Below are 132622 nucleotides of genomic sequence, written 5' to 3'. Positions count from 1 at the left end.
TAAATATTTACACGTTACTCAGTCCGGATATTGTGACTGGGAGGTGATGTCTTTTCAGGGTACGTGACAGACACACATACAGACAGACAGACACACAGATAGATAGATAGATAGATAGACAGACAGACAGACAGAGGTAGATAGATAGATATATAGAGTCGATTTAACCCACAACTTACCACGTATGCAAAATAACCCAAGGACACACACACACACACACACACACACACACACACACACACACACACACACACACACACACACACACGCCTCTCTCTCTCTCTCCCCCACCTCACCCCCACCTCACCCCCACCTCACCCCCACCTCACCTCCACCCAGATCAACCTCCACTTACCCATAAATTTTCCTCCCCGCACACAACTGATGAATGTAGACAGATGGAGTCAGGTTGTGGCTCATAATAATGTAGTCATTTTGATTCTAAATGCATTTTCAGCGGCAATGCCTCCCAGGCGATGCTGGACTGGGACCTCACCCCACCCCTCCCCTCCCCCACTGCCCATCTCTTCCTCTGCTTCATCTCTCTCTCTCTCTCTCTCTCCCCTCCACCCCACCTAACCTAACCTTCCCTTCCACTCCATTCCTAAATATTCCCAAGCCGTCCAAGCCAATTAGGATAGAGAAAATGTCAGGAGTGGTCGAGGTCCACTTGTGTGTGTGTGTGTGTGTGTGTGTGTGTGTGTGTGACTGTCAGAGTACCACACACACGTACAGTTCTCGCCAGGTTGCGAGAACTGTGGAGAGTGTGGAGTCTGGAGGGACGTATCTCGCTTAAGAGACAAGAGAGACAGATAAGAACTTGCAAATCAGTGTCTCGTTATCTCTCTCTCTCTCCTTCCTCCCCCTCTTCTTCCTCCTTTCTCCTCCCTGGATATATATATATATATATATATATATATACTGTATATACATACATACTCAGTATATTATACACGACGCTGTGAATAAGCATGATGTCGCTGGCTATACCAATGATGAATAAGCAACGCCCTCGTGAATATACGAAGCGGTTATTCATTTATTCAGAGCTTACGTTAGTTATTAGACAGAGGGAATGTGGGTGATGCCGGGGGAGGGGGTGAGGGGGGAGAGTTGGCAGGAGAGGGAGTATGGGGGGTGAGGGAGGCGAGTGGGGTGGTGGGGAAGGGGGAGGCGATTGGGAGGGAAGGCATCTCTCGATCTACCTGTCTGTCTGTCAATCTCCCTCCATAACCTACCACTACTACTACTACTACTACTACTACTACTACTACCACCCCCTACCACCAGTACCACCCAGCACCAGCACCCCTAGCACCCCCAGCAGCAGCCAGATCTCACGTCACTGATGAAAGCTCTGGCCAGCGCTAGGAAGTTTCATCAGACTAAGTGAAGACTATTACAAAACTCGACAGAACTGGGACATCAACGAGTAATTGATGCTGAATATTAATGAGCCTTCATCAACAGCCGCCTCAGAGCCGCCCAGATAATATTTATAGTGGAAATATTTCACTTTTGGGGGTTGGGATAATATTAAAAATGGCCGCCACCGTCTATTTTTTTTTTTTAGGCAATGTCACTTTACTTTGCCTGTCTTCTGTACTCTTTTATTTGTTTATTTCATTTATTATTCTCTTCACGTTTATATTTATATATTTCTCGTGACCTATAACCTCCATTTTCCACATTGCATTCATCAGTTACTCTCTCTCTCTCTCTCTCTCTCTCTCTCTCTCTCTCTCTCTCTCTCACATACACACACACACACACACATACCCAGGGTTCAGTATGAGTGACAGATATGTATACATGAAAACAAGCGCCAAAATATGCGAGGTATACACACAACATCCAGCAAACACAAAATTATAAACACACACAGAATAACACATTAACGTCAACACTGGACCCATCAAGTATCCCTCTGACGGCACGACGTGTATGATTGGCTAATACTCTAACAATGTGTAGGCCTATGATTGGCTAATTCTCTAACAATGTGTAGGCCTATGATCGGCTAATTCTCTAACAATGTGTAGGCCTATGATTGGCTAATTCTCTAACAATGTGTAGGCCTATGATTGGCTAATTCTCTGGCTAATGGGTTCTTACGTTGAATAGTCCTCATAACTGTGGATAAAACAATGGACTCTACTGGTTATCTTGAGCTACTAAACAAGGATAACGTTCACAGTAACTTTACGTTGAGACTTTACTTTAGAAAGATTATATAAGTTAATACTGTCAGTGTCAAGTGTTAAGTAAACGTATATAGTTAAGAGCAGAGATATTGTAAAACTTGTTGGAAGTTGTTTTTGTGTTTTATCTAAAGTCAGTCAGTAAGGTGAGTTCATACGGCTTAAGTTACGTGAGAAAATTCATCGCATGGACCTCTGAGAGTTTATGTAGTCGTTATAACTTCTTTAGCTACTTCAACTACCTGGTAGAGTCTTTAAGCACCGTCCACAAAAAAAAAATCTAGATAGGACAAAAACTTTTTAAAAAATTAGAAAAGCTAATAAGATAGTTTTAACCCCGCGAGCCTTCATAATTTTTTTTTCCCTCGGGGAGTTGACGCCCGGAGCCGCTATTAGCCGCGTTCTTCCTCCAGCGATAACCCATTCCCGGGGACTTGCTGATCGCTAAGTGCCACTAGAAGGATTTTCATGAATACTTAATGAGTTCAGTGGGATTGGCTGGAATTACGAGTGTGATCAATGGAGGTTTGAGGCGTCCGTGGCGATAATGGCAGGAGTGTTGTGCTTCACGCCCCGCTCTTGTTTTACACTGATCCTCCTCCTCCTCCCTCCTCCTCCTCTTCCTCTTCCTGTTAAATTAACTTGTAGGATTTCATTACTATTATATTAACTGAAGAAGATTTAATTTGTATCGTATTAATCTTCAGTTAAGGACAAAAGACTTATATTAACTTACAGGATTTCAGAGCTATGACGTCAACTTTCTGTAATCTTTGTGATCATAAATTAACTCTAGGGATTAATTAATAAGTTAAATTAATAGCGAATAATGTTAATGAAATGCTGCATCGCTTTTATCTGACATAGTTACAGCGAGTCTTCCATCTCAACCCGTTTTTATGGCTGTTAAAAAGTGTTGTTGTTGTTGTTGGGCGGACGACATTAATATTACTGATGCAAAAACAAGTTGTCGGTCCCTAACTGCATTGTTTTCGTTACTACTGGCATACACGATGATGAAGAGGGAGGTAGGGAGGGAGGGAGGAGAGGGAGGCGAGGAAGAGAGAGGGAGAGAAAAAGAGGTAAATTAAGTAAATTAATCACCATTTGATGTTTCCATACGAGATATAACGAGACAGACGAGAACAAAAATTCACTTCTACACTAAAAACAGAAAACACTAAACACTATCCAATCAACGGTGGGCACCATTTTCCCAAACTTTAATCAAAATGACTGAGAGAGTAAAAAAAAATAAAAAAAACACCAGCTGAATCTCCTGGTGTAAAAATAACACACAAACGATTAAGTTCCTGGAGAATGACATTATCATTTCAGCTGCGCGACAATCTCTCTCAATCTGAGCGGCAAAGTAGCAATAAAGTAGCGGAAGAGAAAAAATACGGACGTGTAATTAAGAATGCATACCGCAATTTTGACGTCATATTTTTTTTCCTCCCCCCCACACGAACGCTGGAGCTGAGTTGTAATCACATTGGCGAGGAATTTTAGGTGGCGTTGAGGTTCGTGTGACGTGGCGAGAATACTAATGAATCCGGATGCTGTGTTTGATGCGTTACCGAATGGAGACAGTGAGCTCACAGTGCCTCGTAAGATAACTTGGTGACCTCTAACTTGGTGACCTCTAACTTGGTGACGTCTAACTTGGTGACCTCTCTAACTTGATGACCTCTAACTTGGTGACGTCTAACTTGGTGACCTCTCTAACTTGGTGACCTCTAACTTGGTGACCTCTAACTTGGTGACGTCTAACTTGGTGACCTCTAACTTGGTGACCTCTAACTTGGTGACGTCTAACTTGGTGACCTCGAATTGGTGACCTCTAACTTGGTGACGTCTAACTTGGTGACCTCTCTAACTTGGTGACCTCTAACTTGGTGACGTCTCTAACTTGGTGACCTCTAACTTGGTGACCTCTAACTTGGTGACCTCTAACTTGGTGACCTCTAACTTGGTGACCTCTAACTTGGTGACCTCTAACTTGGTGACCTCTAACTTGGTGACCTCTAACTTGGTGACCTCTAACTTGGTGATAAGAAAATCTAACCCGTGATAGTAAAGTCTTAGAGTAGTTTGGAGGCCATTTCTCTCAGTTCTTGACTTAGGGAAATCTCTTAGAATCCGAACCATTGCACGAACGCCATCAAGATAAATAATAATGAAATACGAGAACGACGTAGCGGTGACACGTAAACATATGACCTGACCTGACCTTACCTGACCTGATCTGACCTGACTTTCATTAATCCAACTTAACCTCATTTTAACCTCACCTTATCTTATAAAATCTAACATGACCTCTTTTAATCTCATTTAATCCAACATTCGCCATCATTAAACAAACATTCACCAACATCCAACATTAACAAACATTAACAAACATTCACCAACATTCACCACCATTAACAAACATTCACCAACATCCACCATTAACAAACATTCACCAACATTCAGCAGCAACATGATAGGTAGCATACAATCAGCTAACAAGACAGGCGCGTGTGGTGGTGATTGGAGGGTCAGGGGTAGTTAATCGCTAATGACCGGCCTGATTACACACTGCACCCGGCCATTACGACCTAACAGGGACTAGACAAGGCAGCCCTAGTCTCGTTAATACGAATTATCTCCCGGATCCCGTGTTAACCGTATTTCCTGTCCGGGTATAAAGGTGATTACTATGGTCACCAAATTCTTGTTTATTCGATTTATTTTTTCCAGAAAGTTGTATTATCCGAAGTTTCCATTCTCATTTATTCGAATTAATTACTCGAAGGAAGTCGTGTTATCCGAATTATTCTCAGAAAGTCGTATTAACCGAATATCCCGTTGTCGATAATACGGATTACCTCCTAGACGTCATATCACCGGTATTTCCTGTTCTCGTTAATGCGAATTGTCTCCAGGATTCCGTTTTATCCGTATTTCCTGGTTTATGGGTAATTTTAACAGATCTCTCGCCCTCGTGGACGTGAATTACCTACCACCATTTTGATTTAGTCTTAGTTCCCATCCTCTGTAATACCAAATAACCTTCTCCAGTAAATGATTTATTTTCCGTATTTCCTGATTCGCTTTTGGGTCATTGTTGCCTGATAATCTGTGACCAAAACTCGTATTGAAAATCCTTTAGTTGAGAATTGAGTTTAACTTACACGCCCACGATGCAACTTACACGCCCACGATGCAACTTACACGCCCACGATGCAACTTACATGCTCACGATGCACCTTCCACGCCCTCGACGTAATTTACACGCCTATGAAGTAGCTTACACGCCCACGATGCAACTTACACGCCCCCACGGAAGACGGATTGCATATCACTCTGGCGGAGCTGGCTGGAGTCGCTATACTTGACGTGAATTTTAATAGGTTCACATATTTCCCTCCTCCTCCTCCTCCTCCCTGCCTTGTGAGAGGTGACTCTCTCTCCCTCCTGTTTTCGTTTTAATGGACTTTTCTTTCATTTAGAGTAAACTTTTTGGTGTGATAATTATGGCTTTTAAAGTAGAATTTTTAAGTTGTAAAGTGAACTGTCTGGAATTTGGCGTAAACTTTCTGGAATTTGGAGCAAACGTTCTGAAATTTGGCGTAAATTGTCTGGAATTTGCCGTGAACTCTCATAAAATTAATCTAACTTAACTTAAACCAACCTACCTTAACCTAACCATAATTCCTCGCGGATGAGAACAATAATAATAATAATAATAATAATAATAATAATAATAATAATAATAATAATAATAATAATAACAACAACACGCCCCGATATCACGTAGCTTTATCCACTTGGTATAAAATAATCTCTGCATATAAATTCCAATAATAAAAGGCGGGTTCCGTAGACAGCGAGTCAGCTATAGTGAAACTCTTGTAAAAACATTAACTTGGAGCATTTGAATACAATTTACATACATGCATAGACAAGTGCCTTAGTCATCCACGCCCTTAGCTTACAGGAGAGTGGGGTAGTGGTGTCTCTCTCTCTCTCTCTCTCTCTCTCTCTCTCTCTCTCTCTCTCTTCCATCACTGTCCATGTTTTCTTAGTTTCTAGTGCGTTATTCCTCTTCCCTTACGTCATATTCTCTCCTCCTTCTCTCCTCTTTTTTTACCCTTCTCTTCCTCACCCTCTTCCTCTTCTTCCTCCTCCCCCTCTTCCTCTTCCTCCTCTCCCCGTCTCATCAATTTCCCTCGTATTTTCCTCTTCTTAATTTCCGATCTCCTCTCCCTATCCCATGGTTTCATTCTTTTATTCTCTCCATATATTCTTCTCTCACATTCTCTTCCTCCTCTTTCTGTCTCAGGGAGGGGAGGGGAGGGGCGGGGGCAGGTGATGTAGAGGAGGGGTGGGAAAAGGAGTGGGAGGAGGAGGGGGTGTGTGGAGGGAGAAGGTAGGAGTGGGGTGAGGAGAGGGAGAAGTCTAGATGTATGTAAGGGAAGGGATGTAGATACGCGTTTCTACTACTACTACTACTACTACTACTACTACTACAACCACTACTATCACTATGAATGTCATTACTATACTACTACGAAAACAACTATTACCCCCAATATCCACCACCACTTCTCACACCTACCAGTACCACCACTACCACTCGCTTCCTACGACCATCTATGCTTCAATAAGTTCGTCCCGTATGGCTATATTATGGGTGGCGCGTCTAGCAGTAGGGTGTGTGCCGCCTCCCTCATACAGTATTCCGCCTTAGTGTGAATCCTCAACCTAAATCGGACACCACAATTTGTCTGTCTCCCCCGCCCTGTACGACACCCCCGCGCCCCACCCACCGTTTATCTTACTCCTCCCTCGCCGCCTCAAGTGGTCACTCTAATGCCTTATCTTGTGTTAAATCTGTTATAAATGTGTTCTGGTGTTCAAAGCTGAGGCGAATAAGGATTGAAAGACTTAGTTCCCGGGGAAAATTGCAGCTTTTGGGGGCTTTCTGACGCGGGTAAATTCATAGCCTGGGTCGACCGACATGACGCCTCCCTATTGGCTGTTTGAGAGAAAACGAGTTTCTTCATTGGGCGATCTTGCGGCGAGGAAATTCCCTTATTGGCCAGTGGCTATGACGCGGAAGCTTCTGATTGGTAGATGCCACGGAGTTATTTATTTTCATTGTACCTGCATAGCCAAGTGTTCAGTGGGAGAGACTGTCAGTGAGGCTGTTCTACGATGAAGGATGTTGGCCCATGTCGTGACTCGCCGCTCAACCAACTAATACTTTCCACGTATTACTCGACCCTGAGACAGAGATAGAGAGAAGACATCCGTTACGGAGGGATAATTCACATGTTATCCTGAAGCCAATTTTCCAGCGCTGGACGGCCGCCGTAGCTATGAAATATGAGCGATGAATCATTGGCCTCGTAGCTTACCAGAAATGCTTCCGGGCAGAGGGATGGAAGTGCTACATCTCCGGCGGTGAGCGATAAAGTCAAGCTGTGCGGTGTTGGCTATTGTGTGTGGCGCGGACCAAGAGGGTGTTAGGCGCTCATCTCCCGCCATCTGTACTGCCACACATGCGCAGGTGTGCACCACCACACGTGTTCATTCACTAGACACGGGTAGCAGGTGTGACCCTCCCTCAATATGATCCACACTCGCTTATGAACCTTTCCTCTCTCCTACACATATTACGTTTTGTGTGTGTGTGTGTGTGTGTGTGTGTGTGTGTGTGTGTGAGACCAAAGTAATAATGATAGATTGGTGGGTAGAAATTTATATAATCAAACATGTATAAAGACTTAGAGAAACATAAGGGGTATGCCTGCTCGCTCTCTCTCCCTCTCGTTCTGTAAAACTCTACGGATTTGGCGCGCCACATTTCATTACTCCGCTTTACTGATTGTGTAGATGTGTGTTGCAGGTTTGTGTAGGTGTGTGTTGTAGGTTTGTGTAGGTGTGTTGCTGGTTTGTGTAGATGTGTGTTGCAGGTTTGTGTAGGTGTGTGTTGTAGGTTTGTGTAGGTGTGTTGCTGGTTTGTGTAGATGTGTGTTGCAGGTTTACGTAGGTGTGTGTTGTAGGTTTGTGTAGGTGTGTTGCTGGTTTGTGTAGGTGTGTTGCATGTTTGTGTAGGTGGTTTTTGCTGGTTTGTGTAGGTGTTGCTGGTTTGTGTAGGTGTGTGTTTTAGGTTTGTGAAGGTGTGTGTTGTAGGTTTGTGTAGGTGTGTTGCTGGTTTGTGTAGGTGTGTTGCATGTTTGTGTAGGTGGTTTTTGCTGGTTTGTGTAGGTGTTGCTGGTTTGTGAAGGTGTGTGTTTTAGGTTTGTGAAGGTGTGTGTTTTAGGTTTGTGTAGGTGTTTGTTGCTGGTTTGTGTGTGTGTTGTTGATTTCTCTCTAAAAGTTAAGAAATTTCATAAAAATGCCCGATCGCTCTGTACAACTCTACGGATTTGGCGCGCCACATTTCATTACTCCGCTTTACTGGTTTGTGTAGATGTGTGTTGCGGGTTTGTGTAGGTGTGTGTTGCAGGTTTGTGTAGGTGTGTTGCTGGTTTGTGTAGGTGTGTGTTGCAGGTTTGCGTAGGTGTGTGTTGTAGGTTTGTGTAGGTGTGTTGCTGGTTTGTGTAGGTGTGTTGCATGTTTGTGTAGGTGGTTTTTGCTGGTTTGTGTAGGTGTGTGTTTTAGGTTTGTGAAGGTGTGTGTTTTAGGTTTGTGAAGGTGTGTGTTGTAGGTTTATGTAGGTGTGTGTTGTAGGTTTATGTAGGTGTGTGTTGTTCATTTCTCTCTAAAAGTTAAGAAATTTCATAAAAATGCCCGATCGCTCTGTACAACTCTACGGATTTGGCGCGCCACATTTCATTACTCCGCTTTACTGGTTTGTGTAGGTGTGTTGCTGGTTTGTGAAGGTGTGTGTTGTAGGTTATGTAGGTGTGTTGCTGGTTTGTGTAGATGTGTGTTGCAGGTTTACGTAGGTGTGTGTTGTAGGTTTGTGTAGGTGTGTTGCTGGTTTGTGTAGGTGTTGCTGGTTTGTGTAGGTGTGTGTTTTAGGTTTGTGAAGGTTTGTGTAGGTGTGTGTTGCAGGTTTGTGTAGGTGTGTTGCTGGTTTGTGTAGGTGTGTGTTTTAGGTTTGTGAAGGTGTGTGTTTTAGTTTGTGTACCGTAGGTGTGTGTTGCAGGTTTGTGTAGGTGGTTTTGCTGGTTTGTGTGGTGTGTGTTTTAGGTTTGTGAAGGTGTGTGTTGTAGGTTTGTGTAGGTGTGTGTTGCAGGTTTGTGTAGGTGGTTTTTGCTGGTTTGTGTAGGTGTGTGTTTTAGGTTTGTGAAGGTGTGTGTTGTAGGTTTGTGTAGGTGTGCTGCTGGTTTGTGTACTGTAGGTGTATGTTGCATGTCTGTGTAGGTGTTGCTGGTTTGTGAAGGTGTTGATGGTTTGTGAAGGTGTGTGTTGTAGGTTTATGTAGGTGTGTGTTGTAGGTTTATGTAGGTGTGTGTTGTTGATTTCTCTCTAAAAGTTAAGAAATTTCATAAAAATGCCCGATCGCTCTGTACAACTCTACGGATTTGGCGCGCCACATTTCATTACTCCGCTTTACTGGTTTGTGTAGATGTGTGTTGCAGGTTTGTGAAGGTGTGTGTTGCAGGTTTGTGTAGGTGTGTTGCTGGTTTGTGAAGGTGTGTGTTGTAGGCTTATGTAGGTGTGTGTTTTAGGTTTGTGTAGGTGTTTGTTGCTGGTTTGTGTAGGTGTGTGTTGTTGATTTCTCTCTAAAAGTTAAGAAATTTCATAAAAATTGCCACGTTCTTATTATTCGCCACCTCTCTCATCCCCTCGCCACCCAAAACCGCTGACTATCCCCAAAAATCGTAACTATCCCATAAATCGTCCATCTTTCCCCTTTCCAAACTCGCTGATGTTATCCAAAATTTGATTCTCTCTAAAACTTCGTCAACTCTGCCCCTAGATAGATAAAAAGAGTCCCCAAATTTGCCATTGTCCCACCACTCGACGTCTCACCCATTCAAAAAATCGCTCACTTCCCAAAAACTCGCCACGATCATATTTTTCACCCATTTCTCGCCTCAGAATATTCGTGTAGCTTCCCCAAAATATCGCCACATCTTCAAAAAATAGCCAACCTCGTCTTCCAATCCGCCAAGATATCATAAATCGCTTTCTCTCGCCCCCAGAAAAATCGCCGAGGTCCCCAAAAGTCGCCCCTGTCTCAAAAACAGCCATCTCATCTCTCCCAAAATCGCCAAGATCTCATAAATCGTCGTCTCTCGCCCCTCCCTGACAGTCAAGATGAAGCTGCCAAAACTAATGCTAGGAGTGAGAAAGAGAGACATATTTATGTCCCAGTACATTATCATATAAAGAACCTCCTTTTGGCTGTACAGTATATATATTGTACACGAATGCTTTCCTCTCATCTCTTTTCCAGAGGTGGCAGTATCCTCCGGGGACTCCACCTCCCACATCTTCCATTACCAGCCTCTCAGCTAAGCTAAAGAAAAGATGATTATCTCCAAAATTAAAGAGTCCGTCTCTCTATTCAAAACTTAGAATGCTCCTTTAGACTCTGTAATTAGGTAAGTTCCCCATTATGCTGTATATGGACGCTCCTGCCTCTTCCGTTTTCTTTAGTCGTGTTTTTGTTAATGTTGATGTTGCAGCTGTGTTGTGATGTCTACCTGGTTGGCTCTCTCTCTCTCTCTCTCTCTCTCTCTCTCTCTCTCTCTCACTCTCTCTCTCTCACTCAAAACAAAACTCAATTCATAAGCCCATTTTTCTTTGCCTCGATTTACTTCCACACAAAATTCGTCCCCAAATCGAGCAGACTGTCGTTCCCCTATTTTCCGTCTATAAAGGTTAACATTCCCATTTAACAGCGCTCGTCTCCCCAGTATTCTAATCTAGTCGACAGCGGCCAATGATGTCGCGACTTTTCAAAACTAGCTGAGACATTTTTCAGGTCACGTTTGTCATTCTTTCTGCAATGAGCAATATTAAGTGTACAATTGAATTTCCTCTTATAAGAGAACACCAGTTTATACTCATTTGAGAGGCTTGTATATTTCGTTTGATAACAGCATATTAGTTTTCATTTATATATCCTTTTACATGTGAATATTATTTTATATTTATTAAGCCTAGTGTAGTTTTGAGTTATGAACACTAACTCTAATTTCAGCTAATATGAACCAAGCTTACATGGATATATAGTATCATATCAAAATCATAAATGACTCTAACAAGCATTATTTTTCATCATCATCGTCCAGAATTATAGCAATTTGAAGTTTAAAATGTGTTCTGATGCAGCTGGGACTGGATCACTAGACCACCTTTAACCTGTTCTGCTTGTCCCCCCTGTATGACTCCAAAGCTTCCAATTAAAGATATTCACTAAAGGTCATTTCATCATTAATAGATTCTTAACAGTAGCAGTTTTTGTCGTTTAAAGTGGAAATAAAGTACAATACATATAGCAAACCAGACTTTCGTAAAAATTATATATTAATACAGATGTTTGTAAGTCAATCAATAAACTGCCTCGATCAGGGTGCAAGTTATTGTCATCATCTCCTATGAACCTTAAAACACTTTACTCCTCAATAATACTGTATCTCTCCGAAACGTGTACCATATACTGTGTTCCTCAAGATAGTATTTTTTGTTTGAGTGGATTTTTATGGCTTTAAAGATAACACAAAGACTTTCTACAACAATAACACGTAATTCAAGAACATAAACAAACCCAACCTACGTGCAGTCCATTCTAATTTTGACAGTAACGGTGGAGGAGGAGGAGGTAGGGGAACCAGCCAGGCTTTAATCAAAAGTTTCTCCCCTCTCTCTCTGTTTATTTGTACAGTCGAGGGATTATAATTTGTGGTCCATAACCTGACGTTTCTTGTGATGTGAGGTGACTTTTAATCAATCAACTGGCGAGGGTTGGGAGCTGGGATACAAGGTTCTAATTCTCAGAGGAATAAAGGAAGGAAATTTCTCTTAACTGGAGACATAAAAGTGCTCTTAACAGTTTGACTTAAAGTGCAAAAATGTGTCAAAATTACATTGGAACTCTACCTTAACCAAATCCTTTCACTTCAACCCCTTAAAAAATAAGATAATAGTCTCTGGAAAAGATTATCTGCCTTAGCTTTATGGTTTACTTTATGTTAAGTGAATGTGTCAAGTTGAATTACAGAACATCAAAGTTTCTTGACTCAATATTTTCTTTTCAATTCTTAAATTTCTTTACGTCTCACTAAAGATATTTAAAAGGTCAAAACTTCTAAATCACGTTTTTTTTTCTTATTCACATTTTATTTGGTGTTAATTACCCACTTTCATTATTTATGCTGAAAATGATACATAAGTACTGGTGTATTTAATCTTTTTTAACACTTACCTGTTTATTAGTCCAGCCTGATATCCCTTTGTTAAGTGTCCCACCCCACACCTCTTCATTCCTTACTCCTAAAATCCTTTGTCATTACAGTGCAGTGTTCCTAAATGTTATCACTACCATCCATTCTTACATCACTTCTAACTACTTATCCTTTTCACCAACTACATAATATATACAGTACTGTACTGTACCTGTACACATGGTTTATCCAACACCTGTCTGTCCATCTCACTGCATTTTCAGCTTCTGTACCTAAGATATGACTAGTGCCATAACCCCTCTATCATCAGCTAATACTTTCTTCACTTTTGATTGTTTCAGTTCCTTATCTAGAATAAAAAGATAGTAGATATTATATAACAATTTTAAATACTTGCAGCTGCAGGCAAACTACTATTGTTTGTTATTAATATTTCAATCTATCACCAGATCATAAGATAAGATAAGAACTTCATTTGGCTCACAATATTACAATACCATGACAATAATGACTTGGAGGATACCTAACCTAGCCTAATCTTGCCTAACTTCAATACCCACTTCATAGAGCACAGTTCTGGGGGTGTAACACATACAATAAAATTAGAGAAACTTTTATTGGAGTGACCAAACAACCAGATTTTTTTCTTGGTATTCACACAACACCAACATGCTGTATTATGGAGCAAATATTAAATACAATGAGTTCTCCACTAACCAGACTTACTTTAATTGGATATCTCTAATAACTAGATTCAGGAGAGCCATCTAGGGTTTTTTTTCACCCCAAAATAATGGTTTGTCATTTCCAGTTACTCGCTAACTATCCAGTCAATCACCCTGAACTTAGAGAGTGCCTGTATGTATCCTGGTATGTATGGCTTTACATGCGTTTCGATGCTGTCAGACCAGGGGTACATAGCACAAACTAACTGGCTGGTCACATGACTCCCCAGGGACCACAGGCATGAGGTGATTGGCTCCTCTCACTATGGTCTCCCTCCCACCTCCCTCAGTTTCTCTCAATTCCTGTTGTTTTGACCACAAGCTTAAGAAATGCAGTAAATATTTCCCTATTATGTTTTGTGATTTCTCTTGGTGAACCGACTCACGAACCATACCAGATATATAAAGTGCTGTGAGATACAATAAAGTTGAAGTAGCCAAGATCGTCCAAACAATTCAGTTTAGGTAGAACCAGACTCAGCACTCGTACTATAAAAGAATGGATGATGCAGTATGTGGCTTACAAACAGCAGCAAGCTAGTAGATTCTCAGCGTACAGCATAGAGACAGGAGATACTGTTTAAGATATGGGTATGACTGATTTTAATGATAGTGCAGATTGGCTATATACTGTACTGTAGGTTCCAATGGCATGTCAAATAATCAACTGAATTTCTCCTCCATTCCACTTTGTCTTCATTTTATTTTATTTACATGTCAACATTTTCCTATTTTGGGGATTAATTTTTGATGGTTTCATAATTGCATAAGTAACAGGGAAACATATAATTTAATGAGAATTTGGTCTGGTCACGGAAACATTCTTAATTTGAACCCTCAATTAACTAAACTGTCCACACATCAATCAGTCTAGTTAAGGGAGAACTCAGTGTATCAGGAAAAATGCTCATAGACTGCTGAGTAAGTCGTCCATATTAGATACTCCGGCCCTGGTTTTGCTGCCCTAATCAAACTACAGCACTGAATGAGAACATGTCAACAAATATATTATACACTATTAGCTCATTACAGTTTTTCAAAACCAGAGGGCTAGTCATTCTGTTTCAACAAAATAGCATTACAATTAACTTCTACTCAGCATAACCAATCATTAAGCTTTATTGAGTGGTACACAAAATCATTTTTATATAATTTTAGTGAATTTATATCCAAGCTGATGATCATTAGAGTTGGCTAACAGTAAATTAATACATTATCATAGGAAAAAAAGGAACTGTAGACAAACTTACACTAAGAAACATAAATTAATCTAATTAAACAAAGAATCTGCCCATTGGAAGCACAACACACTATTACTTTATGGAAATTTTTTATATATTAACATTAAAAAACAAATACCAGTAACTCATTTTTTGTTGATGAACCCAACTGACCATTTTATAACAAAGGTTTAAAATATCTTGGTTTATAATTCTGATGCACTGTCAACAAAATTTATTTGGAGATGTATAAAGTAGAATAAATGGATCTCAAAAAGTTATTAGTAATGCCATATGTTAACATGTACTAAGTTTATTAATTAAATCTATTACAAATATTTTGGTTATCTAAGGTCTTTCTACATTCACTCTTAGTTACCCTTTCACCTATTTTGGGTCACCTTACATTCACTTTTTTTTTCTTTTTTTACATTCACTTTCGTTTTTATGGGCAGACCAGTTGAAAAAGGTTTCTTCTCTTAAACTCAACACCTCTCATTCTTCATTTTCTCACCTGTCGACCATCTTTATCCAATAACAAGTACAGGTACTGTGCTCTCATATTCCTCTCCCCCACTTTTAGTCTTTACTCGTGCATCCCAAGTGTACAAACATGTAGACTCAACCACTGTTTGCTCACCAGGCATGCACTTTCAGTTCTTTCCAATTAGTTTTAATGATATGCAGGAGCTTCTCCCTTATATATATATATATATATATATATATATATATATATATATATATATATATATATATATATATATATATATATATATATATATATATATATATATATATATATATATATATATATATATATATATATATATATATATATATATATATATATATATATATATATATATATATATATATATATATATATATATATACCTTAGACCTCAGTCCATCACCTATAATTTTTTTAAGGCCGACATTCTCAAGGCACTGCCACAGCCCACCATAAGAGCTACTCAATATTTACAAATCTTAGTCCTGTCATTCTTTTAAACCTCTTCTTTATTACCATGAAATATGCTTGCAGTCATGCCACAAGCACCAGTGACCACAATGATTACACCAATTAGCTGCTCATTCAAAATGGATCTGATCACTCCAAATACGTAGTCTCATGACGCACAGCCTTCATGAAGTATCTTATATATACATATACAGGGTATCTGTATTGCCTGAAAGCACAGATCACTTTCTTTTCCCTCAGTATATTATCCATGCACCTGGAGCTTTACCACATTCCACTTTCTGGAAAACTTTAAAAAACTTCTTTCTATAAATCTCTTAATGTTTTCTTTTTTCCTAATCTACTTAACACTTGTTTTCCCCCCAAAAAAGATTAAAGAAATACAGTAATCACTAAAACATTTAAACTTTAAATATTACAGTTACTGCTGCAAAACTAGTTTTGCAGAGTTGCATGTTAGAAATCCATAAGAACACACAATCATTATTAAAATTACCATATCAGCAAAACAACCTGAGGCTAAACACATTTCTATACATCTATACTACTGTATATCTAATCAGTTATTTCCTGCAATTAAGTTTAGGTGGTACATGCAGTCTCTCTACCACTTCCTACTGTTGCTCTCAATTTGTTGTCTGCAACAAATTCACCAACAGTCCTTGACAGTGAATATCACAACCTTCAGTTATCAAGCACTGTACACATAAATGCCAATATAGGGAGAGGAATTCTGAAAAGCATAGATCAGAGGGCATGGAACTTAACATTTTCATTTATGCAGAAACAATATTTTCTCTGCACAGGTATCCTTCTATTTACAATCTCCCTATCTACGTTATTCCACTTTAACGATAGTGATGTATTTAGACCACCCCTCTATTTACGATAAAAAGAATTCGCATGAACGATGGTCATCGTCCGGTCACAGCTGAATATGGAACACATCTCTCGGTGCATTTTTCAGCTGCAGTCTTCCCGTGAGCCATCACATAGCAGCCACCTAGCTGGGAACCTATCCCATTGATCCCCATGTTATATAGATCCTGATTTATGATATTTTAACCTGCGATGGATTTTTCAGGAACATAAGTAACATAACCCTATTTTAAATAGAGGGATACCTGTACAGTACAATTATTTCTTTATAAGCAGCAATATTAAAATCATGTTAAATGGGAATGCTCAATGGAACAATTTTGTAATTATGCAATTTTAAGAACCCAAATCACATTTTCACCATCACTCAAAGCGATAAATAATAAAAGACTTTCCTAATATCACTTTCCTTTTTTGCTTTCATCAGGAATGTGTCATAAGATATGCACTATTAAAATACTGAATTATTTTGACTAGAAGCAAATATAAATACACTATACAGTACATTACCACCAAAGTACTGTACAATACAGTGTTCATTTTCAAGACACAGTACAGCTAGTCAGCTACAGCACAAATTTTTACTCCTAAAGGATTTTGATTATAATAGCCACAGAGAATCATTCCTGGGATTAAAGGTGGCATGATACTATTTTGGGGACCTTTTTTGTGTGTGTCAATAAGACCAAAAACCATTGCCGTGCCAACTTTAAATCTTGATCTAAACCACGTACAGAAATTCTGGTGTGTTGGAGGAGGTACAGTACTGTTATATATCTCCAACCCACTTGAAGTTTTGTACGTTTAAGTTCTGGGGTTGAGAAAGTTGGCATAAACCTGATTTTTGGGTCTTTAGAGAGAAAGCGAGGCACACACACACACACACACACACACACTAAAATCAATACTGTGCCATCTCTAAACCCCTAAAATGATCCCTTAAGTGTTTTAGAGTCTTAAGAGATTTTTTTTAGAAATATCCATGTCAATACAGCAATTGATAAATTTGATCAAATAATATAACAGTATTAATTTTTTTCCGGTTTCCTTTCAATTGTTATTCAGGTATTACTTACGGTAACCCTTGTCCCTGATATATACGATTGGTGATACTTCATCTCAACCATGTGTCTAGTACAGTGGAATAACTAGTTTTAGCTGCATTGTCAGACAAATTTTAGGTAAGGTTAATACAGTATATACAGTACAGTATATATGTGTATAATATATATGTAGTGAAACTTTTAAATTTAATCTTATTCAACTGATTAAAATTCTAAAAGTTTTGGTCATATCAAAGTACTGTAGGTACAATAACCAGCAGTAACAATAACCTCAAAATGCATATGACTTCACTTATTCTTTCCACAATAATGTTGTTGAGGAAGAGTAAAAAACACCCTTCAACATTGGGATTATGGAGTAAGGAAAAGAATTTCAATGTTATTAATAAGTTTTGTATTTCCAGGGTGTGTGGTTACAAATACACAGCCATAGCAAGTAATGACAGAGTTTGGCAGCAACAGAACAACATTGATATACTGTGGGACAAGCTGAAGGCCTACACACCACAGCAGGATGATCACACAGATGAGAATATAAGTTGTATTATTGTATTACTCTGATTAAACTTTTTTACTTAATATATTTTTTTAACATGAACTATTAGTATTTTTAATTTGTACAGTGCAGTACTGTATATGGTGCTAAGCACTATAGAATATACAACATGATTTATGAGCTCTAATACTTGTATCAAAGTAATTTGATGGCTGATTAAAAAATTGGGGGATTTTATTACCCTCTCCCTTAACTGATTCAGATAAGTGAGTTCCACTTTATACATATACTTATATAACTTTGGTATACAGTATCTGCCTTTACTAATTGTTTGTCAGTTATTCCAATAACCGTAGATATTATTATTGGTGTGCCATAAGATATGTTTCTGGGAATCATCAGAAGTGATGCAAGGTCATTTCAAGTCTACTTGAATATGTGGCCTACTAAAACATTCCAGTAGTTTATATGGAGGGTAGAACTACAGAAGCCTGAAGCTGTTAGATTAGGTTAAGAAAGTTGTGGAAGGTGAAAAAGAAATTCATAAGACAGAGAGTGGACATAATGAGATGCAGTCCAGGTTCATGCCAGGTAGGGGACTACAGAGACAATACTTATGGCCAAGCATTAATCAGAATATCTCATAAGGGGTCAAGGAATGTTTTGTTCATGTGGTTATGGCATTGTATGAAGGCTGAAGAACCTCTGTAAGAGTGAATGGTGAGGGAAGTGAAGAGTATGAGGTGAAAATAGGGGTCCATCAAGGGTCTGCCTTCAGTCCCCTTCTGTTTATCAGGGAGTTAAAGGCACTATTGCAGATTTTATGACTGGTTTGTCCTGAGAGTTTTTGTATGCTGATGACTTAGTGTTGATAGTAGATAGCACAGTATTGAAGAGATAGAGAAATTTACGAAAGAGATGGAAGGAATTGAGTCAAGAGAGTATGAGAGTGAACGTGGCAAAAAGGAAAGTAATGATTAGTGTTGTGGGTGAAAGACCTGTGGTGGAAAGTGGAGAATGGACATGTGCTCTCTGTAAGAAAGGTGTTGGCAGCAATTCAATAATTTGCACTGAGGTGCAATCATGAGTAAATGGCAGTCCGCAGGATGTTGTTGACTTTAAGTGTGCTGTGTGTATGCAAAAATACATGTGGCCTTAGCAAGACTGGAAAAACTTGACACTGGGGATATACCCAGTATCCCTGGACTGTGTCCATGAGTTCTGGCAGCAGTCCTGAAGCTAACTCAGTTGCAAGAGTCATAAGTAGTTGGAGAAGTTTAGGGAGCTGTAGCAGGCATAAAAATTGTGTTGTTGTATGGCAGTGAAACCTGAATAGTTAAAGAGAATGACTTATGTAGACTTGAGTGAGCTGAAAAGAGAATGATGAGATTGATGTGTAATGCGACACTGAGAGATAGGAAACCTTGTTCAGTGCTACTTATGAGAGCAGCTATGAAAGCAATTGGGTCAAGAGATGCATGAGTTTGAATGTGGTGGAGAGGAGAACTAGGGTAGGCTGAGGACTTGAGGAGAGCTTGTGAGAAATGTCCAGAGATAAGCTAACTCACACAAGAGTAGAAAATGGCTATAAAATGATGATATTGTAGAACTGGTATAAAGGGTGATTTTGCTCAGTGCTCTTGTTGTTGATGGCAGGTTTTATGTTTTGTACAATGTAAGATTTTGTACAGTAATGTCACAGCGTCTAATACCTCAAATATATTCAAATAGTTTTGTAGATTCTACCATGTGTCACCTGGTTAGGTCAACCCCATGTTGCTGTCTCAATTGTTGCTTGGGTGCCCCTTGTTGAGATGTGCCAGATAATGTCAATACCACAACACACTCAAAATACATCATCAGGTACCTCCAACAAGGCACAACTAAGCAGTATATGAAACAGCTTCACAATACCAACTTAAATAGGACACAAGTGGTGCAATCAACATAATTTAAAACATATCATTACATCACAGAACAATAAGTACGAGACATAAAACCTGGAAAAGAGCAAATGACTCCTTCATTACACCACTCACAAGCCAGCATTCTTATATGTTAACTGAGTGTCGGCATAACTATTACAATGACTTAGCTCACAAGATATTTTTTTACCAATCTTATGTGACATTGCACCACTTCTGAAAATGTCATAAACAATACACAGCTAAATAATAAGAATCATGGAGACCTCATCCTTAGGTTTCCTCCAGGGACAAGAAAATGTTTGGTGGATAGGCAGATGGGTACAGGGTAAGGGGTAGTATCATGTGAAGAGTAGTGGAGAGAGTTCTAATTGGGGTTAGTACTAGGTGAGAGATAGTAAAGGGTGAAGGATAGTGTGAGATGAGAGGTACTGTGGGATGTGGGGTAGTATATGTACCTCCCCTATCCAGTACTACCCCCCACCAAGTACTACTCCACCCAATATTACCCCCATCCCATACTACCTCCCATCCCATACTACCTCCCATCCCATCCCACTTCCCATACAAGTATAACATGAGTATCAGACACAGAACAATGAATATTAAATTTTGTTATTTAAAACTGTCTCTTTATATATTTATACATGCATTTTCTCCCTGGTTCTAAAATCTTTTCTGTATATTTCAGAGACATGACTACACTATAAATCGTTTGTTCATTGTTGTAAAATTTTATGTAACACCCATTTGTTTCTAATAAATTCCTTTGCAATAAATCACGTCTCTTAAATTATCTCATATTAACATTATTTGGAATACTGTACAGTACACGTCTTTTTGGGACAAGACAAAAATGGGACATGTGAACTACTGTACTTATACAAGTCTCATATTTTCTGGACCAAGCAAGAACATTATTTACTGATAATCTTCAACACATAGCTCTTGACTGGGACCAAATAAGTTACTGGATTCATTCATATTTTGACTGTTACATGACACTTGAGGCACACTGACATAACACACTTTACAACCTTATACATCCTTGCAACAAAAACTCAACACATTCAAAATACACTCAACGAAAATCCAACACACATACAACAGTCAAAATTTATCACAAAATTACAGTCCCAATATTACCTTGCTCCATAATGACTGAATAGCTATTACTGTATACTTGCATATTCATTAAATCCAAAACTATAATATCTAATGGTATTTCTAAAGGAAAATCTCTGCTGGAATCTGAATTACTGTACTTACAATAGTAAATAAAACAGCATAAATCTCACAAAATTTCTCAAGTAAATAAGCTTGTGATGAGCAAGAAGTAAACTTAACAATAATGGAACTGATGATAAACTATACTAGGTACAGTATAGTGTTTGAAGTAATTGTACAGCTTTACTTCATCCTCATCACCTAATGAAAGTGAACACAAATTTCACATAAAGGCTAGAAAGATAATTATAATGCTCTATGCATTATTAAATTCCTAACACAAGCAGCCATTTTCTTAGATGTTCGGGAGCTAGGTGAACACATTGTTTGCCAGCTCCCCACACAGGAATGGGTTTCTTAAACATGTTTCCGAGGCCTATGGTGTGAGAGGCCTCCTACCTCCCAAATGACTAAGAAAATTGCTGATGGTGTTTACATATGAATGGTTCATCCTTGCACTTCTTATCCACAATTCAAAAAATTATTTATGTTTTATAATAAAAAAGTTTCCCTATTCAGAGAATGATACAGCCTGGATTCTGGAATACATAGACAGCATATAAAATATCCTCTAAAAGGTCTGTTGAAACTAAAAACATATATCATTACAATACAGTACTGCATCCATCAGAAAAAATAAACATGGCAAGTGAAAACCAGTAGATTGTCGGGTCAGTGTACTGTAGTAAAAAAGAATTTCTCAAAGGTAAATTAAGACAATTACGTACATTGCACAGCAGTAGCACTAATGAGCTTAATTCAAGTGAGATTTCTGACTCAGTGAGTTATTATATACCTCATAAAAAATCTACATCTTCCACTGCAGCTAATGAAAGTAGCATTTACCTCTGGAAAATGTGTCATATAACAATATTCACACTGTCCATAATAAAGTACAACACCGGTACTTGTCATCACACATTACTGTACAATACAGTGAAATATTCCTTTGAGAATGTTAGTTCTCAACTTCAGGTCCCTGGCTTCTTAAAAAGTCTGCACATGCATTATTAGATCTTGCCAGAACAGTAAGTTGTAAGATTAATCAATGGCAAAATCTCAAAAAGAGTTTTGCAACAGTGATGTTTGAATCTTAATGCTTAAATATTACATATTCTTGGTAGATGAAAGTCTATTGCAGACTTTTATTCCAAAGCCTGGACTGAGAATTATGGTACATGGATCCCAAGCATATAATGCATTTAAACAAAGAATAAATTACTTTGTCCATGTTCAGCTTCCAATCCCTAGTCTCCTCAAAATGCAGCTCTAAACACAGCAGACAACAAGTGTTTGCATTACAAATCTATACATGTACTGAATAAATAATCAGAAGAAATATAAAAAAGACTATCTGACATTTCAGATCACTTTGGTAAGCTTGTGAGCAGCAACACACATGGATTACGAGATCATATTATGAGCACACAGGGTCAGGCATCGCGTGTTTTGCTACTTGTAAATGAAATATATCAAGAGAAAAATTTCCTTTCATTTTACAAGTTGCAGACATTACATTTCTATATCAATGTCTAGTCTAAAAATGTATTACCAAGACATTGTTAAGATTCTAGTATCACATTTTCTGGGGGTCCTCTGACGCCTATTGAGCACCTGCTGAACACATGGCTATCATAACCATTATCTGCATCTTCTCATTTTTCTGTTCTTTCAGATAAAGTTTTCAAGTGTTTACATAAACTATATTACCAGATGACTGAATCACTTACTTCTTGTCTCTAGATTCTACAGCAATTCTAATCTAAAAATTACTAGACATTTTGCAACTTTGAAAAATCTACATTATCATGTCATCTACATATTCCAAATTAACACATATCACAGGACATTAAAGATTACAACTCCTCGCCTTCTTGAACACTAAGGATTCTAAAATCTATCCCTCAACTTTATTGTAGCACCTATATGTTAATCCAAGTTTAACCGCATAATGTTTTAAACAAAGGGACAACTCGTACCTGCTCGTGAGCCCTCAACACACACCAGACCTGACACACTCTGTACACCCAGGTGACACCCTCTAGGAGTTAAAAAAAAAAGTGTTGCTGCCCAATGACTACAAGGTATCATGATCCAGCTCCTGTATCCTGGTTAACCTTCCCATCACAAGTATGCATACTTAATTATTTCCATGTTATAACTGCCAGACATGACACACCTATCTCACACCTCTCAGACACCATGTTCTTATTGCTTAACTGTTGAACATCACAATGCTGTTATATATATATATATATATATATATATATATATATATATATATATATATATATATATATATATATATATATATATATATATATATATATATATATATATATATATATATATATATATATATATATATATATATATATATATATATATATATATATATATATATATATATATATATATATATATATATATATATATATAAAGATAACAGCTCAACTCTCTGAGGTAGCAAAGAATCTCCACTGATAAGCTGCAGCTGATAGCTTTGTGGACATCATCAGGGATACAAACATGCAAGCAGGCCTAGCTATCTTCTTGTTTTGGTTTCTGTGATGAAATACTTTAAAATAGAATAAAACTTCTTTGGTTTACTGTATCAAGTGAATAAGTACAGTACTGCTTCACTGGAAACACCAGGACTTGCATGTCCACTTCTACTAAATAAGACTTTATAAATTTTATCTCAGTATACTGTAAGGGTAATTCAATTCTATAGACAATGTTGATTCTAATGTTGAGGAAGTGGTGTCTTCCTGATTTAGACTCCCACTGAATGTAAATTTCATAAAACTAATCACAATGCAGGAATACTGGAACTCTATGACCAATGTAGTTCCTCATCAGGAGGATTAAACTAAATCACTCTTGCTACATTAAGTACCAACAATGCCTTCGACAGAAACAATGGTTCAACTCACCAAGTTACTTGACTCTCCTTGTCTTGTGTTTCTTGGATTCTACATGTTGAGCAAACTGACTTTCAGAATTTAGTGTGAGGTCACACGGGGAGCAGTAATATTTCCCTGCAAGAAGACAAAGAGCAGCATTATTACTTGTACAGTATATGGAACTCAACTGTGCTGTTGACTGCCAGTACTGTGCTGTACACCCTCACAGATCACCACCACCTGAAGCATCAAATTTTTTACCATATCTACCATATATGACCTAACATTTTTCAGATATGCCCATTATTCTTGATCTGTGTGAGCTCATTTGTCTCACCAATTTTGAAAACAATCTTATGAACTGATTTGAGTAATTGGTAACCTGGCATGACAATACCCTGTACCGTCTCAATAATATTTTGACCAAAAAGCAATAAAATTTGTGTCCATAAACCCCATTCAGAAGTTATTATATGACATAATAGTATACGTGTAACACTATAAGGATCACGTGAAGATTAGTTCCTCAAAATTATTTCACCTGATGATTAAACACCCTGACATTACCTGGGGTAGGTAGGTTAGGTTACCATCAGGGTGCTTAATACAGGTGAAATAAACAGGGGTGCTAATCTTCATGTGACCCAAATATGAATATCAAGTAGACTGTAGAGATGCATCACTACAGCACTTTACTACAAATGCATCATATTTAAGAAAGACTGTCATCCTTACTTTAAAAAATATATTTCTTAAAAAAAATCAGAAAGGATAGGTACCACAAAAATATGTAGTGTATGTATGTATGAAGGTGTGTGTGTGTGTGATTCAAATAAAAAGTATTTAATTCACCTTAAACAATAGCCATCACAAGTGGTGAAGCAAATATGGACATGGAGGCCAAACTAAATATATAGACAGGAACAGTCAAAACTTTACAGTAAAAAAGAACTTCAAAATCACAATATCCATGAACACACACACACACACACACACACACACACACACACACACACACACACACACACACACACACACACACACACACACTACTGTACCTGAAGGCGTCCTATATATAGAGAGATCCTTGGATTTGGGCTTCTTCACCTCGTCAGCCTTGATCACACTCGCCAGGATGCTGTCTGCTGGTCCTGTAAAATAATAGGTACTGTGTTTAGATGTTGGTGAAATGTGAGGTTAATCGCCTGACGATGATGGTTTAACCCCTAGAGTAAGATGGTTAAACCCCTGAGTGTGATGGTTTAACCTCTTGCGTGTGATGGTTTAACTCCTGGCATGTGATGATTTAAACCCTTGAGTGTGATGATTCAAGCCCTTGAGTGTGATGGTTTAACCTCTTGAGTGTGATGGTTTAACCCCTCGCATGTGATGATTTAAACCCTTGAGTGTGGTGGTTTAACCCATATATGTTGGCTTAACCCCCTGAGTAAGATGGTTTAACCCCTGAGTACGATGGCTTAACCCCCTGAGTATGATGGCTTAACCCCCTGAGTAAGATGGTTTAACCCCCTGAGTACGATGGCTTAACCTCCTGAGTATGATGGCTTAACCTCCTGAGTACGATGGCTTAACCCCCTGAGTACGATGGCTTAACCCCCTGAGTACGATGGTTTAACCCCCTGAGTACGATGGCTTAACCCCTGAGTATGATGGCTTAACCTCCTGAGTACGATGGTGAGTACGATGGCTTAACCCCTGAGTACGATGGCTTAACCCCCTGAGTACGATGGTTTAACCCCCTGAGTACGATGGCTTAACCCCCTGAGTACGATGGCTTAACCCCCTGAGTACGATGGCTTAACCCCCTGAATATGATGGCTTAACCCCCTGAGTACGATGGCTTAACCCCCTGAGTATGACGACTCAATCCCTTGAATACGATGACTTAAACCCATGAATATGATGACAACCCCCTTGGATTGAACAGGATTATCAGTGCTGTATGTAATGGAGGCTACATATTATTACATACAGTAGTTTCTCATGAACATGGAATTATTTTCATTATTTTATCATAGAACAAAAGCCCATTCAGCAGATCTTGTTCATGTATAAATTACAGAGATCTCTTACGCCACATTTATCTGCTTGAACCCCCTCACCCTCCCCCCGATGACTCACTACCTGCATCGTCACTGGCATCTTCACAGTCTTTTAAAAAAACTCCCACAAGCGGTTCCAAAATCCCGTCTGGACTGTGAGCGCCTCATAGAACAAGAGATATATTAACCTAAAGTGCCATATATCATCGGCGACGTCCGTTTGTCATTTGTTTCCCCCGACATCCACCTTGAGGTAACTGAATATGTAAATTTATAGCTGATGTGGGGGCCGACTCGCTGTCTCGTCTCGTCACTGATGACAAATATGGTTCACGGTGTGGGTGTACAGTATCTTCCATTCATATTTATTCATGAACTAAATTCACGCAGAGAAAAATACAAAAAGAGAATGTAATATTTATAAACATCAACGGAGCGTGTTGAATTTGGCTCGGTGGTATTTTCATCAATGTTTTAAAAGTTCCTCTCTCTATATTTTACAAAGACCAGTGTTTCGTACATTTTATTTTACAACAGCAAACAGGTCCAGTTACATACCAGGTCATACAGGTCAAATTCATCAATATCAGGTCACACAGCTTCACTCACGAATGGCCTGTAGTATTAGGTCACAGGTTCAGGTCTAGTAAATGGTGGGTCAGGTCAGGTCACTTCTTCACCCACGGTCATCTCAAGTCTAGTCTTTACACACACACACACACACGCACACACACACACACACACACACACACACACACACACACACACACACACACACACACACACACACACACACACACACACAAAATCTAACCTGATCCAATCACAACATCGGCCGCTCCCGATTTTGGGGGACACTGGAGGCGATTTTCCAAGTGGGGAGACGAGCACAAAGATGGCGCTGATTGCTCTTACGCCCGCCTTCCGCAGCCCTGAACAATGAAAATGGTGCAAAATCTCCCACCAAAAGCGCCACTGATGACGTCGTAAGAGGAAGGGCGGGAAGGCGTAGGGGGATAAGGCGTTAGTGTGTGTGTAAGTGGGGTGGGAGGTAAGGGTGTGTGTGTGTGTGTGTGTGTGTGTGTGTGTGTGTGTGTGTGTGTGTGTGTGTGTGTGTGTGTGTGTGTGTGTGTGCCAGCAGCCACACAATAACCCACAGCTACACTCCCGGTATTCCCTCCACCTCACTAACGGACATTTGAATGCTCAAATTTCAATAATTCCATTAATTTCGAGCCAAATTTGGGAGGGAAAATTGCATATATATGAATGGCTCTCTCGTGGCCTGCCAAAACAATGTAGTAGGAGGGAGGGAGGGGAGGGGGGGAGGGAGAGAGAGGGGATATTGGGTGGAAAGGGAAGGAAATATGAGAGAGAGAGAGGCAAGTGAAGGGAGGGGATGGAGGGAAGGAAGTAGATGTTTGTGGTCGTGTTCCTGGTGTACCTGCTGGTGGTCGGTGGTCGTACTCCAACTGTTCATGGTCAGTGCTCGTGCTGGTCGGTGGTCGTGGTGGTCAGAAGTGGTGCTGCTACCCACCTAAGCGGTGACAGCCAACAGAGCGGACACACCCCAGGCACGTAGCAGATGTCGGCCTAGATTGGACTCTGGGAGGGAGGTGGGACAGTTGATAATGGATTTCCGAGGGAGAAAAGACTACAGGATGTCTCCCCGGCCGTCACCGTCCCCGGCCGTCCAGGTCAACAACCGCCTCCGCTACGACTTGGGGTGGGATGGGGAGGGGGGTAGGGGGAATTATTTATCGTGGGCCTGTGAGGACGTGCCGGGCATAGCGGAACAAGAAATAGTTCCAGCCGACACAACTCTCAGAGTCTCGGAGATGTGAGTTAATTCTGTTTTCTTATATGGATGAGTGAGTGCCTCTAACAGGCCCACTTAGGGGAGTCTTGAGGACTGGATAAGAGGCTTCGTATCGACAGTGAAAAGGTTTTATGGGAACATAAAGACGTTAACGGAACCTAAAGGGTCAGATAAGGTCAGGTACTAATGTTAACCATGACCAAGGCCCCGACCCTTACCTGTAACCACCTTAATGAGTTACGATACCAAGAGGGATATTTTTCTAAGTTGTGAGGAACATATTACTTAATAAACCTCGGGGAATCCATCTTTGTGCCACAGCTTAACGGGTCAAACTTTAAGAACCGCAGCTCTGGTGAACGAGACGTAATCACGATGTCGACCATCGTAAGTACATCCTGCTGGGGTCGCTGTAGGGTAGAGGTGAGTAGCCAAGTGTCCCCGACGGGTGAATTAGCTAGAAGCCTCCCCGGGATAGGGAGGAAGGGACAGTAGTGAGTAATTAACACCTCCGTCTGTGTTAGTGGCGGGTGAAGCGTGTCCCCACCACCAGTCACTACTGCTGGGGTCGCTGTAGAAGGTGAGAAGCTGAGTGTCCCTGAACCCTGTGTTAGCGAGATGCCTCCCCCGGGGCTTATGGTGGAGAGGGGGAGAAAGTATGGACAGTAGAGGGTAATGAACACACTGTCTGGCGGTGGCGGTGATGCGGCTTTTTGCCCATGGTTAACATAATAGACCTAACCTAACCTAACCCTATAGCGTCCGTTAGAGCGTTAAGGTTGAAATACCACGAACTAACAACGGAATCTGGTCTCTATAGTTCCGAGTGGTTAATATGAGAGGCTCCGAGCGCTTAAACAACCTACACTGATTCAACTATACCCACCCCTACACCCTATAACCACTTCCTACACCCTACGCCCTCCCTTATACCCTATACAGGGTACACCACCCCTACACCCACTCCTACACCCTACACACCACCCTTGTGTCCTACACACTACCCTTACGCCCTACACACCATCCTTACACCCTATTACACACCACCCTTGTGTCCTACACACCACCCCTACACCCTACACACCACCCCTACACCTACGCCCACCTCAACACCCAGAAGGAACATATAAGAACAAAGTTTAAATGAGATTCCATGGGCGTGCGGGTGGGAGTTCCGCCTCAATCAGTGTTGTGGGCGAGGGAGCTATGGGAGTCTCACCTTACGGCTTCCTCCCACGTACTACATGCTCCTGGGCCTCCCTCTCCCACCCACCTAACTTGTGAGAGAGAGAGAGAGAGAGAGAGGTAAGGTGAGAGAGGAGGCAGGTTGGAAGAGGAGGCAGGTTGGAAGAGTGAAAGACCAAGAGTATATATATATATATATATATATATATATATATATATATATATATATATATATATATATATAAAATATATATATATATATTATATATATATATATATATATATATATATATATATATATATATATATATATATATATATATATATATATATATATATATATATATTAGACTGACAGGTACAGGGTCTTTCATAAATTTGAAATATTTAAGTATATTTTTTACACTTCATACTTATGTTATTTTATATTTCCTTTCTTCCACTAAAGAAATTTATTTATTTTCCGTGGCGTAACGTAATTGTTTTAGACACGTTCTCCCTGTTCTGCCCTGTCTCTTCACCACCCCGCCACACTACACATTTGTTCTCAAGATAAGGATTGTAGCACCAGTTTGATGCCAATATACGTGATCTGTCGACTAATTACATACCGTAAAGACATAAATTACTCCTATATGAAAATCCGTGTTGAGTGGGCCAACACGTCTGCACGTATGTGGGGCTGTCACACAGGTCCCAATGTCAACCAAGTGTGAACTGATCAATACTAGTATTACGCTGACTCAACTTCACCCTCACGTTTGTTTTAAAATAAATACCACAGACATGTCTCAGTTACATACAGTGTCGGGTCAGACAAAGGTACAGTCACCCAAAAAAGTCCTGTCGCGAACCACGATTCAGACTCGTGAACCCGAAGCAGTAGACAGTGATACATTATTCTGTCCATAAATGCTTCGGATTCAAGAGTCTGAATCTCGGGGTTCATGGTTCGCGACAGGACTTTTTTGGGTGACTGTACTTTCGTAGTGGTTTAACTTAATATAGAAATTAAATTCCCAAAGGCTGCTATACTGTATATACGAGACGTAAACAAACATTCCTCAAGCCCAATAACATCCATCGAACACGTTAGTAAAGCTGGGCTGAGTAAACTCAGCTAAAAATAGAAGGCACAAAATTAAATCCTTGTGATGAAAAACTGAAAGATTCAAAACTATCAATAACAACTTGCAGGCAAACTTTTGATAGCTTGAGTGAACCAGCGGCTGGAGAGTAAATATAAGGCAACCATTTGGTGGTGGAGGCGAGGGGGGGCAACTCCCTCCCTGCGGCAAAAGTTTACACGGTGTATCAAACCCTTTTACACTATCAAGAACAAACTCGGCGCCAAATTTACGAAGCGGCACCTTTTTCATCCGAGTTGCCATTTTGTTTACGTTATCTTTCCCCCAAGGGTCAATTTTTTACTTGACATCAAACGACTCGCGACCTGAGGCCTTCCCAGGCGCACCAGAGAGCATTTTCATCTCCCAAACACCGCGTTCTTTGGAGAGCCTGGCATATTCTCGATTTAAATTTCTGCATTGATATGGTAATCCCCTGGGCCGCTCCGGTCAGCGGTGCTCCAGCTAGGCTTTACGGATCACTGAAAAGTTAAACTTGTTCGTCGAATTTATACAGTCCACTCACAAAATCCTCGAGTTTGTGCTTGTGCGGTTTGCATAAAATTTACATGAGCTGCACATCTGATCGCAGTTATCGTACATCAAACTGGGAAGCACGCTGTTCAAAGAGAAATTCAAATACAGAAAGCCAAATATGACCTACATCGAGATAAAACCGCTGGATATTTAATTTCAAACAAACAAAAAGCACGAGTCGATGCTTAGGCAAAGACAATCTCCTTTGACCAGCGTTGCATGCTGGGGCTACATCACTCAAACACACACACAGTTTGCCCCCGCGGGCGAGGAAAACATTTTAGGCTAACCCCGCGGGCAGGCTGCTGTAGTGAGTGGCCGCGAGAGTGTAAGCAACCGCCCGCCCGTGAAATTGCCCACCACGTCAAAAATCACGTGGCGTTGAAACACTCCCTTTATTTACTCAGCAGAAGTTGTCCTCCGCTAACACCAGATGGACGGGAGAGATCGAGGCAGACACGACCCAGACCCCAAGCTAACCTGACGTGACGTAGACCTGACCTGACCTGACCTACCCTACCCTACCCTACCCTAACCAAACTAACACTAACCCATCCTTAGCAGGCTATAGTTTATATTACAGTCGAACTATGTATGGATGGTGAACACTGACTCCTCGTTTATATATATATATATATATATATATATATATATATATATATATATATATATATATATATATATATATATATATATATATATATATATATATATATATATATATATATATATATATATATAAGGAACTTGAGTACTCGTGCTCTGTTCCCGTCTATATAACCTGGACAAACGTCAACAAACCTGGACTCTCACAGAGGCAACTCACTATTTCCGGGTTTTTCTTAAGACTGTTGATTTTACCTCAAGAAATGTGGAAGAAAGATATTAAGACATGTCCACACCATCTCCTCCTCCTCCTCCTCTTTAACTTCACTCCGCTTCCTTTTTCTTCTACTACTTCTTGTCCTTCACTCTCCCCTTCTTCGCCCTCCTCCTGTCCTCATCCTTTTCTTCAACTTCCTCTTTCTCCCCGTTCAACCCCATCTCTATCCTCCTCCTCTCCTTCCTCTCCTCTCCTTTCTCTTCCTCCTCTCTCTCTCCCTCCTCCTCTCTCTCTCCCTCCTCCTCTCTCTCTTCTTCCTCCTCGTCGTGGTGCCCCTAGGCCGACACACCACCACCCCACACCTAGCGCGACACTCCACAACAAACACAGTCTAATTAACAAGACAAGCGACCAGCGAATGACACATGCACGACTTCCACTCACTCTCACATTCTTCTCCGTAAAACAAAAACGAAAACAAATCAATAATCTTTAAATCGAGAGAAAATTCTATTAACATTTACAATGAGGCTGATGTGTGGTGCTCATCCGAGTTAATTTTCAAGACAATCGGCAGACTCTTTTTCTTTAGGGGGTATAGAAGATGGTGGATGGCTGCCGGGTACTTTACAAAATACAAAAAAAAAATATGTTTTCAAGCATTTTTCCAGTATAGTAAAGGGTGACCATATTAGAGTGTGGCCACAATAAAGGGTGGCGGCAACAATAACGGGTACCACAATAAAGGGTGGCAACAATAACGGGTACCACAATAAAGGGTGGCAACAATAACGGGTACCACAATAAAGGGTGGCAACAATAACGGGTACCACAATAAAGGGTGGCAACAATAACGGGTACCACAATAAAGGGTGGTACCACAATAAAGGGTGGCAACAATAACGGGTACCACAATAAAGGGTGGCAACAATAACGGGTAACAACAATAACGGGTACCACAATAAAGGGTGGCAACAATAACGGGTACCACAATAAAGGGTGGCAACAATAACGGGTACCACAATAAAGGGTGGCCATATTAAAGGGTGGCCACAATAGAGGGTGGCCATATTAAAGGGTGGCCACAATAAAGGGTGACCATAATAATAACACAAAGACGGTGTTTCCGGCGCATGTGTTGGCTCATAAATCAGTGTTGTGCTAACTTTGAAACCCTGAACTTAAAACAAAATTTATGTGTGTTGAGAGAGAGAGAGAGAGAGAGAGAGAGATATCCCCAACACAAAATATTTCTACATGTTTAAATTGACAAAAACACAACTGCTTCAAGACCACAAACAATACACAAAAAAATCCGTAAGCAGTAACATGCAGACTCTGACCCCCCTCATCCACTTCGTAAACAAATAACTTATTGACGTAATTCATTCAAGCTAACAGCAAAAAAATTCAACGGAATATTATCAATGTAAACACACAAAAAAATAGTGTATTATTATTCGCCAAACTCGGAAATATACAACATATTTTAGCTCAGTATCCCCCTGTGACGTCACAATGGAACCCAACCAAAACATGCACTGGTCTGGATAATCATAATCACCAGTGGATCTTTTACAGTGGAGAGACGGCCTCCCTCTATCCCCTCTCCTCCTCCTCTTCCACCTCATCCCCCTCCTCCTCCACCTTACCCCCCCTCATCCACCCACATGCCCCTCCACCCCCCGGCTTCTTGAGATGGCGTTCACATAATACACCACGAGAAGACTTGCCCAAGATTCATGTTTTTATCCGAAAAGACATTTTTATCTGCCTTAAGATGCCATTCAACCACTAATTGAGGAGACGGACCCCATTTGCCGCACGGAGCAACACAGTGCTAAGCCCAGAAAGCTTCCTAAGGTCGACAATCACACGTTGTGGAGGTGGATGACTGAGCGTTAGAGTTGACAGAGTGATAGGTTAGTTTAGGTCGGTAAGATACGCTCAGGTGATCATCCAGCCCGCTCACCCTCCCTGGGCCACTGTGTCTACCTGAGCGATGTTGTGTGTACCTGGAGGATGATGTGTCTACCTGGAGGATGATGTGTGTACCTGGAGGATGATGTGTGTACCTGGAGGATGTTGTGTGTACCTGGAGGATGATGTGTGTACCTGGAGGATGTTGTGTGTACCTGGACGATGTTGTGTGTACCTGGAGGATGTTGTGTGTACCTGGAGGATGTTGTGTGTACCTGGAGGATGTTGTGTGTACCTGGAGGATGTTGTGTGTACCTGGAGGGAGTGATGATGTGTGTACCTGGAGGATGTTGTGTGTACCTGGAGGATGTTGTGTGTACCTGGAGGATGTTGTGTGTACCTGGAGGATGTTGTGTGTACCTGGAGGATGATGTGTGTACCTGGAGGATGTTGTGTGTACCTGGAGGATGTTGTGTGTACCTGGAGGATGTTGTGTGAACCTGGAGGATATTGTGTGTACCTGGTGGAAGTTATGTGTACCTGAATGATGTGTGTACCTTTGGGGATCACACACACACACACACACACACACACACACACACACACACACACACACACTCTCAAAAATATATATATACCAAAAATGGGCCATAATTTTACAGTAGTGAATTAGAAATATGTCATTTTGCGGGGTATCATTACACAATAAAATCACAAAATTACCCGAACATACAGCCAGGAATTCATTACGGCATTCAGCAGCTGCATTTTTGGAGAGAGAGAGGGGATGGAAAGTGGGGGGGAAGGGGACGGAAGGGTGGGTGGGAGGGAAGGAAAGAGGGAGGGGAGCATGACGTAATAAATCTCTCACTTAAATTTATATATTTCCTAATTCTTTTCTTCTTAATTATTACTCTTAAGAAAATAATAAATACACCAAAAGCAGCAGAGTTAATAAAGTATATTTGTAATTATTTTTGCTGTATTATTATAAACTCATTATAATTATTATTATTATTATTATTATTATTATTATTATTAAGATTGTTATTAATATTATTATTGTTATAATTATTATTATCATTGTTGTTATTATTATTATTATTATTATTATTATTATTATTATTATTATTATTATTGTTGTTGTTGTTGTTGTTATTGTTATTAATATTATTGTTATTATTGTTATTCATCTTCCAAAGGGTGTACAAGAAAACACTATTATCCTCACATCAAACAGTACTCGTGAGCCTTCCAGAATACCTCATCAGTTCCTCAAATACCTGAACTTCTAGAGTCCTGGAGACCTCACCTACACAATCTTTCCGTGTTTAAGTTTATTTACAATCCAATTTCCTTCCGGTCTCATATCACCACTTTCACCACCAATATCCACCCTCACACCACTACTTTCACCAATTATTTCCACCCTCATACCACCACATTCACCACCCTCATACCACCACTACTTTTGCCACGAGCACTTTCACTACCGACAAAAGCCTCACGTGAAAGTCTGCCAGAACAAAACTCCAAAAACTCCCGTCAACACACAGCCAGGCAGTGAAAAACGCCTGACCAGCTGAAAGGTTTAATTTGTGTGGAGGAAAAAACACAGGAGACAAACAGACCACCTAAACCACAGCAAAACCTAAAACCAGTCGGGCCTCCAAGCTATGGATGAATGAGAGAGAGAGGGAGAGAGAGAGAGAGAGAGAATAGGTCAAGCACCACAGCTAAAAATGACCCAGGCTAGGTTGCTGGCAGGCTAGGTGGCTGGCTGGCAGGCAGGATAGGTGGGTGGCTGGCTGGCTGGCTGGCTGGCTGGCTGGCTGGGTGTGGCCAGCCAAGCGAGAATATGTGTTAAAAGCTTTCATCAACAACCTTAAAAAGGTTCCCGCCCACGAGAAATTGTCGATTTTCACCAAAGACTTGCTAGTCCCTATCCTCCCCTCCCTCCCTCCCTCCCTCCCTTGCTCAGTCATTACTTTCCTTCCCTTAACTCCCTCTCACTACTTCACTCAACCCCTCACTTAACCATTCTTTACCTCCCTCACACTACCTCCCTTACACTACCTTCCTTAAACCCTCCCTTACATTGTCTCCCTTAAACCCTCCCTTGCTCCCTCCTTCTCTTTGCCCTCCTCCCTTCCTCCTTCCCCTCATTGCCATCCCCTTTTCCATCACTACTACCTCCTCTCACTTCACTACCACCTCCTTCCCCTCTCTCACAAGAGAAGTAGGAGAGAGGAAGAGGGTAATAGAAGAGATAAGGGTAGTGAAACAAGAGAGAAGAGAAAAAATGAGTAAGAAGAAATAAATGGAACAGATGAGAAGAGAGAGAGAGAAGACAAAAAAGAGGAAGAAAGAAATGAAGCAGGTGGTGAGACAAGAGAAAAAAAAAGAGATGAAACATGAAGGAAGACAATGGGATAATGAATTACTGTGGGATGGTTATTACTGTCACGTCTCTCTCTCCCTAGTTACTAGGGCCTAGTATGAGGAAGCTTTCATCCAGGACCAACTCTGTAAATTGTTCTGCTGGGGATGGTCACTAAGACTCAGAATTAGGCAGCTAAGAAACTTCCACTGCACTGCCAGCCAAAGAGCCAATCACAAACTGTCAACAAGAGTCTGCTGGCCAGCTAGCCAATAAGCACTAAGAGCTCCATCAATGACGTCAACTCCATTGAACACTGTTTCATTGCCACTTCCAGTGTGATGGAATTTTTCCACCTTCCTCCCTCCATCCCATCTTCATTGGGCAAAACTTTAGCAGTTACATTACCAAAAGTTCTCCAACAAGTTTCCCTTTGCTTTGGGTTCAAACAATCTATGTTCAATACTGAAATCATTTACACTACTGTATTGGTATTTGAGTTTCAGTACATTGTTCTATGATAACTCTTATCTTTATACTGTATAACTGAAATTTGTGGTGCACCCAACCCAATAAATAGTGAACTGTACTGTACTGTCCTGTACTTTCTATTTTTCACAAGCCTGTCTACATATTTATTATTTACATGTACAGTACTTGTAGGAACATTGTTTATATCATAAGAAATTTGGAGAAATAATTGTTTAGATAATGTAGAACACAGGAAAAATACGAGTACTGTACCGTATGTGTGTTTGCTCAGACTACTAACTTTGGTAACAAAGACAACCTACACTGTCCAAATGGCACCTTGGGCTAGATACTGTATGACTCATGGGTCAGCCAAACTTTTTACACCAGACAATAACTGGATTGCCACAACCTGGTTAGTTTTACAGCCACTCCTTACAAAGTAGAAAATAAAAGTCACAGTACTGCACATGGCCTCATAGACAGTACAGGTACAGGGAATTTGGAGTTTCTTCCCACAATTACAAATACAGTAGTACAGTAGTAGAGAGAAGACTGTTGCTTTTGTAATAATATGTCTGAGGAGGAAAGCAGTTCAATAACTGAGACATATTGTTCTTATATAATTTTTCTCTCAGGAAAGAAAAAATTATACCAGGCAACCGATTTCAAGGGTGTTAAAAAATCACTGGGTTGGGGGAAGGGGAACAATATTAAATTAACAGATCCAGGTGGGCAGAGGTGCAGGAGGGAGAACTTCAGTTCCTATCATGACACCTACATATACTTTGTGAAGTATTTTTAGGCCATACTTCAATGGTGGATTCCCTCAAGAGGTGAAGCATCAGATACTGTACAGTACTGGATATGGTAAAATAAAATATTCTTTTTATCTATTCACAAACGAATTTTGTTTTTTAAAAACAAGAAACCCTTAAAATCTTTCCACACAATAATTGTGATACTGATGCTCTCATCCACTAAAATTCCTCTATTTCCTTTCAGCTGTACAAAAAACAGACCATACAAAGTTACCTGAACATATTTTTTAATAAAATAAAGAGATATCCAATGAAACTCTTACAGAGAAAAAACATCCAATGTCTCACAACAAACAACCATTTCAATAATCTTGTTAAAATACTTCCAACTATCATTATACAGATGCCCATGTATATACAGATACTGTACTCAAAGTCTTCAACACAGTATAATACAGTACTGTACCTTTACATTTCTAGAAGCACTTTTCCACAGTTTAAGAAACTGTTTTCCTTTACATATAAGAGATGCATTTTTTAAAGATATTTATTGTCTGTCTTTTTTATAATCTAGACTGTATGTATCTAATATCATACACTATAAACAGTACTGTACCTGTATACAGTACTGCATTTGTTTCACCCCTATTATTTTTCTTACCAAAATCAAAGTGTTGTATTGTAAAGTACAAATCAAGTTCATTATATTTTTGAATAAAGGCAGACAGACAACTGAATAATAAAATCCACTTTATGGTCAAGGAGACTGTTGAGAGATTTGTACGATGCATCACGACAGAGCACATCACAGTGAAGACTCCTGTTGCCCATTTGGTGAGATATGCTTTACAGCAGTGGTTCTTAAACTTATTTGCCTCACACCCCTCCTCTGCATAAGTCCTAGATCCCAGGCCCCCCCCCATCCCCTGATGCAACCCTTGGTTATTATAGAGTGGGAGGGATGAGCAATCGTGTACAAGACCCATTCAATTCCTGACCAGACTTTTTTCTCTGACCGCTCGCGCCCCCCTTGGAATCTTCTGGCACAGGGGGTGCGCCCCCCAGTTTAAGAACCACTGCTTTACAGCATACAGCATATTATCATAATGGACCATGTACTGAAAGTGATGAATGCACTGTAACTCTACCCACCAATTTGAATTCATATGAATCCAACAGTTGTCTCAGGGACCAGTGAGGAAAATCAGGTCAAAGTCTCGACTCTACAGCTTGTTCAGTCAAGTCCCTCTCTGACCACATCTGGGGAGATCATAATCTATCCTCAGTTCCCTGCCAATTTAAGTCTTCACTCAAGGGAAAAGAGTTGGAATTCAGTCTCTCATTAATTTCCTCAGCCATAAACAGTGATTTTATTCTTTAATTCTCTATTTATGGTCTACAGAGCTTTGCAAAAGATATGACAACTAAACCATCCTGGGAGAAATGGGTGGTGGTGGTCGTGTGTCTTGAAAATGTCCATAACGTATCCCAAACTACCATAAGTACGAAGCAATGCCTCAAAACATGAGACTGACTTTATGCTTCCTAGAGCCATATGTAAGTGGAACTGGGTGTTCGTCCTTTAGAGATCTTAATTCACATACCATACATTGGATGAATTAAACATTTTGCTCCAAGAAAGATATATTGACATTTAACTCAGGAGAGTCAATGAGATGATGCAACCACAAAGATTTTATTCTTAGGCTGGCAAGCTTAAAAGTGAGTGTTTTGTGGTGCTGAGAAGAAAAAGAGACCCAAATTTTCGATTCTCTATGTGTTATTTAAGCATTTCCGACTTACGACCATTTCGACTTACGACCTGGATGTCAGTCCCTAACCCCGTCGTAAGTCAGGGAGTGTGTGTGTGTGTGTGTGTGTGTGTGTGTGTGTGTGTGTGTGTGTGTGTGTGTGTGTGTGTGTATATATATATATATATATATATATATATATATATATATATATATATATATATATATATATATATATATATATATATATATATATATATATATATATATATATATATATATATATATATATATATATATATATATATATATATATATATATATGCACACACACACACCGCATATACGGTAGTAAAGCCTGTACTGTATATACAACAGGTAGTCAGAAACTCGGATCTGTTAGTTTGGTGTAAGATAACGAGTTTCCTTTAAGGCATAAGATTAATGTCCATAATGGGATTAAAAATTAAAGTGTTTTACATCACTATAATACCAAAAACTTTAAATACAGGTATTGTAATAATTCTCTGGCATTTCAGGCAAGAACTTTAAACATGGAACTCAATCTTATGCCTTTAGGAGGGTTTGAATGAAAAAGCCAGGATCAACTGAAGATTAGCCCCCCTTCTTAACCAATGTAGGGGTGATTAAACTTAAGGTGAGACATACTGGGGGCCAATCTTCAGGCGATCTGTGAGGCATATGTGCCACCTGTTGCAGTTAACCCAGTCATAAGGAAGAAATTACAATCACAATTACATTTTATAAAAAATTTTGCTTCCAAACAATATAAAACCATAGCTACTGTATATAATCAACAAAGTATTCACTAAAGAGCCAGTACCGTCATAAACACAAGGAACAAATATTAGTTCCCCATTTTAAGCATTGACGATATTAATTAGTCAATATTTACAGGAATAACATTGCTCACCAGTCACTGGCATGATAAATTCTATACAAATTTTCTACCACAATGATCAAATATACTAAGAAGTATATATGAAGGAGATTCCCATCATATATTCTTACCATTAAGTCAGAGAACAACAACAGGTTAAAGAGGATAAAACAATTTCATCAATAGCAATAAAAACTGAAGTACTGTTTATAACTACCGGTACACTAAGTGAAGATGTCCTGTACTACATTCACAAACTCCAACCAAACATTTAAAATTGATTAACAGAAAAAGAATGATAGAACATAACCTAAATCTATTATTCTATTACATTCACATGAATCAGACTCCACAGTGGGAAACTGAACAAACTGCACTGATTCAGTTGTTTGTGTCTTCTCAACATTGAAATTGAACAAAGCCAAGAAAAAAATAGCACCCAAGCCTTCTTCTATAATACTGTATAGAGAAAAATAAACTCTTTATTTTCTTAGATACAAAAACAAACTAAGCACTTTAATTCTCTTAATAAGAATCCATTTTCAATATTCCTGCAGCACCTGGGGTGCAAAATGCATATGGAACCTCTCCTTTAAAAATACTTTTCAGCTCTCTCAGCAACTCTTGAATTTACACTGTAATCATTAATTACTTTTCATTCAATTTGCTAGCATCACCTCATCAAAACATACTGTACAGTACCTTCTAAATCCTTCTTCCTTTACTTAGTCTTACACAGCATCAGAATGTTTACATGATTCTCTAAAAATAATAATAAATTGTTCAAGCAACAAAGAAATAGTATTCTTAATATCCTTGACTGAGAAACAACTGGCACTTTTCATTTACTCACAGTAAACAAGAGACTAATATAACAAACCAAGTAAAAGAATGTGGAGATGGTGCCAGTTGCAAGTGAGCACACCAGGGCATTGTAAGTCATACCGACCCCAGCCGGCACTCTTTTAGAGTTTTAGCCTTCTTGACACGAGTCAACGAGCCAACTTCATGGTCCTGGGGAATAAAAACTCATGGGTTACACTCCTTGAGCTTTAATAATAAGTGCAGCATATACTGTATATCTCTCCTTTCGATTTCTGTAGTTCATTCAAAACTTATGCTAGTCAACAATAATAAACATTAGGCCCAAAAATTAGTGGATGTGATTCAGGATAACATTTGTTATTTAGTGTTGAGTTTCTAAGGTGAATACTTAAAAATCATACATCAAATACTGTACAGTACTGTACTTGAAACAAATACTGTAGTATTAAACATTAGGAGTACTGTAGCAGCTATCAGTGCTATGACTCCTAACTTGTGGTTGGATGATAGTTAAAAGTCTCCTTTATTACCCTAGATGAGCTGTAGGGAAAGGAGCAGACATTTTGAAAAATAAACTTATATAGTGTTCAGTTTTACAAGTTTATCCATTAAGCAAAAATGAAAAACAACCAAAAAGTAACAGAGAATATTCTTCAGTCTCACAATAACTGTTGAGGATCACATAGAGTAGGTACTGTAGTTGAACCTCAGAATCAAATTATAATGTAAGGGAGCCTTAATTAGTACTGTATAAGTGAAATCCTTCAAGTGTTTATTTAGCACAGCATAAGACTTTACCTAGCACAGTTAAATTAGTCTATGTAAGCAAAATGATGAAAATGTTTTATCTGAACCTTGCTGCATAAATACAACTTCTATTATTGAAAATTAATGTAGACACTGTAAAACCTAAAAGCTCTTTCTATTAATCATTGTTAACATCATTATCATAATCCGAACCATTGCCAGATGATTAAAAAGTTAGTTAACATGCTACATCAGCTCTTGTGCTTATATAATTATTGAATGTGTTTGTATTATAAGGTCATACAGTATTGCATTTCCCACAACAAAATTACTACTGTCACATCATTCGACAAAATACTTTCAGCAAAAGTCAATATCTAAACGCACAATAACCTATTTTGGCTAGAAACAATAAATTCAGTCATACACCTTCTTTGTTCTTTCAAGAGCTAATATGCCCCTTTAGCTGTTCAGATTCCTCTTCAATCCATCCCACCTTACCCCATGTACTGGTACATGCACAGCAACTTTCTTCTTGCAGTCATTTCCTTGAATGACTCAGCTACATTCTCTTTCTTCATCTCATCAACATTTACTGCCTTACTCTCATATCTTTCATTTATTTTTCCTTCAACTTTCATTTCACTATTACAGACACAAGAATAGCATATATAGAAAGTAAAAAACTCAGTGGCTTTAGGCCCTTCTAATTTTCTTAAGCAGTCAGTCGGTTTTTTCTTTTTGTTTTACTTATGTTAACCATTATTGTCGAATATTAGTACAGGAGGAAACTGAGCACCCAGAGAAAACTTGTGATATTTGGTAGTCACCCTGGATAACACCATTCTCACACTGACTCAGGCCAGAGATTGCACTCAGAAAACAGTAGTTAGAGGCATGCACATTACCATGGCCAAGACTTATTGTCAATAAAAGAATGGCTGGGAAATCAAATATTTACTCCTATAAACATGCAAAGTAGCACAGAGTGTATTCCACTTTCCTGTCAACTTTCTTCACAAAGATCCACATGATAAGAATTTACGGCTGCTAGAGCTGTAATTTAAATTTTTGACCCAATAATCCCATGAGTAACGTACCCATTTATCCCCAGATGGAAAAAATAGCTTGTAATCTCAAATCTAAAATCTAATACGACTTCCATTGTGAACCTGCATTGATCTTCTTGCAATAGAATTGAGTAAATCTGGTGGTATCTCACAATACATTCCAGTAGTTTTTAGTACATTTTATTTATCCTTCATCTTGTGACTATAACACACATAATAACTACAAATTACCCGATGTATTATTGCAGTGAATACCTTTACAAGCCCCACATGCTAGAAAACAATGCAATCGTAACCTGCATTTACAAAGCAGAGCCTCACAATCTATTGCATTCAAAAGGTAAGCTGGAGCTGGCCGTAAATCTGTGGACCCAGGGACCATCTTATTGCCATGTATCATCTACCCCCCTTCCTCTGCAGGTAAATCTCTCCCAGACCGCTGTTGACCTTGATGGTAAACACGAAGGCCGTGATATTGGGCAGTAGCAGATTCTGTGGCTTTACCCATGTTTTACTTGAGGATACATTTTTTTGGGAGTCTCAATCTGAGTTTGTCTACAGTACAGTATCTCCAGGTTCACCATGATACAAGAATACTAATGCATTTTCCACAGTCTTGATTATACCAGAGCAATCTGCTTCTGTGTACCTGATTACAGGAGCTTGTTGCTGGAAGTACAGACTGGATTTAACCAGTTTCAGGGCAGCAGGTTTGACAAGACCAACCAAGCAGGATGTGGTCTAACACCCCAGGATAGCATGAATGAACAGAAGATAGTCACATACATCCTTATCAAGTGACTGCTGAAGCTGTCCGATATTCCAGCACTTTTTTGGAGTCTTAGACTGTAGGTTCTATTCTGGCCGGAAGTACAGCTTAAAGAGTATGTCCTTTGCCTCACTACAAAGTAAAATAAGGTGAGTGTCATTTCCAACCAAGACTGTGTCATGCTTTCTGGCCAATGCAATAGCAGTTTGAGTGATCAAGACATCAGCATTCGCTCTGGCATGAGGTGTGTCACAGCCTTCTCGCCCCGTCTGATGCTGAGCATGTCCACAAATTGTTGCTCATTCTCAGTGTTGGATAAGAACTTCCCATTACGAACTGTACATAACATGTCACTGGTGAATTACACTGTGGGACCTGGATCACCTTTAGCTCGCCTTGATTAGACTCCATCTTTTGTTGTAGGACCAGAATGATATCCATCAAAGATGATGGTAGCCTGACCAAATTTTGACATTACATAGCGAGCAAAATGATTTAATATAACATCCCGTGTCTCACCAATCTTCCATGGAACTCGTTGAAGGATATAACCAACATCGAGAATGTTATGAATATTTTCGGGTAAGGTGTCTTGCTTGTTAGGCACTCTCCACCACAAACAAATGGCCAGTGGCTGCTTCTCAACTTCTAGTAGTACGTGAGGTAAACTGAAAACAATTGGAGGGTAGCTGTAAAGCTTATGTTGGATCACTCGAGTCCAGTTTATCAGTGTTTGCGCCAGCTGTGACTAGCCGCTGAAACAGCAGTTGAGGATCGATTGATACAGATTGGCCCAGCATCCCATCCAGAATCTTGTGACCTACAATAACAGCCATGTCAGCATTCACATCATCTGCAGCACAAACACCTCTATCAATACTATAAAGTGATGCAAATTAAAACATGTTTTATATAGGTTAAATTTAGCCCTCCAGGTAGCGTTGGGGTGGTTAAATTTCAGGTGGGTTAAGCTGTGGAGCAATCATCAGGTGAGCACTTGAAGCTAACCTTCACGTGATCCACATTTTATCAATATCCCAATGTATAAGCCGAGCTTTTAGAATAATTATTTTAGTCAAAGAGAACTGTACAATATTTTTACGGGGATTGAAATCCGTGAATGATAAATTAACCAGCTAACATGGGTATGTGTGTACCAACTACTACCATAAATGATTTGTATTTATTTTTCCAATTTCTTGTTTCATGATATAAATACTGTACGAGTAATTACATGTACACACTTACTTCTTATTTATTTATTGGAGTCATATCTATTACAACAGGGTCATTAATCACACCCAGGTACAAGTACTTCATTTTTCTATTCATCTAAAATGTAAGAAGTGTTCATAACACTTATGAAACATCAACTTACTCAGTACATTTGCTAAAGTTTAGCACCTATGGGGCCTCATTATTATGCCCCATAGTTAAATACACACTCAACCAGGGGTATGAGTGGCAGGCACAGAATGATCAGTGCTAGATTGACCTGTGTCATCTTGCCTAAGAAAATTTGATAAAACTCAAGAAATCCCTAATTATAGTCAATTTTGCAAGGTCCCAGTAGTGGATCAGTGACCCGAGGTGAGTCATCTCTCTTTCCCTGATCCCAAAATTAACTAATTGACAACACCCTCCCAACCAAGCTGAAAATTAATTAATAAATTTATCTCGAAAAATCTTGAACACAAATCAGAAACACTCACAAGCATGTGCCCTCACACACACACATTTTACTTCACCTTTCTGCAGTAAAGGAGTTAAAAACAAAACACAGAATTCACTAAACAAACTATGAGTAATAATAGCCATAATTTCTTGTAATCAAACCAGTGACAATAAAAAATAAAACTGAAATACAAAGAGGAACAAGGTACAGATGCACTTTGCATTAAAAAGAGTTAAAGGTACAACTTCTAAAAGTTAATCAGTAAAATACTGGACAAACTAACTTTCTTCATCAAGGCTTCTAAACTTCATGAGAATTCTTATATTAAAAATGAAAGTGAGTACACCATATACTGTAACGACATTCTCAAAAACATTTCATTTTTCTTTTGGGGAATTATAACTGGGTACAGTAATCTATTTGATCCACAATATTCCCTAATGTTTTCCATTGGGGAAAGTACTACAGGTACAAAATCATTATCTTGTTTTTCTTTCTTGTAAACTACAGATATTCCTACTACACTACAGTATGTACAGTACTACACTACCGACACCTTTTATTTTCAAAAGCAGCTGCTCTAAACATAAAGTAACTTCAGTGCTGTTTCCAGTTTTTGAAAATTCTTTCGTTATATTTTCTGTAAAAAAAATTTCTTTCATACACCTCACTAATACTCTGTACTGTATATTGTAATGGGTACTTCAGGTAATTACACACTTGTGGATGGACACACAGGGCATATATAGGGTGGGGGGGGGGGGAGGATATGGCCATGCCCCCCCCCCCCTTGCACCTCCCCAAAACTCATTCAACCCAACGCAACCAGTTCACAAGGAAGTAAGTACAGTACATGTACTCAGAAATTATTCTGCCCCCTGCTTACACCAGTGGATGGAAATAAAATAATGTCTCAATCTTCAAGTCTTGGTCTCCCCCTTTTCAGAAACTTCTATATGCAACTGGATGAACATGAACCGAGTAGTTTATAAATCCAATCAGGTATCACCTTTCCTGAGATATACTCTATAACTATTCACATTTTAATCAAAATTTACAGTTGTCCTTTTTCTCTGTAACTAATACTGAATATTTATACAGTACAGTAGAGCTTTTATAATTTCCATTTTAACATTTTAATGTAGTAGCAAAAATTATTTCTATAAAATATCACTGAAAAGACATCAGGAAATACGTCAATACATTATACACACAATAATTCTAAAAAATACAATGCAGTATCAGCAACTTACCTGAATATTTTATTACACAAAAACTTCATTGATGCATTAAATTTGTTAGTGTGTTCAGAAAAATATTTTCTTATGCAATACACAAAAAAATAAGAAAATGGATGATGGGTAAAAAAATTTGAGTGCCTGGATGATCCAACATGCCAAAAATGTTCACCCAGGTGCATTACAGGCTAATCATTAAACTTAATACAAAACTATCAGGGAATTTCTTTTCCTGCTGAATCAGCAGACAATGTGCATCTATTATTTTCAAATGAGAGCATTATTCGAAAGATGCTTTGCGAAAATACTATGATCAGTTGCTGAATGAGGTGTGCAATGTGACACTGAAAGATGTGAAACCTGTTCAGAGCTAAGAGGGGTGGTTAGACACTGAGAGTATTGTACTGGCAAAAGTCTGCTTAGATAGGCTAAGATGGTTTGGGCATGTAGAGAGAATGGAGACCAGTTGGGTTAAGAGGTGTATGAGTCTGAATGTGGATGGTTGGAGAGTGAGGGATAGGCCAAGAATGACATAGAGAAAGATTGTAAAATTTGACCTTAGAGACAAACACCTGATGAGAGAGGCTGCAAGTGAGTATGCAGCATGGCCATCAGGTAGTCATGGTTAAACCACACATGCATGGCAAATGGCCGTATAACATTGATAATGATGAAATATTTTTCATCTCAAAATTTAACACATCTATCAACTGATAAATCCTTGTCACTGACCTGTTGAAGCTGTCGTGGTCTTTTTTGCATTGAGCCTTAAAGCCTTCAAGTGTCGTTGACCCGTCATGTGACCATCCAGTTGGTCCTGGGATGTAGCTGAAACATTACACAACTCGCAGAAAAACCTGAAACAACATATCAAATTGCCATTAATGTCTTTTTCATTTTTTTTAATAAAGTATAAAGTTTAAGACAATATATAAGCTTATAAACCAACCTTCCACACAAGATTATATATAATTATCACAGCAAACACTGCCATATTACTGTGTGGGATTGTTTCCTTCTTGATAGTAGACACTGTAATGGTAATGGTCAGGCCAGTGAACAAGTCACAAATCTAAATTCCAAGGCAGTCACAGGACCTCAAAATTAGTAAGGAGTAAATGCTCCTAAATTAAAAGGCACAAAGAACCATTATTAACCCCTTTTGTACAGTCCCCACTGAGCTTAAAAAAATTATCTGGCATTAGCCAAATAAAATACTGTATTAAGAGTGGTGTTCCCATAGTCAATTGGTTAGCGATCTACCTGAATGCAAAATACCAATTCTCTTGAACAATCTAACACTGTAACTTAGAACTAACATCGGGGCTACAAATACCCACATACAAAGGAAAGATGAAAAGGAAAAGTGTAAAACCATAGAAGATTCTGTATGGTGATAAATTCAGGATGCAAAGCCCAAATATTCACAATAAAGTTGCTTGTAGAAAAATAAAATGTTATAATTTAGAAACTGCAAGCAGCATTTATAAGATTGGAGAAGCCATTGACAGGGTGAGTTAAAAGATACTTGGAGGATTCGAATTCCGAGAGAAAAGTATATATTTCAGTCGAAATATTATCAAGACATAAGGCTTAACGTTTCAGCCATTTTGGCCCAAAATAAGATTTTGTTAAAAATCACAGTACTGTATAGGTACTCTTAAGCATGCTGATTCTAAATCCATGGTCCATGGTTTGATTGCAGGGTAATTAGTGGTTGTAGTGACGCTTGGAATACTTTAATGACATCGTTTCAATGCTAATTTCTCGCCAACTTTGGGTTTCCAAGGTGCGATTTTGGTGTTTTTATGTTATTCTGGAATTACTTTTTGTGGTGATCCGTAACTAAAAAATTATGGTGAATGACTTTGACTGGATGATTGATAAACGAAAATTAAAGATGAATACGATACTTAGAAAATCAAGGTGGTTAGATATGAGAGGAATGAGTACAATATAACATTGTGGAATTTGATAAATCATATAGAGGAGGAAAACTGAGCACATTAAATAGAAAAATTAGTGATGATAAAGATGATATACTGTATATACTGGAGGAATATATACAAAGATATTATAACAAAAGACTTCATAAATCTTATATAGCACACCTTCCTCTCTCCTTCACAGCATCAGGGTCTAGTGATTTTTCAGATATCTGATCAGACCCTTCCTCAGACGGAGGCTCCAGGTTAAGGCCTACTCTCTCCACTGAAACTCTTGGATCCGGTGGCCTGGAAAATGAATAACAAATGTAAGAAGATGTAACTGATGGAGCCAATGCGAGTGTTGATAACTGCTGGGAAATATATGAGATTACTAACTGGCTTTATGGCCAGGCCAGGATAGCACAGAGAATTAATTCATCATATTCATACATCTTCAAAATAATATATCAAAATAGCATCACATTCAAGGCAAAATAAATAATTGTTTTCAATAAGAGGTAAGTCATGAAATAATCTCAAAACACAAAATGCATGAATACACCTAAGCCCAATACTACTATAATAAAAATTTAATTAAAACACACAAGATACTAACTACAGTACAGTTTACAGAAACACTTACATTCTCTGCCACTTCCCAGTTTCTTTATTATAGTAGCCAGCCTTCAAAGGTTTGAGTCCGTGTAAGACCCGCTGATGGTTTCGACCCATGTAGTGTTGCTGTGCGTGTTGTTCCGAGGTAAAGCTTAAATCACAGCACTTGCAGTAGAGTTGGCTCACATCTAAGGGCTCCACTTTCTGCAGTAACATATGAATACAGTAGGTAATAACAACTCGTTCTGACATATTAATCTTGTAGCATTAAAATAGTACTGCACTGGAATTTTAAGATATTTTTCTTCATCACAAGAGTGTATAACATCAGCAATATTTCTAATATCATTAACTTCACAAACCTTTTTAGGAGTTGATAAATCAATTTTGGCCATTTTTGCAGGTGACTGACCATCCTTCCGAGCATGTTCAATTATGTAGTTTTTCACTTTTTTTCTATGTTGCTTCCCTTCATAGTGATTTTTGGCCTGGATTCGAGAATTGAGCTGAAATGACAGATAAATTATTTAAGATTATCATTAAAAGTTATACCATTATTAATATCACCAAATATAGCACAAAGGGAAAAATTAAGGCATTATAGCTTAAAACTTTATAAAACAATTACTAATTGTTTCATTACACACCTTCTCATACCACAATACAGTATCTCTTTGGAGGTTACAATTTACATACAGTACATGACTGTATTACCGGGTATTGCAGTTTAGGTCCTTCAATTGCCAGGACTACTAGGCATTACAGTACTGTTCCACACCATCAACAAATAGTTATATTTTACATACCTTTACATCACATAATTCACAAGAATTATTGTGAAACTTGGCAACAAGTTCCTCTGGAAGATTAGGATCAAACTCAACTGGTACTGAAAATTTGAAAATCAATAAATTATTATACTAGTGTATTAAGAAATTAATCAAACATCAATAAGTATATTCTAGCAGCCAATACCTATAATAATAACACTGTACATTTCACTTACATCTAAATTCCAGTGGATCGTGTACAAAAGGGAATATCAAATTATCTATAAAGCCCTTTAAAAGTTTTCATAAATATTACTGAAATTATGTCAAGTTAGGCAGAGGGTCATCATCTGGTTTATTGTTATTCTTTAAGAAGATTCATATCCAATTAAGAAGGCAGGAAAAATTAAGTTTATACAATGCTAAACACTAATGAAATCAAAGGTCTATAATCCTCATTTGAAGCATTGCAGTATTGTCAAAAAGGCTCTCAGGGAGACTACATGGCTAAATCAATGATGACAGTAGACACTGCAAACACTATAAACAAATTTTAACCAACCTACTATAATCTGTTCAAAATAAACTTGAGATTGTTTGGCTAAGTTGTGTCTGCTTGGTTGGGTTAGGTTAATTAATCTTTCACATTCAGATGATTTAATCCAGCAGTCACAGACCCAGCTGTAAAAAGATGAGGTACAGACCTTCCTAAGGAGACTTACAATCACATAAAAAAAATAAGAAGGAATAGAGTGGTGATTCTTTCCTTTACTGATGTCACGCTACATACAATACTTACAAGGTCTTTTGTTATTTGGTATCGACGGTTTAGTGATAGGTGGTGGTTCTTTCTCTTTGCGTCTTGGAACTAAAGGACTACCAACAATAGGTTCCAATGGTTTAATGGTGGAAGAATCTGATTCTAATCTCTCAGGTTCATCCTCATACTCAGATGGTCTTCTTGATGGAATACCACCATTGCTGTGTCTTGATCGTAAGTTTTGTTGATTCGACTGCTGTTCAGTTGTCTGAGGACGGTATGAAGTAGACGATTGAGTTTTTCTTTCCTGTGAATTTTGTGTCTGTTGGCGGCCTTGAGGCGGCTGATTTGGATAGGTCTGCTGCTGCTGAGGACGAGGAAGTCTAACGGGAGGGGGAGGAGGAGGAGGACGAAGTGCATTTGGTGGTGGCCTTATTGGGCGGAAGTGAGGTGGTGGCGGCGGTGGAGGGTGAAACGATGGTGGTTCTTGAGGTGGAAGAGGAGGAGGTGGAGGAGGATGTGGAGCACGACCATAACCTCCCCAATAGTTGCCATAGCCTCCATACGGTGATCTGTTAGGACCGTACATACCTGTTGAAAAAAATATATCGGGATAAATAAAAAATGAAAGAAAAATAGAAGACTAAGACTACACTAAAGGAAAACATCATTTCAAAATATCAAGCAAGATTTCCATGTACCAGGCCAATATTAAGGGAGTTTCTGTTAAAAGTAATCTTCCTATTTTATCTAAATAACAAGGTTTGTGAGGAAGGCAGACTTTTACATCTAAACTGTGAATTACTTTTGTTAATCTTCCATCCTATACTGCACCAAGTATTAATCTCCCTACATCACATTTCACCTATAAAATACATCTGCATGCAAACCAATAAAGCCAAACATAAGTTCCTATTGCGGAGAATGTACAGTACAGTATATATCGCTCAGATACAGCAAAAATTAAGTACGTACATCAAATGTTTCTGCATTCTGGCAATTTCATACAAGATGAATATTTAACAGTATGTACAGTATACCTAAATACAGTGTATCATGAGCAACACCAAGAAACTATATATACTCTCACAGCATACATGCACCATATACTGTACTGCATAGTTTATATACAGTACATACCTAACCAACTGTAAACACGTATAACAAGTTGGGCAGACCAGAGACTATGTAACCAGAAATTTCCAGCAAGGCAGACTAACCTAGCCTAAGCCTACAATCTGCGCAGCCAAGAATACCCAGCAAAGAAACCACTTCGGTTCTATAAACTTGCAAGAAACTTAAGACTTCCATAAAGAAGTTATCAAGAATAGTTATAGGAATCAAAAATTGTACAGTACAATAACACTGACATTCACACAAAAATGAAGATTGAGCTATTTTCTTAAGTAATCTGTAAACAACAACACTGAACTACAGTATGTATGTCTAATTTGGGGAGGAAAACACCCGAAAAATACCAAGTTACTTGAAAATAAATTGCTCAATGGTGCATTCCCACTAAAATAAAAAATAGACAAGACATTCTTTTAATACCATAGCAACAAAGGTGTGAAGGCAGTGGCAAACAGGAAAACAGTTGATCAATCAATTTTGTTCGATTCACTTAAAAATATTGAATTTCAACAAGATACAAATTTAAACTCTTTTAAAGGAAAGTTCTTTTCAATTTTGATGATAAGCTGGAAGAATTTTCCTAAATTTTATGTAGATTTGCATAATATGACTTAATATGGCAAGGGGTCCAGGGTAGGAAGTTAGCTTTGGTTAGGTTAGGTTCTGTACCAAATATCAAAATATACCGGTATGATAATAAAGTAGATAACAGATATGATGTGGTAATATCATGTGTAAATAGGTGCAGTAATTTGCACCCGAATTTCACTATGACACACCTCTGGCGGTCCGACTAATTACCCATATGTAGCCAAATATAGCCTCAATGAAGTCAAATGATGGTCGTACAAGCGTAATTCGGGCTGTGAATCACTTCTCGATTATTATTTGGTGTCATAAAGTCAAAAAAAATTGGTAAACTTAATTTAATCTGAGTTGTGTTAGGTTAGGTTAGGTTAGGTTAGGTTAGGTTAGGTTAAATTAGATTAGGTTAGGTTAGGTACATGCACTTGATCTATTAACTCAGATTAAATTAAGTTTACCAATTTTTTGTGACTTCGTCACACCAAATACTAGTCGAGGTTAGGTTAGGTACACGCACTCGATCTATTAACTCAGATTAAATTAAGTTTACCAATTTTTTGTGACTTTCTGACACCAAATGCTAGTCGAGAAGTGATTGGCAGTCCGATTTATTCACCTAGGACCATTATTTGACTTCATTCCGGCTATATTTGGCTACATTTGGGTACATTTGGGTAATTAGTTGGACCCCACCTCTGGTACAGATAACATTCACTCTCTCAACCTGATACCCTTGATAATGAGGTTTGGGTGTTAATAACGATTTTGCTATTTGCACTATCGAATGCAAATACTTTCGGCCTTCATTAAAAACACACATTTTAGTGAAAATACCAAGTAAAACTTGATTATTAAGTCCAGTGAGTCATTTTCGACATTTACGAGTGTTTAATCAGAAAATTCATACTACCAGTACATACTCAAGTAAGAAATTCTTCTAAGAATAAGAACAGTAAGACTACCTGAGGCTCTTTCTGTTGTTCACCTTCATTTGTGCATTTCAGGAAGACAGCCTTGGTGGCAATATTGTACACATGTGTCATGATTCTTCCAACTCAAATTAACATTTGGAAGATAATGATTACAGTTTTGTCAAATATAATACACCAAACAGCCTGCTGGTGTGTGTCAACTGTAAACTACCTCTTATTAGCTGTCAAGAGATAAATATATCACACCCTTGTCTTGTAAACCACACAAATGTCAGTAAAAGGTTAATGTTTCGAGAATTATAAATCCAATAGAATAAACCCGCACTCCTACTACAGACAAAGGTGTAAATGACAGTATTCTACTGCAAGATAGGCTTTCCTACCTGTCAAATATCAAACATGAGATTTTTCTTAAGCCTCGCCCTTTAATAACCTCGCCTTAGCCACCGGGGGAAGCCCAGCACAATAACCATCTCGTTAAACAAAATGGTACACTATATCGTCAAAATTATCCGCACAATATAACACTTACTTGTCATATCTCGCCCTCACGATGATATATATCCCGAGGCACTTTCCCACTGAGGAAAAATTCTGATTATTTAATGGGAGCTGTTGAACACCTCTCAGCTGATCGAAGGGTAAACAAACATTTTGTCTTGGTACGTTTTCTGTGTAACAACTTCAGCCTCACCTGTACATTCTTTTCACAATTGGCAGCGTTTCATGACAAGTAAGCGTACAAGAAATCTTTACAATACTAAAAATACCACGAAGTATTCATGGGCCTTTAAAGTCATCTTTTTACGAATGCCGTTCTCATGTTAAGAACGAGAGAGGATCATCAACCACTACACACGTGTTCTACTTCCTGTTATCTGTTTCACACTGAAAAAGTTTACAATTAAATATTATTTTTCTTTTGTATTGTTTCTTGTAAGATAACATAATAACCACCACGGAAGAATACAAAATTCTTCCGCATGTATTTTTTTAATAAACATTTGGCCCACGAATATAACTATGACAATTTGGATATAGTTTACTGTACAGGTCTGACGCACTGGTCTTGGAAACTTCATTGGAAAAAATATAAATGTACAATCAACCTTTTACCTCGTTGAAGGACACTTTTACTGACATCGGGTAGGTGAGGGTAGCGACACGCTCCCAGGACAATTTGAGACTTTACTTGGGGAACGTTTCCCAGATGATTGGTATTACATTTATATGCTTAGCGGGCACTTAACGCCGTTTTAACGTTGAATCTACCTTAAATTAAAATCCATCGTCATTTTCCCGTCTACTCAATACCGCAGTTTTTGTTGTGCGCTGTTTTCTTGTGATCTTTGATTGTATAGCATGGGTGTTGGTATATAGTAAGCGAGTCTGTGGTTTATGACATATTCAGAGCTCTGTAATTAAACTTAACATCTATTTTTTCCTCTTTTAAGAACTAAGAGGACCCTGCAAATGACAAGAGTTGGTGTAGCTTGCTATGATGAATTGATGTTCTGCCCAATTCTTGTCCAGTTTTATTTTGAATTCAACTATTTTATGCTTATATTTGGCTCACCAAACTTATTTGATTTCAATAAAATTTTTCCAAAATATATCTAGCGTTGTATAAAATATAAATATATGAATATTGTATGTTTTTATTTTAATATATTTTGTGGATCGTCGTGGTGTGTGGTGGCGCCGCTGTCGCTGTTTACTTTCCGCTAGGCGGCGCCACCGTCCGTCCTTTCAGTAAACAAGGCCAAGATTATGGTAAGAGCACGCAGACTCTCCAGTAATTGTTGAGTTTTGTGACTATCCTGTGTCGTATATTTAAGTGATTAAGTCTAAGATTATTTCCTAGTAATGTGTGAGTACGATTTCATTAATTGTGGTGTTATTGGTGTGGTAGTTCTTCAGATGAAAAGTGATAAATATTGCACTTGGGTTTTAGGGCATGGATGTCACTGGTGACCGTATAAAGATTTCAGATTAAGCAAGGGTTATTATTTGAACTTATTGGTGTTCCCTAGATTGATTGAGGGTCTCCACTCGGTAATGAATGTCAACAATTAAAAAGAAGAGCCAATATCGGTATGTTTTTCGTGGAATAAACACTTCCATAATGCCGAACTTTTATTGTTATGATGCGAGTTGTGAAGTTTAATACTAGTGGTAAATACTTTCTTATTTCTCAACCAGTGCATCATTCATATTTTCCACTTGTTTTCTTTGGATGATAGTAATAGAAACAATGTAGCCTCTTTTTTCTTTAAAGTAATTACCCCCCTGATGAAAGTCTCCGTCATTATTTTGATAGGTTTACAAAGACTAGATTCACAATTTATAGTTTTAAGAGCGGACAGTAACACGCGGCACTACGGGAGATTTTGCGGTGGAATGATTACAGTAAAAAAAATTGTTGTCTACAAAGCACATGGAACTACCGCCACAAAATGCACACCAAATTACACATGACAATGTCGTCTCTTCTTTTTGACTTATAATTAATATAGTCTCTTCATTTACAGTCCACCCACAAAAAAAAGACGAGGAAGCTTCGTGGACACGTGAGCCACGGTCATGGCCGTGTTGGTAAGCATGTAAACATTTGTTTATCGCCTGTTTATAGATAAGCTGTCTAAAAGTTTATTTTATGTTTTCATTTGTTTTAAAAATGTAGTTTTAAAGTCATTCATTGAGATTTGTGTTAATTAACTTAAGAGGCTGAAGGGAGTTTTAGATAAGCATCAGGGGTAAAATATTTGATGTGGAATGCGAGAAGCTGCTTCGTGGTTATACTGTATACAATTACCGTAAATTTATTGCCCTGTTTATGATATTTGATGAGCATTGAACTGATTTGGTCAAAAGTATTTTCAGACTTGTAATGGGTGCAGTGATAAGATGTTTCCCTTATTTCTAATGTTACAGTACCTGGATCTTGTGGATCTTATTTATAGCACCACTGTCCTTTTGTAATGTTCTAAAGAAGCCCATGAATAGAAGAACATAACAAATTGTCTCACTTCATGTACAGGGCTATACTTAGAGTGACTTGAACTAGCTAGGCAGATGTGAATTTTGCTGCTTGTTTTCTCATGAGCCAATTCCATGCTCCTTGATTTAGATTATAAACAAATTTTAATTGGGTCCCCTTAATTTGGTTTGTAAATTTTTGTGTATTTTACCCACAGGCAAGCATCGTAAGCATCCTGGTGGTCGCGGTAATGCCGGTGGTCAGCACCACCACAGAATAAACTTTGACAAATACCATCCTGGTTATTTTGGAAAGGTAAAATACTATATATTTAGGAGTTCTTATAAAATGCAGTTAATATAAAGGTGTTGAAAAATGTTTTGGGTAATGGTCTGTATTTCGGTGGATGAATTTCTCTTGGTGATATTACCATTAATGAATATGCTCATGATGGCTGTTGGAATTTGATTGATAGAAAGGAAAAAAATTACCTTTTCATAATTGCATTTTAAAATTTTTTTCTCTCTGGTAATACATAAGCGAGAACAATTAATATTAAGGTCTGAACAGATTTGAAAAAAAAGCTCTTATTACTCTCATTGTTTTTTAATATCAACAGGTTGGTATGCGAGGGTTCCATGATCGCCCGAGCCACAGATGGGCCCCTATTATCAATCTAGACAAATTGTGGTCCTTGGTGTCAGAGCAGACAAGAACCAATTATGCCAAGATCCCCAAGAAGGCACCAGTCATCAATGTTGTCAAATCTGTAAGTTTTTTTTTTTTTTTTTTTTTAGTTATTGAATTAGATGATGGCTATACATTTTCTTCATAGATAACCTTTACCTAATGGGACATACATTCCTTCGGGGGAAAATTTGCCCCTAAGATGTGATAAAACCACACTGAGAAATGCAATACAGTAAACATTCCCTTCCAATGTTAATTAGTTTCACTTCCAAAATGAAAACTATGAATGTAAACAGAAGCAAAAAGTAAAGTTTAATGGTAAACGTTGGGAAATACTACCAAGTGATTGTCAACTGTCTGTTTCTTCATGACCTATAGCATCATAGACTGGTTATAAATGTTAATAGCATGATTTATTGCACAGCTCATAACATTTGATGTTTATTATTATGATCATGCTGTATATGGTATATTCTTTTTGCGATACATTTACTATAGCTACCTGTCAAAAGGTATCATTGTAACTAAATCCTAGAAAACGCTTCATGGTTTACCCACACTACCCGGAGAGAGAATTATATATATATATATTCATTAAAAAGACTTGTACAGTACCTTCAAGAAGTTAAGATAACAATGACGATGATACAGTACTAAGGGCCAATTGCAAGAACAGTTATAGGGTGTACGGGGCCATTTACGATGACCTTCTTGCCCTGGTCTCTTTTTCAGCAATATCGCCTTTAACACATGGAATTCTGCACTTTTCTTAGCTTTGGAGGAGTCTCGAAACAAGTTTCCTGGTGGGAATTATTAGCTGGGGCTGTACTCAAAATACCAAAACTTCGAGATCTCTCCAGAGCTTCAAAAGGGTGGTATAACTGAAACAAGATCAGGGCAAGAAGGTCATCGTAAATGGCGTCGTACACCCCACGACTGTTCTTGCAATTGGCCCTAAATGTGATAACAAAATGAACAAATATTACATGATGACATTGTGAACGGGCGGACGGAATTTTTGTGTCGAGTGTTCACTACTGATGTGTGAAATACCCATTATCTTCCAGTGAATTGTTGCAGAAATTAATTGTGTTCTTTTGGTATTCCAGGGTTATTACAAAGTCCTGGGCAAGGGTAATCTGCCTAAGCAGCCACTTATTGTGAAAGCAAAGTTCTTCTCCCGCAAAGCTGAACAGAAAATCAAATCTGTTGGTGGCTGCTGTGTACTAGTGGCATAGGTAAGAACTTGAGTTCAAAATAATATAACCAGATGATTACTAATTTTTAATGATGACTGTGTGAACGGGCGGACAGAATTCCTTTGTTGAGTGTTCACTTCTGAAATATTGTATATTGAAAGTTGGTCAATATTTTGTACCATATTGAAAACTTAAAAGTATACTTTTATTTCAGGTATACTCTCAAGCAGATGATATCCAACATCATTTTTATTTTAAAGCTGTGGAAGCCATTTATCATTGAGTCATCTACGTGAGAAGTAAAGTTGAAAAAAAAAGTGTATTTTCCTTACCTTCTCTTGATAAATATCACCTTTAACTCCTCTCTGCCTCTATAGGCTGAATCATGCGCTTCTAACTTAGTAGAGAGAAATCCCATTGCCTAGAATTTTAAATGAAATTGCATTATGTACTAATGAAAGCATAAACCTAGAATTGTTAAAATGCCATTGACCTACAAGTTATATTGTCCAGAAATCTAAAGTTACTTCTGTATATGTATAGGAAACAATCTTAATGTTCTGGTACTGTCCACTGGTGTTTTATGTGCTTCACCTTATTGTACATATCAATTATTGTTTGGGAAATTTAAAGCAGTTCTATGGGGTACAGCAGCTAAGAGGATACGGTGCTTGATTCTTGTCTGAGCATCCCAGTCTGAGGCTCCATCTCGCTTGTAGTCAAGGAGGGGATGGTGTCTGCTACCTAACCTTGATTCGAGGAGCAGACAGCTCATTTACAGGGGATGTATTGCTCTCTTGGATGTAATATGTAATCAATCTGTCCAAAGGGTCTTTGCTGTGATCCCAGGGCACCTCCAGTCCATATGTGCCAAACACATTATTTGGGGAGGTGAAGATCATTGAGCAGTGCTGCCTAGTGTACCAAAGGCTTATAGTATACTGCAAGCTGTATCCATACTATCCCTAACAGACCTTTAGGACCCCTTTTTGCTTAATGACTCTTAGGTGCCCATGAAACATACAGGAGGGGCAGATGTATTGGTGGTGGACATCTTTGTACCTCACTCCAAGCATGTTTAATTCTTCAGACAACATACAGTACTTGTAATGGTAAGGTTAAATAGTCAGATTATCTTGGAATAAAGTGAAAAATAAAATGCATATAAGGATATAATAGCAACTGAAGCTACTCGTATGAATACCGGTATACTGAGAGGAGGAGACCCTCTTGTGTTTCATATCCACTTCCAGGATCCCACAATCCATTTCATGCTGAGACAGGATAACATCAATGGACAACAAGGCTTTGGGTGCATCTGAAATGACTGAGGAAGCATTACCTTCAGATGAATATGCAGTAAGGAAAGTAAGTGTGAACCACAGTTGTCAGTGTAAAGATTTAAATGATTTACATATAATTATTAATTATTTATTCTTCATAATGATCTGATGTACAGTATTTTACTTGAGCCCTATCCAGCAAGGCATATGGAATTATGCTTGCCTGTATGCTCTTATTACTAGGTTAAGAATGGGAAATCATTTATTGCTTCAAGTGTACAGTACATAATATCATTTTACCTATCCAAAGATATCAATGTAGCTTAATCAAAGAAAAGAAAAGACTAGGATTTATCCACTACCTGGCGAGATGTTTTTGGCACAAGCCTTCATTAAAAATCTCGGTGGATTCGCGAACGTAAATGCCATTATTTTTCACACCCTTAATAGCATTACGTGATGACATGTGAACGGGCGGACGGAATTTCTGTGTCGAGTGTTCACAACTGATTTTACCATTTCCATAATTATGAATTGTCTTATTGCAAGAAATAATTCCCTTCTTTTGGTATTTCAGATGATTTCAAGGCCCTCATAGAAATTAGCTTAGGAGTTAGTTGCTGTCAAGGCAAAAAAAAATCTGCAAAAACCAGGAACAAAGGCGGAAGTGAACCTTACTAATAATATAGCATGCTGGGAAGTTATCCACCAAGGCCATGGATGCATCTTGAAGTGACTGAGGAAGCACTGCTCTCCTCAGATGAATATGCAGTAAGTTTTTGGAGCCGATTATGCACAACTTTTCAACAGTTTAAATTTAGTTCTTATTATTTATTCTTCATAACTGATCTGATGTACAGTATTTTTCTTGAGCCCTATCCAGCGAGGCATATGGTATTGTTCTTGTATGTATACTGTACTCCTAAAATCTTTTGACAATCAATTCTACAGTGTTCATTTGGATTAACATTACACTTGGAAGATTGTGTACAACTGTCGCCGAAGTTGGACTAAAAGTTCAACACATGGTCGTGGTCAGGAGAATGTGTTTGGCACAGGCCTTCATTCAAAATCTCAGTGGTTTCTTAAAAGTAAATGCCATTATTTTTCACACTATTAATAGCATTACGTGATGACGTGTGAACGGGCGGACGGAACTTGTGTGTCGAGTGTTCATGGCTGATTTGTGATGTACCCATTACCTTAAATAGTACTGTAATATTGCAAGAATTAACAAAGTTCTTTTGATATTACAGGGTCCTAGGAGGCAAACTAAGCATCTTGTTATTGTCAAAGCAATTTCCTCAACCACAATGCTGAACAGAGGATAAATTCTGCTGGTCTCGGAGGTAAGAACTTTTATACCAAATTTAGTTTGTCCAATAATCCACTTTGCTTTTAATGATGACTTTGTGAACGGGCGGACAGAAAATGCTTGTTGAGTGTTCAATTCTGATCATAGAAAGGGAAGGCATTATTTATTAAAAATATGGAAATATTTACTGTATTTTTGTTTTTTCAGGAATTTCACAAATACTCGAGCAGGAAAAATTCAAGAACGTTATTCTCCATCGCCAATCTTAATTTGAAACCAAGGACATCTTGTTATTGTCAAATCAAATTTCCTCAACTACAATGCCTAACAGAGGATAAATTCTGCTGGTCTCGGAGGTAAGAACTTTTATACCAAATTTAGTTTGTCCAATAATCCACTTTGCTTTTAATGATGACTTTGTGAACGGGCGGACAGAAAATGCTTGTTGAGTGTTCAATTCTGATCATAGAAAGGGAAGGCATTATTTATTAAAAATATGGAAATATTTACTGTATTTTTGTTTTTTCAGGAATGTGTCAAATACTCAAGCAGGAAAAATTCAAGAACGTTAATCTCCATCACTAATGTTAATTTGAAGCCGAGGAAATTAATGGAGTGTTTTTTTGTTTTTGTTTTTCATTAAAGTATGCAGAAGTGTTTTCTTGTCTGTTTTTTGGAACACTTTCAACCCCCCTTTTTTCAGTACTGTATAAGCTCAATTATGTTTAAAGCTTTACAAAGAGAAACCTAATTGCCAATTATAAAGAAAAGTAATCTTCAAGCCATAAACAAACTAAAAAAATCCTGTAATCTTTGTGAGTGATGTTCTAAAAAAATATAAAAACAAATTTAAGGTAAACGGTAAAGAAGCAAAAATTTTAACATACCTAGATATTAGTGAGCACAAAGACAGAGAAATTTAAGAAATGGAAGAGTGGAATTGTGTAAAGATGATCAGGGAGTATATATGGCAAAAACAAAAGTACTGATTAGTGATGTAGGTGAGGGACCTTGGTAAATGACCATGTACTAGCAGCAACTCTACAATATGCAATAGGTGGAATAGACTGCAGGTTTTTTGACATCAGTGTTCTCTATGTAAAAGTAATAAGCCCACAGACGCTGGAGAAACTCAACATTGAGGATATGTCCCTAGCCTGTGTCCAATAGTTCTTGTTACGTGGGTGATGAAGCCTGCTCAGTTACAGAAGTCTTCAAATGGCTAGAGGTAGTTGCTGCCTTATTGGCAGCAAGAGGTCCTTCCCTCCTCAAAGAAAGAATGGATGCAGCTAATATGGGAAGTGGCATGTTAAAGGGGAATGACAAGCAGACTGAAATGAGAACAGCAAGGGGTGTGCAATGTCATGCTGTAAGACAAGAGGTCCTATTCAGGGTGACTGGATACTGATAGTTCTGTATCGAGAGAAGCTGAGGTATATGCAGGTAGAGAGAATGGATGAGACCTATTGGGCCTAAAGGTGCAGTTGCGGAAATGTGTCCCTACAACCCGTCTCCAAACTGCAATGTTTCAATAGTAGTATAGCATCACTATGAATAAATCGTGTACAACTACGTTGTTACACAACCAATACCGGGTACCCATTCATTCAGTGTTACTACGACATTGCCATTTGGAGACATGGTGTGGGAACACATTTCTGCAATTGTAGCATGACCTGGGAGTGTGTGAGAACACAGGTATGAGATAGGACAATGCAGCATTAAGTCATGGGTGCAAAACTGGATTACCCTGTGTGCAGCATTGAGAACTGCCAACAAGTAATTGTCATAAAATGTTTGCCATCAATATGGGTTGTGCTTTCATTAGAAAATAGGGTGTTTATACGAACTCCCAATACCTTGGATCTTTTCTATGATGCATTAGTTATCCAAATGAGATCTCGGTATTTATGCAATACTCAATGAATTTGGATATATTTAATTATATTGATGCTGAACTGAATACAATACTGTATTACTTGGATGAAAAGACATGTAAAAGCACTGGTTTTGCAGTTACCTGGTGAACAGGATATCCAAGACCTTTCTTAACATTCTTAAAAATCATTCATAAATAAGCAGAGTAAAGTTCAGTCCTTATGCATTTTTTCTTAACATTTTGTAAGAAATTAAGCTTCCAAAAGTATCCCTCTTGACAATCAAATGTCAGTTCTATCTAAAATAATCCACAATGTCCATAAACACCTTTTAGTCAAACATATTGGTTAAGAAAAAAGTCCTAATTAACTAATATTGCATATTAGCTATCACCATACACCTGAGTACCTACAGTATATCTTAATTTTTAGAGTACCTGTAAGAACTTAATGTTTAATTTCATGTCCACGTTGGTAAACTTGGATGTTTTCTGACAATCATATGTTACTCAATCATCTCTGCTCCCTCTCCCATTGGGTCAACCTCAATATGCAGATCTTCCAGCATTTCCTCTACACTCACTTGAGGCATTTCCCCAGCTTCACTTTCACTGTCCATTGTACATATCTTTGCACTGTCACGATAAATGTTGACATTTGTACGGTACTGTGGATCTTCTTCCAAATCCTCCAGGAAGTCAGTGTAATCCCTGAAAGAGAAAATAGTTCAAGCTTTTTCTCCAAAATAAAAAATTTGGAAATATAGTACAACATACAGCTCCCATGAACTAAACACAAATTGGTCAAATAAGAGTACTGTATACAGTATTACCCCGCCTAACGCGGTTTCACTTAACGCGTTTTATCATATACGCGGTGCCTCGCCAGAGCTGAACTTTCACTTAACGCGGAATTTTTCATCATATACGCGGGAAGCGGCGCGGGCACGATGCGCACAAGGTCGCCCAGTCATCAAAACATTACCGAGTTCTTCACCCGCCACCCACCACAGCCGGCCCAAGTCAGTGATAGTGATAATTATAGTGAGGATATGGACTTATATGGCCTTTGAGGGGTTTGACAAAGAGGCCCTGCAAGCCTCTGTGGTGGATAGTGATACAATTGATACAAGTGATACAGGTGAGGGCCAATAATCTGCCCTCTGCCTCGGAACCAACCCCCCATCCCCGTGTGCCCAGCCATCTTTTCTACTAATGCAAGTGTTAAAAAACCTAATATTATTGATATTTCTCTTAATTATTAATTGTGTGTGCATACCATCATAAAGTTAAGATAAAATTTTTACTACAACATAGTTGTGTGTCGTCAAAAAGTGGAGTTTGGGGGTCGGGCCAGTCTCTATTGGAATTAATCCCATATGTTCTGTTGTTCACTTAACGCGGTACCCTGTGGGTTCAATTGACCGCGTTAAGCGGGGTACCACTGTACTTAACCAAAGAGTTGTGAGACAATCACCATTTAACAAAACTCAAACTTCTATTAACAGCAAAACCTACCACAAAACATTTTAGTTAATACTTGAAAATTTTCAATTTTCATCAACAATGGGGTTTTAATTTTTGCTATACTACGGCTGAACAATAAGGCCATGATGCTAACAAAAGAGCAGAAACAATGAAGTCATAAAGATTGCTGGAAAATACCTGATCTATACTTTTACTATTAACTGTTCATGTCAAAAAAGAACATTGTGTAACCAGTTATGTTTGCAAACCACAAAAGCCTCATTGTTGCCAAAATCAGCCAACTAGCCTCAAATCTAAATGGATATTCCAAGAATAGTTAAAAAGATTTTATTATTCTATAATGAATACGTTTAGCATAATTCTGACAAACAAATTGGGGTACAACAGGTGTAAATCAATGCCCCACTGCATATGCAAGAAAGCATATACTGTACAGTAAGTCCTCGCTTAACGTAGGGGTTACGTTCCTAAAAACGTGACATTATACGAAACGTTAAGCGGATAAATTTTCCCCTTAAGAAATAGATAAAATATGGGAGTTACGTTCCTGAGCCTCCCTTCGGCCCATAAAATACATTAAATATACAGAAAATCATTGCCATTTCTATTAGAAAATAATGCATACATATACAACTACGGTACTAAGTTTGTATTGGTACTCACCGATGGGTGGAGGTGGTAGAGCTAGTGTGTGGTGGGCAGTGAGCAAAGGAGGTGGATGGCAGGAGGGGAGGAGTATGGCAGGAGCAGAGGACGAGGTTGGCGAGTCACTGAGACTGCGCCAAACCGAGAGGGTGATGCACCGTAAAATGTAGTCTGTGACGACGCAAAACAACGTAGTATCGGATCACCGAGACGTCAAACGAATTTTTGGTCTAAGGTTTAGCGACGTAGTACCGAAGCAACGTTAAGCGCGAACTTATTGTATATACATACGAAGCAAAATTGTACATTAAAATACTGAACTTAAAAAAAATATATTCAGAACACATACAGCTCATAAACATTAAATGGTAAAAGCAAATAGCAACAAAATTATTAAAGAATTTAACATACTTATTCTGGCTGTGTGCATCATCATCAAGACCAAGGTGCTTCAACTTCCAACGGCGACGACGATTCCGCGTGGCCTTATCAGCAAATATTTTCTTTACAAGTATAACATCAGGAACCACATCTGGATTCATTTTATCCACGTTAACATCGTTGACATTGGATAATCGAAGGTCAAAACTGAAAGTAATGCATTTTTGAGGAAAGCTTTCTAAATTTAAGGTGATGCATACATACAACGTAAGAAAATCAATAGGATTCTTGAAAAATTTCTCTATTTCTACCTCACTACAATAATAATGTCTGTATAAAATCAATAAAGAATGAAGGTACCTATACATACTAATTGGAGTAAAGAATTGTAATTAAATAGCAAAAAACTGTGTCAGCAATTTGTATATCATACCAAATGTTTCAAAGACTGGAGACTGTGTAAGAAGACTGCCATAACCAAACCATTAATGCTGGAAATTTATAATGTTGACAAAACTGAGTTATCACAAATGCTAGCTCAATGTCAAAATACATTAGTCACAACATTAACACTAGTGCATAGAATTCTCTTAAATTTGCCCTGTATGTCACTAGACTTGTATGAAAGATCACAGCCAGCAAATCTTGTACCCTAAAATATTTGAAGGTGAATACAGTTAAAAAAAAAAGTCTAAATATCAATAAAGGAGATGGCAGAATGAAGAACAAGAATTGCCTGTGGAAACTGATAACCTTTACATTATAGGAAAATAACTGACTTTTGTGATTGTATACTCCAGAATGACTAATCAGTGAAAAAAAATCTGTTTTCTGCTGGAAGACATTGTATAACTACTCACCCTAAAACAGAATCTCCAGGGTTAAGTATGTGACCAAGATGGGATCTACAGAAGATCAAGTTGTCTGAGCCCAGTTCACTTGCTCGCTGTACCCATACCTCTGCTACCTGATGCTGTGGAGAAAATGAAGCCAGCAATTAATGATTGTAGATATATGTACAAGATATACTGTATACATAAATGTGTAGCAATGACATATGATACAAAATATTCTAAACTACTTGAGACTTGAACCCAAGACCTCACACCTTGCTGTACTTAATTTCATGTGTTACTTTGGCTTTTTTGAAGTTATAATAAAAATATTCAGACATCTCTTACTTACTATATTTTCTTGTTTGAATTAAGATTTAATTACCAGGATTCACCTGTTTTGAAATCCTTTAATATAGCTCATTTTCACCTACTTCACTCATAAAAGAAATTATGTAAAATTAAAATATTTCCCTTGTTTTTAACATGACTCCATTCATTTCCTACACCTCTACTAGGATATTTCTATTGCTGTGTTTTATGATATAACGTCACATTCAATGTCTTAAATCCCTCTCTGCTTTGCCCTTTCTCTCCACAATCATTACCTTTGACTATTATTTTGTTAATATATTTCTTCATATTGCATTTTTACAATACCAGCAACCACCCACTTCACATATATTTGATGTCACATCCTTTTTTATAATGGTACCAATTGTTCGATGATACATATACACTGAACCCATGATGGGACCTGTTCACTGCCATGCTCTTCCCATGTTTTGCTTCCTTAATTTTGAGAGTATCAAGTGGGAATTTGTGGGATGTAGTCAAAGTTGACTTTGTATAAAGAGAACAGAACTGTACACGGTATTATTGTAATGTGAACGAATATTTTGTTATACCATACAGCCCTAAGAGCGAGATAAAAATAAAAGGTAAAATTTATGCTGCTGCATCTGGTGGTACAGCATTAACCCATAGATGTTAAGCTGTTACGTTGCGCTCAGATGGTCAGAGATTTCCAGGTCTTAATTTTAGGGTAAAACAAACCCCAAATGACCACACTAATGATAGTTATCGTTAGGCTAAATTCGCTGACACGGGATGTAAACACTGGGGAAGAGCACCTTTCCCTTTACTTGTCAAATCCAAGATGGCCGATATGCGCAAAAACTGTTTTTGCACCTCTGTGTAGCTTCAACTACAGTAGGGTTGCAGAGTAAGCATGTCCATATTACGCGACCCCACTCATACACTTACAAAATATATTCATATCCTTACCTTCTTAGAAATTTGCCCCTGACCACTAAAATACTTCACATCAGCCTCGCTTGTGTCCATCACAACAAACTCGGTCAACTTTTTAGAAGTACAAAGGGCATTGAAAGGTGTTCGCCAATACACTGTACTGCTAACTTCTGCCACTGTCAAAGTAAATACACAATTACTTATGAAATTCTAATGCAGTATACCATGGAGTTATTTTTCATTATTCCCCCACTTAATCATGAAACTTTATCTTTATCGGAGTGAATCAGTTTATATATTTACCCAAAATGTCAATTACAAACAAATGGCTAAGAGCTTCAGTTTTAAGTACAGGGTGCTTGTATTTTTATATCACGAACACTCTCGGTCACTAAATTGTGAAATAATCAAAGGCTACTGAATAATTATTAAACTTAAACATACACTGAGCAGTACAAGGATCAATTAGTCCAATGTGGTTGGTAACGCGGCGTATGATACATATCTGCCCAATGCCACCTAGCTGATGGGCTAGCTTGGATGGTAAGCACACCACACTGTCTTTGCAAACTGCTACAATATCAACACTGAAAAAGAAAACTTTACTTAACAAAATAATCCCACAGTTGTCCATAAATAAATAATACAGAAAGTAAAATCGAGTTTACACTAAAACAATCCTTCATAGACTATAAAAGTCTGTTGATCACTGTGACTACTATTTAAAAAGAAACAGTTTGGCATCTATTCCAATGTTACTGATATAGTATAATGTACTGCATATACCAATGATAAGCAGCACTCTAAAAAGTACTACTGTATTTCACAACATCAATACATTACAATAAAAATCATTACCTAAAAGTAAACTTGTAATTATATGAGTTGGAGTGAATATCATGGGAGATAAGTTTCTTGGAATGCGTCCAGCGACAGGGAACAACGGACATTAAAAAGTCAACCATCTGACGTGCACCCTGCTCATTAGAGAAGTAGAAATCTAGGCCCTCTGAAAAAAGATAATATAGCATGACAAGAAAGTAAAAATTATAAGCAAATAATCTTTTTAAGCCAATGAACAATAAAGTGCTTATATAAATACTTTGCATACCTTTCTCTTATGCACTAAAGCCTTCATTTGAGTTTTTCTAATTGGCACCTTGCTTTTAAAAGAAAATGGCAGGATTTCTTTCTGGTGGGAGGTGTGACTTGATTGGTTAAGGATCATGAGGCACCTGCTCTTAATTTAGGAGCAGCAACTTGCTGTCTGCCCGTATATACACACCTCAAGGACTCACCCTTCCCCCCAGCCGGCTCATTTCCTCCTAACTTGACTTCTACCAAGCGCCTCAAGGTGACTATAGTTTTTTATTATATTTTCCGTGTTCAGCACTTCAAAATACATACTCTAGATTTGCAAGAGTAATTTTATAATATACAGCAAAAAAATATTCAGTTAAGAATAAGCTCTGAAAGGGTTAAGACATTAAGACAAACATGGAGTTATTAGATCTAGAAAATGGTCAAGAGATCTACTCTATCAATACAGAAGTGAATACAGTACAGTATAAGCAAATTTTAAATCACAAAACATTAATATTATTATGTATAAAGTTAATATTTCATTTGTAACAAAGAAATGGCCAGTGTCCACACAATACAGGAAATGCCAAATGTAGTGTTCCAGTGGCCAAAATAACATGATTAATAAATCCTACCCTTCACTTACAAATGGCACAAACTGAGAAAATTAAACATAATACAGTAAACATTGTCTCACCATGAACTGGATTGATGCCTAAAGTCTTCTCATGAGCTTTGTGTTTCAACATCAACTGTTCAAGATAGTAGAACGTTCGCTTGTGATCTGTCTTTTGTCGTACCTACAAATATTAAGTCATGTGAAAAAAGCACCTCGTGTAAACTGATATATTACAAGAAGTCCCCAGTTACGAACAGGTTACATTCCTGGACCCTGTCCGTACATCAGGACATGCTAATTCAATAGGTTAGGGTTTAAAGCACAACCGTGCCTATACAAAACAACATTAATATCCCATACATAACAATGTAAATATTGTAAATTAAGTGATGTTAAACAAAAAAGAATTAAAGTAAAGTGACTTTAGTTACATATTTTTGTGAGGAATATATTGGGATCCCGTTCGCAAGCACAGATGTTTGTAATTTGGGGACTAACTGTATTCATAAATTAAAAAAAAAAAATTATTATATACAAGAAATATTGATACTTCTACCAGGGCTGTGGAGTCGGAGTCGAGGAGTCGGAGGAAATTTCGGCTTGTGGAGTCGGAGTCGGTAAAATTGTCCAGACTCTGACTCCGACTCCTCGAACTAAGAGGCTATCTTGAAGACCTCGATAATGAACGTGTTTCACTAACTGAAAGCCAGTGGAACCAGGTGACACAGTTAGAAAGTCTGCTCTCTCACCCTTTTGCTGCTACCAAGAAACTGCAAGCTGAGGATCTAACACCTGGTACATTTTTATTGGAGTGGAAAAGGTTGCTATACCAGTTGAACAAAAGTGGAGGATTAATCGCTGAGGGCATTGTATCTTCAATGAAAAGAAGAGAGAATGTATTGCTGGATAACAAAATCTTGTTAGCTGCTGTTTACCTTGATCCCATGAATAGAATTTTGTTGGACAATGATCAAACTAGTAAAGGAAAAGAGGCACTATATGAAATAGCAGTACGCATAAAAGAAATGAAGTCACAAACTGAAATTCATGAACCTGAACAAGTTAGAAACATTGACAAGTCAAGTAGTTCAGATTCAGAATCTTCAAACAAGGAAATAGACTTTGATTCCTACTTGGACACAATAGAACAAGCAAAGGTAAAGCGACATCGGAGTGAAAACGCAGCAGCGGTAGACATTAAAAATACGAGATTTCAGCAAGATTTCTTTGGTGCACTGATGGAAGTGGAGAAATTTGACCGGTCTTCAAAAGTGACAGTGGAAGAAGCCATACCTGCTTACCCAGAGATTGTAAAAGATGTAGCTAGAGCTGTGACAGCAATGCCACCCACTCAGGTCAGTGTAGAAAGACTGTTTTCTGCACTGAAAATAATCAGATCAGATTTAAGGGCTTCCATGAAGGAAGATCTGACTGAAGCTATTCTGTTCCTAAGAACAAATATATGAACTCAGGCATATTCATTGCAGTGATTCCACTGATCCCACTAATTTTCTTAAATTATTAAAAGAATTTATTTCCATTTTATAAGCATTATTATGAATTTATTGTAGCAGGCACAGTATAGCACTATAATTTTGGACGATAGTCTCTTCTTTACCATTTGAAATTTTGAATTATATCAAATTTTGTTTCGTTGAAAACTGCACAGAGGCTCTCAGCTACAAAACAATTAGCTACAACCTGTTTTTGGTGAGATTAAGGCAAATTTAATTTAATAACTTAATCATGTAAGGTTTATCCATTTTCCTTAATAAGGTATTCATTTCTTTAATGTACATAAATATATAACTTTACTTTAAAAGGAATTGTAGGATCATCATTTAGATCCACATCAGATTATGAGCTTAAACAAAATTCATATGCTGAGATCGAACTTTTAGATATACATGTAAATGGTGTTTTCTAGTTAATATCTTGAATTCTTAATAAATTTATTTTTCTTTTGATTGAAACTTTGAAAGTCAGGCCTATCATCTTTTTGTAGTTCTTAAATATCGTCCAGATCATTAATAAAGCTGTAGCAGTATAGCCACGGTGTTTTACTTTTTACCTACGCAGGTTACAACATACAAATTACAATTAGGATGGTAGAAATAGTTGTTACAAATAGGCCAAGGAGTCGGAGTCGGAAGCATAAAAATTTGAGGAGTCGGAGTCGAAGGTTTTGTCTTCGACTCCACAGCCCTGATTTCTACAGTAATTATACAAATTCTCGAGGAGACGTCTGACAAAAAAAAAAAAAAATAAATAAATAAAATTAAAATTAAAAAATCCTACCATTTGATACATATAAAGTGAACAGCCAAAATAAAAATACCAGTATTTCAATTGCTGCTCACTTGAAACATACCTGTACAACTGCTTTCCAGAAATCCTTGGCCTCAATCCGGTGACAGTCATCACACATCTGGCCCACTACTACAAATTCTACTACAAAGTCTTGTTGAAGGACAGCCCCAGCCTGGATTTCCTTTTGTACTGCAAGTTTTACCTGAAAAGAGTATCAAAACAAGTCATTCAATTCTTGCAGTTTAATTTAGTTGAGAAAAAAAAGATGCTTTTTACCAATTGCCAATCTGGATTCAATCATACAATACTTTAATAGCTATTACTCAATTTGAGATTAATATACTAGAAGAACATACATAGTACTGTATACTACATATATAAATACTGCACATTATAATAAAAGTTACCTTGATTCTTTTAGAATGTGGCTCTGTCCATGCAAAGCCTGCATCAACCAGTCGCACTTTGTTTAATCCTTTGATCTTCTTTAAACACAACCTCAATAGCTCCTTTGATTCTAGAGGTGCCAGTACCCACATGGTTGGAGGATCCAAGTATCTTTCACATCCCCGGCAAAAGTAAAGATTATTCTGCTTTTGAATTCCCTCTGAAATATCGTTGCGAGCTCGTATGCAAGCAATACAGCGATTTGTAGGGTTTGGCTGTATCTGGGCTCCACAGTCACAACACAGGCTGAAAGGAAATTTAAAAAAAAAATTAGTCCAAGAAAAAATCTTCAGGTAATTTCAAAGGCATACTCTTAAACTGTGCTCCGTGATCCAATTTAAAAAAATTCCCTTACTTCTTAAGCACCAAGTTGCCGTATCAATTTCATTACTTTACTTGGTCAATATTCAGAAAGTGTCACCAGGGACCTGAGTATTAAGTCATATATGGGGAGATGGAGAACAAATAAATAAAACTAATTTATTCTATAACATTTCCGTCAGAAATGTATTGTTCTCGAGTAAAAGAAAAAAAAAGTACTGTATAGGGCCCCCCCCCCCCAACTTACGGGGGTTAGGTTTTCAAAATGGCCACGAATCGCCAAATCCGCAAATAACATTTGCGGATCGGGGCGGGGGGAAGGGGGGTACATTTTTACTTGTGTACAAAGAAATGTATATTCCCTTTATATGTTTGCCCTTAGGACAATTATTTCTTTTACCTGTATTGTATATATGTGTACATACAAATAAATAATAATGGAAAATTTTTCTCACAAATAATCAGAAACAAATTTATAAGAACATAAGAAAATAGGGAGTCTGCAATAAGCCGGTTGGCCTTTGCATGGCAGCTCCTGTTTAGAGTTACAACCACACTCTATCATCCACGAATCTATCTAGCCCCCTTTTAAAACTTTTCCAGCATTCCAGCACTTACTACAAAGTTGCTATGCTTGTTCCACTGGTCTACCACCCTATTTGTGAACCAGTTCCTTCCTATCTCCCTCCTAAACCTGAACTTATCCAACTTAAATCCGTTGCTGCTCGGATATTATAAGAACTTTACCTGGTATCTATATCTCCTTTATTGATTCCTTTCACCCACTTAAATACTTCTATCATATCTCCCCGCACTCTTCGTCTTTCTAGGGAATGCAAGTTTATTTTCTTTAATCTATCTTGATATGGAAGGTTTCTACGTCCCGGAATCACTTTCGTGCTTTATTAATAAAGTAATAAAGCACAGACTTGAGGGTAGACTGTCACACTTTTAGTAAATTTGTTTCTGATTATTTATGGGAGAATTTTCCCATTATTATTTATTTGTATGCATTTTGTGTGTGTGTCTACACACACACACATATTTACAATACAGGTAAAGGAAATTACTGTCTCTAGAACGAATGGCTCCCTGTCCCAGCTGCGAAAATGTCGGCAACTTTAAAACTACCCACAGACATTCTTAGGTACATCCAGGGTGTCATCTAAGAATAATAGAGGACATCAGTGAACTTGGGTGGCCCCCTGTAAAGTATAATATTTGGCCAATCAACATGAGTGCTGATGTGACGTAATAGTCGTGGGCGGCAATCAGCAGGAGTGCTCATGTGATGTAATACTCGTGCACTAATCAGCGTTCGCAGCCAGTTGGAAGGTGGCATCTGTGTGAGATGGATGTACATTGGCTGGCTACTGCATTATTCAGCACATTTTGGACAATGAAGCAGCAGCCGTTGTAATTTTTAGGGCTCACAATGTTTTTGTTTCATCTGTAAAGTGTCCGAGATGCAATTCAGAGTGTCAATATCGTGTAGATCGCCAAGCATAAGAAACAGACACTGACGGCCACTTCCTCATTCAAGTCGCATCACTTTATCCTCTTGTATCTCTTACTTAAGGTAAATTTCTTATGCACTTAGGGTTCGGCTTAATAGTTTTTTGAGGTTTTACATTGTTTGACCTACAACTTTTTTTTCCTCCATTATCTTCACTATGCCTCATTTCCGATGGCAATGAAAGTTATATTTGTATTTAACATAATGAGTTACACTAGAAAATCCTATTTATAATACTCAGGTTCCTGGTGACACTTTTTTAATATTGACCCTGTACAGTACTTACTATCATCTAAAGAATATTATGAAAAAAAAATCGAACAACTCCTTCTGGTGTTAGCCATCTGCTCCACCTTTTCTATTATTTCTAATGCTAACCGCATTCGGTTTTATTTTACTTTCAGACATAGCGTGCCCCAGAGTCTTAAACTAATGAAACATTTAGATATCCCTATCCTGAGCACTTTGAACCCCATTTTTACCATTTGGAAATGGAAAATAGCGGCACAATTTAATTTAATTGATTTTACATACTTTTCAGTCTCCGTCTGTAAGAAAAGACGTTATCTGCGTGAAATCGAGTTAATTATGAGTGTTCACATTACGTATGCGCAATGTTGACTGACATCATCCAGTCATGATCAATGATGTGTCGATCATCATGCGATTTATTTTCGACCAATCACATTTACTATTTTTCAAAAGAAGCAGCCTGGGTACGGATTTGAATTTCAATCACCAGTCTGACAATGACCGTGTTGGAAGTTGGGTATGATTCGTGCTCCCTACGTCTGTTGAGTGCCCGCACTGTAAATTGCCTTGTAAATTTAAGCTAGACCTACCAGGGGTCCAGGGGCGGAGCCCACAGCTAGGGGTTAGGTAAGGTTGCGTTAGGTGATGTTATGGTAAGTTGTTAGATTAGGTACGTTAGGTTAGACGATTCGTTTTCGTGTTCTCCCTCACCCAAAAACACAGATTTCCCAGGCTCTCCCACATTGTTGGGGGTCGAAGTGGGGCAAAAACGAGCAATTTCCGACAAAAATGAAGGTCATATTTGCTTAAAACACACCAAAATACACCAGAAAAACATATTGGTTAACCCATAGGGACTCGTGTCCGAAAGTAACAATTTACCCCACATTCTCCACCTTTACCGTTACTGCAATTCTATATTCCAGATTATCACTATTATACAATACAATACATAATGTACACAATTTTCCAAATGCCTACTACTTTAAGTTCTCGCCATGAAAATCCTCATCTCCTGATAATTAGTACTCTTAACCAGGGAAAGATAATGAAATAGATATCCGAGCCAAAATAATTACTTCATTTTATGGTATAGGTACAAAAATGAATAATACACGAGACATCATATTGTGGTGTCCTAATGACTCAATCCTCCACTATCCATACATATCATAATACGTAGTCTTACATAACAATAGGAACTTACATGATTCCTGGTGCTGCTTGTACTGGAGTGATATATTCCATCTTAACGAAATTTGCAAAACTATAATAGCAGCTAATGACCAGCCACACGTGCCTTCAGCCCCTCACTTGGCCTTCTGATTCTGAAATGCGATAACTACATACACAATTTAACAATAACACTAAAAAGGCGTATAATAACTTCTTGATCAATATTTATGAACTGATTCTGTGATATTAAGTTAAAATTAGATTTTACATTTTAATCCTGGGAATATAAATATTAGAAAATATATTCAACACTTGATCAGCGGATTTCTTTAATGTGGATTCAGCACACAAGTAATAATAACTCTTTAGTTTAGACAGCGATAATAAATGTGAATAACTTTCAAGTATATAAAAGTGAATTTAAAATGCAAGAGAGAAAACATGATATAATAATTATAAAAGTACACTGATTGAACAATGAAAGTATGAGTTAGGTCAATTGTATGTAGACGATAATATGTGGCTACACTAAAAAATATATTGTCGATAGGGATAACAAATAAATAAACTGTGATATTTACTGTGTACTTTCCCCTTCTTTATAATGTTATATGTAGAATATCTAATGAAGTGGTACTGTAAAGATAATAGTGTACCTTCAACATCACACATCAATGTTGGCTAACTTTTGCGAACGCGATAGTATTATTGCGTTAATGTAAATAAACAGATAATATAAACCTAACCTAACTTTACGATTCTACAGTAATTGGGACATATTTTGTTGCTGGCATATTAATTACCAGTTTCTGTGGTAATTTTTATGACGACTTTTACTGAATAAGCATTGGTCAATCTACTCGAACACTGGGAAGATAATCCGGATTTATCGCGTCAAGAAAAGTGAACCGAGTATATAAACATTGTGGGGTAGTACGAGTGTCGTGATGGCGTCGTCTTGTGGCGCAGAGAAAGCTCTTTCGCTTTTGAGAAGACTGCCACGAGTGTCACTTGCGAATTTAAAACCTAATCCTGGTGCTAGTAAACAGGTACTGTTGTGAAAACTTCAGTTACACTGTTAAATATGTATTTTTTGGGGGTGAACCATGAGGAAAATAAGTTCCTACCACCCTTTTTTTACTTTTACCTTTTCACCACCGATCGGCATGTTACGCACTGTTGGCGTAGTGGTTCCGTAATGTATCTGTACCTACGCCAGTGTTGGTCAAGTCTGATCTTAAATGAGCTCTCACTCGGTGCCATTAGGCAAGGTTACCTGTAGGTCGAGTTCTCTAAGGCTTGCTCTTAGATGTTGATTAGAGCTTTGACCCCGTATTCTCCCTCATCTTCAAACCGGTAATTATATAGGACTAACCAATGAGTGAAATTGATTGAAAAAATATGAAAAAGCCGGATTCTCACTGTTATATTATAGTGGACACTGTTGTAGTTTGTGGAAATATGTTAAAAAAAATGAATATTTTAAAAATAAACGTTACTTAACATTTGTGGGTATGAAAAACAGACCTAACAAACCTACCTCACCTTACCTAACTTCCTTACCATCCCCCGGTATATTAAACAGAAAGAATTTACTATGATATGGTGAAAATTGAGGCATTTTCTGGACGTGAGATGATATGGCCACATCGGCGCTATGCACCCCGGGCGGCGGAGTGATTTACTGTGTTTGCGGGTTCCACAATAAATGATTATCATTCATATCTGAACTCACTAATGAAAATATTGTAAGAAAATAAACAGTAATAAAAATAACTCGCTCATGGGTTAGTCCTATATATTAACCAAAAACACTATTCTGGTAATGAAAAATCCAGTTGGGCATAAAACGAATCTTTACCTGGTCTGTTACCATGTAGTCTATGATAACTTTTATGAGCTTAGCGGAAAAGTTTGTAGTCTTCAGGATGTTTCAGTATGCTTTCGGACTGTTCTTTTTTGAAGTTACTAATCATGCTACATATTATGGTTGATGATGTTTGGCATAACAAGAAGTCCTGGTAACTGTGGTTCAAAATTTGTGAAGAGAATTTGTTAACTCTTCCTGTTTAATTCTTTCTTTCAGAAAACTCGAGGACGTGGCATATATGGTGGAAAGACTCATGGGGCAGGCAGCAAAGGTTCTGGACAGAGACAGAATTTTATGCGACTTGGTTATGAGACAGGAAATGACCCATTTTATTTACGTTTCCCTTGTCAAAAATACTACAAAGGGCACCAGTAAGTTAAAAGTAATACCTGTAAGTGTAAGGTATTAGCTCGACTCTAAATAATTAATTTTGGTCGTAAATAATTTGACAAATATTATTTGCTATCCTTTAATTACTGACTGAAAACTGTATTTTTTATAACTTAAACCACTCTGACAATTTTATTAAAACTGTCCATGCAATTGCAGTGTGGTGATTCAGACTGTTGATTGATCATAACAGTATTAGAGTATTCCTTCAAGACTTAAGTTTAACATTTCTCTTGAATAGTCTGAAGTTGTCCTACACACCACTCTGTATGGGGAAGCTGCAGAAGATGATTGATACAAACCGATTATGTTCGGATATTCCTATTGATGTGACTCAACTCATGGCCACCGGGTTATTCAAACTGAGCCCTGAAATGAAGGAGGGAGGCTTTATGCTAGAAAATGAGGTACAGTATATACAAAATTTAAAGTTTGTAGTTAATAAGTGAGCCTCCTCAAATACAAAAATTTATTCCTATGTGTTGAAGATTGCTTTTATATTTGTAATTCCACAATAGAAATACAAAACCTTCATATTATATACATGGATAAGAAACGTTCAAAATTTTCATTTACAACAAACAAGTAGCCCTACTCCCTATATTGGTATCCCCCATTCTTTTTGATAATTTGTCATCACCTTATCTCTGATGATATTTCTTAACCCTTAGGCCCCGGGTGACGTTCCAGAAAGTCCGACTTGCACGCCCCGGGTGACGTTCCAGAATGTCTGCCTATTTTCCCGCCATTTTAATTATTTATTTATTTACATGTATTTATTTTTTATTATTATTTTTGGAAAAGTGGATTTTTTTTTCTTGATTTATCCCCGTGGGGGGAGGGGTACTGCCAGCTGCACCTTAACCTGGGGCTTAAGGGTTAATCATGAGTTCTTGTGTAACGATTCATATTTTACAGGGGATTGACCATTTCAAGGCCATCGTAAATTTAGAGGTGCAGTGGGCAGATGAAGCTGTAATAGCAGCCGTGGAACGCACTGGAGGCTTCATAACAACAGCTTACTATGACCCAATCACTCTTAATGCTGTAATTAAACCTGTAGCATTGTTCGAGAGAGGTCTGTATTTTTCTCTAACTTGATATACCCAGTAATGCTCAACTATATAAAATTATAGATTAATTTAGTGGTACTGTATAATGACTTGAATAATGAAATAAAAATCATTGTTAATATCTTTCCCTAACTGATAAAGCAGTTAGTGAAAATTAATAAAAATAAATACGGTAAATTAGCTTTTATGATATAAAAATGCATGGCTTCAACAACCTTTAGAAACTTTAGATTAGATTAATTTTAATATCAATGTTTGAAGATATCCCAAGAGCTGAAGAGGTTAGCTGTAGAACTTTTGTTTTGGTTGTACAGTACATGAAAACTGCTGTCAATCATTGTACAAGGGTTTGTATAGTGATCTAAATATGTAAATATTTAAGGAATTTTGAAGGGAATTACCGATAGGATAATTAATAGCAAATGTTTTTGGCCCCTTCAGGTGTTGCCATACCTCGGCGCATGCTCCCTCCTCAGCACCTCATAGATTACTACACTGATCCTAAAAATAGAGGATATCTAGCTGACCCAGCTAAAATAGCAAAAGAAAGGTTCCTTCTAGCACAGGTTAGTATCAACAATTTGTCTAGTACAGTACATTAAATTATGCAGAAGTTAATAAATTTTCTAATGTTTCACAATATGCAATGAAATTAATGACCATTGGATTAATTATATCCCTTAGATATTTAACAATTCACAGATAAAACAACAGTATTTCTGGAATTCTTTTAGATTTCATGACAAGATTGAGCCTTTTATCGAAAACATAATTTGTTACCAGTGATTAATATCCTTAAATTATATACTGTGCTGTTCAACACTTCACCACAAAGATTGTGAGATATCACACATCAATTTTCAATGAGTACCTTACCATAAAATATTTTCCAGGTAAAATTACTCCCTGATGCTTTAAAAAATTTATATGTATTTGCCTCAAAGATTGCATTAGTTGAAATCACATAAAACAAACAATTAGTTGAATTTGAAAAATAAGGACACCTTACATAATACTTTACTGTACTGTACATGTATTATACCATCCCAGACCTATTTCTACCACTGTTTCATGACCTTCAAACAATATAACAATCATAAAATAATAGTAATATAAAGCAACATTTTAAATAAAAGACTTGAGTTCAGTAGCTACAGAGCTGTACTGCACTTCCCGGACATTGTACTGTACTGGCAGATGTACAATTTGGAGCACCCAGACCCATAAATAGTTATACACCTCAGTTGACAGCTAGACATTGTTTTCGGGTTTTTGTGTTTTTGCTCTTCCCTAAGTTTTTTTTTTTACGGGAATTAGCCCAACTGGGCACAGGTCACGGACCCACATCGGGGCCTAGGGGGGCGAAAATGTAATAATAATAATAAAGAACCATAAAGAAATACAAAAATGAAAAACAAAATCAAGAGTAAGATACAATACAGTATATGTACGTATGTTGTGTTGTCAAAGTAAGAGAAACAATTGAGACCCTGCTATTGTGCGAAAATGAGGCAGAAAGTCAGATCAGCAACCTGGGACTGTCACAATTTTTGCGATGTCATATAGCAGCAGGGTCTACCATTAGACAATACATTATGCTTCCAATATCTTCCCAGGCAGTAGTACCTCCCTGTTTGGTAGCTGCCTACTACCTAAGTGCTTTATATCTACAGTACAGTAATTAAAGATTCAAATGAAAAAGTTATAAATACTTTGTTTATTTATTGAACTGTCACTGGATTTTATGTTCAAGTAATAATATTGTAAAGCTCCAATGTCACAAATAATTTTACACATATAGGCAGATTCGCATTGTGCAGACTTACATGTGTCACGGGACAACTGTAATGAGAGGCGGGAAGTAAGAACATTATTTCATGCTCAATACACAACCTTATATTTATCTTCCACGTTACGAATTTTGTAGTAAAAAGATCCTTGCATATACAGAGTAAACCAAATTTACCCATGCTGAACTTGTTATAACATAAAGCACAAAATGCCACAATGAAGGAGTACAAGGAAGGTAAAGTATTACCTGACCCAACCTTTCCTCTTGGTTCAACCACTTCAGTGTTGTTAAACACTAATAAAAATACAACTGAATACAGTATACAGTAAATTGTGTGCAGATTTTTTTTTTTAGAGGCAGCATACACAATTTTCTTTATTTCAACAAGGTTAGAGACCCCACAATTCTGAAATATAGAGGTTTTATTGTAAATCAAGATTATTATTTATTTAATACTTTCTCTTTCCATCTTCAGAAATATGGTTATGAATTACCTGATGTAAATGCATCACCCATTAAGGACATGCTGCTGGAACGCAAGGATCCCGGCCAAATTTTTTATGGCTTAGAGCCAGGATGGGTTGTCAACTTAAAAGATAAGGTTATCATGAAGCCTACAGATACTGAGCTCAAAGAATATTATGCATCATAAATGTCAGAAATGTGTTAATCTGAACTCATGTGACAAAGTACATTATTTATTGTACTATAATAGGATGCATATTATATCAAGTTGTAATGGTTAATAACTGTCCTGTGATTAACATTAAGAAAGTCTATGTTCAGATTGCTTTTACAAAAAACAGACTCTTCAACTGCATAGGGTCTGAGACGGTCACACTCATTGTTGCTAAGAGATTGTTCTCCCACTCATTGCTACCACTGAATTGAACAAATGTATAAGAAATAAAGTAGTTTTCATGTAGGTTTGTAGTTTCATTGTGCAACAACTAGATGGTTTGTTGTTGAAGGTAATCTGTCATACTCTTTTTATTATGCAGTACTGTAGTCCCACAAATTGCAAAGCATATTCCATTATGATGCTTTCCTTATGTACTGTAAAGTTCTTCATTTTGTTCAATATTTTAAGTTTCATACTACAAATCACTTTCATATAATTGTCTAATTCAATTAAAAATTTCAGTTTTGAGAGTTCATTTAAAAACTGTTGCACATAGTATTTATTTATTTGTTTTTTTGTGGGAGCATTTTATGACTGAAAATGAAGGTATTGATATATTTGTGTTATAAAAAAAAGCTAATACTGTATGCTTTATCTTACCATCTAGTGAGGTAACATCCTAGGAGGAAAAGTTAGTTGTTAAGTTCTTCCTTTTGCAGTCTACAGTCATGTGTACATATTGTATATGGTCAATAAATTTTTAAGAGATTCTTTGTCTGGTGTTTACTGTACTTTGGACACTAGTTGCCATTTTCTCACTGAACTGTATTAAAATTAAGTTTATCTTAGAGAAACTCAACTTTAAATTTTTTTCTGCCACTGTCCCTGGACTGCGCTTATATAAGAGCGTACAGTATTTATATTGAGTTTTATCAGTTGTATAAATGATTTGGGGTATATCCAGCCGTACAAACTCGTTCATTACCTATTGTGCTAAATTTGTGGTATCATTTGTTTCTGTCTGCTTTATGTTTGGTACAAAACAAAGAAATATGATAAGACTTCATTCGAAAAAAAATTTCATCTTTGACTTTGACCTTTTATGATAAATATTAAAAATTTTCTAGCATCTTCTTTGAAGTGCTAATGCCTTGAAATCATTTGCATTTTGATAGTCCAGTTATTTAACATTATTTAATAGAATAACAGGTCTGCTTACCAATTGTGAACACATTTAGTTTGAATAAATATACGGCTACACGAAAATTTTCTAAGAACCAATCAGTTATTTGTAGCCATAGACAAGGGGCGTGGCTTACTGGCTAGGTTAGCGTGGAAACACTATAGTATCGGACAGATGCACAGACACAGTTAAGAGACCATGTGATAATCGTAGACACCGAGTCATGGGGATCATGGTGGTAAAAAAATGGATATAAAGTTCAAAATATATTTCATTCGCTTTTGTTTAAAATTGCTTATTGCATGCATAAGAACAATACATTATACATTATTACAAAGCAGTAACTTCTCAACTGACCAATACAGTATACATTACTTGTAAGTCTACGACTATCCTAAATGTCAGTCTCCAGTGGATGATTTAATAAAGTCACATAAAAATTATAATAAATGCCACAAATGTAAAATTGGAACAATTTACTGTACAATATATAGATGCAAATTTGTGGTTTCTGATGATTAAAAAGTTATCTTTTAAGAGAAAAATAAAACATGCAGCTATATGTGCACTCATTTCTCTTATTCCCTTTATGTGTTTCAAGCACATTCTATTCAGTACTTTCATTAAGGATCAGACAGTACAATATTCATAAACAGACTAACAAAATGTCTCCTACCTGGGCCAGGTACCTAATATAAAATCTTCAGTAGACACTTCACTCTTCTTACATATACAAATGTCAATATGGTATTCTTTAAGATTTTGTATTAATGATATACTCTATACACTACAGTATACTGATACACTGCATTTGTTAAATTGAGAATGTTTTCGTGCTAAATACCATAAAAAGTGTCCCCAATTGGTTATTAATGATAAAATATATTTATACTTTATATATATAACTTATGAAATCCTCCCATTCAGAAACATATTAGATGGGAAGCTTAAGTTAGGTTTACCACTTTTGAAGTGATGGTAGTCTTGGCACTGAGGTATTAGTTGAAAGAGGGGTCTGGATACTACATTCAGTAGGAATAGCAGCTGTTAAAGGGTGAAGATGTTGAAGCGTGGCTGACACAGGTGGTGATGAATGAATAATAGATGTGTTTCTTTCTAAACTGCAAAACTCACCTTCATTTTGTAATTCTGTAAATGTTAATGATGGAATGTTTCTAGATGCAAAAGTATCATGATTGCGGAAGGGTGTGACGATAGGCTCAGGTACGGAACTATTTACAGGATGTAATGTATTATAAACAGGAAGTCGCCCTCCAACTGATGCACTTTGGGATACTTGAGTTGGATTTCCTAGATCCAATGCTATTAAGGTAGAATGATCATCTGATAGTGAAGGAACAACTGATAATGAGCCATTACTACTTGCTGGTAAAGTGCTCTTTGAATTCAGGATATCAGAGTTTGTGTTTAAAGGTATGTCTTCAATATCCACTGATGATGTTAGTGCTGCAGTTCCTAATAATTTGGTTGACAGTGGCAGTGTCTCCTGATTACATATACTGCTAGGATTTAAGATCTTACTTTGAATATCAAAAATAGAAACACTTTGAGCTTCAACATTTTGGAAGCTTATAATGTTAGCTGTGTCAATATTTTGTGTTGAGGCATTATATGAATGCCTTTCCACATGTTTCTTTAAGCTACTCTTAGCTGTAAATAATGTTCCACATTCATCACATCTGAAAGGTTTTTCCCCTGTATGAGTCCGCTTATGTTTATTAAGTGTTCCAATCTGAGCAAATGACACACCACATAAATGACATTTGTGTGGTTTCTCTCCAGTATGAGTCCGGATATGGATTTTCATTTGTGATTTTGAAAAGAATCTCATTCCACAGATATCACATTTCAAAGGTTTTTCCCCAGTATGTATCTTACGATGCTTTGTTAAGTCAGACATATCTGCAAACACAGCACCACACATTTCACAACAATATGGCCGCTCCCATGTGTGAGACTTCATGTGACGGTCAAGTGAATTTTTTACAGGAAAGGCTGCAGTACATATTTGACACTTAAAAGGTTTTTCACCAGTGTGAGTTTTGTTGTGTCTTGATAAATTTGAGTTGCTGGAGAATTTAGCATCACAAAAGGTGCACTTGAATGGACGTTCACCCGTGTGGACCATTACATGTTTCTTATATACACTGCTGATGGAAAAAGCTGCCCCACACACCTTACACACATAGGGCCTTTCCCCTGTATGAATACGCATATGAACTTTTAGGTTTCCAGCTTGTGAAAATGAGAGTCCACATTCTTGACAAACATAAGGTTTCTCACCAGAATGAATCCTCCTATGTGTCTTTAAGTGACCACTATGAGCAAAAGATGCATCACACTCTTGACACTTGTATGGCTTCTCCCCAGTGTGGGTTCTACTATGCTTTTTTAAAGAATCTTGTTCATAAAATGATAAGCCACATTCTTTACATAAAAAAGGCTTGTATCCAGAGTGCAACTTCAGATGTCGTTTCAAGTTACATTTTTGATTAAAACCAGAATCACACTGATCACACTTGTACAATTTTTTAGTTTGTCTTGATGCCAAATTTGCATTGAGATTTTGTCTCGTATCTTGACCATTATTATTTATGCTGAATTCATTACAGGTATCTTGCTTTGGATTTTGCAGCATCAACTCTGAAAACAGATCATCAGGCGATAAACCCTAAAAATAAATTAGATAATAACACATTATTACACTTATATAACTCTTCCACAAATAAATGAAGATCAGAGAATATAACTCAATACTGTACAGTACCTCTATCATGTAAAGTTTCCCTTCCAGTTTCACTAATGTTTATGATGCCATTGCTAAGCAGATCTCTTGAAAGTTGTTCCTCAGACTGTGGTGACTGAAATTTAATCCATAAAATGATATTAGTCCCTGAAAAATTTCAAGTGCATATATTTCAACGGATGCAAAGGGAGGGAATTTTGAACATTTACTGTACTGAGATAACACAACTGTATCAAATTGTGTAGTTATGTGTAATTTTATGTATGTAGCTCTACACAATGTGATGCAGTTGCATTACTACAGTGAATGTTCAAAATTACCTCTCTCTTCCTCTGTATTGCGCTGTGTGCATAAAACTACTGTATACAGAAATCTATGGCTGTATCACTCCAATCTCACTACCATTACCTCCGCATCTTGTATGTGTTGTGGCTAGCAAACTATTCAGAATTCGACACTTTGTTATATAGTATAATAGTATATACATTGTGGTTTAGAATTGTCCCAGGAATATACCCTGCAATTTTATGTATATCTTTGTGAATCACTCTGTATACTGCACAGCACTGTTCTGTATATATATATATATATATATATATATATATATATATATATATATATATATATATATATATATATATATATATATATATATATATATATATATATATATATATATATATATATATATATGTGTGTATGTGTGTGTGTGTGTGTGAAAAAGATATAAAACTTTTGCATCTTATAATTATAAATTAATCAATTAAACTTACCCCTCTTATGTTAATAACTTCATGTTCCTTTACTGGAATGCTTCCTCCATTCACCTGGTCAAGTCCATCATCCCTCAATGCTACCTCAGTCACAACAGTTCCCTTATTTCTGGTGATGCAGCAGTCTGGTTCCTCCATTGCCCCGGCACCTGAGTATGTTAAAAAATATCAAGACACAATAGCAATGTGATTAATAACCTGCCATAAACTCCTCCATAAATGGAGCTGAGATTGTTAAGTCAGTTTTTCACTGTGTTTCATCCCTTGTGGGGTTTCGTGATGTTGAATTGTAGTGGATACTCTCCCCTACACCCTCATCCTTCATACCAGTACAGGTGATTTATGATCGTAGATAGAGAAAAATGGAAAAATTATAGTTTCGATCATCTATCTATTTGGAAGTAGGTCAGAATCGTTCAAAACACATCGAAAACTCAACTCAGATTAAATTAAGTTTACCAATTTTTTGTGACTTTATGACACCAAATACTAATCGAGAAGTGATTCACAGCCCGATTTACGCTTGTAGGACCATCATTTGACTTCATTGTGGCTACATTTGGGTACATTTGGGTTCATTTGGGTAATTAGTTGGACCCCACTCAGACGGTGGTAACTTAAAATCCTACTATTCGCTTGATGACCGAAACGATATTTATTATTATCCATTATCTTAATAATTTCATATGTACAGTAGTTAGGTGGGATGAGTACTGTACCGTTACACTATTACCCATAATCGCGCATAACAGAGTGGAATTGACATAAGCACAGAAACTTACTTTGTCCTCTTCGTTTTGAAAAACAAAGATAGCTCAGCTAGAAAAACACCCCTGTGCTTATTAACTTTTGATAAAGGCATTACTTTTCACTCACATTATTCACATGAAGTCTAATACTGTACAGTATTGCGTGTAACAAGGAAATGACAGGAGTTGAGGTAACTTTTGTTTACTATCCCAGTCGTCACAGATGGTACCGTTCTTGTAGTCAATCCGCTCGCAGTGGTTCTCTAACTTTACACTGATAGATTTAATTTACCAATTCACAACTAATTTCTCATCTTAATAGCTGTTGGGTCGGTTTGTCTGTTCTTTGTTACTTTGTTATGAAGTTTTTTGTCCAGTGTTGGTATAGGAGGAAACCGGAGTACCCGGAGGAAACAATTATGGTATTTACTTCTGAGGAAACGGGATACACAATATTTAAATCAATTAAACTGTATATATATATATATATATATATATATATATATATATATATATATATATATATATATATATATATATACAGTCTTATTTCGTGTTGTTTTATGAAAATATAGACTGAAATATCTGGCTAAACATACATTTATCTAAGTAAATATTGGTTAATTATTTATCCTAAATACGGTTACTTGCAAGCAGCTGTAATCTGGTTAATTTATAGTTTTTTTATATTGTTTTTTTCTAACAATTTTCATCTATGACAATTTGGGTGCATTTTACCTAACCTAACCTCAGGTTTGATTTGATAAATTTGTAGAGTTATCCCGTCAAAAGTCTATGGACCCTTTACATCTCATTCCGCACCTACATATATTTATTCAATAATTAATTTTGATTTTCATCGATAAATGTATATTTAGCCAGATATTTCAGCCTATATTTTTTATAAAATAAAACGAAGTTAGACTGTATATACTTACAGTTCTGTAGCCTGTATCAAGGACTATAAACAGCACTACTGTTTTATCCTAAGATTACTTAAATAACTCAACATCTATAGCTACACGATTTTTATTAATCCCCCTAAAAAAAAGAAAAATGCGGCCTATGATCATGAGACCGACAACTATAGATAACGGACTCTTAGAAATTGTATAAGGAAAGAGGTTGACGTAGTGGGAAATCGTTATAGAATTTAATTCTTTAAATAGGCACTCAGATCGCTAGTTCTCACCCTAAGTTACATTTGTATTCCTTATCAGATTTTCAGTTGGTTGTTGACGTCTGCTGCTCCCTGCATAGATATGACAGCCCTGACTAGAAGTGAAACAAGAAAATATGTTAAAGTTGGTGATTTTGACGCTCTTGTTCGTGGTGTTCGTTAATGGGTATCCTGAGCAGGGAATATGGCATCTTACTGCAGGCCCGGTAATTATCACCTTTGTCTGGAGCTTTAGTGTACTGAAGGACCCCGGTGGAAATTTAAGGACCCCAATACAATACTTTTTCCTTTTCATCCCATTTCAGCTCACTAACCGACCTGGTAATCGGTCTTCAAATATATTTATAAACTTGGGTAAATTTGCATAAGTGCACACAACTTTGTTAGAAAGTAAAAAATATGTTATTCTAGTGTATTTATGTGTTTTTAGATCGGTTATGACCTTCATTTCAGTCGGAAATTGGCCGTTTATTTTATGTCTTTTGTTTTTTTTTGGTGGTGCGTTTTCCGACAAAGGTTATGGCTAAGCGAATACAAAATACACAAAAAAAATCGGAAAAACAAACCTGACCTAGCCTAGCCTAGCCTAGCCTAGCCTAATTGACTCTCACCATATGATGGAATCACTTATTTCTTACCTTATTGGCCTGGTTCTCGTTCGTCGTTGGAGTTACCACAATGCCTCATATGTTGGTCTTGACGATATTTACATTCATGCACTTAGGACACTTTACTGAGGACCCCAAAACTCGCAATCAGCTCCATATAATTGAAGTGACACCCATCGCAGACTTCCATGGTCAGAAATGAATTTGAATTTCAAAATATGAGACCCAAAATAAAAATTGAATTTGATTGGGCCAAAAATACCGCGAATTAAACCACAAATCATTTTAATTGGTTGACCCCCAAAAAAACTTTTGATTGGATGTGTGAGGATTTATGAAGGAGACACGCAGTGTGGGAGGTGAGGTAGACGATAATGGCAGAAGATTAATTGAAGAAAATAGAGAAAATTTTGGATATGCTATCTCCGTTATTATACATTTGCGATGGTAATATAATAGAAGAAAATTATCTTATAATTAGACGTCTTATTCGAATATGATAATAGATTAGGCGTAGGAATCGTGAAATGCAAAAATACCTAAACTTGCTGTCGTTGGTTTAAATGCTGCTGTTTACCATTGTCTGTACCTGTACTGTATTTTTTACTATTTACAACCTGAGTCAATGTAAACTTGGATGATTTTTCATAGTATATCTCAAGCTGAAGAGTTTCAGCATTATACACTGTTGTGGCGACCATGCATTTAACAGGTGTAAAATCACGAGCCCCAGACTAACCTACCTAACCCAACCCAATCCAACTCAATCAAACCTAACCTAACCTAAACTTGAGCTTCACCTCAATATTATTATATGAATTAGGTTAGGTGGGTTAGTTTGATTCAGTTTACAAACAATAAATCATATGTGCAGGTATAGTAGTACATTATCCAGTACAGGTATTTCAGAAAGTTTCTAGTTCTGCTAAATATCAATAAAAGAAGCTCGCGGTCTTACGCCTGTTAATCTAATAACTACAGTAGTGTATTTGGGAAATCAGAGGGAGGTTAAGATTTGGAAAAGGTTGACCACAGAACTTTATACTGTATTGATATTTGGTGAAATTTCAGTCATGCACCGATCTTTCTCTCGCTATTACTAATGTGTTTTTCGTATGTTTAGACAACTCTTAAGACCTTTTTCTTCTACGATATTTCCGCCAAAAATTAAGGATAACCGAGATGTTAATTTTTTAATATTATTAGATTTGGTCAGTCACAAATGTTGCCATGTCTTGTTTACCTTTTGGCGGAGTAGCTCTGACCACCTCACACGTAGCTCTGTACCTCCTTCTTCGCCTCTTAAGCGTTCACCGTTCATGTGCGGGAGGTTGGAGGGAAAAATTCTTATTGGCTATAGTGATAGGAGACTTATTATTGGGCAAGAGTTCTTTTTTAGCCAATTAAAAATGCGTGGGTGCATCGTGGGGGGGGGATTTAGAATTTTCAATACCAGATAAGGCTGAACAGGTCCAAGAGCTGTGCCGACTTTGTGAGAAAAAAGATTATTTCCGGTCAATTGCAGAGTTTCAGGAGAACAATAGTGAGGCCATTAGTTTTTTAGAAAACACGGTGTATTACCGAATATTGTCCATTGTCCAAAGTGTAATAACCAGTGTAAATTGTGCGAAGACCACCGCATTTGGCGGTGTCACCACAGTTTCCTTCAGTAGAAAAGTAAAAAACGGAAGAGGTGAGCCCCCCTGGTTAGGTTAGGTTTTGTTGGTTTGCTGGTATTTTATTTATGTGATTTACCAAGGGGGGGGGGGCGGTCTGAAAAACTATTGATTTCCAACTGAAATGAGTATCAAATTCATTTGAAACTCATCAAATAACACTGGAAAAACAGATTTTTAATATCCAAACAAAGACCGGTGTAAGTGAAATTTGACCTGATATTTATATAAGGAGAGAGAGAAAAAATCTTTTATTTTATTGCAGTTCCGTTGCAAGTTTGTATTTAAGTTTCTTGGACTTTTGATTCGGCCTAAGAAGTACAGTACATTTTAGCGGGAGACACTGTTTACATCTTGCTTATGTAACTATGAACTGCCAATCAGTGCATGCTTAGAGTTTTGATTTTTGCTTGGTTTTTCGCAAGATGGATTCTCCGTGCAATGGGTGTTCTTCTTCAGCATGACAAGCCATTCGTTGTTGGCAGTGGGGGTCACATATCCATAAGGGCTCATTGCTGACAGAAAATGGAGGTCAGATTCAATTAAATACACAAGAAAAACTATGATTTTTAGTAATTTCCTTGGGAGATCATTTCCAAATATTTCTCCAACGGTACACTGTCGATATGCTGGAAACAACTTGATACAATATATGAAAGTTAAAAAACTCAAAAAAAAATATATGGAATTGAACATATAACATTTAGGAGCCATATAAACCATATAACACCTCTGTACTATACTGTATTACTCCTGGGTGGTGAGTTATTAGTCTGTGAAGTGTGGTGGAGAGTAACTGGCACTGTATTATGTTTTTCACCAGAGCCTCTGAGAACTTTATTAACTTTAAAATGTTGTTCTCCAAAATTTACTCACATAAGTAGCTACAGTATTAACTCGAAAATTTTGCCTACTAATGTTGTAGTCAGGCAAACTGCAGTCTTGTAAGGTAATGAGGGTTGACATTCAAAGTACAGGTACAATACTGTACTCTCATATAATTAATACAAAAAATTCTTATACAGTACTGTATTTACTTTTTACAGGGCAATGAGTATGTTGGTGTGAAGAAGAGCTTGTTCAAAGGGAGCCGGATCAACATAAAAGTTATGTGTAACCCTACGGACCCCATTAAGCCTCTGGACATAAGCATCTCCTGGATGTTGAGGAAAACACCTTGTTGGAATGATTATGTTTCCAATCAGGTTTGTTCTTTTACATGTTTGTTGTGTGCCAGTGGGGGGAGAGCATGATGTTAAGTAATACAGTATATAAGTTGAGAAAGGCATGCTACTGATGGGTGTTGCTGGCATATGTGAAGTGATGTGGGTAAACCCAAAATTGGTTTTGTGGAAGGTGATCACAATAACAGAACACATCTTTCATAGTAGAAAGAAAGAATGAATGACATTATAAGTATGGTTTAAGTTAGGTATTTTGATAGATTATGCTTGAAAGCCAGAGAAATAAGAAGAGTATTGTAATAGTTTCACTTTGGGAAAAAGGATGTCTATTTTGAGTTGCGATATATGGCAAGGGCACTGTACGCAGTAAGTTACAATGGTTTATTCGTGAATAAAGGACTAGTCGTTTTTTCTTTTCTTTTTCTTTTTTTCTTTTTTCTTTTTTCCCAGTACAAACCCTTGCATCTCGGTGCATATTCTTGGTTTTCATGCCTCTTACTTATTAGGATTTTTTCTGACTACACTTTTCCATGAACTAATTGTTCATTCTATGTAATACTGTACTGTACTTTGGAAATACAGTCTACTGTTGAAAGATGTGCTGCATAGTGTAATCTTTGTTCAGAGCAAGATGAAAATTGTGAGAGCAGTGAATCCTTGGCTTGGAAATTTATTGCATATCACAGAAACATGGTCTACTATCAAGTAATATAACTTAAGGAGTTATTAATACTGTATAAATTTTATGTATATTAAGTTAGGTTTATTATTAAGTACAGTAAACTGATTATGCTTAATGTGTAGCTGGTAGGTAAAGCAAGTTTTAGGTAACACTGCTCTGTAATCTTTTTTATGGTATTGTAGTACATCACCTTTGTCTACCACCTAAAGATTTTATTATTCATGTACGGTACTGTATCAAGTTTCCACTTGGTACAGGTACAGGTATTTATATTTCTGAGTAATACTGTATAGTTAAAATATATTTTGTGTCATTAATTAAATACTGCATGGTGATTTCTTTCAAATACTGTATACAGTACTGAATATTGCTGGTACAATACAGTGCATAGAAGTTCACAGTCATGATATCCCATGTACTGTGCAATCAAAGAAAAAAGTCGTGTTACACTTCCCATGCCTTATGTTCTGAAACCCACGACAGAATTTTGTTAAAGTTCCGCGTTCAGACTCTCACCTCAAAGATTCGCTGTCACTTTACCTAAATTCTACCTCATGGGTTGGGGAACTTAATGACATAAAATTGTTTATCTCAACCTGTCTTTATTTCCATCATTTTGCTCACTTTGAATGTTTACATCCTCAATTTTTTATATAGGTAGATTATCAATAGTTATTGATTTCTCTTTTTTTTTAAAATGGCCACAGAATGAAGAAAACAAACTTTTCAAGTATTTCTATGATCATCCTGAAAAATTGCCTGGTTCCCCGAATGGCACCATGTATGATCCTGGCTATGTGAAGACCAATCCAGTGGAGTATAAATGTGACAACAATATACTCTTGGTAAGTCTTATGATATTTAACCTTGGCTACATAATATCCTCATGTAGTAGATACCTGGTAGTGTGGAAGAGAGGTGATAGATGACATTACTGGGAGGATGATGGTGTAGCTGCTGCCACCACCTTTATATAACATATTTTCTGGATACTGTACTATCTGTATAATTACTGTATAAGTACAGGAACATGGCCACACACTAGCCTGCACTACAGTACTATGTTGCTTTCTTTCTTTGGGAAATTTTGATAATTTAAACTTTTTACATTGGTTATTTAGTCATTCAAAGGGTAGATTTATGGAGATTGAAAATGGTATTCGTAAATTTTACTAATTATGGGGATTTCTGGAACCTATATTGTGAATAACAAGGAATAATTGTATTGTATAATCAATTTAAGAATGGTAATGCTCCATGTGTGTAAAGGGTAAATGTGGAAAAGTGATAAAATAGATGTCAAAAGTGGTTAGGTTATGCATGACAGAGGGAACTGAACTGAAAGAATGGCAGAAAGGACAGGTGATGTAGATTGTAAGGTGGTGGAATTAGTGAAGAGAAGTTCACTTGTATGTTATGGACATTTAAGAGGGATGCAAGAAGAGAGGATGAACACAAGCAATGTAGCAGGCATGTTGGGTAGGCGGAGACCACCTGTATTATAGGGAAAAGTGGAAAAATACACTATGGAGAGAATAGGGGAGAGATAGAGGGAATAGAGAGGGCAGAGGAGATAAATTATGTAGTGTTGGGCAGTCTAGAGGCCCTTCTGCCCTGGTCACTCCCTCCAAATAGAGTAGTGAGACATTGTAGATAATATAGAATAAGAATACCATAGTACAGGTACTTTGATGTACATCATATGGTCATTTTCATGTGTACAACTCCAGGATGAAGTCAACCTTGATGAGATGATGTTAGCTAACAAAGAAGCTGCCAAAATTAATTCACTAGTCACCAGGGACGTGAAAGAACCAAGTGATGAAGAAGCAGGCACTACAGAAGCAGTGGAAGGTAAGAGATAAGCCTGCACACTTGTGCTGTTAACAGCACTTTTTCATAATTAAGAAAGCATTGTGGATTCTAACCAGGTGTACTGCCCTTGAAATTTCTCAAAACTAATGTTATTTATTTTTTTAATGGTGTTGGACAAATGGGTCCAAACCCATAGGCCCTGGAAGCCAATACAGTATTTGAATTTTTCATGTCTACTTCAAAATTGGTTTTCAAGATAAAACTCACATTTTTAAGTACAGTATACAAACTGTACACAGGTATTTCAACCATAACCTATGATCTTCTTCAGAAGTGGGACAAGAAAAATTTCAGTGGGAGGTTTTATAGGGGTATGAAGGGACATCAAGTGACAGGACCAGTGTTACGATTGATGTGGTAGTACATAATTTCTTCATTTATACTACAGGTATATGTAATGTGTTCAAGTTGAGACCTTTTTTGGGGATCATGAGGACGACCTTGTGTATGCTATGTTCTTTACTATATCTTACCATACTAATAAAGATGTTCAGGTGTTTTGATTGTTAATTAGCCTGGTAATTAGTACATATGTGAGATTATGATCCTGACACATAATCAGTACTGTATTTAACAATTACATACAGTACTGGTATATGTATTGAAATATTTGGAATATTGTACAGTATATATTCAGGACACCGGTGTTTCATGAAGGCTCTCTGAACAACAGGTCCTCGAATGTTATCGGGAGCTAACATTAGTCCCGATGGTTCAGCCCGTACAAGGCATCCTGTGACAGTTGTGACCAATGATGGAGTTTATCTTCTTGTTGTCCATACAACAGCTGTGACATATCCAGAAAGAAATATTTCTTATGTTGCTAATATTGACATTGAAATGCAAAGCAGTTATGGATATCTCTCAGCAGTTGGTAAGTAGCTTTCTCACAATTTCATTAATTCATATTTGCAGATACTAATTATGATAATTGCATATTTTTTTTTTATTTCTTTCCAATCTGGATATATTTTTTATACTAAAGATATGCTGATACCACATAAACAACCCTGATAGTGGTGCAGATATACATTAAATTAAGTGTTAATGTTGATATTCTGTGACTTACATAAGAGTAATGTTGATTTATCCCTTCGATAGATTGGCCTCTTCTTGGATTCTACGTGGCCATGTGTGTAGTGTATTTCCTGTATGGGGTTGCATGGCTCATCATGTCTGCCATACGGTGGAGAGAGTTACTCAGGGTCCAGTACTGGATTGGTGCAGTTATCTTTTTGGGTAAGTGAAGCAGAGTTGTGCACAATGTTGTATGAGTATGTTTAATAGTCATTCCTTATCCACTAAGACTTCCATATCCTTAGAGCTGGTGTAGTTTAAACAGTCTCAAAGAGTTTTTACATATAAGTGATAGCTTGTTTTAATGGAAAGGATTAGAGTGTGTATGTACTTTATATGTAACTGATCCACCTTAATGCTTAGATTGAGAGAACAATCTTGTTTTGTCTACATGCAAGAGATAAAATTAATTCTTGTCTCTTAATTGATATTATTCAGGGATGTTGGAGAAAGCAGTTTTCACAGCAGAGTATAGCAGTATCAACAAACGGGGTTACAGTGTGTCTGGACTGATCATCTTTGCAGAGCTAGTGTCTTGTGCCAAACGGACACTAGCACGAATGTTGGTTATTATTGTCTCTCTTGGATTTGGTATTGTCAAGTAAGTAAAGTTCTTAATCCATTTATTATTTTATACTACTGTAGTAATTTTAATGTCTCTCTTATATTTTCTTCATGACCATATATTTTGGCAAACCAGACACTCACTTCACCATTCCTCCCTTCACACACACACACACACTCTCTCTCTCTCTCTCTCTCTCTCTCTCTCTCTCTCTTACTAATATTTCCAGGGTCAGTACACCTGTGGTCTCCATTATATCACTCCCCTTCATTTCAGTGTTCATAACAACTTAAGGTATTTCTTATAATGCCATCTTATGAACCCATCATATCTTCTAATTATTTTGATTTTTTTTTTACATTTACTAGTAGTTATTATTTTTATGTTGATGTTATGATGTTAAATTTTGTACCTTCCCATCTGTGCAGGCCACGTCTAGGCATTGTTCTTCACCGTGTGGTTGGCGTAGGTCTCCTGTACTTCGTGTTGGGCAGTATTGAGGGCTGTACCCGGGCCCTTCAGTCTAAATTTAATCGTCAAAAGCAGGTTAGTTATATTATTTCAATTTTATAATAATTTATTAATATTTAACTGCAACAAAACAGTTTTATGTGAAGGAGAAAAATATATATTATGCACCATCTAGTGTTGTGAAATTTTAGCAATCCCAAGCAGATGTTTATCATTTAGTATTTACAGCTTCTAGTAACAGGAGAATACTATAATAGAGTTGTAGGTACAGTATTGTGTATAAATAACAGAACTGAGGATGTGATGCTTAGGGTAGAGTGAATAAAGGAGTGAATCATTAAAGTAATTCTATTGTTACTGGTGTTAGGTTCTGCTTGCCTCCTTACCTCTGTCCCTGCTGGAGGCTGCCATCTGTCTCTGGATCTTCACTGCCCTTGTACAGACAACCCGCACACTCCGCCTCAGGCATAACTTGGTGAAGCTCTTCTTATACAGACACTTCACCAACACTCTTGTATTTGCTGTAGTAGCTTCTGTTATCTTCATGCTTTGGTCCATCAGGTAATTGTGAGAGATTTTCATATTGAAAAAACTAATTAAATTTATAGGTTGTAGAAGTAAAATTGCATTTTCAATTTGAATAACCCAAAATATAAGCAACGAAACATTGAGACATGAAATTTTGTTTAAATATATTTGATTTACCAAAAGTACACATTAAAACAAAAAATTATGAAAATGTTTTGATATTGAGCTGTACAGTATGTTTTGGGATTAATTTTATTAATGCCACAGTTAAACAGTATTCAAAACAGGAGGGTTTATTTTTAAATTTCCACAATAATTTGTTCATATATTGTTGTCAACTTCAGTATTTGTTTAAGAATGTATGTTTTGTTTTGTCTATTAAGAAATAAAACAGTAGCTATCTCTTGTCCTTATCAAGCTATGTTGAGGATTATGTAATTTTTTTATATGTATAACTCAGGTATCACCAGCTTGAGTCATGTCTTTCTGACTGGAAGGAAATTTGGGTAGAAGATGCATACTGGCACGTCCTCTTTGCAATTGTTCTTCTGGTCATCATGGTTCTCTGGCGACCTTCAAACAATAATCAAGTATGTTGTATTTGTTCTCTTGGAATCTTGTTTAAGGTTTATGCATATTCTTATCTCAGGATGTTCAGAATTACAAGGAGATATATTGAGACACTTTCATAGTTATATTAATATTTTAAATAAACTAGGTGTTTTCTGAATGTATTGTGGTAACTTAAAGTATGTTTTCATGGTACAGTGTAATTTAAACTTGTTCAATACACTTCAGTACTAGTACTTGGAACAGGAATTTATTTTGAGCTAAAATTTGAAATTTATGAATATTGTCAGGATGATAAGTACAGTATCTCCAGCTGAGAACTTATACTGTTTATACTAAACTTTGGATGATTTGTTATTATGTTTATGGAGATTTGAAATATAATTGTGACTTGAAAAAGGAGCAAGATATTCTCCATAGAGGAATTTATGCAGGTGTGTAAGGGGAAGTATGAGCAGTAGTAGTTAGAACATAGAAGAGTAGTTAAGAATAACCTGCTTGTTGAATTTATGAGTTTCTAACAGATCTTAGGTAAATTTATACTGTAGTGCAGTTTAACCAAAATAATAACGTTGTCATTGGTAGAATAGGAACTCGAATTGACATCCACATTGTAATGATAGTGTGTCTGCCTGTTGATTTTTAATGTGGGAAGGAAGGAAGCATTTGTGTTTGGTATAAGTTCTGGCCATCCAAGAGTATAACAGGAAAAGGCTTTGATTAATGATTTTTTTTTTTTTTACAATGACTTATTTTTAGAAGTTTGTTTGAATGGCTCCAAGTCTAGAGAGTAAGGATGTTAAAAATTTCGAAATATTTTACAAAATATCCCTGAGATTTTGAGCATTTGTGTTGTATTATTGTAACGTCATATACAGTACAATACTTTACAGCGTCAGTTCAATCCTTCTCTGTCATAGTTACTGACTGCTGCACATTGTTTCTTCTTCTAGCGGTTTGCTTTCACACCATTGTTGGATGATGGTTCTGATGCTGATGATGAGGAAGAGACTGAAAATTTGATGTCAGAAATTTCAGACACAACAAAACTGAGGAATGTACGCGGTTCTACATCATCTTCACCACGAGAATCACGATCAGTGGCAAGTTAACAAAATAACGTTGCTTTAATTGTAATATTTTTTACACTGAGAAATGCAAAGATATTTACATAATAGTTGTGATGTAATGCAGCCAGAAGTGAAAACCAGCTGTCAGAGCTGGCATTGGGGTAGAAGTCTTCAACTTTTAGCAACAATTTAATATATTGGCAAGAGAGTTTGTTGAGGTTATCTTCTCAACAGTGGTTAATTTAAAAAGTAGGCAAATTTGTTTAACATGTTAAATGTATGTAAGTGCTCAACCTCAGGATTCTTAAAGCTATTGTGGGTTGTGAGGAATTAATACCTTGATAATTGGCTAAACCAAGATATGTAATATGTTTTATTCAACTCCAGTGGTATTTTCATGGCGCTGATGATAGTGCAGTGATAAAGAGCACTTGAGAAATTGTGAAATTCATATGATTTATGATTTTCTATGACAAAGTATTAAAGATATCTTTGCCATTCCAGGAAGATGACTTGAAGTGGGTGGAGGAAAACATCCCATCATCTCTTGCAGACACGTAAGTCAGCGACCTTCAACTTTATATAAACAATATTTTACTGTATATGTGATGTGATGTTAATACATGTGTTATATAATGATTATACATTTATCCTACATAGAAATATTTATTCATGTTTCCTTCATATATTAGTATTCCTTAAGCATTCTCACATATAGGATGGGAGTTGGAACAGGTACATGAAGTTGCATAAGGAAAAAAATATTAAACAAGAAATTTATTCAGAATTAATAATTAACTCCTACGCCCCGGGCTAGGGTGCCTCTGGCCGTATTCCCCATGTGGGGTAAATCGAGAAAAATCAACTTTTCCCAAAGTAAATTTTTAACCTTTTTAAATGATAAAACAATAAAAAAAGAAGTTAGAAAAACTATATATATTGATCATCTAGAAACCTCCCTGTGGCAAGGGAGATAAGGGGACAGTGTTGTTTTGACAGCTCGTTCTTGTGGTCACTACGCACTTAGCAGCCATTTTCTGCTTGCCTTTGTGTCTGGGATGGCCAGTAATGCATATATTTACTGATCACAATACTTATTTCCTATAAATAATTAATTAAGAATATTTTTTTGCATTATTTTTCATAAAAGTGCTTGGCGACCCACAAGTACTGTAATGCATATACGTAAATAATTATCGGAATAGTGATTCCACAAATAAATACATTAATAACATAATCATAGCATTATTTTCCAGTAATACTACACTACAATACCTGTACAACTACAGTACTTTTAATGATATTACTTTGATACAACATGATAAAATGGACAAACAAAAGTAGGTACTTACATTCAGGAAGCTTCCCTGTGGCCAAGCGTGTGGCGTGACATGCAAATTGTCATGGTGGAACTTGATAACCCGTGCTGGGCATTAAAACAATCCCGCGAAAAGGCGCGCGTACTGGAACGTCAACCGAGGCGCCCTAGATGGACGTTCCGAAACGTCAGCCTGGGCGTAGGGGTTAAACTTCAAGAAATAGGAATCCATCTTTAGCTCATTTTATTATATGTTATTTTTGCCTCTGAACATTCTATATTTCCATTCATTACTTGGTGTTCTTCCATTGTCTATTGTGTCTGGTCATTTCCCTGGCACATACTGCCTAAAATATTCTTAATCAGCTCTCTGTCATATCGTTCTTTCCTTTCTGTATTTCCTAATTTCAGTATTTCTTATAAAAGTTGGTTTATTTATAATTATGTTATTTTATTGGAATTTGTGTTAATTTTTTTGCAGTGCACTTCCCATCCTGGACTCTGATGAGGTAAGATTACTGTAAAGAACCTGGCAAGAAGAGTGATTCTAGAGTTGAGTAAGAATAAAAGGATATATATTGCAAAGGGATAGGGAAGGTATGGAAGTGGGGAGAAAATAAATATACCACTATGTGGTAGGTTATGAAAATCTAGTGAGAGATAGTAAATGGGATTTTATGAAATAACTCATGAGTGTTTGCAAAGTAGGAGAAAGTGCATGGAATTTTACTTGAAAGTTATTGAATGTTTGCAGCACAGAAAAATGTGATGGGATTTGGTTTTAAATCTGTTAAGTGTCTGTACAGTACAGTACAGGAAATATTAAATGAGTGGCAATTTAGTGATGAGAGTTTTGAGGAAATGTATGAGGAATAAAAATGTGAGTTTGAAGATGTAATAACATATTTAATCATTAATTTATTCCTTATATTCTGAAGATTTTGACAATCTCAGTTGATTTACTTCAAATTTGGAACAATCATGCAACAGAAATATACAGTATACCTGAACAGTAATGTTCTTTATTACACATATTATAACTTTATGAATAGCCCCAGGAAGAGACTAGAAATCAAAGTTATAGGGTCAGTATTCATACAACTTTAACTACAATAAACTGCAATATAATTTAAATAATAAGTAATTAAAATACTGGTCTTAAACAATGAGTCTACATATAAACTGCTTATCCCTGATTAGTGTTGTACAGTGGTCCCTCGGTTAATGAACACAATTCGTTCCACAGAGTCGTTCGTTAACTGAAAATTTCGTTAACCGAGTCCATTGTTTCAATGGGATATTGGGTAATTGGTTCCAGCTCACAGAAAAGTACATACAAAGTAAAAAAAAAATGCAGTAAAGTACACTTACTTTGAGGTGTGTATGTAGAAGGTTCCTGGTTGATGATGATGATGGGAATTAGAAGTGGGGGTGGAGGAGAAGGGAGAAGAGAAGGAAGTGGAGATGGAGGAGAAATCACTTTTCAGGGGACCCATGCTTGATGTAGTAATTTCATGAATAAAATTTTAAGTTCACTAGGTGTAATTCAAGATTATTTTATTTAAATCAACACTGCACTATATATTATCAATATGTTAACTAAATTTCAGAATGACCAATGATTTTAATGTAAAAATGCAAAAATATTCAAGACACCAACAAAATCAATGTTCACTCCACTGACGCCTGGTGGGCGAGTCAAGTGGCTGATGGGCGCACAAAAAACTAGCTTCCTGTACTGCATATATTATCAATATGTTAACTAAATTTTAAAATGACTAATAATTTTAATATAAAAAATGCAAAAATATTATATAGCACAACTTTCTTGATATTTATTCCACAGGAAACGAATGTAAACATAGAACAGATTACTGAATTGGCAGACTAGCCCATCAGCTGATCAGCTGATGCTCACAACAAAACATGTTTGTCGTAAGGATTTCGTTAATCAAAGTTTTGTTCGTTAACCAAATTGAAGATCCTTATGGGAGGTAATTCGTTAACCGAAATTTCATTAATCGAACCGTTCGTTAGCCGAAGGACTACTGTACTTAGTATAAACATAAAGAGAGAGACCAGGGAATACCTACTTTACTTTTGGCATAATTATGATTGATATACAGTACTTTATATTTAGTTTTAATTCTATATTTCTTCTTTCAGGAAATTGTCACTACAAAGTTTGAAGTGTCCAAGATGCAGTAATGATGGGAAACATCTTTGCATATAAGTCCATTCCACAAACCCATTGCTCGTGTCGTTAAGGATTTTTTTTTCTAGAGATAAAATATTTTATGTGGAATAACCAAAGTTAATTTGTTTTATTTTGACATAATCAAGTTTGACATTTTTGATCTTGATTGATTGTGTGGTTGAATGGTTTGTGTGTGGCTTGGTCTTGGACCTGTTAAGGTTCAGCAGTGTGAGACTTCCTCCTTACAGAATACTCTACTGGTCCAGAGTAGTCATTTTCCCATGTACTCTACTGTAATACATGTTTTCAAGGTATGTAAGATTTTTTCTCCTTTTTTGTAGTGAGAGAAAATGTGTCATTATGAGATAATTCTTGAGTTGCAAAAATTAGTGTTATGTATTTCATGCATCTCATCTAAACCCTTTAGGGCTATTGCCTTAAAAATTTGGTTGATGGCCCAGGTGATGGATTTTCAGGATACAGGTATAAACAATAATCAGAAATTTATTCTTAGGTAAGAATATATTTACTTTAATATCTTTGTTATTTATAGTTGCCCACTTTATTGAGCCTAATCTATTAGCAGTTACCCATTGATACATTTTAGAAAATTTTACAGATGTGAGAGAAACCATATGTGTGGAGGAGTAACTATGGTGATCTTTGGCTTAACTCTGATGATGAATAATTACTCTCTTATGCTACTGTTTTAATACTAAGATGTGCACCTCAGGCAAATTCATATGTGTGGTGGGCTGGCTAGGGATCCATATAATCTCACTTAATTGTTCAATTGTGGTCAGACAATATAATAAAGTAACAGCTGTGGGAATCATTCAAAAGGGTTAAAAGTTGAATCATTTTTCGTTACAGAGTATATTGTTCTCATGGTGTATGTAAAATGGAGGTCATTTTTGTGAATGTATTGCCCCCCCCCAAAAAAAAAAAAAAATTACATATTTATACAATCCATCCACCTGTTCTGCTGGGGTGTGAACTGGTTGTGAAGTTCTTGATAGGTACAGTGCAGCCTTATGATTTACAGTATTAAGAGGCATGTCATAATTACAGTAATATCTCTCTCTCTCTCTCTCTCTCTCTCAAATGCAGCCACTCCTTGTGTGGTGTTTCTGCATTATTTAATGCTTACACTGTTGAATATGGAAACAAAAGGTAGATATGTTTTGTAAGGAAGGATTTTGTAATGTACAGTGTGTTTGGTTAAAATATCAACATAGTTTTGTTTGATATGTCGTTAGTACACTATTTTCCATATGTATATTACTTTACCAGATTGTACAACTTCAGTTGGCATTAGAACTTTCACAATATGTTTATTATTGAGATTTTAATTTTATTATATACAAAAAAGAAAGGTTTGCTCATATTAACAGTGCCAGCGTTAATATAGAGATCTCTATCACTAACACCGTACAAGGTAAGTAATATACACAAAATTCAGCACGTGTGTATCAACTGTTGTTTGTTAATCTACAGACTAGGGTTCCATTCATACATTTAATAAAATAAAATTTTTGTTTTGATGTAATTGGCATTTGACTTTCTGTATAACATGCAATGTAAAAAAAAAATTACCTATTTATTTATACATCTTAGCCTTCCTCCTACTCATTGTGAGGCATTGTATGTTAGTGTCACATTATCTAAGATGAACTTAAAAAGAAATAGTTCTTGTCATTTTGGTGATATCTTTGTATGTGAGAAGAGAAATAATATGCTTGTGAAATAGAAGAAATTGAAGAACATTAAATAAACCATTATTTTAGCTCTAGCTTTTGAATTGTAGAGTTCTACCAACTGAAGTATTAATGAAATTCTGGCCAAGCTTTAATTGTGATTGAGATGTTTTCTGATGAGCTCTGTGGGATATTTATATCACTTTCTGTGCCGGGTATTTATTACTTTTTGTTGGGGGTCATAGTTAAATTTTATATTTATATCAGTAATGATACTCAGCTAGAATGTTACCTTGCTGAAGTAAATTAGGATCTTACTGATACTAGAATAACGGTCAAGTTTATAAATGTGCTACATGAGCAGATTGAGACCTGACCCACTTGTACATGGGTTTGGTCTCAAGGGGATAAGAGGTCGATTCTCAAAAAATTTTAGTCCCACACAGCATGGTGCTTAATGAGTTTTTTTCCTTAAGTAATTTATAATTTGGTATGTATCGTACTTTCATTGTAAATATTGTCAAGTTCACAAATGATTTTATTGTAATTTTATATCACTAAAATGAAATTCTGCCCTTCATTTGCTGTATTAAAATCGTTAAATCCTTTCATTGGGTAAAATGTCTGCACTCATCAAAATAGTTCAGCAATTAGTTAAACCTTCCTCTGTACAAATGAATCTTGGTAAAATGAGTGTTTATTGAAGCCTCGTCATGGTGTTTGGTCCATCAGTCACACTTGTTACTCACTTTCAATCTTAGATGATCAGACTCCTTATCGTATAAATTTTGGGGATGTATTCTAATGACAGAGCTTCTTCAAAATGTATAAAAATTTATTCATAATTCAGAAAAAATCACTTTAATTTAGAATAAATCTGGAAAAAAATAATATTTCATTGAATCAATAAAAAATCTGAATAAAAGTGGAGTTCTCTAAATGCTGTACATGTTTAGGTAATACTTAAATATAAGTTATATAATTCTTGTGTTAGTAATGTCTGCATAATAAAATTACCTAAAACACCTGTGCTAGGAGTAAATAAAGTTTAATTATCATTTACAAAATTATCTTTTCTTGAGAAATAAAATATTTGGTGGGCTGGAAGATGGGGGATGTGATGTTGGTTTGCATACTGTAGAAGGCAGATGACATGAGCCTGCTAAACTAACCCTGACTTAATGATTTTGAATTATTTTGGGTAAGCTCAGGTTAGGTTATTTTGATATGTTTATTTTGGTTGGTTGATTTTACATGCAATTAGAAGTAAATATGTATCTAACAACTTTGCATCCATTATCCATGAGTCCATTTGATGTATTCTTTGCAAGTTTTATCAAGGATCAAAATTACTCCAAAGAATAAAGAAAAATCATTATCATAATCATTGTTTTACGGCCATTTTTCATGTTTGCACAGGTTAGTCATGATTACCTGGTGGCACTGTTTTCCAGTTGCCATGAAGCATTATATGTAAGACTTTCAAATGTCCTTTTAGCTGGCGAGGCAGGGTTGATATTCCATTAATTAGAAGACAAAATTACATTAATTTTTAAGCAGGCGTTACAATACTTAACAAGCACCAAGTCGGATGAGTTGTTGGTTTGATAAGTTTGTGCTGTAACCGATTTTAATTTACATCTAATATGCTTACAGTATATGAAGTTATTTAACAATGAGGTCAGGTTGGTCCATTACAGCTAGGGTATTGCAGAAGTGAAATGGATACAATGGCACATAATTGTGCAAAGAAACAAAGATATTTTTGTAACTAAAGAAACAAAGAAATACAATCAATCAAAAAATTTAGAGTAAACAAAAGAATAGAAAAGGAAGGTGTTGAGTGTAATAAAGTTTATTATAAACTTCAATAAAGTAAAGTGTGGTTGGAACTTGGAAGTTATGTATGAGGCCACAGCTTATGCCTTTCACTCAACCCTCGGTGTACTTGATCTTGGCAGACAAATTAAATAGTTTGATATTTATTTTGGCTGTCAGATTTCTAGAAGTGTCAGTAGTTGAAAATAAATCAATATACTGTACAGTAATATACTAGTAACAGCCTTTCACTAGTTTAAATTGATATCCATATATGAAATTATTGTTGGTCTTCCTTATAAAAAGATTAACTGGAGGAGCAAAACAATATGCCAAATTGTGTACTCGGCATAAAATACTGTACAGAGCTGTTTTATTTTCTTGTTTAAGTATATCTTATGAAGCATTATACCTGTACCTGTACATTTTTTTCTACCCACTGTATGTATGTAAAGTTAATGGAAGCAATATTTTCCTCCAGGCCTTTTCCTGCTTAATACAGGTTGGTCAGAAACAAGAGTAAATGCACAAGCACACTTTATCCTTCATTCACTGACTTATATTCATTCTTACTCCTGTAAAAGATGTGGTCTGCCATGGTACACCTTCTACAAAGTCCTAAGTTTAGTTAATGGCCATAAATATGTAATATGCAGTGTTTATTGTTAGATTCACTTACACAGTTTATGCTACTTAATACTGCAAAACCATTTAAAGTGGAGTGATGTTCATTGGGGCTTTCTTTTCGGTAATGTGAAGTGGGTTCATTCAATTATATCTTCTGACTATTCCCCTTGGCTTTATTAATATTTATTGGTACAGTATATGATTGTAAATTATCACCAGCTCAAATAATATTGGTAAATCATCCTGCAGTAAATCATGCACCAGAATATATAGAACTGCATTAGTGATGTCTTTAGAATAATCTTGCATACAAAAGTGTGAGCAATATCCAGGTTTTGGGTGACAAAATGACCTTTTTTTTTAAGTCCATGGGGATAAACTCTTTCCCAATACTGTCTAATGCCTATGAACAAACTGAGATTATTTATTTATAAGTTGAATGTGATAATTATTACATTGTGTGATATTTCTTAGTATGTAACTATTATCTGATTACTACATGTGATCCACCATTTACCTTTCATGGAAGCCCATTTGTTTTAGTAATACGATATGCTTCATGTTGACTCCATGGTAAAGCATTGGTTTGTAGAAAATATTTAAGAGAAATGCTTAGGAGTGTTGAGTATTATCAATTAGCCTGTATATTTATTTAATTTTTTGTAAACCTTTGATTCACTATAACTAGCAAAGTGCTAAAAAAAGATTATTAATTTGTGTGTAATGGTCAGGTAACTTTCAATATGACAATTGCTATTTTCTCTAGTCTTCAATTCAAAGCATATTACTCTTAACCATATGCAATGTAAATTATATTTCATTTTTTTTATTTGGGTAACTCCTGTACAGTACAGTACAGTACAGTATAGTATTTACTTTAAATGAAGATGATAGCCATGTCACTCTTGTTTTAATCCTTCAAACTATTTCCTGTAACAAAGTAAGGTAGCTGGTATCAAGAGCAGTACAAACACACATATTTCCCACTCATTAATTCTCACTGATGTAACGGTGAAATATACTATGGTATCCCTCTTCCACAACAAGGCCCTAAATCTAGTTTACATCTCTTGCTTTTGGTTATGCTCTAAAATATAGGAGAACATGTTTAAGACAGTAGGTTCATGTTGATATAATGTACAGAATCTAAAATATACACTTGAAAATTTACTGTACTGTACTTGTATTTCTTCAGTGTCTTATACTTATGTTTGAATTGCCTTTGATTTTTTTTCTTGAGATGTGTATTTTCACTGACTGACATGGGTTGGTATACTGTACAGTACAGGTATTTTGCTTTAATTAAGGATCACTTTTGTAGGTCTTGAATGCAGATACTGTAGTACTTTATTTAGAATGAAATAATCTTGTGAAGCCTTGTCTTATGTTCACTGAGAAAAATGTTGATTGTAAAACTTTGTACTGTACTATGTAAAGTTAGTGCCTGAGGATAGCTTGATGAATACTTAAGTTACATTGATAGATATTATTTACCATCTATGAAATGTATAGCAGTATGGTTGAAGCTGTTGAGTAAAATAATCTCGGATTGTGTTAGACAATTTTTTTAAATGCCTTCAAATTTGCAGTTTAGTATGGCACCTGTTCTCATCTGTCATCTTTCTGCTGAATGAATTTGAAAGTATGAATAAACTTTTTCAACAAGTATAAACAGATTATTGCAGTATTCTCAGTGAATTGGAGATATTTAAAATTTCAGTGCTCAGAAGAATACTGCTGAAATTGTAAAGCTTGAAGTAGATATGAATTATAATTCTTTTTTCTTCCACTTGAGAAGGTAGATTTTGGTTTTGAATTCATCTGTCAATTACAATGGGAAATATTTGTTGTTCAACTAAGTTCCTCTAGATATTCAAATCGAACAATGGGTTGTCATTCTTATGCTTTCCAAAGGATCCAAAAGGTGAATTGTTGACCTTTTGCACATCAGACAAGGGAGAGTGTTAATTCGTTTTTATTAGTTCTTTATTACCTTTTTGTGTGTGAAACTTACAATGATTCTTTCTTCAGAATTTGTCAGTTAAGAACAGTGGCAGCAGAAATAAAATTTTTAAAGATAAGGCAACATTCTTTTTAAGGGTTTCTGAATTGTTTAACAGATACAACATTTTCATTAAGCCAATCGAAATTAGATAATTTAAAAGTCTCATATTTAAATGTAGAGTGATCTTTTATACAACAGTGACTGACAGAATAATGAAGATAATTCTATTAAAATGCATTTTCAAATTCTAGTGGAACTGATTGACATTTTCAAACAAGTGTGGGGAGATTTAAACTTAGTTTGGGATATTTAAATTATTTTCTTAAGAAACTTTACCATTTGATGGCTATACCCAACACCATTACTCAGGAGTATTTTCAGATTTTTCTTTATCTTTCTTTTGCCACGAAATATTCTCCTTAATTTCTGTTTCTTAAAGTGCTCACACAGTAATGCAGTCAAGCTCTGTTGATCCTGTTCCTTGTAGTTTTGTATTCCTGGTCATGTCTTGTTGTTTCACTACTGTATATGAGAATTTATATATAATTTTTTTTTTTTACACCCTATTGGTTTTTTTTTTTGTATCATGATATCAAAACATTTGATGTTAAAAACAACATGTTGTTTTGCAGGAATCCATTGTTATGATAGAATTTCAGATTTAAAATCAAGTCGCAGCAAACCTTAATCAGTAAATAAGATGCAAGATGGAGTGTGAGTAGCAAGGACCCAGAATTTGGGGAGGGATAAATTCCCTAAATCATCTCAAATATGCTAGACTGTCAATTGATTGTAAGTGTCCAAAGAAGGGCCACCAGACTGGTGCCTGCATTATGGAACCTTAGTTTCCCAGAGAGATTAGAACGACTGCAGCGACCTCTCACTTTACAGGTACTCCTCGACTTACGACCGCCTCAGTCGTATAAAATATTTTTCAAATTAAGTATTTTCGAGTCCCGACGTTAGTGATCGCGCTGTGGACTGACAAAATTTTCGTTTGTAATTCCCTTTAAAATGGCTGGCAAGTATAAAAGTGAGAGTTCTCGTGGTGCTGAGAAGAAAAAGAGACACCCATTTTAGATTTTCTATGTATTATTTTCGCCTTACGACCAATTCGACTTATGACCTGGTCGTTGGTTCAGAACCCAGTCGCAAGTCGAGGAGAGACTGTACTCAGTACTACTGCAGTCTGGCAAGGGGTGACTTAATTAAAGTTTATAAAACAAACAAAAATTAAATAATAAAATAATGATGATAATAATACAGTAACTGTAATACAGGTTGACAATCCTTTATCCGAAATCCTTGGAGCCAGAGGCATTTCGGTTTTCGGAATTTTTCGGTTTTCAGATTTTTTTTTTTTTTTTTTTTAAATGTGTATTAGCCCACCCGGGCATAGATCACTGACCCACATTGGGGCCTGGAGGTCGAAAATATAATAAAAATTATAATAATAATAATAATTCATAGGTCTAGGTTGTGAGAATAAAAATTATAATAATAATAATTCATAGGTCTAGGTCGTGTTTCTCACTTCTTTTTTTCATTCTTGTATTTCTTTACTGTATTATTATTTTATTATTACAGTATTATTGTTATTATTATTATTATTATTATTGTTATTGTTGTTATTAATTTTATTATTATATTTTATTATTATTATTATTATTGTAATCATTATTATTTTATTTTGGTGCATTTTTATTAAAATTTTTATTTACTATGAATAATTATTATTATTATAATTATTATTACTATTACATTTTCGCCCCCCAGGCCCCGATGTGGGTCAGTGATCTGTGCCTGGGTGGGCTAATAATCCCTGTAAAAAAAAAAAAGCAGCCCTACAAAAAAACTTTCAGATTTTAGAGCTTTTCGGTTTTCGGAATTTCGGATAAAGGGTTGTCAACCTGTAATAATAATATTAATAATAAAGAACTATAAATACAAAAATGCAAAAAAAGATCAAAAGTGAGAAACGATATATGTGTGTTGTGTTGTCAATGGTAAGAGAAACAATTGAGACCTTGCAATTGTGTATAAATGAAGCAGAAAGTCAGATTAGCAACCTGGGACTTGGTCACAATTTTCGTGATGCCAAATGGCAGCAGGGTCTACCATTAGACAACACATTATGCTTCCAATGTCTTCCCAGGCAGTAGTACCTCCCTGTTTGGTAAAATGCTTGAAGTTGCCTATAGCATATACTATAGACAGGCAAGGGTATCCATACCTAGAGCTGGCAAATGCCTGCTCCACTACAGGTCACAGGTCAGCTCAAGCTTGAAGAAGCCACAAGTCCAGAAAACTGTGAGGGCAAACTCTTTCAGAGTGAGAATTTTAAGATCTTATAACAATCTGCCAGAGGGTGTTGTGATGGTTCTGAGTGTGAGCTCTTTCAAGACCAGACTTGACTAACACTGAAGCAGTTTCAGATACATTCAGGAGCCTCTGCAAGCCCAGTACTTGCCAACAGTGTGTAACGGATGTGACCTATCGCCCAAGTTGCTAACGAGCTGATCAGTGGTGAAGAGGTGTACTGTACAGTATAATCAAGTCATCAAAGTAATTATTCTTGAATAAGGTGCTATAGGGGTTGTTATGTTGGTACCCATGGGGAAAAGGGGTAATGACAAAAAACATTTGGGAACGACTGATTAAAATATTTGCTCTACATGATTCTACATTCATTTACAAATTTAGTTCCTTACACTGGTTTGGCTTCTACTAATAATACAGTGATATCCCCATTAGCCGGAACAATTGGTGCAGAGCACTTCCGGGAATGAGAGATTTCCGGGTAATGAGATGACTCGAAACCGGAAAAAATCCCTCATCCCCGGAATTTTCCAGGTAACGGAATTTTTTCTCTGAATTTCCAGAAAATGAGCCTGATTTTCATCTCTCAAACCCGGAAAAAACTACCCCATCCCCGGAATTTTCTGGATATCAGGAAAATTTTCTTAGAATTTTCCGGAAAATGTGCCCCACGGAAAACCGTTCCCAAAGCCAAAATTTCTTCTCAGCACCACAAAACTCTCATTTTTAAGCTTGCCATTCGTTTTAAAGTGAATTACAAACGAAAATTGTGTCAGTACACAGCGCAATCACTGACGTTGGGACTCGAAAATACGTAATTCGACAAAATTTTGGTAAGACTGAGGTGGTCATAAGTCGGGGAGTAGCTGTACTGTATTAATGTATAAAATGTGTCTGTTTAGGCCCTGGTCTCCATGTTATGGTACAAATTTACCCCATCATATATCATTGCAGTTAAATCTAACATAAAAAAGTTGGTGATATTAATTTTGACAGAGTGACACCTCAATACAATGATATATGAGAACGAAATCCAGATAAGCAACATTTATTCTGATTAGGTATTTACATGCAAAATCATTGGACCGAAAAAGTTATTATTCAGTGTAATCTGTCATGAGATTTCTGAGTCACTCTCAAACTAGGAAAAAATTGCATAATACATATACTGTAAATGTTTCTCAAAGTCACTATAGACTTGTAGATACTTCTCTTTTACTTCTTTATAAGCAGGTTACCAAGAAACAAATTTACACAATAATGCAAAATACACAATACTGATACATTGGTATAGTGTATAACAATAAGGTGAGTTTCAAAAGCATCATTTAGGTTTCAGGTCATGTAAGGTCACTTAGACAACACATTTGCCCTGACCTCACTTGGCACTACCTGGGGTGAAGATTCTGGCCTGATTAACCTGTGACAATATGTTCTCTTGTCGGTACTGGTCATTAACATGCTGGCCAGTAATATCGGTGCCGACACGACAATCATGACACTTGCCAAGTCCGGGTTGGTTGTGCCGGGGTCCGGACAAAGCCCTCGGGTTTGGTTAGGTTTGTTCAAGGGGGTTTTGTCAGACACTCGGTTGTGCCATTTTTTCCTAATTTGACAGTTGTGCCTGTGGGGTTATGAGATATTGGTTCACACTCAGGATGGGATGGAGAAAGGAAACTCACAATGTGCTCTCTGTATACATATTGTATTGGATGTATAATGCAGCTTGGTGCTGGGTAGGCAGCATGGTTACAAGCGTTGAGTAGAGAGAGCTGGTTGGTGAGGATGCCCAGAGGAGGGCATGTAGCTTGAGGGACGCCAAGGTCACCGGCGGGAGCAGGAGCTGCTAGGCTGGAGCGAGGAGGAGGTGTTGCTTGCTGGTAGCCATAGGTAGAAAGAGGGTAGTCACAGCGGGGGGAGGTCTTATAAGGCGGGGGTAGGCGTGGGTTGATAGTTGACCCCCGCTCCGTCAGGCAGCGCTGGAGGCGTAGACTGGGGAATTCGAAAAGGGTTGGCTACTCAGCGACAAACGGCATTTGTTGGGGAGGAATCCACTACATGCCATTTTTTTGTAATTTGATAGTTGTGCCATTTTTGTTAAGCCATTTTTTCCTGTGCCATTTTTCCTGAGCCTTTTTCCTGCACAATTTTTCCTGTGCCATTTTTTTCCTGTAACAGGTTATCATATTGTCTGTTGTAGGGAAAGCATATTCTTTATATAATACAGTATAGTTTAGTGAGTAGAGTGAGACTGCCCACAAATGCGTGAGTCCAAGTGGTTCTGCTCTGATTAATATAGGGGTGAAGATGAACAAGGGATAGTCACAGGAAATAATGCAACAAATAGGTAATAAAACTATAAAAAGAAAATTAACACAACGAAGACAGTTAATGTCTAGCCAATCGCCAACTGCCGTTCCAACAGAGGATACTATTTGGCCATGTATAGAAAATCATTGGTGATGATTTTGCCGCTTACAGCGGCTACTTTATTGTGCACCCCACACTCATCCTGTGAACGGTAGCGCAAAAGGATTACAGAGTAGTTTATAACGGGTCATAATAATTAACCCCCGTTGTCAGGATATTATGGCACTGAATGTTACACAGCATTTCAATTACATTATTTGTTTAGTTCTTATACATAAAGGGTAACTTTTCACAAATGCGTGGGTACAGGCGTGTGAGGCAGATGTCTGACTGCACACTTTGTTATTCACATTTGTGTGAGAAGTATTCAAGCACATTGTGTATTTGGTTCTATACATGAGAACTGATAGTTATTAAGTGCAAAGAAGTGGATACAATCTTTATATATCGAGGACGTAGTGTTCAAGTGTGTGGCTATATATCTGGCCACACACTTGACATTTAGTCTTGTTTACATCTGCTTGAGGAACATAATGCCAGTAGTACTTATATCTTAACCTTAATCTAGGGGTTGCAACATCTTGTAATCTAGTGATCTAGGTAGTGGGCAGCTATCAAACAGGGAGGTACTACCACCTGGGAAGATATTGGAAGCATAATGTGTTGTCTAATGATAGACCCTGCTGCCATATGGCATCACGTGATCTGACTTCTACTTCATTTACACGCAATTGCAGGGTTTCAATTGTTTCTCTTACTTTGACAATACAACATACATAATGTTTATCATTTCTCATTCTTGATTTATTTTTTCGATTTTGTATTTATTTATGATTATGATTGTTTAATATATATATTTGTTTTAGTATTTTGTTTTTAATATTTATTAATTATTATAATAATAATAATAGTTATTATTATTATTATTATATTTTCGCCCCCTAGGCCCTGATGTGGGTCAATAACCTGTGCCCGGGTGGGCTTATCCCCGGAAAAACAAATAAAAATATACATGTTTCACGTGATTCATCTCATCATGGTAAACTATGGATCGACTAGTGCCTGTTTGTACTTGTCTACTTGCGTCAAATTCATCAATAAGTTCTTTCCTAATTACAGTTTTAAGGGTTCTTTTTGACAGACCCAAATTGTATTATGGAGATAGGGGAGGGGGAGTGAGATGCCTCACAAAGCTTATATAAGAGGGAGCGGGCGCTGCGGCTGCAGTATCAAATCAGGATGGCTCTGCAGCAACTGGGCTCTCTTCTACGCTACCCGTCATGAGCCCCTGACTACTATCCCCTGTCTTCAGCTGTACCTAGCCTACTTAACAAACAAGCTGTTAGAATATAACTTACACAAAATCCTCAAATTTTAAAAGTAGAGGACTCGCATGAATGTTTGGGTTCAAATTGTGATTCTATAACTGAGTGTTTTTCGTCCTGATAAACTGACAACTCGAATCTTATCTCAACAGTGGTTGGGTTGCGTCACCTTTTGCCAAGATGAAGATCAACAAGGACCTCCTGCCCATCAAACTCCACTATTTCCTCAGATATGCAGGTAAGCATATATATATATATATATATATATATATATATATATATATATATATATATATATATATATATATATTTATATATATATATATATATGCAAGTAAATCACTGTAGGTGCGCGTGATCTAGGTATATGCTGATAACCACAAGGAAAGAAGAAAACACGAAGTTCCCAGGCGTTTTCGTGTAATTCACATCTTCAGGGGTGAGTCAGTTGTGGGGTTCAATATGTTTGGTTCACACTCAGGATGGAATGGAGAAAGGAAACTCACAATGTGCTCTCTATATACATGTTGTATTGGATGTACAATGCAGCTTGGTGCTGGGAAGGCAGCATGGTTACAAGCGTGATGTAGAGAGAGCTGGTTGGTGAGGACTCTCAGAGAAGGACAGCTTGTGGGTCGCCATGCTCGCCGGCGGGAGAGAGGACCGCCAGGCAGGCGGAGGAGCGAGGGCCGCCAGGCAGCGGCGGAGGAGGAGGTGTTGATGGCTGCGGCTGTAGGTAGAAAGAGAAAGATCACCACGAGGTCAGGTCTTAAATAGCAGGGGTAGGCGTGGCTTAGCAGTTGACCCCCGCTCCGTGGTGTATGGCGGCGCTGGTTGACCTAGACCACGAGGCATACACTGGGGAATTGGTGGGGTCGGCTAGGCAGTGACAAACAGCGTTTGTAGGGGAGAATTCCACTACACTGTACTCACCCCTGAAGATGTGAATTACACGAAAGCGGAATTCTACATACAATCAACACCTCAACCCACCAGGATTCGAACCCACGGCCCACTAGCCCATGACTGTGACCGGGGAACGCTAACTTTTATTAATTTATGTTTTGCATTTGAATTGCATAATAACTAACTAGAAGAGCGCGAGGCCACCAAAAGCCTAAGGCCCAGGGCGGCCGCCCTGCCTCGTCGCCCCCCTCCCCCCTTGGGACGGCTTTAACAACACTCCAGTTCATATGCAGCATTTTGTTTGTATCACTTAATGCTGAAAAATCGTAATTGAGGTTAAATAGACCAATGCTAATGCGGCATAAAAAAGTAAGATATTCTCTTTGGTATATTCATCTCCTCTGCCCGTTGTTGCAGGGTCTGCTCCACAGACGTTGCTGCTGCCGATGATGGTACGACAGAAGGGGTTGTCTACCCAGGTAGTGGGGCTGTTGTGGACGGTGCTGCCCATAGTAGGACTCATTACCAACAGCGTCTTGGGCACTATGGCTGACTATTATAAGGCACACCGCACAGTCTTCCTGGGCAGCATCATCTTCTTAACGACGGGCATCACCGCCATATACTGGACACCGAAGATTTGCTTTAATGAAGTGGTTCTAAATCCCAATCACAATCTCACAGCCTTCACCTCAAACCAGAGCTTCACTTTTCTCAACCTCACCGTAGACACAACCTTCACCAAGCATTCTAACGTACTTGATGACTCTATGTCCCGCATAGACCAGCAAATGGTCGTGGAGGGCCAGGCTCCGCCCCTTGATCTCATGGTGTCATCAAGGGGGGAGTTAGCCATCCAAGCAGACACCATCGCCGGCTTCGTCAAATATCCCCAGTTTTGGCTCGTCTCCCTCTGCCTGATGATCGAACAGATGGGTATCATTACTTGTGTCACGATCTCTGACGCCGTTTGCTTCCAGATCCTTGGTAAGAAAGACTGTCTTTTTATGATTTTATTTATTTTTGTATTTCATCTATTGGTCGATAATTTGTATGTATTATATTTGTTTGATAAACCATAGTGGACCTACTTGATAAAAAACTTAGATTCAATAATTTTTTCTCGTGATTTTAGGGTCGGAGCGACAAAAGTACGGACAGCAACGTCTGTGGGGAACCATCGGCATGGGTGTGATGGCTGTTATATCTGGCGCCTTGGTAGACGTGTACTCCCGTGGCCTTCCCCAGCAGGACTATCTCCCAGCCATCATCTTGTGCATAGTGCTGATGACCATCGACCTGGCGGTGGTGGCGAGAATAAAGATTCCCTACACTAAGGGTGTCAAACTCAACCTGGGAGATGTGGGCCATGTCCTACGGCGTCCCCAGGTCCTTCTATTTTTGGTGAGTTGACAGTCACGTGACCGTATATTATTTGGACATAGAGTTGCTGCTTGTATACACCTGTCAATAGTTTCGTAATCTTTGTTTTAAAGACCTTGTTTCTGTTTTTCTGGCAATTGTTGTAATAGACTACAGGTATTGCTTATGATTCTTTACATATACCAGTTATGTTATTTAACACTGAGCACTGAAGGCGGTGTGGGTGAGGATGTTCAACTGTGCTAAATTTGTGACCGGTAACCTTTTTTTTTTACCTTTATCCTCTTCACCACTGATCGGCTCGTTAGCCGCCCGGGCGATCGGTCACGTCTTTGTTACGCACTGTTGGCAAGCACAGGGCATGCACCGGCTCCTGAATGTACAATCAAAGACAAAAGTCGTGTCGCGGTTTTGTCCGAAGATTAAATATAACTCGTGAAACATTATGAGAGCCCTACCACAGTTACATACTCGTGGTTGGCGAGCACCAAAAGTATAGCCCTTCGGCATATGTTTTCACCAAATTTCACGACACCATTTTTGTCTTATATTGTACCTGAACCTGCTCCAGTGTTGGTCAAGTCTGGTATTGAGAGAGCTCACACTCGGTGCCGGCACAACACTTTCTGGCAGATTGTTCCAAGAATTCACAACTCTCACTTCGAAAAGTTTGCCCTCACAGTTTTCTGGACTTGCGGCTTCTTCAACCTTGAGCTGTGACCCCATGTGGGGCGAGCGTTCGCCAGCTCCAGATAAGGACCCTCGACTGAGTAGTGCCCCTTGAGATGCTTATACACCTCAATTAGGTCGCCCCTTGCCTGTCTGTAGTATAAGCTAGGCAAGTTCAGGCGCTCCAATCTCTCAGAGTAGTTGAGGTGCTGAAGTGCAGGCACCAGTCTGGTGGCCCTCCTTTGAACATTTTCAATCAACTGACAGTCCCTAGTATATCTCGGGGACCAGACGGGGTGACAGTACTCCATATGGGGAAGCAATTCACTCTTGAAGAACGTTACGAGGGGGCGGACCGCCTAGATATCTGAACGACCTTCTGATAAGAGCTAATAATTTAGTTGCCTGGTTTACCTTCTTCTCGTAATGGCCTGAGAACTTCAGCTCATTGTCAACATACACACCTAGGTCCTTCTCACATTCAGTTTCAAATAGTGCAGTTTCTTCATCCCGTTTGGGACATATGATGCGCCTCCTTACCGTTGGTACGCCCCAGATGCATCCTCTTGTGTGTTTTATCCTCTTTACCACTGATCGGCTCGTTAGCCGCTTGGGCGATCAGTCACGTCTCTGTTACGCACTGTTGGCAAGTACTAGGTATGCACTAGCTCCTAAATGTATCTGAACCTGCTCCAGTGTTGGTCAAGTCTGGTCTTGAAAGAGCTCACACTCGGTGCCGACACAACACTTTCTGGTAGATTGTTCCAAGAGTTCACAACTCTCACTACGAAAAAGTTTGCCCTCACAGTTTTCTGGACCTGCGGCTTCTTCAATCGTGACATTGAATCTCAGCAGCCATTTCTTCAACCATTCTTGGAGCTCACAGAGATCCTTCTGCAGCTCTTTATAGTCCGCTTGGTTCTTGATTTCCCGAAATAACTTGGCGTCATCTGCAAACATTTATATGGAGGAGTGTACAGCGTCAGGCATGCCATTTATGAAACAAACAAACAACAGCGGGACCAATACACTGCCCTGTGGTACCCGCTTGTGACAGGTACAGATGATGATTTCGTGCCATTAACCACCACACACTGCTTGCGGTCATGTAGAAAGTCTTCCATCCAAGCTTGGACATTTCCCCAAATTCCGTACCCTTCCAGTCGAAAGCCTTGGCAAAATCAAGGTATAAATTGTCGATGTTACCACACTGTTCCAGAAAATGGGTCCAAATATCCAATACCTTGAGCAATTGTGTTAAGCCTCTGCATAAAACAGTGTTGGCATTCCTTTACAGGGTTGTTTTGTTGTAGATGTTCCATTGCGGCATCTCTGATAATGCTCTCAAATACTTTACATACTACGTTGGTCAGGCTCACCGGTCTATAGTTGTTCGTGGAGTGACGATCGCCCTTCTTGAAGGTAGGACTCACATAAGCCATTTTCCAATCACTGGGGCCCTTTTGTTCATCCAGGCATTTACAGAACAGGATCTTCAGGGGCTCGGCAAGCTCGTTGCTCAACTCTTTTAACACTCTGGGATGCTCCATGTCAGGGACGGGACTTTTATGGACCTTTAGCTTTGACAGTTTATTTCCTACACCCTCTTCTGTGAGCACAATGTGGGTCAGTGCTGTGTCGAACCGTCTGTCCTCAAATGCAGGAAGGTTAATCGCATCCTCTCTTGTAAACACCGAGGAAAAGAAGCTGTTCTATGCCTTAACTTTATCCTGGTCAGAATCTGCGTAACTACCATCTTCGAGCCTCAGGTCTGATACTCCTACTCGCGTTTTAAATTTCGACTTTGCATAGTGGTAAAACGCCTTTGGGTTTGACTTGACCTCGCTTGCAACCAGCCTCTGGAACTCCTTTTCAGCCCTTCTACACTCTGCCTTTGCTTGGTTTCTGGCTCTTGCATACATCTTCCTGTCATGCTCATCGTTTGACCTAACCCACGTCTTGAATTTCGGATTTTCTTCTTAACTTTGTCGATCGCTGCATGGTTCATGTGTAGGGGTCCCCTCGTATTCCTAGTGGCACTGGGTTTGGTCTTGGGTATATGTTTATCGATCAAGTGGGTCACTTACTAGGTGGTGTAGCGGAACAGGTTATAGCTACGTCATCAGTGAGGATTGTGTGTATACAGTACTACTGTAAGTGTTACTGCTGTGTACATTATTTAGATCTTCATATGTTCGGTTCTTTAAGTACCATTTACTGTATTATAGTGTCTACAGTACACTAGATACGGTATTACTGCAGTTTCACTTCCAAGATAGTTGGAGGGGGGGTGATAACTCAAAAACGATTCTATTTCCGACGGAAATGAAGATCAAATTCGAATGATTCACACCAAACTCCACGGGAAAAACCTAGATTTTCAGCAAAAAAAAAAGAAGGTTTTCTCCTCTTGATTTTGACATGTAATTGGTATTTCAGCAGCCAGAGTCCCTAAAAACGCTATACTTTAGCGTCTACATTACATTATTATTTTTTATTTGTTTAATTAAGATGGATTTTGTTAAATGTAGGTAAGAGGAAGCGCAGAGAGGTGTAAGGGAGTACTAAGGGAGTGATGGTTGTAGGTAACAGTGTGTGTGATGGGGTCATCATTGGGTGTGCTGTGGGTGTTCAAGCTAATGTTGGTAGAGGACGTGGCCCTGGCCTGGGACCCGCAGTTCCCCGATCTCAAGCTCCTCCAAGGACTGGTAATAGGAATAGAAGCCTTTGGAGGGGAACTTCTCTCCCTCTTCATAGCAGGTATGTTTATGCTAATACACTGACATTGTGGTTGCCATACTCCTACCACAGTTCTTGTTGGCCGTGCTTTTACGTTTAAAAATTGAAGAAACGGGTGACATTTTGTTTTTAAATAATATTTGGCATATTCTATTTATTATTACTTGTTTACTTTCACGTGTTGCATGTTTAAACATGGTTGGAGTGTTGCCTCTTCAGGAAGACTGATTCAGCGTTTGGGTCACACACTCGTGATGGGATTGGCTTTCGCCGCCATGTCACTGCAATGTTGCCTCGTTTACACCATCACTAACCCTTGGTGGTTCCTGCCACTCCAGTTCCTCAACGGCACGAGCTACGTCCTTTTCCATACAGCCATGTCATCTTACGCCAGCCGTATCGCTCCTCCGGGAGCCCAGTCCACCATGCAGAGCGTCGTCAAGATCTCCTTTTTACTCGGTATGATATTTGTTTACCATTATTTTGACCGGGGGATTGTAGTAAAGCTGGGTAATTATGGCATGGTTTGTCCATGAACTAAATATACAAAGAAAGCTCTTATTAATTAGAGGCACCACAGATATTAGTAAGAAAGCATATACACACACTTAATTGTTGAATACTTTTAGTTTTCTCTTTTTACTTTTATCCTTTTCGCCACTGATAGCCTCGTTAGCCGCTTGGACGGTCGGTCACGTCTCTGTTACACACTGTCGGCAAGTACTGGGCATGTACTGGCTCCTGAATGTATCTGAACCTGTTCCAGTGTTGGTCAAGTCTGGCGTTGAAAGAGCTCACACTCGCTGCCGTCACATCACTCTCTGGCAGATTGTTCCTTGAGTGGAGAGATGATTCAGGGTGGGTTTCAATTCACGATGTAGGCAGCTTCCTACAAACGGATAAAAATAAATAGACAAAATTTTAAATATATAAGATTATTTTGCAATAATAAGAGAAATTTGGTTTGCCTACAGGACAGTCAACGGCCGGGCTCATTGGTGGGGTGTTGTTCCACTTACTGGGTGGCTCCCTCACCTTCCTCGCCCTCGGCCTCGCTGACCTCACCTACCTCATTATCTTCATTGTCTTCCAGTTCCTCCTCAGGAAATATTGCAGACATAAAAAGACCTTTTGTGAGTTCTTAATATTAGACTTCTCATTATCTTTTACTAAAATTATCAAAATTGTTCGATGTGTTTTTTATATAACATGATATAGGCTACAGTGTTATGGGACATAAACCCATGTCAAAGATACATATTTCAAATTAAAGCTAAAATATTGGTCAAGGTAAACCCAGAAAAGATGTGAGAATTTATGTATTTAATTAGTCGGGGTTTGGTTGTTTGGATCGAAGTTAATTTAATATATGTTGCAGGTGACTCATGTTGTGTAGAGCCAGGCAACTCACTCACCTCGGGTGAGAACTCATCTGATTGTGAAAAGATTCCTGAACCCGCCAAGGAGCCACTTGTCGACGATGCGGTGAATGAAAAGGAGAAGTCCCTTATCGAACCTGTGTGAATGCTCACCGTGACTGAAGAATCATTGTAAGCAGACTACAAGTAGAACTCTATATCTCGTAGCTCCTAACTTTGTGAGTTCTGCCCTGTTGTGACAGGTTTTTATAAGTCCTAGCACTACGTGTTTGTAGTGTTTGTAGGTAGTAGGTACATAGGCAGCTACCAAACAGGGAGGTACTCCCGCCTAAGAAGATATTGGAAGCATAATGTGTTGTCGAATTGTAGACCCTGCTGCCATATGGCATCACGAAAATTGTGACCAAGTCCCAGGTTGCTGATCTGACTTTCTGCCTCATTTACACACAATTGCAGGGTCTCAATTGTTTCTCTTACCATTGACAACACAACTTACATATATTGTTTCTCACTCTTGATATTTTTTATTTGTTTGTTTCTTTATGGTTCTTTATTATTATTATTGCAGTGTTATTATTATTATTATTATTATTATTTTATTATTTTTAATTTTACTTATCTGAATTATTATTATTATCATTATTATTATTATTATCATTATTATTATTATTATTATTATTATTATTATTATTATTATTATTATTATTATTATTATTATTATTATTATTATTATTATTATTATTATTATTATTATTATTATTATTACTATTACATTTTCGCCCCCGAGGCCCCGATGTGGGTCAGTGACCTTTGCCCGGGTGGGCTAATCCCCGTTAAAAGGAAAAAAGAAAAAAAAAAAAACGTAGGCTTTCACGATTCCTAGTCGACCGTGATGATTTTAATGAATACAAAGTAGCCTGTAGACTTTCACAAGTCTACGTTTTCTCAGTCGCTCGGGAGCTAGGTGAACACGTGCAGGAACTACCTCCCGAACGTGTTTACCTCGCTCCCGAATGACTGAGAAAACGGCTGGTAGTCTGTAATGTAGGCTTTATGAGTCATAAAGTGTTTAATGTCTCTAGAGTCCATACTTCTTGATTAAAGTATTCAGGAGTGTAACCCATCTCTTGCTTCTATATCTCATGTGGGTTAATAGTAATCCACAATGCTGCATGTACTGTAGGTTCTCACCAGTCTGTACTTCCGCTGTAGGTCTTCACTAGTCTGTACTTCCGCTGTAGATCTTCACCAGTCTGTACATCCTAATGTAAGACCATTTCAGTCTAAACCTTCAGGTGGTCCACACAAGAAGCCTTTACGTAGCAACTTTGAGTGGTTTACTGTGATTGGTCATATTTTGAATGTGGAACATTCCGCCAATACGTAAGATTTATTAATTTAATATGGGCATATCGTAGTCTGTGTCTTAAAACAATAAAAGGTGGCACACGTTCTCAACTTGCAATGGTACAAATCGCCTCAGCAGGTGTATACGAATTCATTGGCTCAGATCTTTTTATTTTCATTTTAACTTTTACAGTCAACTGTGTTGAAGTTTGCCATGTTTCTGACTTTACCTGACAACACGTGAAATAATTGCTCATATTTAACTTTACGGATGTTATTTTAATGACTTCAAACAGTGTTATGACAAAAATGTTGTTCAGAGACAGTATGTGTTATATTTTTCAAATAAAAATGAGCGCCTTAATATATTTACTAATTACTCTTCGTCACATGTTAGTTCACTAGCAACTTAGCAAGGCATGCAACGTAACTGAGCACTTTCCTCCAAACATGTTGCCCGTTTTGCTGGCCGTTGGCCTGACGGCCCAGCAAGCAGCAAGATTTCTGCTGAGAAATGGACAACGGTTTGGCGGGAATCTTTGCTGGCCGGATTAGTGCTCTTTTTTACTTTTACTTTTATCCTCTTCGCCACTGATCGGCTTGTTAGCCGCTTGGGCGATCGGTCACGTCTCTTTTCCTTTATATTCTTCACCAAAAGGTCGGCTCGCTAGCCGCCCGGGCGATCGGTCACGTCTCTGTCACGCACTGTTGGCAAATACTGGGCATGCACCGGCTCCTGAATGTACCTGAACCCGCTCCAGTGTTGGTCAAGTCTTCTCTTGAAAGAGCTCACACTCGGTGCCGTCACAACACTCTCTGGTAGATTGTTCCAAGAGTTTACAACCCTCACTCCGAAAAAGTTTGCCCTCACGGTTTTCTGGACTTGCGGCTTCTTCAATCTTGAGCTGTGACCCCTTGTGGGGCGAGCGTCCGCCAGCTCCAAGTAAGGACACTCAACTGAGTAGTGCCCCCTGAGATGCTTATAAACCTCAACTAGGTCCCCCCTTGCCCGTCTGTAGTATAAGCTAGGCAAGTTCAGGCGCTCCAATCTCTCAGGGTAGCTGAGGTGCCGAAGTGCAGGCACCAGTTTGGTGGCCCTCCTTTGAACATTCTCAACTAACTGACAGTCCCTAGCATATCTCGGGGACCAGATGGGGTGACAGTACTCCAGATGGGGAAGCACTTCACTCCTGAAGATCGTCACGAGGGACGGACCGTCTAGATATCTGAACGACCTTCTTATAAGACCCAATAATTTATTTGCCTGATTTACCTTCTTCTCACAATGGCCCGAGAACTTCAGCTCATTGTCAACATACACACCTAGGTCCTTCTCACACACAGTCTCAACTAGTACATTTTCTTCATCCCGTTGGGACATATGGTACGCCTCCTTGCCGTTGGTACGCCCCAGGTGCATCCTCTTACACTTCGTGACATTGAATCTCAGCAGCCATTCCTTCGACCATTCTTGGAGCCCACAGAGGTCCTTCTGCAGCTCTTCACAGTCCGCTTGGTTCTTAATTTCCCGAAATAACTTGCCATCATCGGCAAACATTTGTATGGAGGAGTGTACAACGTCAGGCATATCATTTATGAAACAAACAAACAACAGCGGGCCCAATACACTACCCTGCGGTACCCCACTTGTTACAGGTACAGATGACGATTTCGTGCCATTAATCACCACACATTGCTTGCGGTCATGTAGAAAGTCTTCTATCCACGCTAGGACATTTCCCCGAATTCCGTACCCTTCCAGTTTGATTTTCAGCCTTTCGTGGGGTACACTGTCGAAAGCCTTGGCAAAATCTAGGTAAATATTGTCGATATTACCACCCCGTTCTAGAATATGGGTCCAAATATCCAATACCTTGAGCAATTGTGTCAAGCAAGAGCGCCCCGGCATAAAACCGTGTTGGCAATCTTTTACAAGGTTGTTTCGTAGTAGATGTTCCATCGCTGCATCTCTGATAATACTCTCAAGTACTTTACATATTATGCTGGTCAGGCTCACCGGTCTATAGTTGTTCGTGGAGTGACTATCGCCCTTCTTGAAGATAGGACTCACATAAGCCACTTTCCATTCACTGGGGACCATTTGTTCATCCAGGCATTTACAAAACAGAATCTTCAGGGGCTCTGCAAGCTCGTTGCACAGCTCCCTTAGCACTCTAGGATGCACCATGTCAGGTCCAGGACTCTTATGGACCTTTAGCCTGGACAGTTTATTTCTAATACCCTCTTCTGTGAACACAATGTGGGTCAGTGCTGTGTCGAACCGTCTGTCCTCAAACGCAGGAAGGTTAGTTGCATCCTCTCTTGTGAACACTGAGGAAAAGAAGCTGTTCAATGCCTCAGCTTTATCCTGGTCAGAATCTGCGTAACTACCATCTTCAAGCCTCAGGTCTGATACTCCTACTCGCGTTTTCAATTTCGACTTTGCATAGCGGTAAAACGCCTTTGGGTTTGACTTGACCTCGCGTGCAACCAGCCTTTGGAACTCCTTTTCAGCCCTCCTACACTCTATCTTTGCTTGGTTTCTGGCTCTTGCATACATCCTCCTGTCTTGCTCATCGTTTGACCCAACCCACGTCTTGAATTTCTGGGTTTTCTTCTTAATTTTGTCGACCGCCGCATGGTTCATGTGTAGGGATCCCCTCGTATTCCTAGAAGCACTGGGTTTGGTCTTGGGTATATATTTATCGATCAAATGGGTCATTTTACTAGTTATGATATTCAGCGTAGTGTCTGCGTTCTTGTACCTTAATAAGTCAGGCCAGTTGATACCCCTCATCTCTTCCCTCATCCCATTGTAATTTCCCTTGTAATATTTGCACCTTGGCCTGGCCTTATCTTGAACTAGGTAACAGTTAAATCTGAATGACAACACTGTATGGTGACTGGTGCCAACTGGGGCAAGGTGTTCCAGTTTGGCCACCATACCCTCCTCGTTTGTTATGATGAGGTCAAGTGGCTTGGGTGTTTGCTCCCCTCTGTAATGTGTCGGGTCTCTCACATGTTGGAACAGAAAATTATCTCTCAGAGTTTCTACAAAAAGAGTAGCAGGATTATTCAAGTCATTCGGGGTGGACTCGTTTCTCCAGTCGATGTCGCCATAGTTAAAGTCCCCCATGATAAGGAGGTGGCTGGGGTTGAGCATCGCCGCATTGTTTATTAAGGTTCTTAAGTTCCTTTGATTTAGTGGGCCACAGTTCGGGGATCTGTAGATACACCCGACGATAAGTAAGTCCCCTCCCTTTAATTTAATTTTACACATAATCGGTGACATATTTCTATTTATCCCTCACCTTTAAACTTATTTAGTATTATTAAATCATTATTCAGGGTCTACTTTGACCAGCAAGTCGCTGCCCGCCACTTGTAAACAAACTTGTCTTTTCTTTAGCTTTTGCAGACTCCTCACTTGCTTCAGCAATTGAAGAACTTTAGCATAATCCTCGGTTAATATTTAATAGTTGCCAAGACCTAACAGAATATTGAGTTATATATGGGGAGATCGATAAAAAGAAAAAAATTTAGTTTAACCTTTCCGTCGGAAATTTATAGTTCGATTTTTTCTAACTTTTATTTTATAACATTTGGCCAATCAGCGTGAGTGTTGATGTAACGTCAAAGTGCGCGCCAATCAGCGTGAGTGCCGATGCTATGTAATGCATGTGTGCTAATCTGCACAAGTCCCCAATATTCCAATCGCGGAATAGCGGGCAGTTGGAAGATGGCGTTTGTGTGAGAAGGATGTTCAGTAAATTGGCTGGCTGGCGCATTATTCGACGAATTTTAGACAATGAAGTAGCAGCCATTTTTAGGGCTCACGGTGTTCTTGTTTCATCTGTAAAATGTCGAAGATGTACTGTAAGTCAGAGTGTCAGTACCGTGTAGATAGCCATGCATGGTACTGTATGGTAAGAGATGGACACTGACGAAGACGCCACTATCTCATTCAAGTCGCATCACTTCACCTGTAAGGTAAGTATCTTACATGGTAATATATTTATTTATTTATTTTTTGTTTAATTTTTTTTACATTGCAATGGTACCTTCCACTTTTTTCAATATCAATTATTGCTCATATACGACGGCAATGAAGTTCATCTGTATATAACACGATGTTTTACACTAAAAAAACATTTTCAAAAGTCAATCTTGATGTTGTTTTCGTTGCGTTCGGTAACTACCAAACAGGGAGGTACTACCGCCTGGGAAGATATTGGAAGCATAATGTGTTGTCTAATGGTAGACCCTGCTGCCATATGGCATCACGTAAATTGTGATTTAGTTCCAGGTTGCTGATCTGACATTCTGCCTCATTTACACATTGTTTCTCACTTTTGATATTTTTTTTCATTTTTGTATTTCTTTATGGTTTATTATTATTATTGCAGTGTTATTATTATTATTATTATCATTGTTTTTTTATTATAAATTTTACTTATCTGAATTATTATTAATATTATTATTATTATTATTATTATTATTATTATTACTACATTTTGGCCCCCCAGAACCCCGATGTGGGTCAGTGACCCGTGCCCGGGTGGGCTAATCCCCATAAAAAAAAAGACGCAAACAAAGTATCCCAGTGTGACGCAAATCGTCTCTCCGTGTTTGCTAAACATGTTTGGAGGAAAATGCCCAGTGTGCCGCCGCATTACCCCCAGGTAGTGTTACTGTGTTTAAGGATCTCATGAAGATGAAACACCCCAAAGTGCCTGTGGGGTACAGGTTGTTTGTTCACACTCAGGATGGGATGGAGGAAGGAAACTCACAATGTGCAGTGCAGCTTGGTGGTGGGAAGGCAGCATGGTTACAAGCGTTGAGTAGAGAGAGCTGGTTGGTGAGGATGCTCAGAGGAAGACGGCTTGTGGGTCGCCATGCTCGCCAGCGGGAGCGAGGACCGCCAGGCAGGCGGAGGAGGAGGAGGTGTTGCTGGCTGGTTGGTGGAGGTAGAAAGAGAGAGATCACCACGAGGTCAGGTCTTAAATAGCGGGGGTTGGCGTGGCTTAGTAGTTGACCCCCGCTCCGTGGGCGGCGCTGGTTGACCTAGACCACGAGGCACATACTGTGGAATTCGCGGGGTCGGCTATGCAGCGACAAACAGCGTTTGTAGGGGAGAAATCCACTATAATACATCGCGTTGGCGGAATTCTTCTCTGGTGCCCAACTGCAGCAATTATTACATAAAGGGACTGTTAGCATTTGCACCAAAGGGATGACTGCGGTATTTCCAGAAGGCTATTTGAACAATGAGAAGACTTCAGTTCTAGGGTTGGACAAATCGAGTACTCTGAAAGAACCTTTTATTTCTGTACTGATTACGATTCTGAACAGAGTAAACCGAGTATACTGTAGTGGAATTCTCCCCTACAAACGCTGTTTGTCGCTGCCTAGCCGACCCCACCAATTCCCCAGTGTATGCCTCGTGGTCTAGATCAACCAGCGCCGCATATACACCACGGAGCGGGGGTCAACTGCTAAGCCTGCCTCCGCCTCTCATGGCGGTCCTCTCTCCCGCTGGCGAGCATGGCGACCCACAAGCTGTCCTTCTCTGAGCGTCCTCACCAACCAGCTCTCTCTACATCACGCTTGTAACCACGCTGCCTTCCCAGCACCAAGCTGCATTGTACATCCAATACAACATGTATATAGAGAGCACATCGTGAGTTTCCTTTCTCCATTCCACCCTGAGTGTGAACACCAAACATCTCATACCCCACAAATGGTGACTCCCGGAGATTCGCACTCACACAGGATGGAGGAGAAACTGATCACGCTCCCAGTCTTCAAGCAACATGGAAGACTGGCTTATCCACCCAGAAGCAGCTCTCATCGGCTCTACAGCTACTGTCTCTACACCGCAGGTTAGACACCCTAGAGCAACTCTGCTACTCTAAACAGACACCAGCTCCTCTTCCTGCCCTAAGCACCACGTCCTACCGACCCCAGCACACCCGTCCTGCCTCAGACGCCGACCCCGGCCCAGCAGTAACCCCTGCCGCCCTTGATGCGGCCTCTGTTCCTGAGTGCGGACACACACACCCCTCTTTTCTCCCCCAGGTACTCCCTGCTAATGTCCTGCACCCTGCTGCTGTCGTGGACCCAGCTGCTGTCACGAGCCCTCATCCGTTTCTGCTGACGCAGCCCCTGCTCCTGACCCAGGCCCACACACCCCAGCAGGCGCATCTGACGACTCTGTACCTGCCGTGAGGGAAGCACAAAATTCATCGCCTCCACACACCCTTATTCTCCCTCTCTACTCCCACAGATATTGTGTATCTAGACAGTTGTCCCCAGCGACCGGCTCATCCACGCCATCGCCGTTGTCTCACATGAGGCACGCACCGCCCGTTCTGCCTCACATGTGCTATGCAACCCTGCAGACAACAAGTCTCCTACACAGCCTGGAGGGAAGGGGGAGTATTGTAATGGAATTCTCCCCTACAAACGCTGTTTGTCGCTGCCTAGCCGACCCCACCAATTCCCCAGTGTATGCCTCGTGGTCTAGGTCAACCAGCGCCGCCATACACCACGGAGCGGGGTCAACTGCTAAGCCACGCCTACCCCCGCTATTTAAGACCTGACCTCGTGGTGATCTGCCTCTCTCTCTACCTTCAGCCACAGCCAGCAACACCTCCTCTGCCGCTGCCTGGCGGCCTTCGCTCCTCCTCCGCCTGCCTGGCGGTCCTCTCTCCCGCTGGCGAGCATGGCGACCCACAAGCTGTCCTTCTCTGAGCGTCCTCACCAACCAGCTCTCTACATCACGCTTGTAACCATGCTGCCTTCCCAGCACCAAGCTGCATTGTACATCCAATACAACATGTATAGAGAGAGCACATTGTGAGTTTCCTTTCTCCATCCCATCCTGAGTGTGAACCAAACAATCTCATACCCCACAAATGGTGACTCCCGGAGATTCGCACTCACACAGGATGGAGGAGAAACTGATCACGCTCCCAGTCTTCAAGCAACATGGAAGACTGGCTTATCCACCCAGAAGCAGCTCTCATCGGCTCTACAGCTACTGTCTCTACACCGCAGGTCGGAAACCCTAGAGCAGCTCTGCTACTCTAAGCAGACAGTCGCTCCTCTTCCGACCCCAGCACACCCGTCCTGCCTCAGACGCCGACCCCGGCCCACCAGTAACCCCTGCCGCCCTTGATGCGGCCTCTGTTCCTGAGTGCGGACACACACACCCCTCTTTTCTCCCCCAGGTACTCCCTGCTAATGTCCTGCACCCTGCTGCTGTCGTGGACCCAGCTGCTGTCACGAGCCCTCATCCGTTTCTGCTGACGCAGCCCCTGCTCCTGACCCAGGCCCACACACCCCAGCAGGCGCATCTGACGACTCGGTACCTGCCGTGAGGGAAGCACAAAATTCATCGCCTCCACACACCCTTATTCTCCCTCTCTACTCCCACAGATATTGTGTATCTAGACAGTTGTCCCCAGCGACCGGCTCATCCACGCCATCGCCGTTGTCTCACATGAGGCACGCACCGCCCGTTCTGCCTCACATGTGCTATGCAACTCTGCAGACAACAAGTCTCCTACACAGCCTGGAGGGAAGGGGGAGTATTGTAGTGGAATTCTCCCCTACAAACGCTGTTTGTCGCTGCCTAGCCGACCCCACCAATTCCCCAGTGTATGCCTCGTGGTCTAGGTCAACCAGCGCCGCCATACACCACGGAGCGGGGGTCAACTGCTAAGCCACGCCTACCCCCGCTATTTAAGACCTGACCTCGTGGTGATCTGTCTCTCTTTCTACCTACACCAACCAGCCAGCAACACCTCCGCCTGCCTGGCGGTCCTCGCTCCTCCGCCTGCCTGGCGGTCCTCTCTCCCGCTGGCGAGCATGGCGACCCACAAGCTGTCCTTCTCTGAGCGTCCTCACCAACCAGCTCTCTCTACATCACGCTTGTAACCATGCTGCCTTCCCAGCACCAAGCTGCATTGTACATCCAATACAACATGTATATAGAGAGCACATTGTGAGTTTCCTTTCTCCATCCCATCCTGAGTGTGAACCAAACATCTTGAACCCCACAATACTGTACTGATTAATTACGTGTTATTTTCTTATCCTGTTTGTTTGTGCCATACTTTTTTGTTTCGCATGTTGTGTGCATCATAGATCGACATTTTGATGTATGTTTTGATTAATACAGTCTCATGTTATCAAAACATTTTAAAATAGATGCAAATTCCATTTATTGGAGCTGTGATGTAGGCTGCTGAATACTTCATACGATTTTAAAATAAGTAATGAAATAAATGGTTTAGGTGAAGTTCACAGTAACAGCTGATAGATGGCTTTTGTGAGCTGTAATTCTTTGGCTCAAGAATGATGAAATATATTAAATTCTTTGTGAGTAATCAATGGCCGAGAATTATTTATGTTGGAAAACAATACATCCAGAATAGACTAATTTTTTCAAGATATAATAGGATTACCAGAACTACAATAAGTTTAACTTGCAGTCATATAGAATACCGTAAGTACTCCTGTTGGTATAAGGGGATCCTTTAAAGGATAAACACTGCACAGGAAAATGGGTTTCCGAATTGATTGCTTTATAAATGGAAAAAAATAAAAAGTCACAATGTTCATAAACAAAGCAAAAGTAATCAAATTCAAGAACTGACTAAACCGAGTACTGCTCGAACCGAAATGCCCACCATGAGTTGATAGAATTGGACAAATCTTTGTGAAAACTTTAATTACAACCTATTAAGTAGATAAATGGAAACTAGAATCCACTCAGTGTTGTTAAGTATTCTTTTACGTTTTTTTCTGGTAAGTTGGGTAAGATTAGGTAGCTTACTTTAGGTTAGCCTAAGTTCTAATAGGGCCTCTGTATTCTCTTTAACCGGGACTCTCCGATAGTGGCTTTTGGAACGATTTTCCAAGGGGTACATTTTTTGGAAAATTCTGAGAAAATTTTCCCAGTACCCAGAAAATTCTGGGGATGGGGGAGCTTTTTCCGGGTTTGAGATAAAAATCAGGCACATTTTCCAGAAATTATGAGAACATTTTTCCTGTACAGTTGCCAGCAAAAATTCTCCCACAGCCCTGTGTAGCAAGTTTGTGGAAGGACTTTTGCTGGCAATTGTACCTGGAAAATTCCGGGGATGAGGGATTTTTTCCGGCATTGAGTGAGCTGCCTCATCCGGAAATCTCTCATTCCCGGAAGTGCTCTGCACCATTTGTTTCTGCTAACGGAGATATCACTATTACAAATAACGTTTCCACAAGGTTTCGTCCAATTCTATCAACTCATTATGGTGTTAGTAAAAAAAAAACTACCTAACTGACAACTGGACAAATATCCACTGCCTGTGTTACTAGTTTCTTACGTTTAGTACTTTTATCCTTTTCACCAATGATCATCTCGTTAGCAGCTTGGGTGGTTGGTTATGTCTGTTGCGCACTGTTGGCAAGTATTGGTTCCAGAATGTATCTGAACCTGCACCAATGTTGGTCAAGTCTGGTCCTAAAAGAGCTCACACTCGACAGTCGCAACATTGGTAGATTGTTCCAAGAATTTACAATCCTCACTCTGAAAAAGTTTGCCCTCACAATTTTTTGGAATAGTGGCTTCTTCAACCTTGAGCTGTGACCCCTTGTGGGACAGGTGTCAACCAGCTCCAGGTATATAGACACTTGACCGAGTAGTATCCTTTGAGATGCTTATAAACTTCAATTAGGTCACCCCTTGCCCATGTACAGTATAAGATAGGCAGTTGCAGGCATTTTACTGGAAGAAATTTAAGAAATGGAAGGATGTAATGCAGGCAGAGTATGACTGAATATGGTGAAAAACGATAGTAAAGATGAGTGGCTGGACCTTTTGTGAAAAATGGAGAGTGGCTGTATGGTGGAACTCAATGAGTAAACAAAAGGGGCTGTGAGGTAAATAGCAGACTGTAGGATATTACACTAAATGTCTTGTATGAACAGGTATTAAAGTGGCCTTAGCAAAGCTGGAAAAGCTTAACATTGGGATGCATCCCTGGACTGTATTGATGAGTTTTGTTACCTGGGTGACATGATCAATGCTGGAGGTGGTGCTGAAGCAGCTCATTTGCAAGAGTCAGAAGTGTGATATAGTATAGCAGTTAAATAGTGTGAGATATGTAGACTTGAGGTAGTTAAAATGAACCCTGTTCAGAACTATGAGGGTGGCTGGATATTGAGAGTATTGGCAAGGCTTTGCACAGAAGTAGTCTGAGATTGTTTGGGGATGTTGAGAAAATGTTGGAGACCAACTGGGTCAAGAATTTCATGAGTTTGAGGGAGAGGTTGTAAGAAATGACTCCTGTTAGCATTCCAATGACAAAAATATCATCATCGATCTCAAAAACTTGCCAAAAATCTATTTATCACTTGATTTTCATGGTTCAAGTCCCAACACCATTGTCATTGTCTTCCCATTCTTGTCGCAAAACTGTGGTGGACGTGAGGTGTTAAGATAACTGCCCTGTGGGCCTGCAAGCATCAGTGTGACCCAAGGATTTACAATGCACAGACTCTACCCACTACAGTATTTGGCAATATTCAATCATATTTTCATATGTTGTTAGATTCAACTTCATTTGTAAAATAATATTATGGAGCAATCATTTGTGAAGAAATACATATTTAGAAAAAGAAACGCGGTGGAAAATAATGTAAAAAAAAAATATGCTGTGATTGTCGTCAGCTGAGCATGACCTTGCCTACCTTGGGTAGTGGCAGCATGCATTCCATGGAGCCCCAAAAGCATTAAGTAATTCAAAATAATCAGCTTACACATCACAATTTTAAAATAATAGAAACACGTGAAACCTCTGAGATGATAGTGGTGGTGGCAGTTGTATGTGGTAGTTGTAGGTACAGGTACTCCTCGAATTACAACAAACCGGACATTCGACTGCCATGGTCGTATATAATATTTTTCAAATTACGTATTTTCTAGTACCGACGTTAGCGACCGCGTTGTGTACGGACCAAATTTTCGTTTAGAATTCCCTTTAAAATGGCTGGCAAGCGTAGAAGTGAGAGCTCTCGTGGTGCTGAGAAGAAAGAGAGACACCCATTTTAGAATTTCTATATTATTTTTGCCTTTTCGACTTATGAGCTGGTCGTCAGGACGGAACCCCGTCGTAAGTTGAGGAGAAACTGTATGTATTCTTCAAGTGTTTGGCCGGGTGCAGCATCGTTAGAGAAGAAAAGGTTTAAGACCTAAATTTACTTGATTTTCCTTGACTGGTTGCTATCTCCCCATTAGTAAATTTCTAAGTAGTAACTTCTCATTTTCTTGCTATATAGTGAGTTTGCGAACCTGTATAATGCCCCCAAAGCTATACAGCACAATAATTAGAATA

The 132622-nt window shown here is 38.1% G+C and overlaps 6 protein-coding genes and 1 long non-coding RNA gene across 11 annotated transcripts; 5 read left to right on the top strand and 2 right to left on the bottom strand.

The window, feature by feature from the left end:
• Positions 1-23528: 23528 nt before the first annotated feature.
• LOC121868333 (zinc finger matrin-type protein 3-like) lies at positions 23529-53643 on the bottom strand. Of its 3 annotated transcripts, XM_042368821.1 has the most exons (9): positions 53299-53643; positions 50155-50706; positions 49392-49474; positions 48948-49091; positions 48614-48789; positions 48154-48276; positions 46775-46899; positions 25039-25131; positions 23529-24115 (listed from the first exon to the last, which is right to left on the bottom strand). In XM_042368821.1, exons 1-9 carry the CDS (start codon positions 53303-53305, stop codon positions 24015-24017), a joined length of 1404 nt encoding a protein of 467 aa, XP_042224755.1. In that variant the 5' UTR covers positions 53306-53643; the 3' UTR covers positions 23529-24014. The 3 variants fall into 3 exon arrangements, with proteins under 3 accessions (XP_042224755.1, XP_042224757.1, XP_042224756.1); XM_042368823.1 differs by lacking the exons at positions 23529-24115; positions 25039-25131 and adding an exon at positions 39573-40732; XM_042368822.1 differs by lacking the exons at positions 23529-24115; positions 25039-25131 and adding an exon at positions 42525-43982.
• Positions 53644-54727: 1084 nt separating this feature from the next.
• On the top strand, positions 54728-57674 carry LOC121868213 (60S ribosomal protein L27a-like). The gene is made up of 5 exons (XM_042368525.1): positions 54728-54736; positions 55298-55361; positions 55964-56061; positions 56366-56515; positions 57546-57674. The coding sequence occupies exons 1-5, from the start codon at positions 54728-54730 to the stop codon at positions 57672-57674; spliced, it is 450 nt and encodes a 149-aa protein (XP_042224459.1).
• A 176-nt stretch (positions 57675-57850) lies between these two features.
• LOC121868332 lies at positions 57851-60892 on the top strand. Of its 2 annotated transcripts, XR_006089375.1 has the most exons (6): positions 57851-58747; positions 58889-59003; positions 59496-59689; positions 60175-60267; positions 60441-60589; positions 60763-60892. It is a non-coding gene; the product is annotated as an uncharacterized LOC121868332 (long non-coding RNA). The 2 variants fall into 2 exon arrangements; XR_006089374.1 differs by having other exon boundaries at positions 57851-59003.
• A 1266-nt stretch (positions 60893-62158) lies between these two features.
• LOC121868330 (60S ribosomal export protein NMD3-like) lies at positions 62159-86066 on the bottom strand. Of its 2 annotated transcripts, XM_042368819.1 has the most exons (11): positions 84153-84244; positions 74466-74586; positions 71130-71415; positions 70784-70924; positions 68491-68593; positions 67569-67719; positions 67155-67297; positions 66744-66886; positions 65484-65596; positions 64654-64830; positions 62159-62820 (listed from the first exon to the last, which is right to left on the bottom strand). In XM_042368819.1, the coding sequence occupies exons 2-11, from the start codon at positions 74504-74506 to the stop codon at positions 62616-62618; spliced, it is 1503 nt and encodes a 500-aa protein (XP_042224753.1). In that variant the 5' UTR covers positions 74507-74586; positions 84153-84244; the 3' UTR covers positions 62159-62615. The 2 variants fall into 2 exon arrangements, with proteins under 2 accessions (XP_042224753.1, XP_042224752.1); XM_042368818.1 differs by lacking the exons at positions 62159-62820; positions 64654-64830; positions 65484-65596; ... (5 more) ...; positions 71130-71415; positions 74466-74586 and adding exons at positions 80728-84028; positions 84905-85053; positions 85781-86066 and having other exon boundaries at positions 84153-84246.
• LOC121868331 (39S ribosomal protein L15, mitochondrial-like) lies at positions 75348-80954 on the top strand. Its single transcript, XM_042368820.1, has 6 exons — positions 75348-75483; positions 76521-76675; positions 76936-77101; positions 77613-77772; positions 78209-78333; positions 80035-80954. The coding sequence occupies exons 1-6, from the start codon at positions 75382-75384 to the stop codon at positions 80209-80211; spliced, it is 885 nt and encodes a 294-aa protein (XP_042224754.1). The 5' UTR covers positions 75348-75381; the 3' UTR covers positions 80212-80954.
• Positions 86067-86878: 812 nt separating the features above from the next.
• LOC121868329 (transmembrane protein 87A-like) lies at positions 86879-106349 on the top strand. The gene is made up of 14 exons (XM_042368816.1): positions 86879-87039; positions 90164-90322; positions 91691-91828; positions 92714-92837; positions 93532-93732; positions 93960-94097; positions 94374-94536; positions 94929-95046; positions 95339-95532; positions 95960-96089; positions 97023-97172; positions 97644-97696; positions 98939-98966; positions 100624-106349. Exons 1-14 carry the CDS (start codon positions 86950-86952, stop codon positions 100663-100665), a joined length of 1728 nt encoding a protein of 575 aa, XP_042224750.1. The 5' UTR covers positions 86879-86949; the 3' UTR covers positions 100666-106349.
• Positions 106350-112706: 6357 nt separating this feature from the next.
• LOC121868328 (major facilitator superfamily domain-containing protein 6-like) lies at positions 112707-120262 on the top strand. Its single transcript, XM_042368815.1, has 8 exons — positions 112707-112831; positions 112968-113053; positions 114139-114708; positions 114857-115125; positions 118359-118533; positions 118732-118971; positions 119487-119645; positions 119891-120262. Exons 2-8 carry the CDS (start codon positions 112996-112998, stop codon positions 120034-120036), a joined length of 1617 nt encoding a protein of 538 aa, XP_042224749.1. The 5' UTR covers positions 112707-112831; positions 112968-112995; the 3' UTR covers positions 120037-120262.
• Positions 120263-132622: the final 12360 nt, after the last annotated feature.

Source organism: Homarus americanus, unplaced genomic scaffold (assembly GCF_018991925.1).
Source record: "Homarus americanus isolate GMGI-L3 unplaced genomic scaffold, GMGI_Hamer_2.0 scaffold19318, whole genome shotgun sequence".
NCBI classification, from domain to species: Eukaryota; Metazoa; Arthropoda; class Malacostraca; order Decapoda; family Nephropidae; genus Homarus; species Homarus americanus.
Note: the sequence above shows the minus strand (reverse complement) of the source record. Positions and strands in the feature narration are given on the sequence as shown.

Excerpts from the sequence above, each read along its gene's own strand:
- LOC121868333 (XM_042368821.1), bottom strand. Across the intron at positions 48,790-48,947 it reads ATTTATCAACTCCTAAAAAG|AAAGTGGAGCCCTTAGATGT; the intron begins GTTTGTGAAGTT and ends ATGTTACTGCAG. Across the intron at positions 25,132-46,774 it reads GACCACGACAGCTTCAACAG|GACCAGCAGACAGCATCCTG; the intron begins GTCAGTGACAAG and ends ATTATTTTACAG.
- LOC121868213 (XM_042368525.1), top strand. Across the intron at positions 55,362-55,963 it reads CCACGGTCATGGCCGTGTTG|GCAAGCATCGTAAGCATCCT; the intron begins GTAAGCATGTAA and ends TTTTACCCACAG. Across the intron at positions 56,516-57,545 it reads TCATCAATGTTGTCAAATCT|GGTTATTACAAAGTCCTGGG; the intron begins GTAAGTTTTTTT and ends TTGGTATTCCAG.
- LOC121868331 (XM_042368820.1), top strand. The coding sequence starts at position 75,382 with ATGGCGTCGTCTTGTGGCGCAGAGAAAGCTCTTTCGCTTTTGAGAAGA. Across the intron at positions 75,484-76,520 it reads ATCCTGGTGCTAGTAAACAG|AAAACTCGAGGACGTGGCAT; the intron begins GTACTGTTGTGA and ends TCTTTCTTTCAG. Across the intron at positions 77,773-78,208 it reads TGTAGCATTGTTCGAGAGAG|GTGTTGCCATACCTCGGCGC; the intron begins GTCTGTATTTTT and ends TGGCCCCTTCAG.
- LOC121868330 (XM_042368818.1), bottom strand. The coding sequence starts at position 85,042 with ATGGAGGAACCAGACTGCTGCATCACCAGAAATAAGGGAACTGTTGTG. Across the intron at positions 84,247-84,904 it reads AAGTTATTAACATAAGAGGG|TCACCACAGTCTGAGGAACA; the intron begins GTAAGTTTAATT and ends ATTAAATTTCAG. Across the intron at positions 84,029-84,152 it reads GGAAACTTTACATGATAGAG|AGTTGATGCTGCAAAATCCA; the intron begins GTACTGTACAGT and ends ATCTGTTTTCAG.
- LOC121868329 (XM_042368816.1), top strand. The coding sequence starts at position 86,950 with ATGTTAAAGTTGGTGATTTTGACGCTCTTGTTCGTGGTGTTCGTTAAT. Across the intron at positions 87,040-90,163 it reads GGCATCTTACTGCAGGCCCG|GGCAATGAGTATGTTGGTGT; the intron begins GTAATTATCACC and ends TACTTTTTACAG. Across the intron at positions 90,323-91,690 it reads ATGATTATGTTTCCAATCAG|AATGAAGAAAACAAACTTTT; the intron begins GTTTGTTCTTTT and ends AAATGGCCACAG.
- LOC121868328 (XM_042368815.1), top strand. The coding sequence starts at position 112,996 with ATGAAGATCAACAAGGACCTCCTGCCCATCAAACTCCACTATTTCCTC. Across the intron at positions 113,054-114,138 it reads CTATTTCCTCAGATATGCAG|GGTCTGCTCCACAGACGTTG; the intron begins GTAAGCATATAT and ends CCGTTGTTGCAG. Across the intron at positions 118,972-119,486 it reads CAAGATCTCCTTTTTACTCG|GACAGTCAACGGCCGGGCTC; the intron begins GTATGATATTTG and ends GTTTGCCTACAG.